This window comes from Cricetulus griseus, chromosome 5 (genome assembly GCF_003668045.3).
Source record: "Cricetulus griseus strain 17A/GY chromosome 5, alternate assembly CriGri-PICRH-1.0, whole genome shotgun sequence".
Lineage (NCBI taxonomy): Eukaryota > Metazoa > Chordata > Mammalia > Rodentia > Cricetidae > Cricetulus > Cricetulus griseus.
This window is the reverse complement of record NC_048598.1, coordinates 193,025,644-193,169,822: the sequence shown is the minus strand read 5'-3', so window position 1 is coordinate 193,169,822 and position 144,179 is coordinate 193,025,644. Positions and strand designations below refer to the sequence as shown.

Sequence of the window (144,179 nt, the reverse complement as noted above, 5' to 3'; positions counted from 1 at the left end):
CAGCGTGGGACAGTTATTTTCACAAATATTTCCCACTGTGTTTGTCAATAGAGGTGATAAAATGCCCTGATCAAACAACATTTAGTGACTACTGAATGACACAGAAAGCTGAACACATAGAATTATCCAGAACCCATTCCAGTCCTACCACTTGCAATCCTGAATCATCATTTAGGAATAAAATCCAGCTAAAGCCCAAGAAGTGTGATAGGGTTGTGCCATTTCTCTGTCAGCTTCCTCCTCTGCAACATGAAAGGAAAGAGCTAGATGATCTGTAAGTTTGAGAATAAAATTAGACTTGTCAGAGTAGAATCTTCTTTTCTTTCAGATGAATAAATCCATGGCAGAGTCTGGGTGAGGATTACAAAATGAATCCCAGTTTCCACAAGTAGGTAAACCATGACTGTAACACTGAAGCAGGCTCAAGGAACAGTGTGTGTGTGTGTGTGTGTGTGTGTGTGTGTGTGTGTGTGTTGTTATTGTTGTTAGCTGTACAGTTAGATCACCAAACTAAGAAGACACAGTGTTTTCTGTACTCTAAAACACTAATACAATAATGACTTGGTCTCCAACTCACGTCTTTCAAAATTTATCTTTAAATTCGATTTTTAAAAGTTTATGTACTAAAACAGCAGACTGAGATAAACAGAGAAGTATCTAAACTGTAGTAGGGGGAACTGATTGCCTAAGTCTTAGGAAATATAAAGTCATGGTTTACTATGGACTATTCTTAGTCTTTTTTATTTATGGTTATTTGACTCTAAGCTTACTATTCAGAGATTCTAAAACAATAAACTAATGTGACTTTTAGATGCATAGAATACATAGTCTAAAAGAAATTCAATGTTAAGCATAGCAAAAGAATAATGATTCTATCTCTGGGTTAAAGAAAGTTAAATTTGTAACCGTGAAGAAATCATGTAATGTACATCTCTAGTTCAAGCAATGTGTCTAAATCTAAATGGATCACTATCTTTTCATTCAACCCACTGTTGTATATGTACAGAAATTAGGTTAAAAAAACCTATGAAAGAAAACACTCAATTCTTAAAACTCAAAGAGAAATAAAACAAGACAATAAAATCCAAAGCATGTGCCCATTTGCAGAAGGATGATGGAGAAAGACCATGGATTTTTCACTGAACTTCCTTCTCCCACAACACACACAAGTGGTAGTAGAAGATAAAAGATTTTTCAGTCCTATCTGCATGTAAATTTGGCTTCAAAACTTGCCATTAATCTTAGGCCAAACTTTTATTCTTACTCCTAGTGAGTCACATAATATACAAAAGTTACTTTATCTATAATGGTGGAAACTACTTTTTGTTGCAGGATGGACTTGATGACCCTCATGTTTTTTTACAGCTTAGTTGGGGTAAATAGTGACTGACTTAGACAAAAAGTGGAGATAGCAAGTCTCATTAATTTTACTCCACATGAAAACAATGGAGGACCTGAAAATCCTGGCTCAAAGTGTATGTGTGTGTGTGTGTGTGTGTATGGTGGGGGGGAGGGGCAACAGGCTTCTCGTTAAGATGTCACTTTATGTTTTTTACCATCTGTGTATGTGTACTTCTTTGTGAGTGCACATGTATGGGGGGGTGTGCATGCATACTTGTCACAGCACACATGTGAGAGTCAGAAAATAGCTTGTTTGTAGGAGTCAGTTTTTTCCTACCATCATGTGGATTCTGGGTATTGAATTGAGGTCATTCAAGGGTTTTGTGGCAAGCATGTCACCTGCTGAGTCATGTCATCAGCCTGATCCTATTTTCCAAAGTAAATTTTCTCATATTTCTTCACACTTAAGAAATGCTTAAAATTGTTCCCATTATAATCCTTTGCACAAGATCAGTTGGACTAGAATTCAAAGAATCAAGATAAAGTAGCACTGAACATGAGCAAACAAAGTTATTTAGGGACATGGGGGAGAAAGAGAGCACAAAAGACACAAACTGCTAAAAGAAGGAGTAGAAAGAGAGGAAGAAAAGAAAACAAGAATTAAAAAAATCAGGGAAGGAAATTGAAGGCATAGTTAATAGTCTAAGAGATGAATATTGAAAAAGGAAGAGACTAAGACAGGAATAAAGCATGGGGAGGGTGGGAAAATATAAAGCAGAAACAGCAGAGCAGAATGGCAAGAAAGATGCTTGGGTTTAAGGGAAAGAAAGCACATAAAGGCTAGTGATCAGCAAATACTTCTCAAATAAAAACAGCAAGGGAACATATGCAAATAGGAGGATGGGCAGGGAAGAGTCACAGGAGCCCAGAACTGCTTGCTTTCTTTTGTGAGTGAAGTTTAGAAGATGGATGGGAAATGATTTACAGGCATCCAAAATCCTGCTGTGGTGTTGCTAAGGATCTGGTATTATGATGTCAGCCTCAGCTAAGGCTACCAGTTTCCTCTGCAGTAAACTACAGCAGCTGTATTTACATCCATCTGCAGTTTGCAAGCTGTTGTAATTCCCATAAGCTGAGCATAGATAGGCTAGGAAAATTCTGGACATCAAAGAAAAAGAACCTGTTTATAGTGTAAAAACTAAATCAATAAATAAAATCTTATACCTATTTACTGATAGTCTTGTTGCTTTAATTTATAAAGTTTGGTGGGGTGTTTTGTTTTTGTTGTTGTTTTCAGACTGTTTCCTTAACTTTAGTCAATCTCATGAAAATACACCAATTCCTTGAAGTATGGCAAATCAAGTTACAACTAAAAAGACCAAATGGTCAAACAAAACAAACATAAAGGGATTGTGTTTAAATATCATTTTAAGTTTTAAAGATTGCTTTTAGGGAGGGAGACAAAGTATGCTTGAAAGTGTTCCTAATAACAGGAGATACTGGCTGCTAAACAAGTCAAAGGAAAGCAAACAGCTTCATAGCTTGCAGCTAGAATTCGAAACCTAGATATATTTTCTGTTTTCTGATCTTTTCCTCCTTAAATAACCTTTGAGCAAACTACCTATCAATTAAAGTTCATGTCTTCAAGTTCAACTGCAGTTAGGCATTCATTTCTGCTTCTCCATGGAAACAAATGTATTGCCATGGAAACAGGATAGCACAGAATACGGATGTTACAGAGTCCCTATAGAAAGAATCAGGCTCCTTACAGGGTTAAATACATCATACAAGTACTAATGGGACTTTCTAATGATAACCATATTACAGCATCTCAAGGAGAATTATTTAAAGGAAGATATGCTGCGTCCTCATCCGAGAAAACATGAAAGTTTGCCTTTCATTAAAACACAATTACTAACTATAAGATTAGCTCTCATGATCATTTGCATTGACTAAAGAGATGTATTCAAGATATCATTTAGAGTATGGGTGTTCTTGCCCTGTTGTTGTATTTCACACCATAGTATGTGCTTTGTGATGTGTGTGGTCCCTTGGTGATGTGTGTGGTCCCTTGGTGATGAAGAGAACCAAGGGTCTGAAATTAGGTAAATCACCAGCGTTATAAAACACAGTATGGGAGGGTAGTGGAGCTGGGTTTCTGAGCCAGAAATAATTTTATGGGGGTATAATCTAGTGAAGAAGATGAAGCACTATAAATTCCAGGAAGTATTAGGTTTGGGATTCAAAAGAAAGAAATAAGACCTGTCATGCTGGAAGCACAATTCCAATCAATGTCTTAGAAACAGAATGTCAAGTTTAAATCCCAATACTAGTCAAGAATCAAGCCCCCTAATAAAGAAGTGAATATTTAGTCTAGGGACACTATTCGTAACACCAAAAAATAGAGGATGTCTGTAAAAATGGGCACCCAGCAGTGATTTTTAAGCCACAACAGCTTTGGGTGTGATAGAGACTGCAGCTTGCCAGGCACTCCACAGAAAATCTGGATACTGAGCATAAGAACGCATAGTTAGTTCCAAACTCCACTTAGTAACTTGATAGAGCTCTTAGCATTTGTCTGGCTGAATTAGAACTGGTTCAGAAGTTGTATGCAAGCAGACTGAAACATGGTTTTAGACATTTGCATGGTGCTGAGTACAAGCAGACCTAATTTACCCAACATCACCCCACAACAAGAATTCCATAGCTACCATTTAATGTTCAAATGCTTGTACAGAGGGAGAAACATTTGCAATTCACTGGCAATTGTTTCCACATATGCCCAAGAAGAGTTTTATGTTCTCAATAGCAATAGCATGTATGCTAGAAACTATAGCTTGATACTTTCAGTTAGAAAATTTTAAGTATGACACCAGGTTCTTTAATAAAAGCAATGGCATAAACTTCAGGAAAAGAGCTAATGGTAGGGCCGAGGAGATGTCTCAGGAGTTAAGAACACTTTCTGTTCTAGAGGACCAGAGCTCAATTCGTAGAGCATATGCTAGGTTGCACACAACTGCCTTCAACTCCATGGAAACCAAGACCCTTTTCTATCCTCTTTATAGCACCTGGACACATTCTCTCTCTCTCTCTCTCTCTCTCTCTCTCTCTCTCTCTCTCTCTCTCTCTCTCTCTCTCTCTCTCTCTCTCTCTCTCTCTCTCTCTCTCTCTCTCTCTCTCTCTCACACACACACACACACAAACTCTCACTCTCACACACACTTTCATACACACTCACACATACAAACACACACAAAGCTAACCATATTAAAGACGTGACTACATGTCACACTATTATCTTGTGTTTCTGGAAGCCTAGAAGCAGTTGTTTATCAGACTCTTAAGCTGGTAAACAATCTGAACAGAACTGGTTCATAAAGTCTGAAGTCAACAGTTTGGCAATGCCCCAGCTTTCAGAAATAATATGGCTTCAGAACCCATGTCTTTTGGGTGAGAGTTGATGGTGTAGGAGTCCCCCACTTGGAGGAGCATTTTCACCTCTGTTAGAAGTAAATAAAATCCAATGTGTTTTTGAGTTAAAATGTAGTCTTTCCTATAATTTCCATGTAAATTCCTGTGTTATAATTATAGACACGCTTTTTACTAATTTTAAATACAATATATAAAATTAATTGAATAGTGAAACAAGAGAGTTAAGTGGGGTAGAGGATAGGAGGACAGGATAGAGAGGGAAATATAAAGAGAAATAACTAACAATAAAGATATTTGAATCAGCCACATAGAAATTTGCTACTGTAGTGGCTTCCTAACACACACATACTTTTAATGGAGCTACCGTATAATGGCAGATAATGCCTCTCCGAAATACCATCAATAAAAAGTCAGTGCCAGGAACAGGAGACCTCAATTGGAGATGTTAATCATTGTTGTCTTTAGACTCCTTTTATCATTGCTCTTGGTTATCCTCTAGAATTTGATGGTGAGACCCTATTGTTGAAGACACCAAATAGTTGATTCATGGAAAATAGTTGAACATGGAAAAAATCAAGCTGGTAGGAATATGGAAGCTTTATTCCTACTGGCTAGCTTTCATAGTGCTGGAAGTTACTGACTATGTCACCATGAGAAAGTAATCAGTCTATCCAGATATGGATCCTGCAAACTATAGTAATGTCTAGCCTGGCAAAATATGGCCACTGTAACAATAGCAGCATTAAAGTTATGGGAGTAGCCAATCATTTCATGATTGCATTTAAGGCCCTGCTCCACAAAATCAATACCTGTTTGATATAATTAATGGAGCCAAGAACCTGAAGTCAGGCATGCTGTAAGCACCATGGGAGAACTTGCTATTATTACTCTGCTAATAGAGGTAGTATTAAACCGATTCCTAAGGAGTTACCATTATATCCATTGATTAGTGCCTCTCTCAGTCCTCTCCAGAAATGTTTCTTTTTTCAATCATTTTGATTAAGAAAGAGACCCATAACTTCGATATGCAGAAAATAAGAGGTTATAGAGTTCTTGACTAGCTCTAATTGGAACATCTATATTACAAATTTTCCTTCCAAAGTTCAAAGATCATAAAGGAAGGACAGGCAGAAAGATTGTGGATAACTACATGGAAGCTGTTTTCTGGATATAGCAGGGAATTTACAAATATAAACCCGCAGCAGTTGTGACTATATGCACAAGACCTGCATAAAGTAAAGCTAGACAAAATCCTAGCATCAAGGGCTAAGGTAGTCATGAAGTCCCATCACTAGATGAGGAGCTATACTATTGCAAACTCCTAGGAGTCCAAGAGTCAATTTTCTTCAGGAATGCAGCCCCTGGGAAGACATCGATGCCCCAGAAGATGGCTCTATGCCCATAGACATACTACCAGTACTCAATGGACTCTGTGAGTTTTAAAAAATACATGAAATTGGTGAAAAATAACAATTAAGAGGAGTATGGAAGGAATTTGGAGGGACAGAATAGAGGTAGACATGGTCAAAACACACTGTGTTGATGAAATTCTCAAACAAAAATTAATTGGCAATTATGTCTTTAATAGTAAGTAGAAACCTGAAAGTAGAAGGCATATGGTTTAATAGGAATGCTGAAATTAGCTATAGTTATTTCAAAGAAAAATACAGATCAGAAAGATAACTGCATAAAAGCTCCCAGGATTCGCCTACTCTTTACAGAGTCACAGCAAGAAAGCTTCCTATTGAGGTGAGTTACCACAGTAGAAGACTAGAAATCAAGAATAAAGAAATTTTCAGAGACCTGAGATAGCTGTATAGAGGCTAGACAAAACATTTAACCACCTACTGCCCCCACTCCACAGGCAAGAGAGAAGACCCACCCATCCAAAGGGGTAAGTATGAAAGAGACAACTTCATCAAACTCAGTCTAGATGTTGGAAATACTACAGGTTAGAAGTTTTGTGGCCTTCATGAGCCTGTATTCTAAATAGATAAGAGTCCTGATACCTACACAAAAGTCTGGCTTTGAGAAAGGAATTCATCACAACTCATGGTGTTTTCTGGGACCAGGGGCCATCTTTAAAAGGGTAGTTTTTATGAATTTAGACTGGTAGGATAATAAAAAACCCAGACACTCTCATCTCACATACCCCCAAAACTCTGCCACACTCAAGTTGTTACCTCAGGAGCCAAACATGGCCTAAAAGAGTGACTTTGGCACTACCTATTGAGAATGCTACACTACAAAGCATGGGCACTGCACTGAAGAAAGAAATAGCACCATTCTTTGACGGGGAATGTACTTCTGTGTATGTTCATCCTATTGATTGTTGAGTAAAGTACTGTTTGGCCAATGAGGCAGCAAGTTAGATGGGACTAGGAGTCAAGGAGGATTCTGGGAAATGTAGTAAAGAAGTGGTGATCCAGGCAGGAAGTGACATAGCAAGGAGACTCATATTTAAGCAAGGACAAGCAGGAAGTGGGCCCTTTTTCCCCTTCTCACTGCCTCCAAATTCGAGATGTGATCCTCCGGCAAGGGAGGATGCCAATGGAAGGCGTCTGATAATATAAGTCTTATAAAATATATAGATTTATGATAAATAAGACTGAGCTAACAGATGAGAATCCTAGTCATTGGCCAAGCAGCATTTGTACCTAATAGAAGTCTCTGTGTACTATTTGGGGACCTAACTCGGTGGGCAGAACTCAGGCAGCTGGCAGAGACCTGCCAACATAGTAGTAGGGCTCGGGCGGCTTTTGGCAGAAAAATTTGCCTTAACAATTCTTTTTTTTACGCTTTTTAAAATTAATTTAATTTTTACATTCCCAATCCAGTTACCCTTCCTCCTCTCCTGCTCCTCCTACTCCTCCACTCCTCCCATCTGCTCCACAGAGAGGGTAAGGCCTCCCCTAGGAAGTCTGAGTCTGTCCCATCATCTAGTTGAGGCAGGACCAAAGCATCTCTCCACCCTCACATCCCTGTGTCTAGGCTGGGCAAAGCACCTCTCCATATAGAATGGGCTCCACTAAGTCAGTTTGGGGAAATAGCACCATTCTTAAGAAATTGGGGGAAGGATGAGGAATCTGGTCTGTGAGAATAAGATTGTGTCTAGTCATATGTGGGTCCCTGCTGGTACCAGGACTGAAGTTGGTATTAGATGAGTATTTGTTGGAAAAACTAGATTATTCTTTTTCCTTCATTAACCCATAAGTGAAAAGAATGTTAGTCACTTCTAATATATACAGATCTACTAATATGTATACTAATATGGAGCATGAAACTGAGCACAGTGCAGTGAGTGAAAATGATGGTTGGTTGAGCAACTTGAATACAGAGACTTAGAAGCAGAAACATACTGCTGCCAGAGTTGAAGCTGCACAACAATGTGGCAAAGACAGATTTTAATGGGTAAAATTTTTCCAGACAATTTTTTTTTCTGTATCAGACCACAAATTCACTATTCTGCCTCAGTCTCCTACATGCTGGGCTGTAGGGAGCCGTCCCTGCATTCTCCATTACAAGATGGCGCCTGCATCCGGCAGGCACCGAATGTAAACAAGATTATTGCTCAGGCGCTGGGTAATTTTCCATTCCTTGATCTCTGCCTATTCCGTGGCGTCATATGGCCGGATGAGCTGCAGCCAATCATGGGGTGACACGTCCGAGGCGGCGGTTGCCAGCCTTTATTAGGGGACGGGATTCTTGGCTCAGGGTCTCCGCTCTGGTAAGCTTATGCTCTCCTCTCAAGACGCATTAAAGCTTTCCTGCAGAAGGATCCGAGTGTCCCGTGTATGATTTCTTGCTGGCGAGAAATACAGAGCGTGCGTGGGACACTGGGCCTACAGGCATGGATCACCATGCCCATTAGAGACACACTGGTATAATAGCGGAAGTTGCCATAACAAAAGAGAGTTCAGTGTAAACTGGCCTGGACTTGGGTTTTCTGCTAAATTACCTGGACATTTTACATAGAAATGAAGGTTCAGGAAGAAAGGGTGGAGATTTGGTCTAAATGCTGGCAAAGCTGATTACAGATTGGAAAACTTAAATGGAAGATTACTATAGAGCAAAGCTTAATGGTGATGCTTCAAACAGTTACATTCAGCAGGTTAATGCTGAAATGTAATACGTGTGTGTGTGTGTGTATGTGTGTGTGTGTGTGTGTGTGTGTGTGTGTGTGTGTACATATATATGCACATATAATGATGCAAAGAACAAGCAAGAAGTTGTGTTGTATTAGTGTTGACCACCAAAAACTCAGGATACTTATCTTTTTTATAAACATAATTATTTATTGATTTGGAGAATTTCACATCATGCATGCCAATCCCATGTCACACAGAATACCATTTTTTGTCCATTCAGCCCCACCCACAAGCCCTCTGGATTACCATCATCACTGGACCCTAACTGAAACTCCTCTTGGATATTCTATGTTATCTGGAGTCATGGAGATCCTGCAGTTATTGCCCTGTACTACCAGTCCCTTAACTCAATCCAGCAGGTCATAGGTGAGGTAGATGTTAGAGTGGGCCAACCCAAGACCCAGGATGAGCTGGTTGGTCTGGGCCACTGGACCACCTCAGGTGAGGGGCAGAACCAGCTCAGGATACCTATTTTTAAATATTCTATCCTTTCCCTCTTCTTTAGGAATGTAAAGGCTTTGTTTATTTGTATTTTAAAGTCACCAGTATATATTCATAGTTATGCTTAATAAGGACATTATATGCATAAAGACAGCTTATGCATGTACATCATCTAATTTTGCCATATTCACACCATTCTCCCTGTCCTGCTTCTACATCTCCATTCCTGCCAGTTCATTGCTTTCCCAAAAACTTCTGTTGCTTAACTGTATATTTCTTTTGCACTTAAATGAATTAGGCTTAAATAGACCCTTTTAACATGGCCACTTTCAAATAGTCCATAAATTCCCATAAAAGCAAACTAGAGAATTCATAATCGTAGCTCTTGGTCGCCACCTAAAGGTTTCTTCTTTTTTGTTTTTACTTCATATAAGACCTACTGTGCATTCATTGTAAAATAAAATTGTTGACGATGTCATCACAGGTTTCCATATAATGATGGGTTAAAGAGTTGTATTTAGTGCATTATTTGGCTTTATGAATTGAAGAACATAGGTAACTGGAGTTATTTTATTCATTACTAAATGAATAAAATACTATTCAATTTATTCATTATTAAAAATCCATTGAAACTAGACCTTGGTGTGGTTTGAGAATTTTCCAGTTATATCAAGTATCTCATAGACCTTCCTTGGAAAGAGAAAGCCATTTAAGTCATGGTTTCTAAAAGCAAGAAGTTTGCCTGAATAACCTATATAGAAACTAGCTTTTGTTCTTTCATACTCCATATTAAAATCACCATGAAATGAATACCACTGAATAAATCTTTAAAGAGCCTGAACAAAAAGAAAGATTTTTCATTTCCAATTTCCTAAGGTAAACTCTTATCATATTCACTGAATCCCGCCCATTTCATATAGTGTTAGTAACATATAATCTCTTAATTATGCTTGAGTATAAATGAAATATCAAAATATTGTCGCTTCCTCTTTATAATCTATTTTCATGACCTTTATTCAACTCCTAAAACATACTTGGTTTGACAAGTTAAGTATCTCCACCTTACTACTAACATTCTGAAAAAGGTTATGAATATTTGCATGCTAGAGTTAGAGGCAGCTAGCTGGGATACTATAATGAAAGTAAGATTGAAACTTTTCAAATTTTTTTATTTTAAAATCCAAATGGCTAGATCATCTATAAATCATTTAGTGTACATGTAGACATGTTCTGTTGGTAAGTAAACTTGCCATTATACATTCTACTAATTTAGCTCATTTTATTTCAAAAATATTATAAATAGGTACCTACCATCCACAACTGTCATCACTTAAAAAAGAAAATGAGTCTTTGTGTTCAGAGAGAGTTTGTGAAGGAGATAGTAAATAAATAAGCAAAACACATAATCATGTGGCTCAAAGGAGCTAATGTGTAATGTGCTAAAAAATATGTTTGAGAAAGACCTTTCTGAGAAGACAATATTTTCCCTGAGTCATGAAGACTAACAATAAGCTCTGCCAAGAATAGAAAGAAGCAGCGGGAGGTCACTCATGCAAAGTCCAAAGTGCTAAGAAAGGGCAGAGTGAGCAAAAAGGAGTGTAAGAGATGGAATTGGGGAAGTATGCAGAACTGAATCAGGCAGGCCCCGAAAGCCACAGTAAGGACTTGGGGTTTTATCTGAAAGATAATGGAAAGCCACTGTGGCCAGTTAAAGAAGAAGTAACTTGAACTTTGCAGAGAAGGGACTGGAGGCTACTAAGAGAATAGGGAGATGGAACACTGTCTTAGTCACTAGTCTACTGCTGTAAAGAGACACTATGGCAACTCTTATAAAGGAAACTATTTAATTGAGGACTTGCTTATAGTTTCAGGAGTTTAGTTCATTATCATCATGATGGGTAGTATGGTGCCATGCAGACAGACAGGGTGCTATAAGAAGTAGCTGAGGGTTCTACATACATAGTGACCAGCAGGCAGCAGAGGCAGAGGAGAGACAGGAGAGAGACAGAGAGACAGAGACAGAGAGACAGTGACAGAGAGACACACAGAGAGAGAAGGAAGAGAGAGTAACAGAGAGACAGAGAGAACTGGGCCTAACATGGGATCTGAAACCCAAAAGCCCACCTCCTCCAACAAGGCCACACCTTCTAAACCTTGTAATCCTTCCAAGTAGTGAAAGGATTACTGCTCCCTGGTGACTAAGCAATCAAACACATGAGTCTATGGAGCCACTCTTATTCAGACCACCGCAAACACAATTTGAGAAACAGGTGGGAGATCACTGATGATTGGGTGGTGACTGTGGTAAAGGTAGTTTTGGCCATGAGAAATGGACACATTTGATATGAGTTAAGGTGCTGGACTCAGAAGGACTTTGTGATAGATCACATGATCCTTTTGTTCATTCCCAGCTTGTTAACTTTGCTGACGTAACTTTAAAAGATTAATTGCCCACATCAGATTTAGATTCCATGTTATATTTACGTCACACCTAAGTTTGAATTTAAATCTTTCAGAGACAGTATCTTAATTGAATGACCAATTCATACAGCAAGAAACACTTATTAGCTAGTGTCTACTGCAAATGAGTCTATAAAGACAATTTCATAAACAGTGGAAGTTTATTAAATGCATCAAAGATTATCTTAACCATGATAAATATAAACATAAGCCATGATAAATATATTTAACTATGATAAATATATTTAAAATACATTAAACTTTTAACTAGCTCAGGTTTATCTATAACCTGGTAAGATATCAAAATGGTGACATACAAAACATTCTGTGAATAACTGAAGACAACTATGTTTTGAAATAATTAAATTCTCATTCTTTTGCCTTATCACTCTTTGTGTTTGGCAGCAGCCATCAGCCTCTGCCTGAATAATATGTGCTCCCTGACCTATAAGCTGGGACCCTGATACCCCATTTCTTTGTGCACATGAGTAATAAGAGGCTCCAAATAAAGGGTATGGGTTTGCTTTCTAGCTTGACTGTCCTGATGCTTTTATATTTCTTAATTATATTTCAAGTCTATGAAGTTCTATGAGCAGCAATATTCATTTCAGGAAAATGCCCCTGTATTTGCATTTTATTTCCCACATTCTTAATTCTCCCTAAAATGTAATTCACGTTACAATGCACATCATCATTTTAAGTTTCTACAAAGGCTCCTTCCTAAACAACTTGAAATACTTCATCATACTTGATGGTTTTTCAATGGATGCCTAAAGCATACTTTTCAAATGTGTAACACAAAAGAATGCAAAAATATACCATGAAAGTAGACTATAAAAATAATTCCAAATGTCTTGCTTGCCTCGTCCTGTAATGATATCTCTCTTTTTTTCTTTTTTCATTCTGGCAGTGCATGGAAACTCAAATAAATCAAATGTCCACAAAATCCCAATTGGCAAAACTACCTTCAAAGTGTCTTTTGACAAGTAACATGTGCTGATTTCAAACCCAAAAACAGATTTTTAAAGTGGCTCTTCAAAACAGCTGCATTCCTCAGAGCTGTCTCTGTGTCAATGCCTTGTTTCATAAAAGAAATGAGCAAGTGTGTAATGGAAATGTGTAACTGATGAAAGCATTGGTACAAACAGAGAACATTCTTGACAGCATAAAAAAGTCTTCTCGGGATTCTATTGAAACATCAGATTCCAGATGCTATGGCTGACCTGCCAACTGGAAATGTTTTAGAGAAAGGTCCAGAAATTAACATGTGATGTGCATATTCCCCAGATGATTGGCATGTCTCTCAGAAGACCCCTTAGTATTACTGTGGTAGACACAGCATAAGAAATCCTCTGGTTTTGTTTCTCAACTTGTGTGTATGTTTTATTTTCTAAAGGTGATTGTGCCAACATGTAATCTGTCATCCTATGTGTTCTCAAAAGTGGCATTGAATAGTGGAATTTATGTTCCTTCTGCCTAGATCTGAGCAGACTTCCGTGAATAGTATGTGACTCCTAAGACCAATTATTTAATTCTGTTTTCACTTGGTTCTCTCCTAATCCCTTGCCTTAGGAATGCATATTGTGAGAAAGTCACCATATTTTGAGAAAGCTAAGTAGCTCCATAGAAAAGCCATGTGTGGGCCTTTCTTACAAAACTCCCTTTTAATCCCCACAGCCAGCTCTTTAGCCACTAAGCATGTGAGTGTGATCGGTTTTGGATGACTCAGGATTCCAGCATTTGGTTACCCAAGTAGAATAGTGATGAATTACCTCACCTACCCTGGGCCAAATTTTAGGTTTATAAATAAAATCGTTAAACAAACTAATAAAAAATCTCCAAATACTTCTGCAACTTCTTTAGAGAACATGTAAACATGTATGGCCTGGCTAAATCTTCATGTGTTCCAGCTTGGATTAAGGAATTCATATTCTGTCTATTTCATCACAGACAAACTATATACGGTCCAGATCAACTTGACAATTACTGCTCTAGGCAATTATAAATGTCTACCATTCTTAACCAGGAGTGAGTTTTGCCCCCCAGAAAACATTTCCAGTGTCTGGGGACATTCAAGATTGGCATACCTGGCATTAAGGAGGTGGAAGCTAGGAATGCTGCTAAACCTTCTATAATTCCATAAAGAGTGCCAAAGTTGAGAAACTCTGATCTGGATTTGCCCCATGCCTCTAAGCTATTGAGTTCTTACCCAAGGTTTTCTGCACTATCAACTAAGTTCTCCACATAAGACCTAAAGAGATTGCTAATACTGGATATGGAGCAGGGGTTTAGAATCTCAGGCTTATCCATTTTTAATCCATTCAACACTATAGTATTGATGTTTATGTTCTCTAAAATGCATGTGTTGACATTTAATTCCAATGTGATTCTATTGAGGGGTGGGTCATTTGGGAGGTGATAGATTAAGTCCTAATCACTCCTATAAGTGGGGTCTGGTCTGTTTTAAAAAGAGCTGCCATTAAAAGAGGCGCCACATTAGGATGTTTCATTTCAGCAAGAAAGTGCTATCTTTGAGAAAGTGTTCCTCATCACACACAAATCTGCTGGTATATTAATCCAACACTTTTCAGGTTTCAGGACTATGAACAGTCCATTTCTGTTCTTTCTAAATTACTCAATCTGTCATCTTGCTATAGAAGAGGCATGCAAACATATGGTGCTCAACTGTGACCACAGGTTAGAAAACCTTTTTTCCAAATCTGAGCCATTAATCCCTCATTCTAGAGATTGATGTTTCAAAAAGACTACTAACACCTCTTACTCAGTTCTAATGGTAGCCAAACATTATTGAAAGGACAGGATTTTGACCTGGAAAATGACTCCTAACCTAGAGAAGAGCACTGAAGAAGTCTAGGTTAAGCTGAAGGATCCCAATGGATAATGTTGGCAATTTTTCTGTTCCCCCACTGAGCATCTTAGGCTTCTATGATGTGTACTTATCTTGTTCTATGCTGGCAAGAAGAAGACATGAAGAAAGCTCATTCTTTACTCCTCTGCATATATCTGGAAGGGAAACAAACAAGCTAGCTGATTTTTGTTAAACCAGGAGGCAGCACCATTCAGCAGATGCTGAACAACTGACTCCAGCATGTGTTCAGTGTGGTGTCTACCTCTCATCAATAAATACAGCCAGTTTTTCTTATTGCACTGCCAATTAATTACCTAGAAGTATATAAAAGCATCAGCCACTGTTGGAGAGTTTTGCATCTAGAGTGTCAAGCAAAATCAAATAATGATATACATAGTTCAATGATGACCAAACTAGCTGACAGAACGTTACTCTAAAGTTCAGTCCATCCTTTTGTTTACATAACATTCCTTGTCCCAGAGGCTAAGTAGATGAAAGTCTAAAAATTGATGGGTTGAACAATGGGAAAATGTGAAATAGCCTATGATTAGAATAATTACCTCAGCAAATTGTGTGATTTTGTCATGGCAATGAGCTTTTCTAAGCGTGTTATTATGTTATGCCTGTGATAAGAAGAAGAATCAAAATTGTTTTCTTTTTCAAATTGTATTCATCAAAGGAAAACATCAATTTAATCAATTGCTCAGTAATTATCAAATTGTATCTTTTCTGTTATTTTTTTTCCCATTAAAGCCAAAACCAGAAAGTCTTTAGCATGACATTTATGCTCACTACATGTCTATAGTAGATACTAGTAATAATTGCCAAGAGTCAATCATGATTAAGGGCATGGAATATTTAGTTTAATCAACTAAACTGAGCTTAACTCCACCATCCTCAGTAGTGGTTTTGGGCAGTTATCTCTTGTGACCTAGTTTCTTCTTCTGAAGAGATGACAGTAACAGGCATGAGAGCACAGTTGCCTCTATGGAATAACCACAGGATGAAAAGAACACAGTTTTGGTAGCCCCAGAACAGAAGACATACATGGTAAGTGAGTGTATTTTCACTCCAAAGTCTATAATGAAACTTTACATTTCTCTTTTAAGCTTCAGAGCTGCATTTCTAGCTGCCTTCTGGAGATTTTCACAAGAAATTGTACATTCGAAATGATCGTCCCATATCTTGAATACTCCACAACTAATAATCAATGTCACTTTACTAAGACTGAGAAAGGTGACCTTTCATCATTTTAAATATGGGTCATGCATCAATTATACTTTCAGTTACCATTGACCTTCCTTCTCTACAGACATCTTGTTTGATAGCAAAAAGTGTCTAATAGTATTTCAGTTGACTTCAAACCCTTACTAATTTTTAGCATTTTTAACTTCTAATATTTTCAGTGGCTTCCTGAAGGGACTTGACATAATTTGTTATGAACACTACATAAATATCAAAACCTGAGGTTGTCTATCTGTGAATACATCACCTTTTGAGCTCTCTCCTTGTGTCCATCACAGAAAAGCATAGTGTTATTTACTTGCAGGGTGTAAAGTCAATGGGCAAAGGATAGGACTTCAGGCCTAGTTTGATACATACTATGAGGGTCAATAATGAATATCAGGGATATTTTGCAAGCGAAACAAAAAGAAGGGGGAAAAACATGTCTGGCCGAGAATGAAGCTTACAAAAAGGCAAGTGAAAGTAGCAGCAGAAACCCAGGATCCTGTCTGTAAAGCGCTGGTCAGATGAAGTTGGAAAGGAGCAGGGGAATTTCATAGAAAAGGGCACTGGGAATATGATTTGGGGCCAGAATGCCCAAGGTTTCAAAGCTGATGCTGAATGTCCCTTTCACGGCCTGGGAGAGACGCAGGAATCTGTTGTGAAATTAATTGTAGAAGAGGAGAGGTCGTTCAGAAGAAAGACTTTTAAGCACTGTGGAGAAGAGATAGCTGAAGATTCCATAGAAGTCTGACAAACCCTTACCTAAAGAGACTTCCTGAGGACATGGTGCTAAACCATATAGCAAAACAGTGCACTTCTTTATGATTTACAGAAATGATGAATTAATAATATTTAGAGGCATCTAAAGGAATGACCAATCAAGAGAAATCAATGACGAAAACAAGGCGTACTTCTGATAGCCCGTGATGTTCCTTATGGAGTAGAATGAAATTCCAAGCAAGGCTTATTGTAAATACTCCAGCTGTGATCACCTTCTGAAGTCCAAGTGTGGGCCCTGAGAGACACAGATGGCTGGACAGACTCTAGGTACTACTGCTCTTTCTACTGAAGTCCATGGTGATGTCTTCAACTGGCACCAATCTCTGTCACTGCAAAGTGGGGCGTGGTAGGTCTATGAATAAGAGGTTGTTTTCACCAACTAACAACAGAGGAGAGGCTACCTTAGATGCCCTCCCCTGAAAATGAGATTGATGACTAACTTATATGCCATCATATAATATAGCCTTCATCCAGCAGTTGGTGGAAGTAGAAGCAGACACCCACAGCTAAACACTGAACTGAACTGGAATCCAGTTGCAGAGAAGGAGGAGTGATGAGCAAAGGGGTCCAGACCAGGCTGGTGAAACCCACAGAAACAGCTGACCTGAACAACAGGGAGCTCTTGGTCCCCAGACTGATAGCTGGGAAACCAGCATAGAACTGATCCAGACTCCATGAATGTGGGTGTCAGTGAGGAGACCTCGGAAATCTATGGGGCCTCTTGTAGTAGATCAGTACTTATCCCTAGCATAGGAATGGAATTTGGGAGCCCATTCCACATAGAGGGATACTCCCTGAGCCTAGACACACGAGTGTGGGCCTAGGCCCTATCACAAAGGACATGACAGACTCTGAAGACCCACTATGGAAGGCCTCACCCTCCCTGGGGAGCAGACAGGGTATGTGATAGGTAGTATTTTAGTTGGGGGGCAGGGGAGGATGAGAGAGAGAGGGAACTGGGATTGATATGTAAAACAATCTTGTTTCTAATTCAAATAAAAATTGGAAAAAAAAGGAGTGTGTTTTTAATGATTCCTGCCCCCATGGAACATCCTTAGGTTTTCCACCAAATGCCTAGATCACCTTGTATTAAAAAGGATTGTAAAAAGCAAACATCCTGCATTCCAATGTATGCTACATTCACAAAGTGGTTTTTCCCCAAAAGGAGACTGTTGGGGAATATTAGTTTAAGGTGCGTGACTTTTGTTCATGCTACATTTTTTTAATTGTGTGAAGCTGTGCTACTGTGCCTGTCCAAAACACCTAGTGGTCCTAATAAAGAACTGAATGGCCAATAGTGAAGCAGGAGCAAGGACAGGCAGGGCTGGTGGGCAGAATATAACTATAAGGAGAAATGAGGAAGAGAGGAGCATCAAGAGAACAAGGAGAGGAAGACATCAGGGGCCAGCCACCCAGCCAGCCACAGAGTAAGATGGAAAGTAAGATATAAAGAAGTAAGAAAGATAAAAGACCAGAAAGAAAAGTAGACAGAATAATTTATCAATAAGATAAGCTAGCCACAAACAAGCCAAGCTAAACTGGGCACTCATAACTAAGAATAAGCCTCTGTGTGTGACTTATTTGGGAGCTGGGTGGTGGGTCCCTCAAAAAAAAAAAAAAAGGCCAAAGAGCCAAAAGAGTAAAAACATTATACAACAGGAGACCAAACTTAAGATTTTTTTTCCAATGCTCAAGAATAAACTATTCACTGTTTATGAATCACTACATTCTACGCTATAGCTGTGCTGGATCTAGGGGGCTCAATAGTAGGTTAAACAAGCTTCCACTCTTCTGGCAACTCAGACATTTGGAAATCAGAAAATGCAGACTTAGCCGTGGAGAGGCAGTCATGGTACTTAAGAGTACTGACACTGGAGGTGATAAGAAGACATTTCTTCAGAAACCCATGAGTGAAAGCAGAGAAGCAGAAAGCTTGTAGTGAATTCAGGGAGTGCTAGACAGCACAGAATAAAAAGCAAGGGAGCAGTGGTATTTGGAAGGGCTTATCACCCAAATCCCAAGAAGTAGGCAGATGCATTTGACTGCAAAATTCCTATTGACTTTACTGCAGTTACTGGATTGCGATTTGACTATTCTAAGTAAAGGGAAAAGATGACTATGATTACATTTTTTTAAAAGGTCTTTTCTTAATAAACCAGTTGTTGGTGGCAGGAAGGTCTTCACTACAGGACTACAGCTGACAAAAGACTAAGGGATAGGGTTATCCAGTAGCCACCTATAAAAAGGAAAGACAAAACATAGATGTACCTGAAAACCTGTTCATTTCTTCTGCATCTTTAGCTTATATAGGGTTTTAGGAACCCCAAATATTGTTCCCTTCTTTTGATGTAATTGGGTGTCATTCTGAGACACATACATTTATACATAAATACCTTACATTTCTGAATCTTTAGAAGTTCCACTCCATATATGTGGGGTTAATGGTTCAAATATTTTGGAGATTTTATTAGATGTCACTGACTGAAAAGAGATATAATTCAAAATTCTTCCATAAATGAGGTGGTTTTTTTTTTTAATTTCCATCCTCTAAATTTTGAAGTCATTGGGTGTTTGTTGCATAAAAATGTCGTCTCACATTTTTTTTGTTGTTGCTTTTAAGACAGGGTTTCTCTGTGTAATCCTGGCTGTCCTGGAACTCACTCTGTAGATGAGGCTGGTCATGAACTCAAAGAAATCCACCTGTCTCTGTCATCTGAGTGCTGGGATTAAAGAAAGTCATACACCACCACTGTCCATTGTATTTTTATAATCAGTGATGCTGAACTAGTCCCATGTGACTTTAAGACTTTGTATTTCTTCATTTTTGCAAATTTATCTACTCTAGACTAAGTGTTTTATCATCTACTTATATACTCTATGGTTTGGAATTTTACCTTTTCCTGCAATATTTGTAAACATAAAAATTTAAAAACTCATTAAATCTGTAACTTGTTCTTATAATATTGACTAAATTATTTGTAGTAGTAACGTTAAATTATTATCAATGTCCCAAAGAAATGACATATACAACCTCAAGGTTTTACACTATAGCATTTAATCTAACACAAACATTTTGGTAAAAAACATCTACATTAAATATCTTTTCCAAATAGTTGACATTTATTGAATAATTTATCTTCTCAATTAGTTTGTAAGTTATGTTTTATGTTATATTAAATTGATTACTGATATTAGGATTGGTTTCTCATATTTCCTATTTACAAATTTACCAACTGAGTCATCTTTTTTCCCAAATCTGATTTAAATATATCTGAGAAGAAAGATTCACTTTCACTATTTGTATTCTCCATAGGGCCTATCACTTTACACATAGTAAATGTTCAATAAATAGTCATATGTTTACTAAATGGATGCTTAAATTGAATATCCTGTGCCTAATTCACAAAGAATTTCCTCAGTATGCTAAAAGGTCACATTCTTCAAGGTGAAACATGAAGTAATATTGAAATTAGAGAAGGGGACCGATGTTGGCAGAATGCCAAGTCTAAACATTCCATGTGAATTCAATTAGAATAATTTAAATTTTGTGATGACTTCTCTCTCCAGAGGCCATGTGATCATGAGAAAATGCTGAAAGAGAAACTTTTGGTCCTGGGCTCACTGACTTATTGGAGTTCAGAGAGGCCTGTAGCTGTGAGGTGATGTGTGACTCCATCCAGATACCACAGTGGCTCAACAAATGAACTATGTCAGTGTGAAATGTCTTTGTAATGTCTGCAGATACTTCTGTTGGGGAGACCCAGTCATGGGCTTTTAAAATTACTACACATTTGAAACAATAGCATGGAATACTTACAACATTCATTTAGTTTCCTAAGTGCATAAAAGTTTAAACATTTTAAATTAGAATTTAAAGATAATGTTATGAACACGTGTCCCTTCATGAACATATAAGTGAATCTGTCTGTCTTGTAGTTGTGTGTCATACTGGACAGGGACTGACTGAATATTTCAGAACAACTTCTTCTGACAAAGAAGGCATAAAACTAACTTGTCATTAAAGATGCTTGTGTTGCCAGTTTCTATATAAAGAAAAGCTCACTGCATCTGTTACTGTGAGTAAAGAAGCAAACGAATACCAGAAGGGAAAAGTTAAGCATTCAGCAAATCAATGACATTCATTGCTGTTTTTCCCACAAAATGCAAGTCTGGTGATAGTTTTTACATATTTATACATTATGAAATTTAAAAATTCTAATTACCAATTTTTAAAACCCTATGGGATTGATACATGATGAATTCTAGTGTGTTTTGTTTATGATCTGTCTTTTGATTTTAACAATTATCTTACTGGGTAGCTCCGTGTGTGGTATGTGTGTGAACACATGTGGGTGTGGATGCATTGTGTTTATGAACTATTTTTAAACAACAGCTTTAGGTTCACACCCCAGTTAAGAAGCACATACAAAGAGCATCCATATACCCCTGCTTTCACACGTATACAGTCTCCTCTACTACCAACCTAACACCAGTGATGTTTTTGATAGAGTGATACCACATGCCACCTGCAGCCCACAGTTTATATTGGGATTTACTCTTACTGGTCTACATCCTATGGGTTGCAACTCCTGGGGCATGGCATTTGTCCACTGTTGTACAGGTGACATACTTTCACAGCAATAAAAACCCTCTGCTCATGCGGTTCACCTTTATATCCCAAATGGCCTCTGCCAACCACTGATCTTCATACTGTCTCCATAGATTTTCCTTTTCCAGAATGCTATGTAGTTGGAGTCATATAGTACAGAGCTTTTGCAAATTGCCTTCTTTCATGTAGCAAGATGCACTTAAGTGTCTTCTTGTATTTTGTGGTTTAAAAATGTACTTCATTTTAGTGCTGATAAATATTCCATTGTCAGGATATATTATACTTTATTTATCTACTAAGTGATGAGAAGACAACTTTTTAAAACTTTATTGAATTTATTGTTTGACAATTCCACACATGTACAAAGAGCTGTTTGCTAACAACCATCTAATCTTGCATGTCCCTCCTGTCCTCTTCCCTACAAGTCATGTTTTGTTTATTCCCATCTATTTCATTTTCTTTTCTTGTTAGTCTTTTCTTTCCTTTGTTTGAGACACCCTTGATTTAACCAGGACCATCTGTGTGACCATTGGCTTGGAATTATCCACTGGTGTCCCCTAGGTTATTCAACATGTTCACAACTAAAGACAATGACTGCTTCCCAAGTATCCAGTAGTAGCCAATCATCCAGCAATGAGGGATAGTACCCATGAGTCCCTCTCCAATATATGATTGACTGTGGATATCTCAGGCTTGTCAAAGCTTATGGCATGAAGCCATACATGTTATGAGCTCATTACTACACTGGTTGTTTTATATCTAGAAGACAGCATTTCACAGCCCTTGAAGGACATACAGAATACTTGCAAGTTTGGGAAATTTTGTTTCAAGGAGATGTAAACACCCATGTGCTAGTTCTGTGTGGACAAAGCTTTAAACTTATTTGGATGAATAACAATGAGTATAATTACTGGTTCATTTCACTTATAAGAAATGCCAGACTGTCTTTAAGGAGTAGTCATGGAACTTTGGGTCCTCAACAGCAATGAACGGTAGGGGCTCCTGTTACTTCACATCCTCACCAGAATTTGGTGCTGTAAGTATTAGGGATTTTAGCCATCATAATAGAAATGTCATGATGTATCATTTTCATTTGCAATTCTGGTAGTTACTTTAATGTCATCATTGTGAAAATGAATAAACTGAGGCATAGGGAAAATAAATAACTTGCCCACGACTCAATGGCTACTAAGTAATAGGTTCAAATTAGAAGTTTTATAGCCAAAAATTCTTGTGATTCTTCCCCCGCCCCATGGCTGTTTTATAGATAGATAAGAATAAAATTCAAATTTTCATATTCAGGAAAACCAAAGGTTAGTCTCAAATAGATTCATCACTCATGTTATTTTAGTTCCTCCTTGAGACAAGGAAATACCAGAGAGCAGTGGAGAAATGAGGGAGACAACTACTGACATGCATGTCTCTATTTTCATGGGGAGTTTAGGGGAAATGTGCTGTGTTGTTTACTGATGTGATGTGTGTTCCTTCTACTGTTTCAGAATGGCTTGAGAGATCCTTCCTCCTGGTTCAGGAACAACAGGAAAGTTTTCAGAAACTTATATAGCAAATTGGCATTTTAGTGACTTCCACTATCTAATAATTGATCTTATTTTATTAACATTAACCTATACTACATAGAAAATTGTTTTTGAAAGCTATTCCAAAAATACTGCAGAACACAAGTTCTCAAATGATTCCATTCAAGGAACTGGGGTATTTATACTTCATTTCCCATCTGGTCAGCTGCAGTTAAGACAGTATCCATATACTGGCAATTTAAGCTATACAGTTAGCCAGAACATACAAGAGGCAACCTGCTATAGGTGTAAGCCCATAAAGAATTTTCCAAAATTTTGAGATGAATTCAAACATTTCACATTTCTATAATCCCCATAAAGATGAATTGGAGGCAAAGTAAGCATCAGTTTGCTGCATGCTAAAAATGGATAAGAGAAAGCTGGAATTAGACTGTGCAGAGATAAAATATTTCAAAACAACGTATTTTTCACAAAGGAAGCTAAAGGCAAGAACTCCCTTTTTTCTTCTCCACTCCCCATATTCCGGTGCAATGACATAAGACCGAAATTCTAAAAGATAGATATTTAGATCCTGAATCTTCAGCAAGTGTTTCACAGATAATAGTGTGATTCAAACTATTGAGAGTTACATACTGTTAAGTATTATGGTTTGAATGAAAATGGCCCTCATACTCTCATAGGGAGTGGCACTATTATGAGGTGTGACTTTGTTGAAAGAAGTATGTCACTGGGTGTAGGCTTTGAGGTTTCAGATGCACAAGCCAGGCACAGTGGCTCACCCTCTCTTCTCGCTGCCTTGAGATCAGATGTAGAACTCTCAGCTGTCTTTCTAGCACCATGTCTCCCTGCATGGCAATGGACTACACCTCTGAACCATAAGCCAGGCCCAACTGAATGTTTTCCTTTACCAGAGTTTCCATGGTCAAAGTGATTTCACAGCAATAGAAACTCTAAGACACTAGGCAAATGTCTCCTTTGTTTCATGGCCTTATTCAACCCTGTTCTCCCAGCCTGATACTAATTCTGTGAGCTCCCACTTTCCTCTGATTAAAATAATAACTTATAACATTCACAATATGAGTCTATTACTTGAAACCAAAAGTCTTCACTGATTTATGGTTGTCCAATAAAATTAGAGCTCTAATTCATGCATGTCTAAGAACTGTCTAAAAGAAATGAAGCTGTTCTCTTTGCCTGCTTAGGCCTCAGTTTCTACACATGTTTGTTACGGACATTTCTTTCCGTCAGCCTGGTTCCACATCCACGTCAGCCCCAAATGAACACACGGACACTCTATTACTTATAATCCTATTGGCAATTGACTAGGGCTTCTTATTTGCTAGCTCTGTCTTAATTATTAACCCCTAACTACTAATCTATGTATTTCCACATGGTCTTATCTTACTGGAAAACACCTCACTCAAGTCCTCTCTTCCTGAGATCACATAGCAACTGCTATTGCTTACACCTCCCAGAATTCTCCTCATCTCCTAGACCCGCCTGTCTTGCTGCCCTAATGGCTAACAGTGTTTTATTCATCAACCAATAATATAAACATATAGAGAAGAACATCACCATCATATGTACAAGGAGAAGTGAGCTTTGTGTATTGAATGATGGTCCCAGAATAAAGAGTTTTCAAAATTGAAAGTATGTTGGACTATTCAAGTTTCTAGGTATTTCTCTAGGAAGAGTTTAAATTCTAACTTAAAGTTTTCCAAGCTTTATCATAGAATCCTGGTTCAGAAAATATTAACATATCACAGCCTTAGCCAGCCACTATCTACCTTTGTAAGAGACACTAGTTCCACTCTACACATTCATTCATTTTTTAATTTCACCTTACAGACTTTGTTTCTAAGTATCGATGAAGACTTTGAGAACTCCCTATTTAGCCATTATCAAGAGGCTTCAATAGTCCTGAGCATATAAAAAACATTTTAAGAACTTACTTAGACAGTTGCTGGTCCATATACAGACCTACTAATTCAAAATCTCCTGGAACAGAGAAGGGATTGGAGTTTGTGACTACTCTGTGACAATTATGTGGTAGGTAGTCTGAAGTCTACGAAACAGTCTAGAGAGGAGTGCTTTTCAATGGTTTATGTGCTTCATTAGAAGAAGCAGCTATGCATTATCATCATAACATAGTCCAATTTTCAGATCACTTTTTATTTCTTATGAGCTGTAGATGAGAGTAGCTTAGAGATAACGCCTGGCTACACAATGAAAAGCTACCAAATAGTTCTAGACTCAACTTCAAAAGACATAATATTGAAGTGTCAATATGGCTGTAGATGAAAGTACAAAGTCAATTATTTAGGCAAAATCAGTTTCAAGTTTACACACTCAATAAAAGTCTCTCAGATGTGTCTGTCACTCCTACTACCCACATAGATTATTCATTATTGCCATAAACTGCATTGCCAAGAAACTAAGGTTAAAGGAGTAGAGAGGAATCTTAAGTCATCTAATTTTATGACTTATTAACTAATGATTCAAAGGTTGGAATGAATAGTTAGAATGTTATTTTAGACTATCTGTGAATTTCATTTGGTCTCATTACCACAAATGATGAAAAATTAGCTGCCAGAAATTTCAAAGCAAGACTGAGGAACATGATAGAAAACAGGAATTAGTCATCATTTTGAACATTTTTCTGTGTTAAAATTCTTCAGGTAACATAATGGAGATAATATTGTATTTCTTTATAGTATCACGTCCATTTTTTTAACAAGAGAAATTACATGTTGTGTGGCCAGTGACATTTATTGAATACAAATGAACTTTGCTCCTAAGTTACTTGGTAAATTTATTGTAAGTAAACCCAAGGATGAGCTGCAGAATTTCAGAAGTAGTTAATTATATCTTCAAAGCCAAAAATGTTCAGATAACTTCCTCACAAATAACCTGTAGACTCACAGTCTAATGTCTAGCATCTTATTTTATTTTGATAACCAGCTTTATAGCCTCCTCCCAGCTAGGATGTGGTGGCAAGGAATACTGTGCTTATTCAATAACTTTATAAAAATTGGCATTAGGGAATTTTGTGTGTGTGTATGGGTGGTGCCTGTGTAATGTATGTACTTGTGTGGGAGTTGTTAGTTTTGTCAACTTGACACAATCTGGAGTCACCTGAGAATGGGGAATTGTCTGTTTTGGGTATGCCAATGGCTGTGCCTATGAGGAATTTTCTTAATTGGATTCATTGATGTGGGAAGACTCACCCTGGATGTGGTGATAGTACATGATAGTACTATCATGGGCAGCACAATACCATGTACTATCCCTGGACTGAATGTAAAGAGGGTGCTCTGAGTACATAAGCCTGTTCTGGATGATTCATTGTTTCATTGTCTGCCACCTTGACTCCCCTTGAAATAAAGGACTGTTACCTGGAATTGAGAGCTTAACAAGCCCTTTCTTAAGTTGATTTGTGAGAATATTTATATCACAGCAACAGGAAACAGTTGAGATAACTTGTTAGTGTAGGTACATGTACTTTGGTGGCATATATATGCATATATGTGTGCAGGCCTGTGAACAGTGGATGGAGGTTGACACTGGGTGCTTTTCTCAATTTCTCACCATCTTTTATTTTTTTAAAACAAGGTTTCATGATTCAGCTAGAATGGCTGGTCAAGGTGCTTCAGGGATCTGTCTGGCCCCCTCCTCCCGAGACTGGAGGGAAGGGCTACCATCCAGGCTTCTTATGTGAGTTCTGGGGATCAAAATTCAGGACCTATCTTGTGTGACATGGACTTTACCAACTACCCAAACCCTGGCATTCATTTCCATGGATTTTATGGCCAAAAAAACCAGCTTTCTTTTAAATGACTTTCAAACTTTCCCCAAACAGATTTGTTTCCTTGTTTTCATCTTTCTATACAGTTGGTTTGAGTTCATATGTAAAGTATATCAACACCTAATAATATAAAGTTATATATCTCAGCATTCACAGTGTTAAGAGCTTCTGACTCATTTATGTTGTAACTGCCATTTATGATCCAGTATCACCAGTTAGATTTAAAAGTGTGTGACTGAAACATTAATCTATCAGTAGCACTACAATGCAGACTGGACACACACAATTGAGATTAATTCATTTTTCTTCGTTGAAATGATGCACTGTCTCAAGGGTTGCTGCAAGGCCTAGGTTTGTCACATAATCTCGAGAAAATAAACACACTTCCCAGATGAATAGTCTCTAACCATATCTTGACTATTCTGGCTTTGTGTTCTGCCCTATTTCAGCCACTTTACAGGCCCGTTCATGGAAGTTTCAACTATGAGGAAATTTGAAAAATCAGATGAAATGAGGCTGAGGTGTGTTTTATTTGCTAAGAGAACCGTGGCTTAGAGTCATGTTGACTGACGGCAGTCCTTAAGGTTTGGACTGCCCCTTTAGCTTCTCCAAGGTATCTCCTTAAGAGATCTAGGGCACTTAAGAGATCTATCTAGGTTCCTGGCTTTATTGCCCGCCCATCATGCAGTCCACACCTGAAGAAAGGGGAGTTTTCGATGCTGTGGTTTATTAACCAGGTACTTTCCATTCACTGTTAACAATTAGAAAACAGAAAGAAGAAATTTTTTAAGAAGGGGGAGCTTCCTACTTGTTTTCTTTACTCCAAATAAGAAGACGGAAACAATTAAATAAGGAGGGAAACTCCCCTACAGTTCACCTTTACCTGGCTGGACTGGTCTGATGCCTGTAAGAAGCAGTGTAAGCAGTGCTCTGTAAGCCAGTAAAAACATCAAACTTCAAGATGCTGAAATAACTTCTGCCCCAGGGGAAACTGAGAGCTATCATCACCCAGTATCATACTGGAAAAGGTGCTCTTTCCCAAACCCAGAGATCTGGGTTCCTTCCTTCTGGTTAAAGTGGCATCATTGCTGACAGCACCTTGGGAGGCAGCTCTGTTTTGTTGGCTGTGAAGCTTAGCAATGCTCTAGCCTCACACAAAAGTCTGAATAGCAAGCCTGAACAAAGGGCCTCCCATCCATCACTTCTCTTAGATTCTCACTCCATTGCTGCTATCTATAACTTCTTGATTCCCTTTACCGGGAAGGTGATGTTTAAGGTCAAAAATTCCACCGTAACCAAAAGGCCAAAGGGCCAAGGGACCCTGGGAAAAAAGCTAAGCTGTCCCTTTCAAGGCTGAGGGTCCACAAAAAGGAACAGTGAAACATCTCTGCCACTAGAATAGGTCTTGTCTAACTCCCCAAGGGCTGGGGAGACACCGGCCCCCGGACAGATCTGGTATCAGACACAAGGTGAGTTCTTAAGGCTTCAGGGAAAGTGGGCAGTGCACACACTCTCTCCCAGAGCAGCATATTGAGTGATGGGAGAGGGCCCTGAACTCCACTTTGTATGCAGCAGCTGCAGGCTCAACAAAGAAGCTACGCGAGGATGAAATGTTGGGGTTCACAGCTGCCACTCCGGCTAAGCAAAGACCACCACTGCACCGGTCATGAGAGCTTTGGGGTTCAGGATTCTGGGGGAATGAGGGAAAAGAGAACTCAAAGTGCTATTCCCCTTGCGCCGCTACGCACCAGGAATTCTTGAGAACGATGGGAATGGCAGTTATCAGATTCGAGGGGGAGAAAAAGAGCTGGAGTGAGCAAAACAAAGAGCGAGTGTGGGCCGCAGTGACTTCATGCCTCACCAATGTCCCGCCCACGCTCCTCGGAGCTGGAGCTGTTGCTGCTTCTGCGGCTGCTGCTGCTGCTGCCCCGGGCCGCTGCGCGCTTGCTGGCTACCAGAGCAAGGAGCAGTGTAGCGTGGGGCGGTTTCCTAGCAACTCTCTGCTCCGAGCATACCCAGCCACCCAAAGGCTGGGAGCCCCCCTCCGGGGGACCCACAGAACTAGAGCACCCCATCCCTGCCCATCGCCTGCCTCGCCTCTCTCTCATACTCCCCGGGTACAGCCCAGAGAGCATCAGCTGCCAGGGTTCTGGGTGGCCAGGCTCCTGAGCCGACTGAGTCGGAAAGGACAAGGGTACGCAACTCCCTGCAGGAAAGGCGAGTGGAACGGCGCTTCCCAGCCCGGTAGACAGCAGTGATGCCTTGCTTGGTGCCTGCGGGCGCAGACCGGGGCTTCTAAGGCGCCCGCTGAACCGTTCCCCCAGCTGCTGGCACCCGAGCCTTCTCTCCCGCCAATCGGGACGCTGACGCCCTTGGCTTGCTGAGACTAAGTGGAGCTGGCCTCCCTGCCCACCTGTGGAAGAAGCTCGCACGGACAGATGCGCTAGCGACTCCCCCCCACCCCCCACCCCCTTGGCCTTCTAGCCGTCCCCTCCCACTAATGCAGCATCACCCTGTGAATTACATTAGGGTGGTTTTCCCCCCAGCCTCGGGCTTTGTTTGGGTTTGATTGTGTTTGGCTCTTCGCTAAGCTGATTTATGCAGCAGAGCCCCATCCGCTGGAGAGAAACAAAAGCTCTTTTCTTTGTCCAGAGCGGACTGTGGAGCCCTTTCTGGCTTCGCCGCCGCGGGCCATCGGCTGTCTGAGGAGGTGCTTTTGCTTGAGACCGCAGGGCCGGCTGTGCGGAGCTGGGAGGGCCGCAGGGGCCCTGAGATGCAGAGAGCTGCTCAGGCCGGCGTACCTGTGTCGCCTACTCGGAGCCCCTGGGTGGGTCAGTCCGGCCTGTGGAAAAAGTCCTAGGGATTCTCGGCCCGCGGGCCCCAAGGTGCGCCCCCAAGTCGCGAGCGCACGTCAGGAAAGCCGCCAGGCAGCGGGCGCGGGGCGGGCTGCTTTGCATTATGTGCGGCTCGGCCCTGGCTTTTCTGACTGCTGCACTGCTCTGCCTGCACAACTGCCAGCGAGGTCCTGCCTTGGTTCTCCGGGCGGCCTGGCTGTTTTCTCTTGTTCTCGGACTGGGCCAAAGTGGTAAGTTATTTTGTTTTGTTTTCTTCCCTTCTCCCAAAGTCTTGGGCTGGCATTGAGAGCTTCTGGCCTGGGCACCCCTGACAGGTAAGTGGCAGATGTCAGTCCTGGTCAGTCCTGAGACTTCAGGAGGGTGGTTGTGTGGCAAAGTCCTCCATAGAGAAGCCAGGTGTCAAGCATTTCTGTCCTGGAGTGAAAGCAATAGTCCATGGTACTGGAAAAGTAGTTCTTGAGTTAAGTTTGGGAAAGAGACTGTTGTACTAACAGAAGCCAATTCGGGGGTTCCGGTATTTCCCGAGAATGTCACTGTATAAAATGTGTTCCCCATTTTTTCATGGGGGCTGGGGGCACCATTCACTGACAACATTTGGATTAAGACTGTGACTAAAACGATTAATAACAGGACAAAGTCTTCCATTTATTGGTTTATGGAAGAACAACAACATACAAGTTTCTTCCACAATAACATTCAGCCTGAATGAATTAAATGTCCTTGAGAAGTATCCATGCTTTAAGCCACTGGAGGGGGTGGAGGAGGGAGAAGGCTGTTGATAAACTTTTGTGGCTAACTGAACCCTCTCTAAGTTCTGTCTCTGATACTGAGAGGTCACCTCCCTATAAACTTTACTGTCCTCTTCTGTAAAATAGATAAAGATAACTGCCTTTCCTAAGCCACAAAGGATAGTTCTACATGAGAAGGAGTTCGGGACTTCAGCATGGTAGCATTGTATTCTTAGTGACCCATGAAACAAAATAAACAATAATAACAGTTACCAGATCAAATTTACCATAGAGGTAAAATATTTATTTTTGCAAATGGAGTCACCATTGCCATACTTATTTTTTTTTTTCCCACTCTTCTCTTCTGGTCACTAATCCTTTAAATTTTATTAGAGACTACTCTTGCCTCTCAACTTGAAAGGAGCTTTAATTAATAGCCACACCTGTTGTAAAACTAAATTTTACTCCTTCTCTTTGAATTGATGTGCCTGAAGTTAACTAAAGTTAAAGCTTGTACGTAAAAGTTTATGGTAGAAAAATCCAGATAACTTCTCTTAATCGTTGCATGTGTTTTTGAGTGAGATTTTCCTAGTTATCTGAAACAAGACAAATTAGAGTCAATTTTTATCTTGTGATTATTTTGAGACTTACTGATTTCAGAATAAGTGAAACTAATGTAAAGGAAAGAATCACATTCATTATCAAGTGTCTTTTGAATGGAACGTGTGTTTGCCACAACAGACTTTCCACTGAGCATAATTCCATCAAATGTCAGTAAGTAGTAAAGTGTTCTTAAATAGATTTAGTAAACATTCACATTAGTAAATGATCAAAACTTATGCCAACAGAATGTATTTTGTTCCAAAGAAAGTCTCACCTTTAACATTAGCTAATAATAGAGGTTTAAAAAAGTTGATTGTGCTTGTAAAGATAAGTCAGGTTCCTGTATAAGGGCAAGATATTTCCATCCAGTGACTATTATTGATTTGAAGCAAATATTATGAATGGGTTGTCTTGCACCTGCTGACCTAAAAAGTGAATACTTATCTGAAATTAAAACAAGGCATCGTTTTCAAAGTCTCTGTCAATATACAAAGGCTTCTGATGTATACTGACTTGCATAGTAGTTAAAAACATGAAAAAAATTTAAATTACAGCCAGTACCACTCAGCAAATTAGAGATCAGTATAAACAGCTGTACTTTGTGATACAGCTACAAGTCTTAAATTACAGGTCTCCACTGTGCAAATTGAATGCTTAAAGCAGGATAGAAATTTAGGTATCAGTTACAAAAGAAATCTTTTCCTCATGCCCAGTAGTTTACACCAACAAAATGGTGAGGGCAATAAAGCCATACTATGAAGACTTTAAGCTACACAAGAAACACATCATTTTGACTTCAAATTTTAAAGTACAATTTATACAAATGCATTAGACTGTTAGTAATGTGAACAGAAGGAGCTGAGGGTGGCTGAATACAGTAGGTGGAGCATGTTATGAATGAGATGCAAAGATTTCTTACATAGGAAACATTACTCCAGTTTCTTTAAACTTTCCCTCACAGAAACTAATGGGCATTGGAGACAAAACTCATCAACACCAATATTAAAAAACTGCTTACTAATGGCTTTCCATTAAGTATAAAAATTAGTTAATATTTGAATAATTATTATAGCAATACTTTACTTGCTAATTTTAAAAGATTAAAGATAATTTCTGTTACCCAATTACATAGCAATAGAAAAATGGCACATTTCAAAACTCAAAATTTCTTTAGCAAGTGGTAACTATTATTGCAATGAGATTTAATATATTTATTGAGCTATCAGGTGCATATTCTTTTCCATTACAATCAACCAACAGAAAGAGCATTACTTTGTGACAGCAGCAAGATAGATTCAATCATATCAAGTATTCTCTGAATACCCCCTCCCCCAGTATTTTTTGTATGTGTATGCACTCATATGCATAGATACACAGCCATGTTTTTGCATGTGTGGGGTTGCACATGTGTGTGGGTATGAAGGCATGTGGGTGCACAGGCATGTGGAAGCCAGATATTGATGTTGGAGCCATCCTAAATAGCTCCTTCACCTTATTCATTGAAGCAGAGTCTCTCAGTCAAACCAAAAATTCAATGATATTGCTAGTCTTGCTAGTCAGCTTGTTTCTGGGGATTCTGTCTCCATCTCTGAGACTGGAATTACAAGCAGGGAAACATACCAATTGGACATTTGTATGTGGACTTCTAAGGCTCTAAACACCTGCCATGCAACTATGTTAACCATTGAGTCATCTCTTTAGCTCCTAAAGTTCTTTAGCTAATTTGGAAGAAAAAAGCTCATTAAGTGAGCCAAGGCTTCATTTGGGAAAAGTCCAGTGTTCTATGTCACTTCCATAAAATGAGTCCATATTAAGTCTATCTTTAAGCAACAGAGACACTTTGGGGTCTATTTAAAAGTCATCTACGATTGCCTTTACATGGAAAACAAGTAGCTGATATGATTTCAAAAATGTTGAAGGAGTTGCCAAACTTGTTTTCTTCAATGTTTCATCTCAACATATTGAGCCCTTGTGGGAAGGCTTTATTCATTGTGGTGTGGTTCTGCTCAGCTAAGATGTCATAGCTGCTCAGTTGTCAAATCTGCTATCTAATCCTTGGTTATCACCCTGCCAGACCTATCATCAGCTAAGGAATTGATACTGTCCGTGCATAAGTTAGCTCCTTCGGCCTGTGATCGCCTGGGTTAATCTCTTTCTCAGTCTCTGATTGGATCCGTGTTCATTCTATAAACTTCAATAGTAGCAGTAGCTCCAAAATTCTGTCTTCATTTCTCTCATTAATACAGAAACCCCAAGTGAATTGATCCACCTTTGGGGTTTTATATTGTATTTCTATGATGGCACTACCCAGATGTCTATTTCCTATTTTGACTGCTTTTTGGATCTCCAGAGGAGAGGGCAAACTGCCTATTCAACATCCCTATTGTGTATTTAAAGACAAAATTGATCCCTATATCTTCAAAACCAAATGCCCAATTTTCTCTCCCAAACTTACCCTTTCATGTTGTGTCAATTCAGTCATGGGTGAGCCAGACTCTTGATAGTTCAGACTAACACCTTGTAGAACACTTGATCATCTATTTCTGTCACATTGATAGTACATTGTAAACTCTACTGCCATCTCTGCGAATCATACAATATTTTCTTGCCTCACATATTGGAAACCTGCCACATCTTTCCTTCTTCACAATGCATCACACATCTATTGTAAAGATGCATGCCAGTTCTTGTCACTCCTCCACTTGGAACTCTACATAGTTTTCATCTGACTTGAAATAAAGGCCAAGTTTTAGTTTTAGCATGGCCTTCAGGACTACAATAGCTGTAACACTGACCATCTGTCTGGTCTTCTCTGATTGGATTCTAGAAACACTTATCCTTGCTGTCTGTGGAGGAACAAGGCATGGGTGCTCTGTGCCCTGTCCCTGGAATGCTCCTGCTGAGCTGTATTATTGCTTTCTCACCCCCTTCTTCTCATGGTCAAGCAAACATCACCCTTTCAGAGAGTGTATCTCTGTGTTTCCTGTGTACCCTAACGCTGCATTCTGCATCTTTTATGTTCCTAGTCCTTAGAAACCTGTGTATTATTATACATCAATTTGTTTGTTGTCCTTCTCTCTTTCCAATCCCACAACCAGAATACTGCTCATGTTGGGAAACATTTTGTTCTTTTTCTGAAAAACACCACACACACACACACACACACACACACACACACACACACACACACACACGCACACACGTGCGCGTGTGCACACACACACTCAGAAGAGTCAAAGAAGTAAAGTAGAAATACGCTTCTTCTAGATTGAGTCTCCAATAAGTCTTGCTTATTTCAAGGCAGGATTGACTCACATTCTCTTCATGTAACAAAGAGATGTACTTCAAAGTCAAGTTCTAATATATTTAATAGAAAACAGGGATCATCCAGAGAAAAAGGTCTTTCAACATTTGTAAAAATGCGAAGAAAAGCTGTCCTAGGTTATACAGTTTCCTGACTGGGGGAGAGGCAAGCCAATTAAAAAAAAACTAAATCACTCCCATAGCCTGACTTTTTTGCACGGGGGGGGGGGGGGTGTGAGAATTATAAAATCCACAGGTTATGTTCAGTCAATACAGCCATGTGGAGAATCTTTAAAGTAAGGAAAACTGACTAGGGAGCAGAATTTCTTAGAATACATTTGCCAGCTGATCATTTTTAGATATGTCTAAATTTGAAAGATATGTTATTTACTTGTGAATAATTATGCCTGCCAAGCTATGTCTTCATTATAAACTGAAAAACAAATGGCCTCGAAATAAGCCAGGAACATCAACAGATACAATTCATGAAAGAAAGGGAAATTTTCAAATAAGATTAGGATAGGCAATCAAGATAAGTAAGATAGTTTCCACTCCAATTGGATATTTTATGAGTTAAGAAATATCATGATGTAAAACACTATATTGACTTCCCAATTTTTACATACTGCTATTTATGTAAATCTTTCTTGTAGAAAACACATCATGTGAGATAATCTTGTCTTTCTTCTTTACATTTTACAGACTTTTGGACTTCTACTGGTGGAATCTAGTATAGATAGGTATAAATAGTCTGGTGTTAAATTCCTCACTCTGCTCACAGACAGGCTCCTTTGGGTCCTTTTATGGACTACTGAAGTGGAAGGTTCTGTTTTGACCTAAGCTTTCTAAACTTTAACAAGTAAGTTCTACCCCTCTATAGACATCAGCCAGTTTCCTTGCAACTCAGTAAACTATTTACCTTTGGTGAGTCTCTGTCTGGGCTTTCTAAGAAGATAAACCCATGGTGCCCATTCTATAGCATCTGCAATCAAGGAAGAGCTTATTGTGTTCCTCTCCTGACAACTCCATAATAACTGATAAAAAAAAAAAAACTCCTATGATACACTTGACTATTACTTTGCCAAACTGGCATGAGGATATCATATTTTTTGCATCCATTAAATAACCAAACAAGTTCCCCTGCAATGTTCCTGTATTTGCTCAATCCTTCTTGATCTCAAACCACTAGCTTCTGTTGCTGTGCAAGTTAATGCCAGTCAAGTGTTGTCAGCAGACAACTATGAGGTCCAGTGAAGGTTCTCCAGTTTTATAATACATTATCAAAATTACATACTAGCTTTATCATAAAATAGACCATAGGAAAAAAACCAACATTTTTGTTTGCTTGCTTACTTTTCAAGACACAGAGTTTCTCTGTATAGCTTTGGAGCCTCTCCTGGAACTCACTGTGTAGACCAGGGTGGCCTGGAACTTACAGAGATCCCCCTGCCTCTTCCTCCCAACTTCTGGGACTGAAGGCATGTGCCACCACACTGCCCAGAAAACCAACATTTTATAATCATTTGACTGTATGAAGCTGAATATTAAGTATTGGACTTAAAGTCTACCCAATTAAAATCTTTAAAAATGGTATCTTAAAGATATGTTTGTCACAATTTCTTAAGGAAAATTCTGGATGTTATCCAACTATGTCTGTCACACGTGCCCCAACTGGTGAGTCCTTGGGCACCTCCATTGTGTGAGTAATATAGGACTCTGCTGCCTGTGCAGAGAAATCACAGTGAGAGGATTTTTAATTTAGACTTTCAAACCATGTATCCCAGAGAAGCTCCCAGTTATTCCAGGTCAACTCATGTACACCTCATCATGGAAATGTTTCTTGTTTATGCATGATGAAGAGAGAGAAGACAGGTAGCATAGTGGGGAACACCCTGTGGTAAAATCAGCTTCTTTGTGGTCCCTTGGCTTTCCAGTGTGTCACTAATATATGAGTTGCTACTGGGGGGAAGAAAGGCAAGAAGAAAAATAATTAGCATCTTGAATCAAACAAAAGTACTCCCAGGGACAAATCCATGACATGGTCAGACTACTGACCAACTCGAACCTGATCATGATTCTAACTGCTTATAGCCAGTGTTTTACAGTGTGGCTGAAGTTCTACATATTTCATATTCTCATATCACCTTTTTAACCTCATGCACAGTCAGTAACTTGGACATTTCATTGGCTGTTAATGATTTTCATCAATTCTTCATGTCTGGCAAGAGGAGTCACTTAGAGCCTGGCATTCCAGTATATGCCAGGTTCAAGGCACATTCTTTGCTGGTCTCTTCAGACAGGTTCAATGCTGAGAGAACCAGGCCTCTGTTTTAAGCACTGTGAACACAGAGAACAAAGGTCTGCTTCAGGAGGTTCCAATTGAGGAAGAAAAGCCCAAGTATGTATGTATGTGTATCAGAGAGAGAGAGAGAGAAAGAGAGAGAGAGAGAGAGAGAGAGAGAGAGAGAGAGAGGGGGGGGAGGGAAGGAGAGAGAGAGATTTATAAGGGGCTTTAAGAAATTCTTTTCAAGATTATGTAAGATTTGATAATTACTTAACAATCATTTTACATTTACTAACTGTAGAGGTCAGTGTTGTCAATTTGACAGAATCTAGAATCACCTGAGAAATGGGCATTTGAACATTCCTGTGAGTTATTATCTTGATTCTGTTAATGAGAAGACCCAAAAAATTTAAATGGTGCCATTCCCTGGCAGGGATCCTGAAATGTTTAAAATGGAGAAAGGAAGTTGAGTTTGCATCCATCCCTCTCTCATTTTCTGGTTGTGGATATGATTGATCAGCTGCTTTAGCCTCTGGATGTCTTTATTTCTTGGCCATAATGGTCTGTACCTGGAGCTGTGGGCTAAAATATACTCTTTCTTCTTAAGTTGCTTTTGTCAAAGTATTTTATCTCAGAGGCAGGAAAAGAAACTAAGATAACAAATGCTTTAGGTACGATTTATGGAACATAATCTGTGCCAGGTTAGACACCATATGTGTGACTAGTGATCCAAGTAAACAAATATCAAGTATAGTTAAGAGTATGCATGTGCATGAGAGAGAGAATTTCACATAGCACAGGGTAGCCTTGTAAGGTATCTGATACTCCTGAACTCCTTGACCCCCCAGACTATTCCTGACTCCAGAATGCTATGTTCCTCAGCTTTTATTTTCTTCCTCTTTCTCCTTCTCTGGTTCTTCCTGTACTTGTTTCTTAGTAGTGTGAAAATCTTGGGGTAGAGATATTAACATTAGAACAACATTTGAAGTTAGTTTTCGTTAGGGAATACTTTCTTAGACCTATCATGTTTGAAGCATAATCCATAGTTTGAGACATGAAAAAAAATCTATTTTTAAGGTATCAATTTGATAGAGAAGCTAAGATTGAATAAACTTGACTGTTTTCTTTCCCTCTGGACTTCTTAAATTCCATTTTCCTGTGTACTGGGAATGCAGCATAAACACAATTTACAAGCCTTACTTCCATCTCACCCCCATTTGTTTATTGATATCTTCTGTATTAATTAGGAGCAGGACACACTTTCAAATGGAAAGTTTCTAAAATCCTACACAAGTTTCCTCATTAACTATTACGGGAGTTCCATTAGCTCACTCCTTGACTTCAAGGGTCACTTGAACTACAACATTTAAGCTCTGTATAAATTCAGGAATCTATCAGTGAGTCCTGACTCAACAGAGCTAGCCCAAGTTTATGACATTAATAAAGGACTACAACATTCCAGTGTTTGAAGGAGTCTTAGAATGACTCCAACCATGAGTAAACAGTACTCAAGGAGAACTAAGTCTACCACTGAGTACTTCAAGCTAGAAAAGGCCTTGAAAGAAACCCGGTTAAGACTAGTTGTGAGGCTGTTACATTGACAAGGTTGCTTCTGTATTATTGAAACAATAAATGTTTCAATGACTGGAGATAGAAAAATCCAGGTATTAGATGAGATGACTGGGGGGCAGGAATCTTGGTGCACCAAAGATTTTTAGCAGAGTTCTATCTCCTGCAAACACACTAACACATAAATCTGTGAAGTATCAAGACACACACACACACACACACACACACACACACACACACAGAGAGAGAGAGAGAGAGAGAGAGAGAGAGAGAGAGAGAGAAACAGAGACAGAGACAGAGAGACAGAGACAGAGAGACAGAGATGCATAATCTTTTCTTTTCTGTAACATTAAGTTTCTTTGATTTTTTAAATATTCACTTAATACATTATGCAGTTTAGCTTCTGCTAAATGTGAAAGGGAGTATATGTTAGGATTTTCAAGTTGATAACTATAATAGAATTTTTTTCTTTTTGGAAAAAAAGAGAACATTTTGAATGAGTGAAAAGGCAACAAGGCAATAAATGAAAGATACCAGATAAGATCAAAACAAAATGAAGATTGATACTGAATAAAATGACTAAAGGACAATGGGGAATCTTAACATGTTTCTCAACATAGTTTTCATTCATAATGATCTCTCAAAAGTGTCTCTGCATTTCTCAGTTGGTAGAGAAAGCCTGGATGGGTCTTTACTACAAGAGCTCCTGAAGCAATGCCATTCTTTATGACCTCTGTATACATTTTCTACTCAGAATCTACCATGGATTTCCATTGCCTTCAGGCTCCTCAGCTGGGTGGCATACAGATCCCCTTTAGAAGAGTAAAGTCCAATGCCCTCTGCCTGGTTTATGTTCTACCTCCACCCTCATCCATAACCCCCTTGACAGGATACACTGTGCCTGCTGATGCTGTAACCAGAGCCTGGCATACAGTAGGTCCAATAAATCATTTGGAGTAAATCACATTGAATAATGTAGGCATTCTGAGCAGTTTTGAAATAAGGCAGCCAAACAACAGATCTCCATTCAATTCTGACCCTTACATGAACCTACAGAGTGAGAGCTCCTTCTTAAAGTTGGCTTGCTTGTTCTGCCTTCCCAGTCAACCCCAGAAAGCAGTCTCTGGGCCTTTGGGGAAGATCTTTGCCAACATCAAAAGCTAAGCCTCTGTATCCTTGAGTCTTAATTACTTAAGTTTGTTCTTCCTATTAAGCTTCTCTCACACTTTCTTTGCATTGTTGGTAAGATGAGTATGAAAAAGATGAGTGCAAAAAGTAATAAACGTACAAGATATTCTCATCCACTTGACCATCATGCAGGCTTTAATTAAGCCTTTACAGTCATGACAAGCACTGCACTGAGCTTTCGAGTTAAGCAAGGGTCAGAATAGTTAAGATTTGTGAAGGATTTCTTCAGGCTGGGAGGGCCTCTTATGCATGTGGTGTGAAACTTCACTATCTTCTTAATGTTACAGCTCTCTGAGTTGGTGGGAGTTACCCAATAACTTCTGAAAGTTCTCTTAGCTAATAAGTAATGGAAACAGAATTTGGAGCTGGTTTTGACTCAGCACTGTGAATCACCATCATAGACTGCCATCTACAGGGGAGTGAAGTTCCTCCTTCTGACCTTTTGAGATCTAGCCTCTTGTTATGCCTGAAGCAGGCATAAATAGTTCATGTGGGGTGTAGGGGTGGGTGTCCTTCTGTCTGTCAGTCACTTCTAGATTATTTTAAAATTCTTGCCTAGTAGCCACAAGCTGCTTTCCTAGTCTTCTTTATGCGGGTAACTGCTTCTGTGCCAAACTCAAGACAAACATAGCCAAATGTGGCTGATTCCAGGGGAAGAAGACAGAGCTTAGACACACAGGCTGCAGTTTCCATGCAGGTAAATGGCTGCCTCTCTGCATTACAGAACAATTCTAGGCCTGGGAGAGGAAAAGATGGATTGGAGGTTTAAGAACATCATACACACTGCCAAGTTCCCAACCAGAAGACAAAAGTCTCTGTTAACTTTGAATCACTTTGACAAAACACCTCGGAGAAATAAACTTCCAAGAGGAAAGATTCAATTTACCTGAAGGTTCCAGAGGTTTCAGTTGGGAGTTGGCTGTCTTCATTTCTTCAGACAGCTGAGGCAGGCTACCACAGCAGTGGAAATCTGCAGCAGGGGAGAGTGCTCACCTCATGGTAGCCATGATACAGGGTGAGAGGCGGGAAAGAGAAGAAGGCGTGGTCTTGAACAAGGGCAGGAACAAGATCTTCATTTCTTTAAGGACAAGTGACCTACTTCCTTCAAATAGGCTCTGCCTCCTAATGGTCCATTCAGATAGAAAGACTTCAATGGATTAGCCCATCGATAAAATTAGAACTCTCATGATCAAATCATTACTCAGACTGTCAACTCTGAACTGATGAATTAAGGACCAAACCTTTAGCATGTGAATCGTAAAGGGACATTTCACATCCAAGTCACAATGAACATCTTTGACTTAACTATTTCTTATTCTAGTTTGCAAGAATTAAATACTTGGCCTCGTTAAGACCATTGCAGTTTGTACTCTGGCCTTGGCCTTGAAAAGTTAGAGCAGACTTGGCTAATAGTTTAAATATTATCAGAGAGTAAGATAGACAAGAATAGTACCAAAGTAAAGTGCAGAAGGACTCCTTCGCATCAAAGGGCTTTTATATTTCCCTATTTTCAATAAACATTAAAATGTGAACTAAGTTATACGCTCTTACAAATAGTATGCCTGTGAGAGCACCATATATATTCTTAAATTAGTTTTACTTTACCTTTTATTTCCTGTTATTAATTTAAAACATCACCAGGAAGATCTTTTTACTCACATGATAAGCTAAATTATCCAGCTTCATATAATTTATATCCGTAAGAGAATGAATATGTAGTAAATGCCATACTACTTTCACTAAGTAAAGGAACTATTTATCACTTCAAAATCAGCATTGATGTCACCTTATTTCAGCATTAACAACTGGTATATCAGCAGAGTTTATAGCCAAACAAAATGGTAGTGAACATAAAAATGGCATCCAGTGAGATTTTATACATTAGTTAAAGTGATCCCGCCTTTCAACAAGAGCAAGAATCAGCTCTTGCTAGAAAACTATGATACTAAACAGACATATTCAAATTATCTCACTGAGTTATTTTTAAAGGGCCCCCAATTCACTTAGGAATTAAAATGAAAATCATTGGAAGAAAATTACAAAACAAATTAATAATGGTCTTATCATGTAGATTCTTCAATTTTATTAAATTTAAAGAGGTTTTGCACTTATTTATTGTGGGTATATATGTGTATGTGTGTGGTCACCTATGCCATGGTGTGAGTGTAGAAGTCTGAGGACCACTTGAGCAAGTCCATTCTCCCCTTCCACCATGTAGGTCCCAAGTATTGAATTCAGGTTGTCAGACTTTCCTGCCCCATGCATATATTCTCAAGATAACGTTAAATGTTTATTTTTTATTTTGAATGTATTTATGAAATATTTAAACTTCACATTTTAGAACATGACATAAGCTTTTAAGAAGTAGCCTTTCATTCTGACCTTAGCAATGACCACCTATCATTACTGTAAGTAGTTTAGAAATGTTACCTCTTTTTATAAAGTGTTTCATTATTGTTTTGTTTTTGCCTGAAAATATTATTGAATTTGTCAAAGAGTCTGTTGGCATTCTAAGTAAAGATTGGGGCAATGTGATTAGCCTAGGGTGTTGTCAAATACATCCCATGCCCAATAATGAAACACGGGGAAGGCTGGGTTAAGCCAAAGGCCCTGGATGGGTGTAAGCCCAGGAGTGTGGGGAGAAAGAACAATAATAAAGACAGAAGGATGGGACATTAGACACAGCCAAATGTGTCTTGCTAGGTATAGCAGATGGACACCTTGGATTTACACTGCTATTTCAAGATATGCTGATACAAAATGAAGCCTTCTGATCTGTGTTTATATACGTAGTTCCAAGGTCCTTGCCTTGGAATTGAATGACAGTGTCTTTCCAGGTAGGAGCCTTTTGTCTGATCTCAGAGAGGACTGTATATATTCAGTAACTCTGGCAAGTATGAGTACTGGGGCGAGGAACTTCCTGTGGAATGAGTAATTACCTCTATCCTACAAGGGGGCTTTTGAATATTTAGGGATTGAAAAAGGAAAGTAATTAAAATAAAAACTCTAGTTTCTTTAAAAGAAGGTTGACAGGATGTACTGTGTGGGGTGCCAAACTGGGGTTGCCTTTCCCAAGTGCTTGCTAGAGAGAAGGTAAGAAGCCAGGCTGGCTTTGCCTAGTCATGTAAGGTATTCATTGACTACTGGAGAACAAAGAATACAAGAAAGAAGTAGTATGGGCAGGAATTGCTGTAGAACTGGCTGTTCTAGTTAGAAACAAAGAAGTCGTTGTAGCAAACTTTATTGTTGGCAGAGAAAAGATGGAGCAAGTCTCTCTTAGAACAGATCATACATCCTGAGGTATTTCTCTGCTGTCTGCTTGTAAATTTGGTTTGAATTTTTGTAATGAATTTAGAACAAGAAGATTATAATTTGCAAAAGACAACCCTGTATAAATGATGAACACTCAAAGAAAACTTCATCTGGAAGGTTAACACTAAAAACAATGAAGCAGTCCAACACATATTTGAGATAGAAGCCAATTCCAGGAATCCTGGGTCTGGTTTTTAAATGTCACTTTACAGGTGTGTTAGTGGTGTGAGGAGGCAGAGGTGTGAGTAGCACTATAAATTCAAGGCAGTTAGGTCTTCATAGCAAGGCTACCCAGTGAGACACTGTCTCATAAAAGGCTAGAAAACTAAAACAAACAAACAAACAAAAAAACACAAAAGACCTCTTTCAATGAGCATTTCAATTCCAGCCAGCTCTAGTGACACTCCAGAGGAAAAGTCTAATATACATGGTCACAATACCCAGAGCTCTTAGTTGGTGATAAAAATATACGGATTAAATATTATTGCCATCATTAGTTCATGGGATGCTGCACAAATAATTCTCTTTAGTGTCATCTGCTGGGGACTGCAAGGGTGTGGGAGGAGAGGAAGGGGCTCCTGAGGGTTGCATATGCTTTGCTTAAGCCAGAGTATGGCATCTGGAGGATGAGTTCCAGCATTTCCTAGCTAAGTCCCCAACGTGGCAATATACAAGTCCAGGACTGATCTAGTCCTCTTGGCAGTCAGCACAACACCAATGCCAGAGTCTATTGCTGCCTGAGATTGAATTATCTGGTATAGACTTGGTGAGACAGAGGGTGATATATGAACATTATGAAAAAAGCAGACATCGGGGCTTTGGAAAGAAATTCTGCCTCCCAGAGATGAGTTTGGCTTTGAAGAATAAATAGACAAGTGCTGCTTCTGACTGGTCTCCTGAGCAGGGTGGATATGTCTGGTCAGAACTATCACTGCATTTTACATGCTCCCTCACAGATAGACATCTTAACTATTGTCTAGAGGCCACAAACTGTTTTCCTTCCACACTACAAAACTGTAATTATTTAGGCTTAACTTTTTTCAACACAGTTTCCATGTGTAGAACACAAGTGTCCTTGATCCTTTATGGTTACTAGGTATTTCTGTGTTATGTTAAGAAACATTTAGCAACAAATTATATCAGATTGTATAATGCTGTTGTAATTTCAGAGAGCCTATAAACCTTCAGTCTGTGTGAGAATATTTACTAAAGATATTTATTGACAAGCAGGGAACGAAATGTCCTGAAAAATCACAAGAAATACCAAAGTATTTCAAATTGTAGAGGCCTTCCTCACTTTTCTACATGGATGTCCTAGAAAGAGTCTGGGTCACAATCATTTCTCCTTCAATAGTGCATACTCACTTTTGCAGAGCTTTGATGATGCTGTGCATTAAGAGATACAGGATAGTGCAAATGAATTGCTCATAGAAATCCAGGTTCCTGGATACCACTGCCTCATGAACCCAGTGACTTTCACAGGTGATGGAGCAACAACACTGGAGACTGTCAGGAAATTCTAGAATCCAGGGGAATTTACCTATCACATGCAAACTCACGCTGTAAGAGGCCTTTATTCATTTCCTCTCTGAACTGTTTTCATACCAAAGTAAAATGTCATAAAATTCGGGATGCCTCTGTGTGAAAATACAGAATCCTACGAACTCCAAGTTTTCATTTTGTGTAATAAAGCTTGGAGCCTTTAGCAGAAGCATTAGGTTGGGACATTGAAAGAGGCCAATAGGTGTTCAAAAACAGAAAAGACCTGAGGTTTGAGAGGAAGCTGGATAGGAATGAGGGGACTTGGCAACCAGAGATTAAGTGTGAGGTTCTGGCTATGAGGGATCATTTCAGGTCTCTGAGCAGGCGGCCGTTATCAATCCTGGCACAGCCCTAGCAATAGGGTGTGATTTTTCACAGGCAGAATATAGTTGGGAACCAGACCTTATAGAGGTGCAATCATGCAATAAAAAAGGCCCAGGAACTTCCTCAAGGAAGTGTGCTTTGGCCCTCCTTGTCTCCATTTGAGGTGACAGGTTCCTGTTATCTGATGCCACTGCACCCTGTCTGGTTCTTTCTGTGGCAGGCTTGTGAATGTTCTGTTTCTTGTCAGGTTTGGCTGTGATGCTATAAACTTCACACACTCAGTACTGTAACCTTAAAATCCCTGCATGGTAGCAGGTATTACCAGAAAATTCATAGATGAAGAAATGTCATCAAAATCACTACTACTCTAAAAAGAAGTAGACTCTTCTCCCCAATAATATGAATATCCTTAACTGCTTCTTCATTCTAAGCAACCAGCTTTGACTAACACTAGCAGAGTTCTCACAAGGTGAAAAATAGTTAAACTGACTCCGAGTGCTACATGCAAAAGATGCCTTAATCAAATCCCATGGTCATTCATATCCTGTTCCCCTTTAAACTATTTAAGACGTATGTATGCGCTTCTCCCCTGTTGGAAATGGCCTTATTTAAACATTGTTTGTTAAGAGAAGAAAGCATTACAGTTATCATTTTATCAGATTCATGAAACTCACAGTTAGAGCTGAGTCATAAAACATCACTTACCCAGGGGGTGTATGGGAGCTTGGTCTGGCTGCTACAGACTTTGCCTGCAGACAGGGTAACTACTCCGGAGGATTTGAGTGAGCACTTAAGGCAGTGGGATGGAGCTGCAGAAGAGTCCCTTTGCTCTTGGTGCCTCACAGCTTTAGACAGGATACAGGGCAAATGTGTTCTGATGGAAGACAGAGCCTCGGTGTCTTTATAAATATTAAGGCTTAGTTTTAGTGTTTCTTCCCCTTAACTGAGTGTTGGAGTGTGCAGCCCTGGTTAATAGAAGATTTTGAGGATTTTCATTTCTCAATACACATGGCACAGTATATCCCCAGACTATCACAAAGTGAGTCATCAGAAAGCACCATCCATCCAGAGTGTGCATGCTGTACCCCAAGAGCATAGTCTGCTTGCACCGAGTTTAAACTGTGAAATATGTGTGTAAAATAGGAAAGCCTGAGAATTAACTAAGCAAGTGAGCAGACTTAGTATAACAAAGAGCCCAAATTCAGGGATGGCTCCTGAAGGGAAATATTAATATATATGTGCTAGGAAGTCATGCAGAACATAACAGATAAGCACAGTGTCCAGGTTAAGCTCCTCCAAGATGGGCATGTCAAGTTGCTGAGTGAATTGAGAAAAGGGGACACAGATGGGTAAAAGCTACATGAATGACACAGAAATAAACACAAGTCAGAAATGGGGGAAGGGTGAGAAAGAATACACACAGGGCATTTTGATCAATGAAGAGAAGATGCCCATTCATCCACTCACTCCACAAATATGTACTGTTTAGAGTGTGCCTCATGTTTCTCTAAACCCTGAGGAGAGGCAGAGAACGGAATGAAAAAAAATTATCTGTCCCTTTGGAGATTACATTCATATGGCAAGAGAACAATAGACAAAAGAAAGCAATGGAGGGATTGAGCATTGACACAGTGGATAAAGTGTTCCTGTGAAAGCATCAGGACTTGAATTCCATTCCCCAACACCACTATAAAAGCCAAGCATGGTGGCAGGCATCTGTAGCCCCAGTGGTGGAAGGACAATGACAGGCAGATCCTTGGGAAAGTCTTGTCAACCAGTTGCTGAAATAATGAGGTCTAGGTTGTGAAAGGCTATCTCAAAACCAAGGTGGGCAGTGACAGAGGAAGACACCTAGCATCAATCTTTTGCCTACACACATGCACACAGGAACACATGTATAGAAAAACACATACACAGCTCTCTCTCTCTCTCTCTCTCTCTCTCTCTCTCTCTCTCTCTCTCTCTCTCTCTCTCACACACACACACACACACACAGAAGTCATTTCCCTCATGAGTTTACAATTTTGGTAGCAGAAAATAGAAAAAACAATAAATAGCTGTGTTCTGCAAGGTTCTAGTGGTAAGAAAATGAAGGAAGAAAGGACAGGCATATAGACACAGAAAATCTGGGATCCAGTGAGCTGGTATATCTGGTGGAAAAGTCATCACAGTAGAAGCTCACATGCTACTTGTATACAGTTGAAGGGGAGGTGGGTTTATTGCATACAGCTGAACAAGAAGCAATGTTATTACATTTAGATAAAAAAAAAACGGTCAGGTTATTATACACAACTGAACAAGCAGACAGGCTTGGCTAATCTTGGTAGGTGAAATCTCTGTAGAGGAATAGACTTCAGGCTATAAACATTCAAGGGGGAAATGGTATGATGATTTTCTGTACATCCTGTCAACATTCATACTCAGACCAAAGGAAGGTTTTGCCATCCCTCTGAGCATCACCCAGTGAGTCTTTACCATGACCAAGGCAATGGTCCTTGATATGGCTGTGCCCATACCAATTGCATGCATTCACGCAGAACTTCACTTATTCTCTGTAATAATGTGTATAATTTTAAGTAATTATCTAGCATAAAAGATGGTATGGTTCTTACCACTAGAACCTTGCGGAACACAGCCATTTATTGTTTATTCTATGTTCTGCTACCAAAATTGTAAACTCATGAGGAAAATGACTTCTGTGTGTGTGTGTGCTAGAGAGAGAGAGACAGAGACAGAGAGAGAGAGAGAGACAGAGAGAGAGAGACAGAGAGAGAGAGAGAGAGAGACAGAGAGACAGAGAGCTGTGTATGTATTTTTCTATACATGTGCATGTGTGTGGGCAAAAGATTGATGCTAGGTGTCTTCCTCTGGGGACAGTAAATGGCACTAAATGCATGGCAACTTACTACTGAAAGACCTCTGGTTAGGAGAGTCAAAGCTGAGTGGGGCACATAGGGAGAACTCTGCAAATCACAATGGGAAAGGCATCCTGTCCATCTCCAGGTCCAGCCATGAGGTCCAGGGGTGGTTCAATTACCACCTCTCGTAAGTCAGTAGTGGAAGCACAGTCCTCATGGAAGCACTCTGTGGGGACTGGAAGAAGATGAAGGGATGAGACTGAGATACAACAATCCTTCTGTAGTATACCAAAGATTGAATGAAAGCTGTGATAGCTGGGAGGATGAAGCTTAAGGACAACAGATCCCACAAAGCCTTGGAGTGAGGATGGGTTCGGGAAAACATGGCAGTTGTGAGCATCTTATAGTAATTGGTTCAACCAAGGAAAAGTGAGATCAGCCCTGGGGAGCACAAGGTCAATCATCCTGTACTTGATTCTGTGGGTGCTGTGGTGAAAGGGGGCAGGGTTCAGGGCTTGCATTTGATTGTTGCAGAAGGAAAGGAAGAGGCCTGAGGAAGCCTGTTCTCACTCAGATATGAGAGGGTTACTCTACCTTCTCTCCTCCCTAGTGGCTACTGGGAATGGGGTTGATCACAAAGATTTAAACTGAAATAAATGGGAAAATAGGGTTATTAATAGAATCCATTTGGGTGAAGAAGAGGAACATTGTGGATTTGGGGGATGTGTCAGGGATCTAAACAGATGCCTAGCAGATTGTTGGAAACACAAAACAGAAACATGGGGAAGAAATTGGAAATTAAGGTAAAAAAAATGTGTTCTTGTTTGAGGAGGGGAATCTGAAAGTTTTATTAACTCGTGGAAGCTCAGGTGTGGAATCTACTGAAAGATATGAAAATAGGAGAAATTGTCAGAAGGGGAAGGGCGTAGAGTAACATCATTGTTAAAGGCACAGGACAGTCAACCATCACTGAATATTGGTTGCTAAATGTAATTAGGAAATAGCCATTTGCCTTTGAATGAGTCATTCACTGATCAGATAGAGGAGGTGACCATTTAGGGGGAAAACCTGTCCTACAGAAAGAGAATAAAGACAGGTGGGGGCAGAGCCACTCCCATGTCCCTGCCATATAAAGGTGAAGTTAGAAACATGTTTTAGTGGGAAGACTTAGAAAAAATGTGGGTTTAAGAAGAAAGAATCACAAATGGCAAGTGTTAAAATAAAAAAAGCTCTACTGGAAATTAACCAGTCATGAAGAAAATCCAGGTGTAGAGGTGAGGTTCAGGGGAAAGAATTGTGGAGGGGACTGTCTAACAGAATCATCACCATCACCATGAGACATAAAGCAGCTCCAGACACTAAGATCAAGCTGTTACTCAGGGTTCATCACATGCTGATGTTGGCCTGTTCTGTTCATTTTCAACTCCATGCGTTAGCATTCTTGGCTTAGTGGGCAGCCTTCTGTCCCATTTTCTGTCTTGTCTTGAATTTTCCCTATAATCCACTTCTCTTTGGTTGTTTTGAATCTAAGAACCATTGCATATTTACAGTGCGGTGCTTCTATAGCCTAAGAGGCTTACCACCCTATCACAGTCAGCATCTTCAGGGAGTCCTAATGGCTCTGTCCATGGTGGCAGAGTTGGGCATTGGTGTTCTTGAGCAAGGTGATGAACACACTTTCAAATTTAGAAGATGTTTCTGTAATGATGAAATGGGACCTAGAACAGTCTAATATGCGTGTGATGATGACAATGAGGCCTGCTTGGTGCAGTCCAGGGGGTGATGAAAATGGAGCCTGGTGCAGTCTAGTGTATCAGAACTGTTCGTTAAGAAGGACTGATGGGAATTGTTGGGAGGTGGGGTTGGAACACAATCCCACAAGAATACAGGGAGAGCAAGAAGAATATTAAAACCCTGCTGGGAAACCTTCCCAGGAAATGATGAACTCTGGGGAAGCTGAATTATGAGGAAGGAAAAGTAGCTTAATTATTTAGAGACATGTGAGGAATAAAGCAAAATTTCAAAGAATTTCAAAGCAAATAATTATAATAGCTCATAACAGCATTAATATTAACTTTTTCTGAATATACAAACTCCATTGGGATATTATGTATGTATGTATGTATGTATGTATGTATGTATGTATGTATATATATTTCAAATTGTGGCCAATAAAATTAGATGAATACTGACTTTAAAAGTTTAAGGCAACTGAGATATTACAGAAGAGTATACATTTACATATCCATTGTATAAAATAACCTTCAGTTACAATCATCTGACTATAACTCAAGATTTTCTTTTGTATGATCCTGTAAATAAAACAAACTTTAGAAAAGACACAAATATGTCTAGAACTATATTGGTGTTGAGAATAGAAGAGAATTTAATATGTAGAGTAGAATATAAAATACATTATTAACATGGAGTTCAGGCTGCATTAGTATACTGGGAGTAGTAACAGTATTAATTACTGAAGAAATCCTGGACTGATATCAATGTCCTGCCTATTTCTTTATAGCATAAGATATTGATAACAGTGATTTGATTGAGTTTGGTCCCTATAGGCTTGTATGTTTGAATCCTTGGTCCTAAGTTAGTGGAACTGTTTAGGAAGGATTAGGAAGCATGGCCTTGATGGAAACCTTAGGGTTTCTATTGCTGTTAATAAACACTATGACCATGGCAACTCTTATAAAGAAAAACATTTAACTGGGGCTGATGTACAGTTTCCGAGATTTAGTCCATTTTTACTTTCATGGTGGCATGCAGGCAGACATGGTGCTGGAGAAGAAGCTGAGAGTTCTACATCTTGATCCACAAGAAGCAGGAAATAAACTGTGTCACTGGGCATAGCTTGAGCATAGACAACCTCACAGCCCCTCTCTACAGCAACACAAGTACTCCAACAAGGCCATATCTCCAAATAGTGCCACTCACTATGGGCCAAGCATTCAAACATATGAGTCTATGGGAGTCATACCTATTCAAACAACCACAGAGTGGCTGTGGCCTTTTGGAGTAGGTGTGTCACTAAGGGTGAGCTTTGAGGTTTCAAAAGCTCACACCAGGCTGACCATAGCCTAACCCTCTAAAAGTGTAAGCAATATCCCAATTAAATGCTATAAAATTTATAAAATTTCTTAGTCACGGTGTTTCTTCACACCATTAAAACTGTAACTAAGAATATATATATTCACCAATTAGGTTCAACTGGTATGAATGGCATTAGAATAATTTACCACTTAATCTGAATTGAAGAAAGTATACAAATTAATCAAATATTATATAGGCTTTAAAATCTGAGTTGGGCTGGACGTTGGTGGTGCACGCCTTTAATCCCAGCACTCGGGAGGCATTGGCAGGCAGATCTCTGTGAGTTCGAGGCCAGCCTGGTCTCCAGATAGGCTTCAAAGCTACACAGAGAAACCCTGTCTCAAAAACAAAACAACAACAAAAAAAAAACCACAAAACAAACTTGAGTTGGTCACCAAGGGAGCTGAGGCCAAAAGATGTATTTTAAGTGTCCTTAGTTTACTTTTTAAAAGCCATATCTTGTAATTTCATGTTTTTCTATATGCTATCAGGAGAAAATTGCCTTCGCAAATAAAATTCTAATTTACAATGTCAATTGTAAATTTTACTAATAGAACATTCAGAGTGTGAGTGCACAGATTTTGACAGACCTGTGGAGGCAGAGCTGTCCCCGTATGCAGAGCCCTCCAGTATCTGCAAGGGCTGTTATGCTTCTCATTAATATTAAAACAGGAAACAGTGAATTCTCATTGAACAGTATGGCCAGGTATTGTAGCTAAAGCATGAGGATTTTGTTGGCCTTTGAAATAAATCTTGCCTGTTATAAACTGTGTCTTAAAACAGCCCCATATGCTAAGACAACTATATAGGCTAGATGCATGATCTTCACCACTCATGCCCTGTTAAATCATACTCTGCCTTTAAATGTTTTTACAACTTTTAAAGCCTGTGAATGTGGGAAGTAGTATCCCTCATCTGCCAGCAAGCAGAACTGCAGCAGAGTTCATTAACAGAGAGCTAAGGTCAAAGCAGTGGTGACAGAAGACCAACCAGATCCCTTTCCTGGTCCAGATTTGGCTGCCAGGGCATAACTGGAAGTTAGCAAGTGAAAGGCCGCTGTGAACAGCACTTTATGCTTCTGCCTAATTAGTAAGCAGTTCAGAGCATCTCCTGGCAAGAGGTTGGGAAAACAGTTGAAAAGAGGATCCTGCTTTCCCCTACCCTGAACGCGGGCCAGCAGACCTGATTCATGCCTCAGCAAGAGACTCAGCCCAGGACTTTCAAGCGACAAATCATAGTTACCTTGGGTATAGAAAGGAAATGAATCTTGCAAAGGGCTAAACCATTTAGGGTGTTCTTCAGCATTGAGAATACTAAATACCTGCTGTGGAATGTAACATCCTTATATTTAGAGTGGGATAATGAGCCATCTTTAGGGTGGGTGATAGGAAAAGTAATGACACAGTGCTTGTACTTAAGCCATGCTTTCGGGTACATGGGGTTACTGAGTCATTATAAAGTATTAATAACTTTAATACTCAGGAGATTTCCGAGCTACTTTGGATCAATTGTTGTTCTCAACTACATGTGCAACACACTTCACCTGGAAGTGCTCTGTAGTCACAATTCCCCACAATGCCTGTCCCTAGGCATTCAAGCTGTATGGCTTTGGGTTGAGACTTAGCTTCTTTAGGTTTTAGCTCACCATCCAAAACCCAGGGACAGTAGTGACACCCTCAAAGGATTTTTATACTATCAGTGAGACTCAGTATAGGGCCCAACATGGGGTAATTGCTGGATGAATCATTACTGTTTTAATTCCCCATAAGTGTGTAAGAAGGGGAGGCATGGACACAGAAGCATGAGGACCTGAATGCAGAATTCACAAAAAGCAATGTGTGGGAATGTGTGTCTGTGATCTCATGGCATTGGGAGGCAGAGACAGGAGAATGCCTAGAAGTTCACTGGCATTTGACTTGAGTGAGGTATTTTCTGTGGTGGACAAGAGACCTTTAAAAAAGCATGCAGGTTGGAGTTATCATAAACACAGACAGACAAACACACAAGGTTTGCAGAAAAGCAAACTGAATTCCTTACAATTCAGGTGTTGCCTTGTGGTTTTGGTCATGTACACACCTGCAGTGTGACTCCAGGTTTGGATGACTCGATGCAGACAAGGCATTCCTCTTACCAGAGGGTATTTTTCTTTTGCCTCTGTAACCAAGTCATTTTTCTGGCATGAAAAACAGTGTGTTTGGGGGGTTTTGGTTGTTGTTTATTTTATTTTATTTTTAAGTGGGAGAATGGAAATTCCTACCTACCAAGAGTTGGAAAGGAAAATAGGAAGAGCCCCTGGAACTCATTTGATCCAGTATGTTAAGTTCAAAACTCGTCGGGTGGAAAGCTGGTGAGTATTTGGCTTTTATAGAAAGGGAGTGTGCCTCATAAACAGGATAGTTGGAATGTATGGAAACACTCCAGTTCAAACAAGACACAAAGCACATGACTAATATTGCCTTTCCAAGTTAGACAAATGCAGCCCTGACTAGGATTTACCTCAGAGGGGCCTCTGGAGCCTTCCTTCAGTCCTGAGCTCTTAATGGTTTTTGAATTGCTGAGGCTTCAGTAGAAAGGCTGTACTGGGAGATGAGTGCTCTTGACCCCACTTTTTTCCTGAGTTTGTCTCAGTTTCCTACCAAGTGAGTGTCTGAAGACAAACTGACTTGTCAGATGAACAACTGAATCAGATCATTTTTGGAGGTACTCTTGTTGTTGAGTGACAACATGGCCCACTCAAGAAATTTCATGGCCTGGAGATAAACAGGAACAGCAATCATCAAGCAAGCAAATATTCATTTTGGGTGTTCATCTGCTTCACACATCAAACACATGGAATGTGAGCTAAACATAATCTACTTTTAATCTAATTTCTGCATTTAGCTGGCCTCCACGCCTTACTCCAGGCCAGCCTGTGAGGAGGGAGTCTTTTATCATTGACAGCTGGGGGAGTAGAGACTCACATATCTTCTGAATACTGTCTTCTGGCTTTGTTGTTGTTGCTTCTGATTGCTCATTAATGAAACAGCATTTAGGACCAGTTGTTCCCAATATTACTTATGTTACAACCTTTAATACAGTTCCTCATGTTGTAGTGAACCCTGGCCATAAAATTGTTTTTGTTGCTACTTCATAGTTATAATTTTGCTACTAAGTGGTATCTCAGTTACTAAGACCATCAGAAATAATTGTTTTCTGATGGTCACGACCCAAGGATTGAGAGCTGCTGATTAAGACTGATCTTGACCTTTGGCCTCCCTGGGGAATTCCAATTTATACCAATGACATAATTGTAACTGTAATTAATTATACCAGTGCCCCATTGGATGTAAAAAGTGACTGAAGATAAAGCATAAATTATAGTCACCCAATGGGTAAACAAATCAGAGCCTTTCAAACTGATTATTATGTATAAAAATAAATTATGATGAAAATTTCTGCTATGGTCCTTTCTGACCAGGCCTCTTGTGACCATCAGTTTCAACACAAATGGAGATTACTTGTAACTACTTACTGGCTCTTCTTGTAAACCGGAACTCAGACTTATGCCATCCTAGCCCAGTGTAACTGACTCAATTTGGACAGCACCAAAGAGGGCAAGACCAAAGACTAGGATGTGTGGTGTTACTCCAACATTCCTGAACCTGCCCAAAGTTAAAATGGCCTCTCCTTATTTTGATTTTCTAATACAATTGCATAATATGTTTCCTGAATAATGGGAAGATTGGGTCTTTTTTTGAAATGAAAGGTAAGGCACACTAAGGGTCCCCTCGCCCCCAAAGCCCCACCTGGCTTAAAGGAGCAAATACAGAGGTTCTGTCCTAACACCCAAAAAGAAGTTACACTGAGGAATTATTCCAATGTAGGAAAGGAACATTTTCTGAAAGGAGGCTTTCCTTTGATCTGAGCAATCAAAGAAAGCAAATGGATTTAATGGTTTTGCATCTGATGAGAATAAGATTAAAAAGTGCTATTTTAGGTGTATCATCATATAGTCAGAGTCCTTTTTAAACAAATTTAACTTTCAAAATAAATTATATTTTCAAATGACTTTCAAAATAAAAGCTGTGTTTTCAAAATAAATAATGCCACTAGGGTATGTTTGTTTTTATGAATTTGGAGAATCATATGCTGTATCCAGATGTGGATCTAGAAGCAAACATAGTTATGTTGCTTTTTAAAGTAAATACATTTGGGAAATGAAGGCTCTTTTAAAATGTAAACACCCAAGAGCTATTATAAACTCTAGGAATTAAATTTTCAAATTAAGTTTAACATGGAATTCTGTTTATTTATTATAACTTTACTGGGTGTGACCCCCAGGTACTGGACTCCTATATTAGGGATGTAAAGAAAAATACATAATAGGCATTTGAGAGATTTCAGAGGGTAAGGGCACTTGACACAACCTGAGTTGGATCACTGGAACCCATGTGCAGGAAGGAGAGAACCAACTCCACAGAGTTGTCCTCTTACCTCCATGGTCACCATGATATGCACAGGCACATTCTCTCTCTCTCTCTCTCTCTCTCTCTCTCTCTCTCTCTCTCTCTCTCTCTCTCTCTCTCCCTTTCCCTCCCTCCCTCCTTCCCTCCCTCTCTCTCACACAAATGCAAAATAATAATAATAAAATAAATTGATGAATTTAATCTTTAAAAAGAAACAAAAGAGTTTAAAGAGTTTAGTCATCTTCTCCAAGGGAAAGCAAACAAACGAAATGTGGGGGTATAAAAAATCTTTTTAATGTAGGGAGAAAAGGCTTCACAGTTCTTTTAAAACCATGTACTTGCATTTTTGACTCTCTCCTTTACTACTTTTTTAAAACTCTAAGATAAAAATTTGTTAGTTAATAGCTGTGCTAATATACTAGTGAGAGGGTTCCCAAAAGCAGTGGGTTAGTTAAGATCAGGGTGTATCTGTCCTCATCCTCAGAGGCAGCTTGAGTGTCACGGAGTGTCACATACAGACAGACTCAGATAGAACTGCATGGGCCCTTTCACTCTGAATCTTTAGCATTAATTTTTATGAGACAAGTTCCCTCTGGTCTGAAGATGGTTATGGACACTAGAGAGGTCATGTTGATGTGGCAGTAAGAAAGAATCAGGACAGGCAAAAGAGAAACTGGGCTTTTTTTGATAATCTTTCACAGAGGACCCATTAAGCAACTTTGGGATAACTGTCATCAGAACGATTCATTCAATAACCATCATTGCAAGAAAGGCTGGAAATTGTGACATTCCAGTTCCTATTAATGTTGCTTAAAAAATCCTGGGGATAAAAATTAAAAAGGAACAGGGAGGCCAGTAGCCACAGTATTCTAATGGTTTATCACTAACTGAGGTAGACCATTGCAGACGTTGGTGGCATTCCAGCTTGACTTCTTTCATCAGGCCATCAGCCCCCTTGCCTTCTGCTTTGAGTTCTGTTGTTTGAGGACCAATAGCAGCTCCCTGCTCAGAAGAACTGCTCTTCTTCCAAGGAGCCATGTTTCAATGTCAAGGTCAAGCCATTCTACCCTGCACTGGCCTGCCCACAACCTCTGCCTCTCTTATCCATCTGAGTTTAAAGTTAGGTATTGCCTCAAAGTGGGACAAGATTGTGATGCTATTTGTGCTCTAGGGTCTACTACTGTGCTCTCCACTGACCATCTTTCTCAATAAGCCTCTTGCTAGGAATCTCTATATTTCTTCTTGTAATGACCTCATTCCTTTAGTTTCTCTTCAACTAAGAATTAAACATTATCATACCATCTTCTCTTCTTTTAAAACCCCTTCAGAGTTCCTGACCTCAAAAAGCAAACCAAGAAGGCAAATATGAATGAAATTTGTACTCTCACTAAATACATGATAGTGTGTGATTTTACACACACACACACACACACACACACACACACACACACACACCAACAAAAGAAGCAGATGAACCCTTAAGACAAGATTTCTTTCCCCAAAGACACACTCACCTTCATTTCTTTGCATTAAATGCTTATTTACTACAAGTTTGAAACACATTAAACTATATGGTAGAGGATAAAAAGAGAAGTCTGCTAGCTGATACTGTTTACTATATATGTTAGAAACTAGTAGCTTCTGATTCCATAACTTATGAGTAAGATACATACGTAGAATAAATTTTTAACTATTTATAAATGATGAAACTGAGATATGTATTTGTTCCGTAAGTTATTTTAATAGCTAAAGTTGTGACATATATTGTAATTATTTTATCTGCTTCCTTGTCAGTTCCAAGAGTAGAATTATTTCCTATAGTCTAAGCACTAATAAAACAGTAAATGAAAAACACTATCTTACATCGTTTGAATGCTGTACATATGAAATCCAAGGGTAGATGTTTGGTCTCATCTTGTTTAGCCTTCAGAAATTCCCTTCTCAGATCCCCTTTCAGAGGCGCTCCTGCCTCCCTCTGATCCCTACTACTTGTTGACTTTTGTTTTTCACACCAAGTTTACAGAGAAGTAGTTCTATCCTTCTGGTTTATGGGGACCTTTAGGAAACTTCAGCTCAAACCTTGGAGTGACTTGATGATTCTAATGACTGAAGCCATCAGTGTTGTTCTTTGTTTCTGTTTGTACATCAAATAGCAGAATATATTAAATCTCTGTATTAAAAAAAGCTTCAGTAAACAGGTTCAGTATCGTGAGGGTAGCTGTAACAAAACATAGGATGAAATGAGTGTCAAGGAGACTCTGAAGTTACCCTCGAAAATTACATATACTCTGTGTGTCTGGCTTGACTGTTATCAAAAATACAGTGTTGACTTTACTTTTATTTAAGGAAGTAGCTTTATGCAATTACCCAAGCATAATTTGATTTGTATAGTAAATATAGAAGGAAAGTGATACTGCCTTGAAAAATGCACTTTCCTACAAATCTTTCTATCTAGGAGTAATAGAAGAATCTAGAATAAGGGTTTCTAATTATCAGAGTCTACAATTCCTGTCAATCCTATTTGTTTTATATGCCAGATAATAACAGTAGATATCATGTAAATCACATCAAAAAATTATGTACAGTCCTTACAGCAAGAAAAGAATACTGGAAATCTTGTTTCCAGACTTCAGTTAGGATTTTGGAAAGCTCTAAGCCTAAACACCAAAACATCTAGTGTATTTTGGTTGGAAGGGGTGTTGTGGTATGGTTGTTATTATTTGCTTGGGGTTATTGTCATCTGTTTGGGTTTCCTACCTTCTACTGACTAACTAGTCTCAAAATAATTAGTAACACCATGAATAAAATGATTGTGTTCTCAGAGAGCTTCTCTAATTTGGTCCCCAGTTGGGCCTGGCTTTTGCTCACAGGACTGAATTCGTACATGTTTCTTTAACTCTCTTCTTCTTAATAATCATTTCAAACAACTAATCTGAATACATTAATTTTTTATTTACTTATATTTCTAGGTTAGATACAGTTTAGATTTTTGTCTTATAACTCAAGAGACTTCCATATTAAGGATAGACAGCAAGGTACATTTACTACAAATTTAAACACACACCATTATCCTTTTTGGAATCCTAGAACTAAACACATAAACACACTGACATACAAAGGTGTATATGTACACATGTCAATATGAATTTCCCAATATCATTAGTAATACCAATTACTATAACATTATCCCAGATCCCCTACTGTGTGCTTATTATGTATGTATGCTTTACATTACAGCATCATTGTAGAAACAGTTGGCTATGGGTTAGATACTCATTAGAGGGAGGAAATGAAGTAATAGCAGTTTTAGGCACATATTAGTAAGTGAATGCTGCATGGAAGTCCAGTGTTTTCTCCCAGTTATTATTTAGCAATGTGGCCCCAACACATCTGCCCCATCCAGCCTCATAATGTAATATGAAAACTGTTGTGACTTCTCTCCTACTACACTTCCCAGAATCCTCCTTGTCCCCTAGTCCCGCCTATCTTGCTTCTCTATTGGCCAACAGTGTTTTATTCATCAACCAATAAGAGAAACATATGTACAGAAGACTTCCCCCATCAGAAAACTTGCCCATAGGTCAAGGAATAAAATTATTTAGAAAGACAATAAGTCATTAAACCTTTAACAATTTCTGTCACAGAAAAATGACACAGTTCAGGGGGACTAAAAAGGCACAAAAGGTGAATGTGGAATTGTGAGGTTTAAATCATCGTCACCGTGCTTCCTATGGCTTAAGAGTCATTACAATTAATGCAAAATTATCCTTCCTAAGAACGCAAGCCAAGAATATAAAGAATAGTGTGTGTAAGGAAACAGCATTGGACAAAAGACTGAGCAAGCAGACATTGCAATCATAGATGGCAGAAGAACGACTCAAGCCCACACTTTAATGAGGTGTTAGGGCAGGGCCCTGGGCTGCTAGGAAACCACCTCATTCTTGCATTAGAAATGAGAAAGCCAATGAGCCAAGCAGACCCAGAGGCTGATGACAAATGCCAGAGTCTGCAAACAACATTTGTGTGTTGATATGTGTGTTTTGTAAGGATTTCTCCTCTCACAGAAATGTGTATGTGTGTCTGAATGTGTGTGTACGGGAGAGAGAGAATTTGTATCACATTATATCACATGCTGACAAACAATTCTTACAATAATTTGACCACTCAGTGATAGGAAGTGCCATAACTAACATGCCATTTAAATGTTATGTATTTTTCTAACTTGCATATTTTTAAATTGAAGAGCAATCTTTTAAAATTCTGTCAGTGCATATCTGTGTAACCATGACACTGTCCAGAAATAACGTTTGACACTGTTCCCATTGAGTTCAATTCCCTGCCTTCTCCCAGGTCTGCAGAACCATCAGGCCTGTCTCCTTTAAATCCATTTCTGGGCTTTTTCACTATCTATAGTTATGTAGACTGTGAGCAATGTCAGCCCTAGAATCTTCTATGCATTGACAAGATCAAGGTTCCTATCAATCCTGACTATCATCTTTAGGTATCTGAATTTGGAGAATAGAGATCAGCCTTGGAATTTTTTTTTAAATAAGAGAATACTAATAAAACTTTTGCAGCTCTTCATGGCCACTCATTTGGATAGTCTAGCACATGGGCAGGAAGATGGCTGCTACTTGAAGGCCACCTTGGGCTATACAGAATTCAAGGCAAGATAAAATAAGCAAGCAAAAAAGAAAGAAAGAAAATAGATTAATAGATTTTTGCTTATAAATTTGCTGTGCTTCCTATATGCTGTGGAAGTAGAGCCTAACATAAGCTTTAACCTGGGTGAACTTAGGTGAGAACTGGACAAACATTAGTAATAAGGCTTAGAGCCCGAGGTTCTGCATCTATCTTTCCAGGATTCTGCAGTCTTGACTGCCAATGCAAAGTTCTTCCTGTTGAATCAGAGGCCCATTCAAGTCTACACTGAAATAGATATCACTCCATGTTCCAGTGAGGTCAAAGCCAGCACTAGTAAAGGTCAATCAGGTCTTTATCTTACTTATTTCTTGTTGATGTAACAGTATATCTGATATTAAGTAATTTATAAGAGGCTTGTTTCTCATAACTCTGGAGGCTGGGAAATCCACCATAAAGAAGCAGGCATTCTGTGCCTAGTAAGGGTCCTTTACCAAACCAAAAAGGTAAAAGGGGCAACCACAGAGAAGTCTCTTCTGTAAAGGCTATTGTCTTACTCACAGGGGAGGAACCTCAGACACAGTAATATCCTAAAGGCACCACCTCAAACATCGCATTGGAGATGAATACACCCAGACCGCAGGAGTTTGCCAGTGTGCCTGATTTCTAGACCCGTTTTGGTTTTCTTTCTGGAAATAAAACTGAAAAGGTCACTCCGTCTTCTGAATATTTTAAGAATAAGCAGTTTTTCACAATTTGCAGACTAAGCCAGATGGATGATTTGGAATAGGGAGTCTCCATATTTAGATGGCCAAGCTGGTAGTGAAGGGAGCCCAAAACATAAGTTATTTTTAGTTCTTGGAATTCTAGACTAGATCTGGGAAGATCAGAGAGGAATTCTTGGAACATATATATTGCTAATATATATGTATATTATATATATGCATATATATATATATATATATATTACACACAAATATATACACACACTAAATATTGCTCTAAAGCCAAAGTTGAAGGGTAGGAGGAACCACAGAGAGTAAATAATAGACCATGAGAGAGGGTGTTAGGGAAGAGTGTATGAAGCTTAATGCAAAGCACACCAGCCTGACACTCTGCTATAGTTAGTGCCTCTCTACTGTAGTCGCCACCCTCACTCTGCCCACTCCAACACCTGTGCTATGACACATCCAAGGCAGAAAACTGTTTTACCCTGGATTCCAGGACTGTTAGGAAAGTTGAAAGAGAGAAGAAAAACTGCAATGGGAATTTGATGGGCCATGTCCCTGTAAACTCTTCCGTTATGTGTGATTATGTCCATACCACACATATTTTAATGCTGAATGAACTTTTAAGCAGAGAAATGCAGATTAAAATATGTAAACAATGATAGCAAAGAGAGTACCAGAGGACATAATCTCTATGGAGCAATGATTAAAGAGCCCCACCCTTGTTCCTTTTCGTTGTTTTAAAGAGGAGAGAACTCCACCACATCGTAGCAATTTGGTGAAATCTCCTGTTTGTTTACACACTCTGCATGTCCTCTCCCACATTGAATGTAAGTGACTTTATCCCTGATGTCCACCCCATTCACTGTGTGTCTATTAGTAAGTGGGAAAATACATGATTCCCAATGCCTGTAGGCCATCTCAGGTTAAAGGATAATATATAGTAAGACTGACCCAATAAACACAAGAAAAAATGATATATTCTCATTCTGTATGAGAGTCTATGTGTCTATGTTTACAACAATGAACATTTCTCTCCTTTAGAACTGAGTACATAGAGGAATAAAGGCAATTTCCAGTTACAGCTATCTAGTCAGATATAGCCCAGCACAGGAATCAATGATCTTAATGTGATCCAGTCTGAAAAACCACATTGAATTAGCTAAAAGGGCTCACTCAACCACTCATGCCACAGTGTTGAGATCTGTATTACACAAAATAATCAATATTAACACAATCAGACCTTCCACTGGAACTATTTTAAATGCCCTTCGATATTACTTCTCAGAAATTTCCCTCACTGTGACTCAACATGGCTTCATATGTTGATATGCTAATTTTTACAGGAAAAACATCAGAAGGAAAAGCACCTGCTTAGTTCAGAGATTACAAACTATGACTTCAATGAACCTAAACTTTAAAGGATCCCCTTGCAGTGCAGCACAACCTACAATAAAGCTAAAGCCCCAGATATGCCCAAGGTCACAATTCTAACATCCTTTCTCCTGATCTTAGAAAATCCGATGCTAGCTATCCAAGTGCCTGTTGATGAGAATGAGCAGGTTAATGCTTCCTAAAGGAATTATACATTATTTCACTTTTCCAACTGAGTTTCTTTATGTGTACACTGTCCACCTTGAAAGAAAAGCCTAATGGTTCCTCTTAACTTGAATTTCAGAACACAATAGATGTGGCTCTTCAAATGCGGTCTCCTGTGCCAGGTGCCTCCAGCTGGGTCCAGAATGCGGATGGTGTGTTCAAGAGGTGTGCCTTTTTTCGTTGTTGTTTTTGTTTGTTGTTGCTCCTGCCTTTGAGTTTTTCTCATCCTTAACTATATCTAGCCTGACTTCATCCTGCCAACATTTTACACTTTAAAGATGCATCAGAAACAAGAAAGATAATCCTGAGCATCAGGAAATTTTTATTTGGTTTTCTGTGGAAAAGCAGATTATCTGGTTGAATATAAAATTAAGTGTAACATTTTTATTAGAAAAAGTGTGGTAATTTTGACATGACATCTGTTCTGTGGAAAAAGTTGGCAAATATAATTAATAAATTTTGATAGTTCAGTAGACTTTGATATAAGATTCTTGCTGCAACTTGCAGCACAAAGTTATACACCCAAGTTTTATTGCTTTCTTATCAAAGAAAAGCAGGGTGATTCATTGGTCTGTTTTACTTGTTTCTATATGAAAAACTAAGAGTTCAGTGATTTCTTAACATTGTATAGCAACTTTCACTTTCTTACGGAAAATGTGATGCCTTTATTTTTACTGTTACTGAAGTGCTGTGTGTATTTAAATCCTGTACAGTGGAGAATAATTCAATGTTATTGTTAAAAGTAATGTTTTTCATTCTGTGCAGAAAAACAAATTCCAACAAAATTCTTAGTAAAAAATTATAATGACTTCTTTTTGTGCTGCTCTAAAGTTGTTTTATGATGTTTTTAAAATCAATAATCTTAAATCAGAGTTACTTACACATAATTTTTTCCCTAAGGTGCCATCTGCTAAATTGGGATCTCTCTGTGAGAGTGCCTGGGTAACTTTGTAGTTACTTATGAAACTCCTGGGAATTGTAGCTAGCAGGCTTTCAGACTTCTGTCTGGCATGGACATGAATTTCTAGTTTTACTTCCTCTAATTTAGCTCAACAACTAAACTCCCATCATATTGTCACCTTCTCTTCATGCATGAAGCAGGAAAACAAAGACAGTTGAAAAGGAGCAGGGGGATGGGCACCACTCTCTTCTATGAATCAGGGCACAAGCACAGAAGGGTTTTAGATACAGGAGCCTTATCTGAAAGTTACCTCTTCTAACAGTCTCATGTTCTTTGTGCTCTGGGTTAACATCACAGGGGAAAAATCAGACGTCATTAATTAACAAGGAAGTACTTTGTCACAACCCGTCAAGTCAGACAATGTCACAAAAAGGAAGATTCCAGAGTTTCTTAGTCCAAGTTCTGTCGTCTAAAGACCAGACAGAATTCTTGCCATTCTCTGAACAACCCTTTTTCTCACTCATCTCTACAGCCTTGAGCTTGGAGTTGACTTGTAGGGTTCTCTGTCAGGGATGTTTTGTGGCCTGGTTTTCCTGACCCTAAGCCAGTAATCCACTCATCACTAGAGAAGACCCTTAGAGCCGTGCTCTTTGTGCCAGCCAACTTCAGCTGCTGAGTGCTTCAGTAGATGTTATGGGGAACTTTCTGAAATATGCTTCAAAGCCCAGTTGTCAGCCAAGTGTGAAATCAGGTCTCAGAGAGACCACTCCTCCTCAAAGCTGTGAATGGCACAAAAAGGAAGAAAAGTGGCAGCTCTGAAAATACCCATCTGTCTGGTCACAGAAGCAGGGACATAGGGGTGTGCCAAGGGATGGGAATTCAGAAGGAAGAAAGCCAATGCAGGGGGTGGGGGTGCTGAAGGGACAGAGGAATCCTGTGTCAACTATTGCACTTGCAAACAGAGATAGACCTTGAGGAAAATACTTAAAATTTGCAAGGTTATTTTTGTCTACATGCCACAGTGTAAGGTAGTATATATAGTTTAGGCAGATCAGGCTCTGAAGAGACACCAAGTTGAATTTAAACCCTAGTTCCAACAGTTTCTAACCATAAACTATGTAACCTATGAAAATTATGTAAATAACTATGTAAACTATGTTACTTTATCCCTTTAAATCACTTTCCCTAGCTCTAAAATGGAAATACTGTTTGTATCCACCCCACACTTTAACTAATATATATTATATATAGTATATATAATATAATTGAAGTAACATAGCATAGGGCATTGCTTGAGATATAGGAGTTGTGTCTATAGATACTTCACTTACTTTAAGCAGCTGGAGAGATGGCTCAATAGGGAAAGTGCTTGCTGTACAAGCACAAGGACCTCAGTGAGGACCCCTATTACCCATACCAAAGCCAGGTATAGTTACACACATATGTTGCCCCAATACTGGGAGATGAAGACAGACATATCCCTAGGGCTTGCTGGCAAGATAATCTCTGAGGGTACAATCTTTGCCAATTGTTCATTTTACTAAGAGAAGGAATGGTGCAATGCCTGTAGGCTGGCCCGATATCATCAAGAGGTAAGATCACCCATCATATAGACAGACACAGGTGGTGACCCTGGTTTCTCAACCAGAAAAGAGGGAGGACAAGAGAAGGGTGAGGGAGGTTTTTCCTGATCATGATGATAACAAAGAAAAAAAAAAGCTTAACAAACCTGGCTTGTATAATTTTCGAAGCTGTTCAAAATACCATCCCCTCCAAGGCTCAGGGAATACCCTAGAAGGGGTTGTGGAAAAGATGTAAGAGCTGGAAGGTAAGGCTGAGAAATGCTAGCTACTAGGAATGACGAATGACTTAGACTTACAGTAGCAGTGGTGACCTGCACTGGGCCTGCACAACACTGGTCTTGTCAACAATTGGTTATGGATGGGAGAGAGATTCAGAGAGCCCTTTGCTCCCTACCAAAATATTAGCAACTGAAAGATACTGGGAGAGGTGTCGTCATTGTCTTTAGTTATGAACTGAATGGTGAACCCACCAGACTTTAGTAGATAATTCCAAACTCATGAACACAAAGACAGCCCTGGGTAAACAGTAGGTCAAAAAAAAAACAAAGTAAAACAAATAGATTTGAATGTGGGAAAAAGCTCTGTATGGAGGAGGCATTACTGGTCCAGGGAGATAAAGGGGGAATAACAGTAATCAGAAAGTAGTATATGCATGTATGAAGTTGTCAAAACATTAGTAAAAATCCTATCTCAAAAATCACTGGGTGTAGACAGTATATACTCAATCTGATTGTATGCTTTTTTAAAAACTTTTTTAATATTTAATTTTTTTTTTTTTTTTTTTTTTTTTGGTTTTCGAGACAGGGTTTCTCTGTGGCTTTGGAGGCCTCGAAATCCCAGTGCCCAGTTCCCTCTCCCTCCCAACCTCTCACTCCCCTGCCACCTCCCATCCACTCCTCAGAGAGGGTGAGGCCTCCCATGGAGAATCATCAAAATCTGTCACATCGTTTGGGGCAATACCCAGGCCCTCCCCCATGTATCTAGACTAGATCTCCTGCTTGTATTCTTAAATGGCATTTTAATCTGTCATTCCATAATCTGTTTTCCCTCAATAAAACTATTAGAAAAGCAATTGAGAGAGAAAGGACTTTATTAATATCATCAGCTAATACTCATGTTTCTAGTTAACATTGTTAAGAGCCACACTGTTTCAAGCAACTCTCTTCTGTCTTGGCTGACACAGCCATCACAGTGTCATGGTGTGGGCCTGACTTGAAACCACTGTTTCAAGAATAGGATGTGAAGGGCATTTGCTGTTCAAAAGGAGATGATAAGACCCTTCCATTTCCAAGCAGATTGCTTGGTTTTGGAAGCCAAAAGACTCAGACATTAGTAGGAGGAAAATTCATTTTGCTTTTATACCCAGAGTATTATGCTAATACATAGAAGAGGCAACTGGTGAAAAGCCAGTGACTTCAGCCTGGGCCTCTCATTCTCAACTGATTTTAGCTACAGAAAGGTGGAGTCTGATTTCCCAGTATTTTTCTTTAAGAAAAAATAAAACATAAGGGTTAGAAGAAATTAAAATGACAAAACCTGCCAAGAAATTAAAAGGGTGTGGTTTCAAATTGCTTTTCTTTCAAATGGAAAGTAAGCCACAATGGGCAAGAACCTTTTCTTTCCTTTTCAAACCTAATTGGCCAATTGGCAATGCTTTTCTGACTTAGTGCTTACAGTGGGCTAAAACAGCCATTCTGATTCAGACATTGCAAAATAATTGAGAAGATTTTGCTACTTTAGCAAAACTATTTGACATTTAAAGGTCACATGGCATATAGCTTGATGTATAGTTACAGGAAAGTAGCTGCCCTTTCTTTCTCCATTCTGTACACACAGTTCAGGAACTCTAGTAAGCTGAAAAGGAAGATTAGAGCTGTTTATATTTTATTTTCATTGCATGATCTGAAATCTTGGGAACTTTCTATCTGGAAAATGCATGTGGCCCTCCACATGACACTCGAGTTGGGAATGCAACAAGTACCATGTCTTGTGCACTCTGTGTCCCCACAATGGGAGAAACAGAGTGCTATACCTAACGTGAAAAGTTCCCTTTCTCTGAGGAACTCCAAGCAATTTATAAACTACATCTAGCTGATAGTTGCAGGTGTTTTAAACTGAGTTTTAAACTTCTGTTTAAAATATAGGTGAAGGCTATTAAGTGCAAGGCAAATTTAAATGTCTACAATACCACTTAGCAAACATCTAGAAAGTTCAATTACAAAGAAAGGTCCCTTTTCATTGTGTTAGGATCACCAGCAACCGCCATACACTAATTAGGGATAAACACTGTGAAGATCAGACAGTAAACCAATAGCATTTACAGCCAAACACAGACTCTACAGCATATTCTTCTTGCCTTGTTCTATTACCATCTTCTAAAATTGGGGCATTCTGAAATACAAACCATGTAAAAACAGACAAAAGGTCACATTTGTCCTACTGACTTTAATTTTCCAAGCCATGATCTAAATTGAGAAAGAACAAATTTTTAAAGATATTTTATATTGCCCACTATGATTCTACCTAATCATTCTCTGATGCTGAGGATATCATTTTTCATTAATTAATGGCCTCACCTTCAGCCTGGCATTTAAACTTTACAATTCCCTTTCTCCATAACCTATAACATTCTCTTGTTCCTAAAGCTTTACTCCCATAATAATTATATTTCCCTGCTTAGTGACAGAATTCACCCATGACCTGCTGATTTCAGTAGAGAAGACTCTAGCTGCTTTGATCTGTATTCTTACCCTTTGAAAACTATTGTCCTGTAGTAAGTATCTGCTCAACAGACTTTCACTAAATGATTAATTATGTAGAGATAAGATTTTCTGAATCATTAAAGATAAAATGATCAAATGCTGAACCAAAATAGCCCTTCCAAGAAGATTGCTGAGCAAATATTCAGCTCACATGTAACTATCTTAAATACTTTATACCAATATTATCCATAGTAAAATATTCCCATATTTTTCAAAACAATGCCTGAATGGTCATGTGAAAAATAGAAGTATCATTTTTTCAAGTCTCAGCCAGAACAAATTAACTTTTAATCATATTCTATTAAGAGGTATAACTCTTAAACAACTAGCTACTGTTTTATGCTGAACCATTGTTAAAGGTTAGCTTAGATGCAAAATCTGGAGAGTCTGAATTAGAATCTTCTACCACTGTGTCATCACAAGCATCTTCCTAGGTTTACCCAATTATTCAGAGGCTGATTTGTTCATAAGAAGATCCAGAGATTAATGGTCTGAGAAGCTAGAATTCCAATTCCTTCTGTATGAGCTGTCAGCACATTTAGGCATGTAATTTTGAAGGAGTTGTTCTCATCTCCTGAACACAACAGCACACAGTAGACTTGCCAGCTGTGTTCCTTGAAATAAGAGGCATACATGTGGAAACAATAAATCCTCTACTTTGACTAATTCTTTTTTAGATCTGAATTGCCAAAGTCAGATGTTTAGAAAGAATGAAGCTAGTGTAATTTTACAGTGCTCAGTCAACAACAATTAAAGTGCTTGATTAAACTTCCCCTCCTTATTAACTTGTTGTCTTATTTTTAAATGAAATGTAGAAGTAAAACATTTATTCCTGAGAAATTTGCCATACTTTTATTAAAAGCATGCAGCTCATTTATGCAATAACCTAATTTGTTCTACACCGGAAATGTCTCCTTTGTAATATTTGTACTGTATGGGTTTCTTAAGTTGTCACTGAGATGATTTGCTAAAATAGTCAGTGATTTTCCTTTTTTTAAACAGGATTTTGTTTCAGGTGGATCAAGAAGTGAACGTTGTGATACCATTTCCAATCTGATAAGCAAAGGCTGTCCAGTTGACTCAGTAGAACACCTGTCAGTGCACATAATGACATCAAATGAGAATGAAATCAATACCCAAGTGACACCAGGAGAAGTCTCAATCCAACTGAATCCAGGTTTGGTGATTTTCAAAGAAATCTGTGATGCCCATTAATTTTCGATGACAGCTCATAGTGACTTGCTCACAGTAAATATGATGCAGCAGGCAGTACTATGATTGAAATCTTACTGTGCTCAGATCAAGGAATCAAATTTAGTCTCTATCATGTCTGTAGCTAAGCTGGGTGACCTAGACCACACTATAAACCTCACTACAACCTATTATAACTCTGTCACACTCTGATGTAGTAATTGTGCTCTGGATCCAGCAAAGCTCTTGGGGAAGAGAACTTTTTCTTACATTTAGTTATTGAGTTGGTAGAGGGTGAGGAGGCACACACATGCCACAGTGTACATAGAGGTCAGAGAACAACTTGCAGGAATCAAGTCTCTCAGTCATGTCTGTTCCGATGATTGCATGATTGCTGTCAAGCCTGATAGCAAGTGCTCATACCTGCTAAGCCCAGAAAGGGAACATACTTTTTTGTTTTCTTTCTCCATTTCTCAGAGTGCTAGAATAGAGTAAATAATCCATAAGTACTTATAGGATGCATTTATTCACTAGTTAGTGGGAAATACAAATTACTTAAGTACTTAGAGTCTTTGCTATGAACTTTTAAACACAAAACTATCATTCATTATCACCATAATTAGCTTAAATAGCTTTGTGATGGCATTTGAGATTAGGGTGTTGCTTTTCCTCATGCATTTCTCTGGTAGCTCCCCTTCTAGAGCAATGTGCCCCACAGTCTGACATGTGTTGTAGGTCTGGAAAATGTCCATTCCCTCAGGGACATAGAATTCCAATATATGAACAATATACAAGATGTCAAGGTATGCAGATATGTGCCACAGATCGAGAAGACTGGTTTAAAATAGTATTAATTTGTTTTCTACTCTTCATTAGTTCACTGTGGGTAGTCATGTCTTGTCATTAGTTTTTAAAATAATAATAATTGTTATAATAAAAATAGTAATAATAATAAAATTCTTGCCACATTTCTCATCCCACTCTAAATGATGAACTATTTTTTTTCCAGACTAATTAGTTACCAGCAAAACAAAGTCTGTTTTTTTTTTACCTGGACATGTTCCTAGCTTCCAGTTACAATTGGGTTCTTCACCATATAAAATAATGATACAGCTTGATGTGGCAGTATATGAGGGCCAGCAGGAAAGGGATGCATAGCCAGTACAGGACTCCTAATTCAGTTGGTAAAGATTATGGTCTTACCATCTACTATTGAAAAAAAAAAAGGCAATGTTTACCCATTCCAGTGTCTTCACTAAAATCTGCCCTTAACATTCCAATAATTACACATCTTGCCTCCACACAGTCTTCTAAAGTTATAATTATCCCACTACCTTTAATGACTTTTTGAATCTACCTAGTTTTACAGTAGGTTCATGATCTAAGGTTTTCTAGTCTCTCCTAAAATATTTCTAAAAGTCCCAGTCTCCATATCTTGACAGCATTCTCATCTACCTTCTCCACCTTTGCCTCTAGAGTCTTTATGGAGTGGGTTTGTTTGTTTTCTGTGTTTGTTTGTTATCTGTGCTAACATTAAATGGTAACACACATGACACTCCATTACATCTTGGATTTCTGACTCCTGTGTCTGAGTTAATTCCCAGGGCACACCTAAATTTGAAGGCACTTTGTTACCATGGTCTTTACCCCAAGCCTCTCTTCAAATCGCACAGATTCCTGCATCACCACTCTGCACTTAACTTCAACAAGTTCTTTGTGATAGGAGAGCTTTAAAATATCCCTTTCAAATATCTTTAGATTATAAAGCACAACAGCTGACTTAATTAGTAAAGCTGATGCTTTAGTCTGTTTAGCTGCCATCACACAATGCCTTACATTTGGTGACACAAATAATAGAATTGCCTTTTCTCGAAGTTACAGAGAGGCTAAAATCTCAAGGGTCAGGGAAGTTCACGAATGAGGTATAGGCAGATTTGGTTTCTAGTGAGGGTTCTACAGGCTTACAGGTGTCCACTTCCTGATGAGTCCTCCCATGGCAGAGTTGAGGGGGAAAGGAATGGGGCTTGTGTGAAGTGAAACTCTCCAGTGTCTCAGAGGACCATTTATCCTATTAGGAAGCGTCACCCCCCATGATCTCATCTAACTCTAACTATACCCCAAGGCCCCCTCTCTAAATACTATTTAGCTTATAATACTTGATAAGTAAATTGTTATTTTTAAAGTCCATAAACTATATTAAGAACCCAACCACAGATAGCCCAGTTACAAAAAGTAAAATGTTTTTCATGACCCATTATTTTTAAGCACAGTGCCATAAAATTTTAAATTAAGTCAAAAGATATAATCAAAATTCTAGTCATAAACTAATAGTAACAAAATACATTCAAATAGATAGGCTATAACTTGAATTGTTCTAAAAAATTGAAAGATTTGCTTTTATTTTGAAAAAAAGAGAGAATAAAAATGGACTGAGCATCTAAACAAAAGAATAGAAAAACAAGCAATCATAAAATAAAAAGAAGGAAATAATAAATTTAAAATACTAAGATTAATGAAATAGCATTAAACAAAATGTAAATAGATATATGAGTTTGTTCTCTGTTCTCAGTAAGAATAATAAAGTGTTAGTAAATCTAATTAAGAAATGAAGACAAAAAATAGGCTAGATGAATAATAAATATTCGCTAAGTATTTAGGTCTCAATACTTACATGGTAAGAAGTGCTTTGTATCATTCAGACTTTCAAGGAACACATTATACCTGTGTCATATAAACTCTTAGAAAGATTTACAACAAGCCTACAAGCTACTTAGTTGTTGTGAGTCAGTATAACCTCACTGTCAAAGCCTTAATAAAAACTGTAGCAAATCAAATCATGTGCTAAGAACCACTGTGTCCACATAAACAAAAGAATATGATGTTCCCAAACAAGAAGATGTTATTGTGACAATTACAAGTCTCCGTAAACACTGTTAAAGATATTCAGCAAAGGTGAGATAACCCCAATTAAGTTCAAATATAGTTTCTTTAAACAAAGCAGCACATTTCTTTAGAATGTGCTGCTAAAAGCGCATTTGCTAGGTGAATTAGTTTTCTGTTGCTGAGACAAAATATCTCAGAAAATTGAGGATTTGTTTTGGTTTATGGTATCAGAGCTTCCACCATGGTCACTTGGCCCCATTGTTTTAGGGCCTGTGAGACACTTCTTCATGGGAAGAAGATGAGTCCTGTTTATCTCAGGGGCAAAGAGAAAGAGACAGGGGTCCCAATATGCATCCAAAGGCACACTTCCAATGACTAACTTCATCCAACCAGGCTCCAATAACTCTGGAGGCTGGATCAGACATTTAACATATGGGGCCCTTGCAATCATTCAAGTTTCAGATTGTAACACTGTGTTAAGGTAAGAAATTTTGTCTAGATTTTTAATGTGTATTCATTCCCATATACTTTCTAAGAACTGAGGTTCATTTAGATTTACATGAGTCAAGGTTCCTGTTTTATTCATGTTAATGTCTTTGGGTTTTTTATTAAAAATTTTATTTCATTTAGTGTGTGTGTGTGTGTGTGTGTGTGTGTGTGTGTGTGTGTGTGTGTGTGTATGTGTGTGCAGGCATGCATGCTACAGCTCATGAGGGGAGGTCAAGGGACAACTGGTGGGAGTCAGTTCTTTCTTTCCATTATGTGAGTCCCAGGGATAGAGCTTGGGTCATCAGTAGGAGTCACCTTAACAGGTTGCGCCATCTCACTGGCCCAGTCTTTAGTGTTTTTCAGTTTAACTAGTCTATGAGCTATCTGCCCTTGCCTTTCACCCAATCAACATTAGGATGCTTGAACATCTTTTGTAGCTTACTGTTACTAACCATCTTTATCTCTAGGTTTTAGGTGTGATTTACTTTTCCATACTAATAAGCCAATGACCCTATTTTTATAATTAAATACTAATTTCCAGCAGGTTATCCTATTTTATATATTATTTATTGCTAATAAATGCAACTATATCCTTCAAATGCCCCACTTTTTAGGAAATATTTGCAATGAAAGGACCTATAAATTGCAACTTTCTGCTTCTGTGTTCAATTCATATACGTCAATAGCTACACTTTTCCCATTTTGTAGCTATATTAATGGTTTAGGTCTTCAGGGTTTCAGAGAAGAAAAGCAGTCCTTATTCTAAGGTTATTTAGAAACCAGTAGAAATAATGGCAATAGCTACTAACATATATGTATTTACTGTGTGCCAAATATGGAACTAAGTATTCTTTGTAAAGCTATCTCACAGTAGCTTTTAGAAATTGAAAGAAGATAAAGATACCATGTCTGGTACCTCATAATTATATGGTAAACATTACAATGATGGTATGATCCAGTTGCTAGGGAAACAAGGCAGGGAGGCTCAGCCTGGTCCAAGGAGGAGTAGCTTACGGAAGAGTGTCCTTAAGCAGTAATTACATGAAGAAAGGGAGGTTAGCTTACCACAGGCAAAAGGAACATAAACAGAGCATGGAAGTGTGTGTTTTCAGAGTACCTCTCGGGACTTACAAGCAGTACTGTCTTGTTAGACTTAAGATGAAGATGGAGTTAAGACGATGAGGTGCTTCAATCACAATGATTAGCTACTTGAGCACCTTACGCAGGCAGTGATATATACAACTTTGAATTTTAAGAAGAAAGACTTCATGGTATTGTGACTATAGTAAAGCAGCACAGCAAAGGACAGCGAAGAGAGAAGGCGAAATGCTGCAAAAGCTAAGAAAGGGAGGGGGCAGTCAGAAAGAGTTGAGTTTGAGGCCAACCTGAGCTACATAGTGAGATCCTGTCTGAAACAACAATAAAAGGAAAAGCTGGTAGAAGAGGAGATAAACAAGAGCTGAGGGGAGAGATTCATGAAGAAAAAAAAAATATCAAGAAGGAAATGTTATGGTCAGCTCAGATTTTAGTCAATTGTAACCATTTTCCACATAGTTGGCTTTGACTATCAACTATGTTTAGAGGTTTGACTGTTTAATGTGGGGGGTGGGATCTAAAATTAGTTAGAAAATGTGATTTAAATAATACACAGGAAAAGGGGATCTTCATCAAGGAGAATCTGACAATATTTTAAGGATACTCATATAAACACACACCCCAGTATACTCTTCACACACTCCTGCACTCCGCAAATAGAAACTGATAAAGACAAGAAAGAGTATTGCCACAGCAGCAAGGACTTGAAGGAAACTGAGTTAAGCCAGAAACTCACTTCTGATTGTCTTAAGATTTCCTCTTTGTGAGATTGGTAAAGAAAGATGCCAGCAACATAATTAATCATTGCCCTTTTCCTCAACACTCAAAGCAAAGTGACATGAGTGACTATGGTCAACTACAGAGCCCACCCCCAGTGACATATGTCCTCCAGCAAGGCCACAACATTTTATCCTTCCCAAACAGTTCCACTGACTAGGCATCAAGTATTCAAACATATGAGCCCATGGGGGCCATTCTAGTCCAAACCACCCTAACCCTGAAAAGGTAATATTATTTAGATAAAATTACCTTGAAAATTGTATTTTACCATTAATTAGAAATGCATGAGGTTATCTTTTTAATTTAATTATTTTTTCATTGTTATTTTATTTAAATTAGAAACAAGTTTGCTTCACATGTCAATCCCAGCTCCCTCTCCCTCCCCTCCTCCCCCACCACCAATAATTTAATTATTTTTATGTTTATGGTTATTTTGCCTGCATATATGTTTGTGTACCACTTGTACACTGTACCCTCAGAGACCAGAAGAGGGCTTTGGATACCCTGAGACTAGAATTGCAGATGGTTGTATCATGTAGGTTCTGGAAATCAAATCTGAGTCCTCTAGAAAAGTAGCTAATGCTCTTAACCACTGAGCCCAAGAGGCTATTCTTGTAAGAGGAAAGGTCAACAGTGATGCGCTCTCACTTCCCTTCCTTACCCATTACTGTCCATCTTTTAGTTTTAAACCACGGTATAGAACCAACAAATTCTTTATGAGCCTGGTGTTGCCACTTCATTCCCGAGTTCAATGGTCCACTAGCACAGTTCTGCTGTTATTTTCATAGTTCCTTTGGTAACAACACTGGGAAGCAAGACAAGCCTGAGTACACAAAGTTAGGCTATGGCCCCTCTTTAATTAAATAGGACATTTTAGAATTTTATTATTTGCATATCCTAAACTTCCCATGTAATCTCATTATAGAATCACTTATAATTGCACAAAGGACATAGTCTGGGCTGAGTGTAATTAATGGACTTAAGAGTGAGTTCAGCAACATATAATTAAAGAATGGTTTGATCAGCTAATGTATACCAGTTGTATAGATTATATGAATGTAGTACATCTATTTCAGCATAGCCCATCTCACATAGTTCCTCTAACATCAAGACATTGATGCTTGTGTTAACAACCAGGTCTTAAGCCATGTATCTGTACACATTTCTCTCTGAGCCAGCTTAAACAAACCCTTTTTAGTGTCCTCTGGTTATTGGCCTGTGTTGACTATACTCTGAAACAAATGAAATAGAGGTTATACAGGGGGCACAGTGTTTACATAGCCATGAGACAATATCTCTATTGCCTTTACCTATGGAATATCACAAAACACATATCTAATTCTTTTCCCTACATATTTAATTGCCTGATCCAAAGGCAGCTTGAGAGCACATTAAGGATAATGTCTCAAGCTCACAGGCAAGCAAGGTATGGTAATGAAATTTGATCCCACCTTAACAAGTAAAGTCCGATTTGGGGTCCGCCTGCCTAGGGCTATCTACCCTTAATTGGCAAAACCTCACTGGATCCTGATATGTAAAAGTAGCAATTACTGTTCTCTTGTGCAATGACTAAAAGGCCCAAGTATGGAAATATTTATTTTTAAATGACAACATGTCCAGTTGATATCTTAACCCATGTAGAGGACTGACCCAGGTACCTGTGCTCAGGCCAGCATCTAGGTAACCCAGGATCCTCAAGGGCTTTCCTATCACCTTTCCTTTGCTGAGCCAGTGAAAGGAGATTTTGCTGGCTAGGCTGTGAACAACTGTTAGCACAGATCCCCTGTGTGGCTGACATTTGTCTGGAGTGCCTTCAGTAGCTTAAGCTCCGAAGGATGCTTTTGCAGATGCTGCACAAACTGCCTTTCACTGAGGTCAGCATCCTGCACCTTTGCTGAGTTCTATGCTGAATAACTGCTACATCTAGCACCATCTGTAAAAACACAGAGAGTCATTCAATGTCAGGCAGAGTCACCATAAGCTGCAATGATTCACCAAGATAAAAATACCACATGGCTAATGCCTAAGGCCTTTAGCAATATGCCCAAGTCAACAGTCAAAAAAAAAAAAATCAGCTACACAATTTATATATTCCTTAAATTCTGACCCCTTCTACATGATCTATGCTCTTTTTCTTGCTTTTTTTCCTTGCCCTGTGTACTATTTTCTGATATTCTCCTACATTTAATTCTCCATTTTACTTACAGAATGCTTCTGTACTGGTACTTTTCAGTACAGAGCCAAAAGGTGAACAGAGTAAATGCTCTCTGGAAGCAGCCCATTTCCTAAAGAGGGGAGAGAATGGGTGAGGATGTGTTATGCTTACCCCACTTTTCATTCCAAACTTCTGGGATGCAGAACTCAGAGCATTACATCCACAGGGCTTCCTACTCTGTCAGGAAATTGGAAATGAATGAACAAATACCCTTCCTTTTCTGTATTTGTGCTTATCTGCCAGTAAAGCATTGCTATTTTGATAGGTTATATAGTTCAGATTGAATAACATTTGAATTATAAAAGAATTTAAAGGAAAATACAGGAATAATTCTTTGATTAGGTAAATCTTTTAATAAGTATATCAATCTACTGATTATGTGGATATACAAATTGTATTTTCCTGTTATAAAATATTTCCCATTTGAAATGTTCCCCATGGGTAAACACTTAATGATCTGAAACCATTTGATTTATTATTTTAAAAGAAAAAAATCACAAATTTTAAGTGGGTGACTTTTCTCAATATTTCTTATGCAGACTTAGAATCTGGAGGATCTAGATGAATAATCCAGATCCTATGTCAAATCATAATGTGGTCAAAAACTAAATAATCTTAACTGCAGGCAGGTGCCCTTGAGAAACTCTTTACCTGTTGTGGAAGTGACTGTCTCTTCCAATCCAATTACTTTGCTCAAGGCCAATACGTGGCCTCTGCGATCCTCATACATTTGCTGAGCCCCCTCCATGTGTTGAACTAATAATTTGCACACCTTCAACACTGCATGTCTGGTCGTCTGCTGTGACCCACTGTCTCACCCACTAACCAACAGGAAGAAGCTCCTCAGATGATTCATAATGTGCGTTCATTATTTCAAAGAGTTTCATATACTGTCAAGGACCAAAGGGTTCACATGACATTGATAAAGGCACCTTACCTCAGAAGGATGATTTAACACCTACATTTACTGAAAGGTCATTTTTTTAAAAAAGACCTTTTCTGATTTGCCTCAGAAGATTCCCTGAGCCCAGCCACCTGAACCTTTTTCAGACAGAATGCTGCTTTTTGTTCTGCTTTGTGCTTTCCTAGCTCTGAGGGTGATGGCCAATCCATGTTATGTAAATGATTTCTCCTGCATTTGTATTGAGCTGGTCTATTTTTTATCATCTCTAGAATTATCAGAAATGCATTGATGTAACTTAGATCTGAAATGTCCCTCAAGGCTCTTGTGTTTGAACGCTTGGTCCCCAGCTTCTGACACTGGTTGGGACAGATATGGCTGGGAGAGTGGGTCACAGTGATAGGCTTTTGTGAGCTGGGCACAGCCCTGTTTCCTTCTGAGGTCTTCTGCTTCTTGATCTACAAAGATGAGAAAAAGTGAGTCATCAAGTTACTGCAGCCCCAACTACCATGCTGTCCCTATCATGATAATGGGCTATGTCCTCTGATCTGTGAGCCCAAACAATCCTTTTCTGCTTAAGTTGCCTCTAACCACTACTGGATCTTAGTGATAAGAAAAGTCAGATGGCTCATGGGCTACAGGGGTTTGCAACACCTGACCATCCCCAGTTCAGTCTTAGAGATCAAACGGCAAGAGGCTCAGTACTGTTACTGATTCCTATAAGTTGTTATATAACCTCAACACATATGTTGTGACAAGTGTGCTTACACACATATATGCACATGCCAAATGCAATTGAAAAATGTCACTTACTTAATGACCTCTAAGATGTGTAAATGAAGACTATGATATTTTTCTTTCTTTGAATTAGGAGCTGAAGCTAATTTTATGTTAAAAATCCGTCCTCTGAAGAAATATCCTGTGGATCTTTATTATCTGGTTGATGTGTCCGCATCAATGCACAATAATATAGAGAAATTGAATTCCGTTGGAAATGACTTAGCTAGAAAAATGGCATTTTTCTCCCGTGACTTCCGTCTTGGTTTTGGCTCGTATGTGGATAAAACTGTCTCACCTTACATTAGCATCCACCCAGAAAGGATCCACAATCAATGCAGGTAGCTAATGTTTCGTGTGGATAGTACTAAAACAATGTTTCTTACAAAAATCTCATGTTGTTTGTTCTTATAGACTTACCATGTATCAAAATATTGTCTTATTAAATAAAAGTTAAAAATATTTGAGGAGGATCATTCTTCCTCTATGGAAATATTTACATGTAGCTTGGAATTTAAGTTATATTCCTTCAACTATTGTTTATTCACTTTTGTCAATACAAAAACTTCTTACCTATTATTAGTAACCCTGCATGAATTTCCAACAATGGGGCTGCCATGAATATAAATACCTCTGGAAATTCTATGAGCCCCCTTTGTGCTCGCTCCAAATTTGTTGAATTTAGGTTTGCCACATTTTAGAGTATTTATCACCTCATTGTGACACCGATACCTTACTGTAATGTGAAGTATATATTTATGTTATTAACGATGTAGCCAACTGCCTCAAAGACCGAGAATCAAAAAATAAGAATTTGATTCTAATTAGCATTTGCCTTCAAGCATGCAAGTTTTCATATAGTGTCACCTGTTGAATTTTCAGAGAAATGTCTTTATAAATCCCTTGTTCTATAAATCATTTTCTTAACAGATATTTTCCACTTCTATAAACTCCTCAAATCATTTCACTCTACACATTCCAACTTGCAGAAATACTATTAAGTGTACAAAGTGGGACTTGCTTATCTTTTACAAGACTTTGTGAAGTCTTCTCTTAATTGCTATTTATCATTCCCTGTGTTTTTCTGAGGTTAGGGGTAACTTTGCTGCTCAGACTGATCCTGAACTCATGAATCTTCCTGCCTCTGCTTTCTGAGTGCTTGGGTCACATTATGTCCAGCTTGAACAATCTCATTGAAGGAGAGCCCACCTGAGGAATGACTCTCTTTCTGAGATACAAGAATGCAATTGAAAGTTATTCTCATACATGTTACTGCTCACTAATAATTCCACAGCAAGCATCATTTTCAAAATTAGTGTTATATCTTTTTAGAAAAAGAAAGTAATATGCTATTTGGGCTGAATTCACAAACTCTCTGGATGTGTTCCAGGACCAACTGTGGTAGGAAATTGCTACAAATTTTTATGTCCCTCTTTAAAATTCAGTGTTCATTAGCATACCAAAGTGTTTCATTCTCCTGTATTCATGAAACACATGGATCTTCTTCATTTTTGAGCATCAGCCTTACAGTTCTATTTTCTCCTCACAGACAAACTTCACCAACCTTAAACTCTCTAATTTTATAGATTTTATGTTGTAAATAATTCCCTACCAATCAAAAAAACTCTTCTTTATTATAGCAACTACATAATTTGACTGTTAATGGCACTTTGAAAAATTTAAGGAAGCATAGAAAACTAGATTTTGCACTTCTTTCTCCCACACAGTGACTACAATTTAGACTGTATGCCTCCACACGGATACATCCATGTTCTGTCTCTGACAGAAAACATCACTGAGTTTGAAAAGGCAGTCCACAGACAAAAGATCTCTGGAAACATAGATACTCCTGAAGGAGGTTTCGATGCCATGCTTCAGGCTGCTGTCTGTGAGGTAAGAAGTTTTGCATGCTGGGTGTTTGGGTTCTCAGACATAGCAGAGGGTGTAAGAGTTTTGTTCTGGTTGGTTCATAGAAAGAGCATAGAATTCACTTTTTAAAAAAAATCTCATTTCTCGTCACTATCAGGACTCATTTTAGTATATCCTGGGATAGGGGGCCAAGCTAGGAAAGGGTTATAGAAAGAAGGTAAGATTTAACAAAGGGGATGCTCTTTGCTTGTACACACCCCAAGAAAAAGTCAAAAAGAGTATGTTGTCCGATTCCCATCATGTTATCTGCCTTTTCTTCCTCCAGTGAAGGAATAAGGGTAAACAAATACATGGGGATGCTATTTTAGAGACAGCACATCATTCAAGCCTGATTTAATGTTTGTCAACTGGAAAATATCGTTTACTGGAGGCTAAGACCACAATGAGATCCATGTCATTGTACAAGGTCTAATTACATGTTTATTTTAAGAGTCATATTGGATGGCGAAAAGAAGCTAAAAGATTGCTGCTGGTGATGACAGACCAGACATCACATCTTGCTCTTGATAGCAAACTGGCAGGCATAGTGGTGCCAAATGACGGAAGCTGCCATCTGAAAAACAATGTCTACGTCAAATCTACAACCATGGTAATGTAGCAACAGCTCCTTCCTAGCTGTGATGACTCCTTGGGCTAAAACGAAAGTTTAAATTGTCCATTCAGCCATTCTTGTCCCAGGAAATTATCAAAAAAGCAAGATGCAGAACCAAGATGGACCAGGAATCAACACCTATGGAGTCGTACAGTATAGTTGCCACTCAAGAAAGTTGATGGCTGAAACATTGACCATGTCTAGTAGCTGACTCTTTGACAAGCTACTATGAATGGTAGAATTTTTTGAAATAAAATGATACAAGATCATATTTTCATGTGATTCGGACCTTGAAAAGAAAGAAAAACGTGGCTTTGTTTTCATAGAAATACGCTAGTTCTATGAGGTTAAAATCTATAAATAGAATAAGAATTGATAAGAAAAAAATGGAATGGGTCTAAGGAATCTTCGGAATACTAAATAAGCTAAATAAAGGTCATGTGGGAAGCATAAAACAAGGCAGGCTTTGTGTATCCGGATCATTCATCCTCCCTCTGCAACTCATCTTTGTTGCTTGTTAGACGAAGCCTGCCTGAATTGCTCCCTGGAGGTTAACATAAGATTTGGATCATGTATTTAAACACAACCTTTTATCACCACATCTACCCCAGCATTAGCTAATTGCAGATATTTCTTTTTTAAAAAATGAACAACAAAGTATCATTTGTGTCTGATGTTGACAGCCATTTACTTGTAAAATGTTTTGAACAAAGCTGGCAAATGTCTCAGTTCACAAGCCCCATTGCCTAGTACCACATAAACTAGGCCTGGTGGTACCCTCCTTGAAATTCCAGCATTCAGGAGGTGGGGACTGGATCAGAAATTCAGTATCATCCTCAGCTATATAGCAAGTTGAAGACCAACCTGGGCACATTAGACTGTTTCAAATAATATAATAAAATGAAATAATAAACTATAATAAATAAATTCAATCCTTAGCATATTTAAAATTCAGGCTTTGGAGTAACTCCATGGGCATATTTCTCTTTGCTAATTCTCTCCTACGCAGCTACATTTCACTTCTAGTTACTCATTTCGTATCTGGCCTTCTTTCTACTTGGCCTCATTTAATCTGGGGTAGAGGGGTAATGTGTTCCTTGGCAATGAAAGAGGAGACAGGAGAAGCTACTCTATTTTGAGACAGAGGGAAGCTTTTTAAAGGAGAAATGGCAATGGTATGATTCCCAAGTCCTGTTATTTTTTGAAGTCTTGCCAAGTTACTGAAATCATCTCTTCATCAGTATACTTGAAAGGATGTTGTGGCATCTTTGGGCAAAAATAAAATGTCTTCATGATATTAGACCTAGGTTATATTTTTAAAAAATCTTGTAGGGATAAGTTATAATTTTTGTAGAATTTTAAACCCCAATTGAATTATTGTGATATGAGGAAAACAAGCAATGCATCATGTACTTCTTTTGTGTTCCTGGTCATTATTCCATCTATTTAGAGGAATGACTTTTGCACATGTCATTCCTGTGATTTATTGGATAAATCAAAGAGAAGTTCACTTTGATAATAACTTAAAGAACACCTTTATTCCTGTTACACCAGATCTGTATTTTAAAGGATCCTCCTGCTGAGAATTCTTGTTGCTAGCAACATTGGCTAAAAACATTAGCTAGTACACTGTAGTAACTCTTTGGCTATATGGCCATAAATAAAATATGCAATGAATGACTCTGAAGCCTGGTGTGTCTCAAGCTACCTTGACCTCATCTCTAGGCATATATCTACCTGCTTTTTAAACATCACCCCATTCTTTCCATGAGTACCATGATGGAATACTAAATTTGTTTTGGTTAAGCAAGAAATCAAACACTCTGCTTCCTAGCCTCATCTCCAGAAATCAATACCAGTAATAATAGAAGACTTCTTTGCCCAAGACTTTGGTCTTTGTATTTATAAAGGGAGATGAATGATTAAATGTCTCTTGTGTGTCTAAATCACAGGGATCAGAGTTACATTTTTGAGTTACAATTTCAGGAAAATAGGTGTAATCCCATTCTAATCACAATGAGAATCTGTTGGCTGAAAGTATCTTTGCAAACATACACCATGGAATTTGTCATTACAACTCTATACAGTAGTTACTATTATCATCCTTTTACTATCAAAAATACTAAAGCTTAGAAAAGCTAAGTTAAATATGTATAAAGACTGTAAGCTACTAAACTAATGAACTGTAGATCTGGGACCCACTGCATTTCAATCTGTATTCCTAACCACCTTGTCAAAGTGACTCAACCAAAAAGTAAAGAAATGGGGAAATATTTTTCCTGGTGTGTTTTCAGGTCTAAAATTTTATACTGTAGCCTTTACCTACAGAAGAATAAAACAAGAGACCTTGATTTAAACTGAATTATAAAAGATTAAGATAACTTCTCTCTAGGCTGTTGGCATTGATGGTACACTATTAAATAAATCTATTTTCTAGTGTTCTTTCCATTACACTAAATGCCGTAATAAAATATGAGTAGCCACCTAGTACTTAAGTCTGCCAAGCAATAATGTCTACTTAAAGCATGGCATTCTATCCAAAAAGACAGAGGTTCATATAAAATTGTTGGTAATGGAAAAGATATGATACTTAAGACCTAGAAGTCCATTCTGTTTCCCCATCCAGCTTTGCCAAATTAGTCAACCTCATTCAGAGCCCTCCCATTTATCCCACCCTTAGCAAAGACCAAGAACTATACAAAGATCTTCAACCACAATGACAGGAGACAAAGGAGACACGTGTGTGGAGGCATTGAGTGAACCTTGCCAATGGGCAGCTCAGACTCTCAGTCCTTAATACACAAATGCAAATAGACTTGCTAGTGTCTCCTGTTCAGACTTGGTGTTCCATGCTCTTCACGGCTTTCATGTGCCCCATCATTAGTCAGTGATTCTTCACTTTTCTTTCACATGCCTCTGCAGAACTTCTTACCACTGGTTCCATCTGTCATTCCTTTCTCTGAACCCCCAGTGAGATAAAGCAGCTGCTGACTGAGCCAGAATCTTAGATGACTGATGTACAATTGCTAAAGGTGATTCACTATTACTGCAGACTTATGCTTCCTTTCATGGAAAGATATTCAACACTCTTGTTTTTCCTCTCACAAAGTTTTGCTTAATATGTACTTCACTTCTAATATGCTATCTGTGAAGCAAAGACTTGTAATATTTTAGTAAAGATTTGTTAATTATTTTTGCAGCTCTTGATTAAGAAATGGGCTCTTCAATGTTAGAAAGTGCTAAGTATCTTTTCACTTTTCATTGTGTGTCCTGGATGCGTTAATAAAAATACTTATGCTTTAGCACTCTTAAATACTTCTAGAATGTTGGAAGCCTGTAAGCAGTTTTAACAAATATGGTTGCATCTTGTGAGTTTTTTTTTTAACTAACAAAGCACTTGATAGCAGCTGACTGTACTATTTGCTTTAAATTGCAAATATGCTGAGAATATTTTTAAGTTATTTTATGAAACCCAATTTGAATTCTCTATGTGTTCTCAGAAAAGTAGCCAGGAAATGATCTCTACAAGCAATACCTAACTGAAATTACTCATAATTGAAGGCAAATGCTACATGCAGAAATCACCTACTCCAGGATCACAGGAGTCTGGCTCTGATTCTGTAGAACCTCTAAAAAGGAATTCAACTAATGTCTAAAAACTAAGCTCATGAATATTTAAATTCCATTTACAAGATGGGACAAACTATCTTGTAAATTAAACGTTAAATTAAACGTTTGTGTTAAAAACATTTAAGCAGAAAACATCCATTCTCATTCTTTTTGAAAAGCTTCCAAAGACAGTTAGTCCTTGCCCTTCTTCACCAAGTAGAGTTTCATGATTACAGGTGACAACATTTGGGTCAGAGGAGACAAACTCAAACACCCCAGGAGCAAGGGGAACAGGGTTAATGAGTGGAGGAGATCCACCAAAGCACATGTGAGACCATGCCTACAGTGTTTATGTGCAGCAGTCTTTTATTTAAAATGGCCTTTTACTAAGTAGTCCTTTTGTGCATGGCCTTTTACCCTAGCACAACCTCATATTCCACAAGTAGGCATGATGCTTTCTTCTCTTGGGTAAATAAGGTAATAATCAGTAGCTGAACATAATCTCACTCTACTCCATGGCAGACTCTGTGGTTGGTGTCAGTTAGTGGGACACCAAGACCTGGACCACTTCTCATCATTGGTATGAGTTTAGTAATTACAGAATCCTGGAGCAAAGACTTTTTATTCAGTAGTTCATTTATGTGAGAGTGTACCACTCCAATTCTCAGAAATATAAACTAGTATTTCTATATGACTTAATCATTTGGAAACAGGACCCCAGATAGCTTAAAACTGCGTCCTGGACACATAGTGTGCTGATCAATATCCCCTCTCTATGACACCTACCTAAGATGATCAGCTTGTAAAGATGTAAGGTTTATTTTGAGTTAAAGTTAGGGAGGTTGTGATCCATGAACTTTTGTTCCCATCACATTGGGACTGTGGTGGCAAAACTGCTTAACTTGTGCCCAGGAAGCAAAAGAAGGTAAGAGGCCAGGGGCCCAGAGTCTCCTCCTAGGGCATTCCCCAGTGGCCTGAATACTTCTTCTAATAAACCTCATCAGTCAAAGGTTCCACTGTCACCCCCTATATTCACAGTGTGTGGACCAGGCTTCCACCCTGTGGGCTATTGAGAGACATTTAAGATTCAAACTAAGGGCAAAGTTTGAAGTTGCAGAGCTGGGAGATGTAGCTCCAGCACCATTGCTCTGTCCAGAGCACCTGTTCTTGATTCTCTATGGGATATTTCACTTTTAAGAGGACATTTCCATGCCAAAGACATTTTAGTGATCATGGCCAGGGAAAGGGGTGTTACCATTTAGTGGGTGGTGAACTACTATGTTTCACATCCTATATTGCATAGGACACGCTATATTGCATAGGTTACCTGTACAGACACTCTCGAAACAATCTGAAGTTCAGCCCAAATGTTGGCAGCCCCACTGCTGTCCAACCTGCCCTATGTCATTATTAGGATCTACCATGTTCTTAAAAGCCAGGTTGTTGAGACAGAAGTAGACAGACAATGTGTCTTTCAAATTTTGATCTCCAAATAAATTTTCACTATCACACTGTTCCCACTTTGTCCGTTTCATCCCTTGAAAACATAAACTCACTGAAAACTCAAGTTTTCAATATCTTGTCACAGCTCTCAGTCCTACAAACTCTAACTTACCATAACCTCTTCAATTAGTTTCACTTAAAATAAGAGACTCTTTAGCACTTTCTTTGTCACCCTGGCCATGAATATTATTATAATTCAACTGTGCTTCCCAAACAGTAATCCCTTTGACTGAAAGTGTTCTTCCCTCCTCACATTTATAAGTCACTCCCCACAAGCTTAATCACTTAGCAGTGCTCCTGGCATGTCCCTCCCCTTCTCCCTTTTGCCTCTGAAATGTACCTTATCTCCATTAATTATTTTCAGAGTTTAGAGAAGCAATATAATGGGTTAGGTGGAGGGAGGAAGGCATATGTGAAAGATTTGAGGAGCCATGACATCACCAGGACAGGGCAGCTGGCTGGGAGGGAGTGCATTCTCCTGCTAGCAGAAAAAAGGACATATAAGATAAAATGCTTAAGAGATAATGTGCTTCATGGAGGAGAGGTGAGGAGGCTTCAGGAATGGCCATTAATCCATAGCCACTTGTCAACAGTGGTTTATTTAAACATGTGTTAGACATTTATAATCTAAAAAAATCTGCCTTGAGGTGCTTGGGATTTTTCTTTTAAAACAGATTTCTCTCTAGAGGCAAAAAAAATGTTCTTTTAAACTCAGGAGTCTGATGAACCTTTTCCATGCACTTCTGACAAGCTAGAATGAACGTTCTAGACTTGAATTTTGTCTAACATGACTTCCTGTTTGTGGACAAGGAATTTAAAAGACTCCTAAAGCTGCTCATTGTCAACTGTTCTTTAAATATTGACTTTGTTTGGATTAAGTATAAACTGGTTAAAAACATATGGGATATTTTCTTCTTATTTTAAAGGAAATGTTTTTGAAAGTAAGAAGAGTGAGTGCTTCTTGGCAAGCTGTTACTAATTTTTGTCAAAAAAATATTTTAAAAGTAACTGTTGCTATTAAAATAATATCCCCAATGTATCTAGATTTGCCTTACTTTTTTCTTACTCCTTGTAGCTTAACTGGTATTACGCAAACTGCCACAAATCTATTTTAAGGTCATGTACTTTATTAGGAACAGGAATAGAAATTTAACTGGAAGAATTTATACTTAGGGAAGATTTTTTTCTATTACTTTAAAATTACATTCCTAAGAATTTCTCTGGGCAGAATTCTTCCTATGCAAACCCATGTGTTAACACTTTTCAGGCCTTTTCATGAATTGCTTTCATATCACATCTAAATGCAACTAATAAAAACAAATACAGGCAGACTTTTGCTATGAATCCTCCTGCAGGTTGAGCCCAGGGCCTCATGTATGCTAAGCATATGTTTTAACAGCTGCCCTAGTAGAATTTTAACAAGCAAGGCTGTATCTGTCCATATGTATAAATTTAAAGTGCAGGCCACAGAACATTGTCTATAAGTAAGACTAGTTAATATAGATTTATTACTAAATTCATATAGCTTTCATACTACAGATATGTTAACTAAGTTAGATTAGCATTAGTGGCTTTAACCTCATGTAACCTGGTATGGTGGTTTGAAGAAAATGGCCCACAAAAGGAATGGCACTATTAGGAGGTGTGGCCTTGTTGGAGTAGGTATGGTCTTGTTGGAAGAAGTAGGTCACTGTGGAGGTGTGCTTTGAGGTCTCATATATGCAGAAGCTATAACCAATAAGACGGTCCATTTCCTGTTGCCTACAAGTCAAGATGTAGGACACTCAGTTCTCCAGCACCATGTCTGCCTGCATGCCATCCTGTCATACCATGGTAACAGACTAAACCTCTGAAAATGTAAGCCACCCCAAATGAATGGTTGTCCTTTATAAGAGTTGCTGTGGTCATGGTGTCTTTTCACAGGAATAGAAACCCTAACTAAGACACCTGGTAAACTGCAGAACAACTTGATCTTGACCTCCATGAAGCTAGATAGGCTCATTCATATCACCCCTTTGCTCCTAAACTTAGGTACCAATGAATAGCCAGAGGCCACAGCAAGTGGAATCTGACATCATCCCTCTGGGGATGTGTAAGTATGAACCTGTTGTTGAGACAATCGATTAATTCCTAGATGAGCCTTTATGGAAAGAAATAGTACTAGGGCTGCACCTTACTACATAACAGTAAATAGCAACTTCTGCAGTTATCAATCAGGAGGTGGAAGGACTTGCTGAGAATTGAAGCCAAGATCTTTTGTGCTCTAGGCAAGAATCCTAGCACTGAGCTGCATTCTTGTCTTGAACTAAACTATATTTCCTTTCCTAACTCATACCTGGCTTTCTAATAACTACCACACACAAAAAAGCTACATTTACCCCAAGGAAAAAACACTCACAGTATATACTACAACCAAAAAAAGTGTAATAATAAGTTAAGAGGTCATTAATCTTCACTCTGCATAAGAAGTTCAAATAGAAATCCTGGAGTCCTATTAGTTTTGAATACCTACGGAATATATCTTTCTAATTTAATGCACTGTTGTCATCTTTCTAATTAACCAGGGATTGAAGAAGGTGGCTGTCACGCACATGTTAGAGGATAGAGCTGAGAGCTTCTGTTATCCAAGTGAAAGCCACAGGGGCTTCTACAGCTAAAGAGTTTAAATATGCTACGTCACAAGTCAAATCAAATGTTTACATGCACATATACATAGACATACAAATGTGTGCATAGACGTATATGCGTACACACAATTGATATATATTGTTTCACACTTCAACATCTGCTGAGTTTCACCTCAGAATGCACTGTCACTGGCATGTCTCTGCTTCTGAGTATTATGCTATCTTTCAGGTATGTCTTTTTCAGTCCAACATTAACCTAACAAGGTTCTGATCCTCACTTTATTTGTGAATTTGACCCTCTTTTCTAAGTTGTAGACTTTGATGGAGCTCGGCTTGCAAGACATCCTGACTTCATTGATATTGGTGTGGCATTTTCAAAGAGTTTAAATGCTCCTTGACTGTCATAAACAAGTTTCTTCATACTACAAGTCTGGCGACCTGTGAGGCTGAGCTGCTGAACTTCACTTTCTTCTTTGTTTCATTGTCCATTGCAGGAACATCCATCACTAGGCCAACTTTCTGAAAAGTTAATAGACAACAACATAAATGTCATTTTTGCAGTTCAAGGAAAGCAGTTTCATTGGTACAAGGTAGGTTCATGCCTACATCAATATTAAAATGCTTGGATTGGTGGTTAAAGTGAGGCACTTTCCTGAAGCAGGGATGGACTTTCTGGAATTCTGATAGACTATGTCAATTTAAAAGTGCCTCAAGGTGAACTTTATAGTATCTTATGTTAGCATTTAGGTGCAAATTTTGTCTAAGTCTGTGGCATTCTAGGACCATGACATGTGGGCATTGAAAGCTGTATGAAAACCATACTCGATATACAAGGACACAGCCTGATGACTAAGCTGGTACTGAATGTAACAATAATGGGAAATTTCCATCACATGAGAAGTACTTCATACTCCAGCTCTGTCCCTTTCATGTCTGAAGTCCTGTTTGTACCATGGTTCATGACCATGTCCTTAAAATAGGCTAAAACTGGAAAACAGCAGCTGTCTGCTTTTTATTAATTTTTTGGAGGACTTCATGCATAATCACTGTATTTGTAAAATTTCTACCCCTCCCTTTCTTTCTCTCTTCAACTCCTCACACACTCCCAAGTCCTCCTCAAATTCATAACATCTTATTATTGCTAAATATATATATGTATATATACGTATATATACAGAATATATGCATATATGCATAAATACAGAATATATACCCTGATGTTTTAGTGTTGCTTTTACATACATGTGTTCAGGTCTGACTTGGGATTAGATAATTTACTAAGACCTGTCAGGCATTAGAGAAAAGTGATACTCCCTCTTTCTGTAGCCTTTGATTGTCTGTAGTTTTTCATCTAAGGGTGGGGCCTTGTGAAAATGATTTCATCTGTGTTGGTATGCTGACTGGTATCATCATTATGCAGGTCTTGTTGAGGCAGCCATATTGTTGAGATTTCATAGATGAAGCTTCACAGTCCTAACTAGAAGACATCTGAAGAAGGCATCCTTACAATCTTTCTGCCCCTTCTTCAAGATTTCCCAGGAGCCCTGGGTGTAGGAATCATATTGTAGATGCATTGATTGTTTAGCAGCACCAGCACACCTAGCCTTGGTCTAGATTATGAAGCAAAGGACCAACAGAAGTCATCGACGTAGCTAAGCCAGACAATACCTTGTGTATTAAAAAAAAAAAAAAATCTCTGTGATTCCCAGAACCATTTGGTATATGTGAGACTCACAAGCAAAGAAAACATTATGCAGCGATACCAATCTGGAGGTGCCATGTAGCTCACAACAGAGAAGTGTGCTGTGCCTTTAGCACTGCTTTCTTTCACAGTCTTCTCGGTGTCTGTTCCAAGATGCTCTGTTACTTGTTTCTATGAGACCATGATACTGCAATGTGCTCTCTTCACTCAGCCTTCATCTCCTTTACGATTTTTGCGACTTCCTTCTACTCTATTCTAAACTTCTTGCAGTGGCCCATCGGCTTTGCCTTTGTTTGTTTGTTTGTTTGTTTGTTTATATTTGCTTAAACCCTTTGAGCAGCTACATTTTTCTGATTTCAAAAAAATGCTGAAACTCATTTTCATCTCTCACAAAGCTAGTATTTACCTCATACCCGATGATAGTGTTACCGTCTGAAAATGCAACTTCTGTTTGAAATTTATGATGAAACTTTAATTCTTTGATTCCTCAAATGTATATATACAGACCATGGAATCATTGTTAAACATAAGCAAATTGACATTCACTTGAGTTAGTTCTGGCCCAAACTGAATGGTGCAAACTGCTGGGATAATGGCACAAACAGCTTCTGTTTACTGAAATTTGTACCTACCAAATTTCAGACGCTGAGCGTAGAAACAGTGATTCTGCCAGTCCTCTTAGCAATATGAAACAAGTGCAGTATTGTGAACATGCTCATTTTAAGATGAGCAAACATTTAGAGAGGTTAAAAGTTTGCCTGGTTTTCTAATGACTCAAATCCTGAGTTCTAAACCTTTAAGGTTAATGGCTGACCTTTAAATTCTATAACCTTTCATCTGGCTCAGCATGTCCCAAACTATCATTCCACAGAATAGTATTTATATTAAACATCTATCTATGTCACATGGGAACACAGTTTAGTAATTAAAGGAGAATTGGAAATGCCAATTATAAATATTAAAGTATTTGCAAAGTGCAGGCCCATTCTGAATGATTTGTAAGTATGCATTTTGAATCTCTAAGTGGAGAAAATAACCATAGAACTTTATCAACTTATTAGCCCCCATAACTCTTTTCATATTGAAAATAGTTTAGAAAACGCTGAGCTAACTTTAATTAGATTTGAGGTCATGTAATTCAGGATATACGTACATACTCATTTACACACAAGACCACATACACCGATGCTTCTAGGTTCTCTTGATTGGCAACTCTCTTAGCTTGCTTGTGGTTTTTGTCACTTTTTTTCATTCATATAATGGCTTGCCTTCCAGATAGCTACACAATGTTTAATGTTTTGATTAGTCACTGTTTCCAAGCTACTGTCATATCATGTACCTGCAACTCACATGTCTTTACAGGACCTTCTACCCCTATTGCCTGGTGCCATTGCTGGCGAGATAGAATCCAAAGCTGCAAATCTCAACAATTTAGTAGTAGAAGCCTACAAGGTATGTATACAGTTTTCTCCAAGTCAACTTTTACTACCAAAGCAATACTGCTGCATCTTGCAGGGAGTGACAGAAAACTTGTAAGACTGGGAATTTAGAGCTGGGGTTATTCCTGGATGGACCACAATCCAGCAATAATGTTTGATGCTTGGAAGTCAATTCTGTTCTCTGTGCCTCACTTGACTCATGGACGAGTGAACCAAGATTGGGTCAGCCATCTAAGTTTTCTTCCAAATTGAAAATTCCGTGAGTCACCAGCTTGTCACAAAAATTTAGATAGTTTCCTACATCATAAATCTAACAAGAAAACCACCATGTTGTTATTTAAAGAACATTCTACAATGGTAAATGGTCTCTCTAGGATATAGAGATTACTAAGAGGGCTTTATAAGGATCTCCATGATCAGTCATTGTAATGTTCAGTCAAATATCATTTTTATCAAAACTGGCCAAAGTTTTCCTATCCCAGTTGTCCTCTTGGATCACTGGTTGTATGTTGTCATCAGTCCATTAAAGAATAGATGCATGAAGTTTTAAAGGAACACCTTATCTCTCAAACTAGATCATTCCTGCATTAAAAATCTCTATTAAAATGTGCAAATAGTGACTTTTCTTTTCATATCTGTCACTTTCTATATATATAACTTTACTTAATCCCCACAACTGACCTATCAGGCAGCAATTAGTAGTCCCATTTGTATATTCGTAGGAACAAAGAAGTAAGCAAAGTAACCATAACTCACACAGCCAATCAGCAGAGGCACCACGATGAAATTCCAGGTGGTAAGCTATGACTCAGCTGTTTCCAGCTGTGTGATATGGCCTGTTTATCTTTCTTTCTTTGATTTTTTTTAACAGGGTGTCAAAAACTATGCTTTATTCTTCCATGGATTTATGGGCCAGTTATAAAGTCTCACTTCTCCAGATTTTCTGGCTGTCTGCTTGCCTGACGCATAGAATTAGAGTGTGTAGAGAGCAGCAGAGCCGTGAAAAACCTCAGGCTGCTTTGTTAATTGTCTTCAGGCAGCACCTGCTTGCAACTTGGGTTCAAAGCAGGGAGGCAGGGAGCAGACACAGGGCAGAAAAACGAAGAAACTGTGTAAGCATATTCTTCTTTAAAGAAAATAAATGTTGCTAGGGGTTTTTTTGTTTTGTTTTGTTTTGTTTGTTTTTTGTTTTTTGTTTTTGTTTTTTTTTTTTTGCAGAGGATATTTTCAATGTCTTAAAACCACACAGAATGAAATGAACATGGATTCCTTGAAATACATTTCTCACTATCATTTAAAAATGATAGATTCTAAAGCTGAAGAGATGGCTTAGTGGTTAAGAACACTTGCTGTTTTCTGAAGGATGGAGGTTCAGTTCCCAGCACCTACGTGGTGGCTCACAACAATTTCTAACTACATTCCAGGAGATCCATCATTGCCCCTTTCTGACCTCTATCAGCACTGCACACACATACATACATGCAGGCAAAACATTTATACACATTTTTAAAACAGTGTTGTATCAAGAAAAAGCAAAGCAAAACATATCCATACTTCATTCCTATCAGTAGTTTTTGTTCTTAAGAGTCATCCAAATGAAAGGGGAGTTTATGCAATTAGTCCTTTCAATTACTATAGTTTTACCTCCATTATTTTATCCCAAAATATATAAATTGGTTTCTTTTCTGTTTCTTTGTTGGGTAAGCCCAGTTCTGCCTTGGACTCCTGATCCTACTGCATTAGCCTCCTCCTGAGTCCCAAGATTATAAGCACATACCATCACATCTAGCTTTTTTAAGCCTTTGTGTCAGACTTAGGAAATGAGACAGGAAACCAGGAGTGAGACATTGTCTCAAATAGTAAACTCAGTCAACACTGTTTGACCTTACATTCTTTGTCTTGTACAGATGTGTGATTACCTTAGCCCACTGTGGTTCTGTATAAACTTGCAGTGGGAGAATATCAGTGAACTCAATGAAAATTTTGACTAAGCTAATCTCCTTAAGATTCTATTTTTTATATATGTATGTTTTCAAAGTTCTTTTAGAATTTTGTTTTCAGCACCCAACAGAAACAATTCACAATTCATTGAAATATACATCAGGAAAAAATAGAATTTCTCCAAGCATCTGTCCTAATACCTTTTAGACAGGAATGATTTAACATTTAACACTTGGTCAGAACCTTGATTTCCAAAGTACAAGAATGGAAAATATTGCAGAATTTTGTCTTCACCCAATACTTTAAAGACATTGGCCCAAGGGGTTTGAGATATTAGAGGAACAGCAAGCATGGTAGGCTGAACATGCTACTATGGGAGGCATGTCCTGACCTGGCAATCAATATGATATTTTACACTATTGAAAGTTTTTCCTAGTTTTCCAGAATTATTGGGATTACAGTATATGAGTTCTTAGTCAGAGAAAATTGTGTATGTGTGTGTCTAAAATAGTCTTGTCTACACAAATAATGTTCATGAACTTGATTTTAAGCATCATCTTTAGAGGACATGTTATCAAAATTCCATGATCAATTTCTCATAAACGAGTATCTATCTCCTTATCAAGATACTGTTGAAGAAGTAAAATTACTTAACTAAAGAATTAGAAGCCACTGGAAGTTTTTTCATCTACATGCTGCTACAACCCATTCTACTTGCACAGTGGCATGCTTCACATTTCTGTTATTTTTGTTTATAAATAAAAATTCAGGATTGTTGCATGTGCCAGGCTCAGATTTATGTAACCAAATACAAGTATATTTAAAGGATATATTTAAAGTAGCTGTATCCTTTGGAATTGAAAGATTGTGACAGAAGAAGGTAGTGTGTGCCCAATACATGACATCATGTAGTAGATGTTTACTGAATTAGCCTATGAATGGCAGTGTAAATACATGCATGGTTTTGTACCCCATAAGAAGTCCTGCTTTAGAATTAAGGCTTAGAAAAACATTATGGATGCAGGCAAGCATGGAAACTTGATAAAACACTAAGCCCTTCTTAAAGAACTTTGTATGACAGTGTTTGCCTAGGAATTCCTGTACATAGCCACAGTTTAGAAATGCCACCTCCATAAAACTATGTTTCAAGTTTATATTTATAAACACCAGCCTTTCATGATAGTCAAAAGCATCTGAAATTCATGTTTCTATTTTGTCAAAACCATGTTCCCTGGTGTAAATTGTCAAAATTCACTTGTTATGAGGACTTTCTTTAAATTTCATCATTAAATATCAGCAGTATGATTTTTAAAAATTATCATTTCAACACTGGATAAGAGATATTTCTGTAAGTGATTAAAATGTGTAATTGTAGATGTGTGTAAAATCAAGCCATTTAAACACAGCTGATCATTCAGTACTTCTTACATGTTTTAAATATAATTGGGTTGTCACAAGGATGCATCATTTATTCATTTTTTCAGATATATGTTTTGATTAAGTTCAATCCAAAATGACATAATGTGCATGAGTCTGCTTTGTTGATTATACTAGAAACTACGGCACTATGTAATTACAAACCAATGTTTCTGCAGAAACTCGTTTCAGAAGTAAAAGTGCAGGTGGAAAACCAGGTACATGGTGTCAATTTTAACATCACTGCAATCTGTCCAGATGGTGCCAGAAAGCCAGGTGCAATTGGATGTGGAAACGTGACAAGCAATGACGAAGTAGGTGGCTGTGTGTTCTTTATTGCTGAAGATAAATTGTTTGGTGTGCCTTCTCATGAAAACTCTCACACCGCTACAAACATCATTTACTACTAACTACAAGACTCTTGTTTCAACTTTAAAGTAGCCTTGTTGTCTCTTTTCAAAGTTTCTTCTTAACTTAATTGACTATTGTCTCAAATTTTCAAATTAACATAAATATGTATTTTGTTAAGTACTTATTAAAAATTAGTAGTAATACATTTTGTGTAACAATTGGTCTAATGAGGAAATCACATCCTTTAGAGCAGTATCTATAGTTATACTTGTGACAAAGTGATTTTAATTTCAAATCTTCCCATTTTCAGAGTATGAAATAGAATGTAGCCATAGGAAGAATGGGACAGTTGATGAAAGCTAAGAATTCTAAAATCTTTCACTTTGTGATGACTTCAAGAAGGAGATAAAGAAATGTGTTAAAAGCAGTCAAATCAAAGGGATGGCACCATTTATATAATAACTAGAAAGGGTTGGGATGCCAAGAGGAGAACTCCAGGTTTCAGCATTATCAGAAGACAGGAACAGATGAGAAAGTGATTCTCCAAGAACTGCCACACTTCGGTGAAGAGTGCTCTCAGCAGGGTCCTGGGTCAGGGGAGGTGAGGGTCACCTCCCAAATATCACTTACCCCAATTGTACCTGAATGACCTGGGTGAGAAATTTTCAAATCTTTCTTTCTTCTTGCTCTAAGGTTCTGTAATTTTATTTTTTAATTCCATCCTGTGTTGGCAAGGGGGAGTTTTCAAAGTCAAAGAGAACACTTTTCCCTCTTTGGTTAGAATAAATTTTTCCTCTTGGGAACATTAAGCTGTGGGTGGTATGATTGTGCCCACAAGCCATGTATCTTTAATTAATTATTACAAGCTTCTAATTCTGTAGTTTCCTCTATAATTATTCCTTGGATATTGTTAAAAAGACATCATATACTAGTTTATATAATACATACTTGATTTCTGTTAGAGAAAAGTTTGTAGCAATTTAATACAAAGCTAACTGCTGAAAAACAAAGTCTTTCAAGACTCAACTTTATAACAATGATTTACCTTCCTTCTTACATGTTTTTTCTTTTTTGACTATATCCCCTTCAACTAAGTAATATAAACAATTTTACTCCTGGGAGCAGTTTTCTTTTACTAATCATAATACCAGTGACTACATCATTCTACATATCTGTGAATCCTTAACATTCTTAGAGGTAGAAACAATTTGTGGAAAAGCAACATCAACTGCACTGATTTTGATGTGAAAAATCCAACTCAAATGCTTTGCACATTGAAAAGCCAAAGATACATTATTTTCAATGTTGGAATTTAATTATTGTAATGATCTGTTTGTGTGTATGAACTTTCTGATTTGCCAAAGCACCTGAAGATGGAGTTAGAAAATATAGATATTAAATCAATCATGTTATGGAAAAACAGGGAATTAGAGAACAAGGAAAAAACTGTCAGGAAAATGAACTGTAGTTCTTGGAGGATAAAAAAGAACTAATTATTAATTTCTTGTCTATACATTGTTTAGGTCTGGAATGACTTCTCCAGAAGTCTAAGGGGGCACAAACACTTGAGGACAAATGGACACATGGTGATTTACAGGCCATTAGCAAATGTTGCTTCCTTTAATTCTAATTAATTAGTTAGGTAAAAATGGAATTAAAAGGGGCTCTGCACCTACATGTAAAAGAGATTCATGTGTTATTTGTAAATATCGTGTCTCTAAGATGTTCATTGTTGATTTAAATATTATTAGCAAATATAGAATTATCAGTATCAAAGGATGTAAATATAGTTCCCTTTTCCATTGAAATTTAGGTTCTTTTCAACGTAACAGTTGTGATGAAAACATGTGATGTCACAGGAGGAAAAAACTATGCAATAATCAAACCCATTGGTTTCAATGAAACCACCAAAGTCCACATACACAGAAGCTGCAACTGCCAGTGTGAGGATCGCAGAGGGCGCAAAGGACAGTGTCCCGAAGCAGCTCTGGATCCCAAGTGTCCCCAGTGTGATGACAGCAAATGTCATTTTGATGAAGACCAGTTTCCTTCTGAAACTTGCAAGTTGCAGGAGGATCAACCTGTCTGTAGTGGCCGAGGAGTGTGTATCTGTGGGAAATGTTTATGTCACAAAACCAAGCTTGGAAGAGTGTACGGCAGATACTGTGAAAAGGATGACTTTTCTTGTCCTTATCACCATGGAAATGTTTGCGCTGGTGAGTTGATACACACAGGTAGTTTGAATTAAGCTCAACTATATTGGCACATACATTGTATATTTTTAAATATGATGTGATGAAATGCTGCCACTCAAGTAAAATCAAAGTTCAAAGCTTCGTAGTCATTGGAATTAGGTCATGGCAAGATCTAGAGTACAGCAACTATATTTTAAAATCAAAACTTAAAATTAAATACGAATCTCATATATCCCTTGATCTTGGAAAGATTTACACCAGAAAAGAATTTACTGGTGATGGCTGACACGTTTTCTAGAAGAATGGGGGTATTCTTCTATAAGGGTCTGACTCATTCTAACAAGTGGTCCCCCTCCTGCTTGCTCAGAGGATTTATTTCTGTCAGGATGAGGGGAAGTGAGCTATAAAAATATAATTCCACTCACTGCAAAATTCTTAAAGCATCATTGTATATGGTATTGTAAGTTTGCAGTCATTCAAACCCGCCAGCTTATTTTTGGAAAACCATCAGCAACAGAATGAACAAAAGACAGCATTCTTCAGAAAGTACAGGATTGCTAAGTAATCCAGCCGATTCCCTCTGGCCACACACAGACCAGATTTTGCAATGAAATAGGATAAGATAAAAATATCAAGATTACTTTTTGGCTAATTCTATTCACTGCCACCTACTGGTTAAAGTTCAGAAAAAAAACTATGCAGCATTTGAAAATTAAAACATTATTTTAAAATAAACTGTTATTTGAATTTCTTGGTTGTTTCTCTGTGAAAAAGTAAGTTTGCTTATCATAAACATCCTTTTTTGTATGTGCATGATAATAAGGAAATATGTATTAAATTACTGGAAAATGAAAATCAGAACCTATAAAATTTAACTCTCTATTCTTATATAGGCAGAAATATTGTTGTAAGTTACAGAAAAACACTATTATACTGCGTCGTCTTTTTATTCTATTATTATACACAGAATGCTCTGTACTCTATACATTTATTCAGCTGTAGCTAGAATAGTGGTAGGAAGGAAGATTATTTCAGAATAAACTAGCATTTGTCTATTGTATTTTATAGGGAAAAGAAATAATTTATAGGGAAAAAGAGAATGAAGTTTCCAGCATCAGTCAATAGAACTGTCTATCAAAGTGGTTTCGTATACACTGGGAATCTGAAGTTCTGCAATGTATTGACCCTGTCGATATTGTGACCACATACCTCACACACACAGCAGCAACTGAGAATCTGCTTTGAATTGCTTGTGTGAGTGCAAGCTACAAAGCTGACATGCATTTTCCCTACCACTTTCCCTTGGGAATGAACACTCATGTTCACAGATCATACAATTCAGCATTCTAGCTACAACAGGGAATGGGATAGAGCAGACATTTGTTTGCCTGGACCTCGTTTTTTTTTTTGTTTTGTTTTTTTTTTTTTTACACTTTAGCAAATTGAACTGATCCAGCAGGCTCTACGGAACAATTTACCTGTGAGGTGTCCGGCAATAAGAGAAGGGAAAGAGAGAGACCAGAAAAGAAGGGAGGAGGGAAGAAAAAGAGAGGGAGTACAAGGAGGTAAAGAAGGTGAAAGGGGGGAAGGAAAAGGTGTTTGATTACAGTCAAATAAGCTTGAGAAATACTATATAAAACATAAAATGTACCTCTCCTTTTGAGACTTCTATTGCACATTGGCATATTAAATTTTGGACACTTTCTATAGTCTAAATTCCATTTAATAATGTGTAGTCAAGATTTTCTCAAGTTAGTTGTCTGCATAAACGCCCCCCCCACACACACACACATTTCAGCTTCTCAAAAGACCCACCTTTAAGCATGCCTGAATACACAGAAGCACTAGCATGCTTGCCCTGTCATCCTGCAAAGCTTTCCTGGGAGCCTAGCAACAGTGACAAGGGTAGACTGTGAAATCCATTGACCAAATACTGACTTGATGATTTCAAGTCAGTGTTTATGGCTTCATTATATTTATGTGCTTTTAATTAAAAACTTGAAAGCATAATGCATTCAAGAAGTTGGGCAGCCACTAAAGTAGGGGCTTTCTTCACACATGTTAGCATAATATATTGTTACGGGGAAATTATCTACAATAGAACAGCTTTCAAAACAGATACTCCAAAATCTTGGCACTGCTTTGTCAAAACAAGTAGAAAACTGATGCTGTTTTCATTCATCAGACTGTTACATGTTTCCATGAAAAAAAAAATGGAAGAGACCTTATAAAGTTAGTGGGCCTGGTGCCCCCTGATTCTGGTGTGTCTTTGTTGCAGGCCATGGGGAGTGTGACGGTGGCAGATGTCAGTGCTTTAATGGCTGGGAAGGAGATCGGTGCCAGTGTTCATCAGCCTTAGCACAGCACTGTGTCAATTCCAAGGGCCAAGTTTGCAGCGGAAGGGGAACCTGTGTGTGTGGCCGGTGTGAATGCACTGATCCCAGGAGCATTGGCCGTCTCTGTGAGCACTGCCCAGCCTGCCATCTATCCTGCAATGAAAACTGGTATGATTCTGTCTACAACATGAACAAAGCAATCTTTGCTGAAATGTGGTTTTGTTCTTTATTCTACCTTCTTTAATCTCAGTTTCTGGATCCTTAGTTACGATTATACAAAAACAATGATAATGATACTTTAAAAAAAAAAAAAGCTAAGTGGGAAATTTTAAGAATTGGGATACTGAAATTCCCATTTTTAGCTAGTAAGTTGCTTTGGGAAAAACAGAACAAATCTACAAAAAGTCACTACTTTGCTTGTTTATTCAAAAATAATTTTCTGAAAATAATGCTGCCAGCTAACCTACTGATTGCTATTTGTTGTTAAAACTCTCTGTGCCTCTGGTTAAAAATAAGACTAATAACAATACCTTTATGAAAGAATTAAAGTTGCTAGGAAGCACTTGGGATGCATAAATGGAAAGCCCTGTGTTATATGACAGTGGCATTATTATTTTGTGCTAAAAATATTTTCCAATAGCAATCTGAGACCTGCTCAAGGAAAACCTGTGTAAATGTCACTGTGCCTCCAGTTTGCTTGTTCGAGTTTTTAAAACATGTACTTTCTCAGATCAGTAATGCAAATAAGAATTTTAGAAATTATATAGTATTTTATTTAAATCATTTAGAAATACAACATTTTAATTTTTCTTTGCTACTGGGGATTGAATCCAGGCCTCACACATGTTGGGCCAGAACTCTTACCAAGTAACATATCTTGCCTTTTATTTTTTTTTTAACTTTTGAGACAGTGTTCACCCTGGCTGGCCTTGAATTTATATAGCAGTTCAGGCATCCCTAGAATATATAATCTTCCTGCTTCAGCCTTACATGTAGCTGGGATTACTGGCTTGGGCCACCAGGCCTTGCTAATGAGACTGGTTCCTATGGACCTAATCAAAATTTGTTCATAAGTTCCTGTTTTGTTATTTTATTTTTCACAGGAACTGTATGCAGTGCCTTCACTCTCACAATCTGTCTCAGGCTGTACTCCATCAGTGTAAAACCTCCTGTGCTATCATGGAGCAGCATCATGTGGATCAAGCATCAGGTAAGTGTGTGCAGGCTCCCAGGACTGAAGGGTCTACCAAGTACCACTTACTTCCTGAAGGAAGGAGCAGTGGCTTCATATTGATTCCATTATAAACATTTTCAAAATGACTTTTATCACTATGTCACAAATATAAAAAATATGTACTTATTTGTATATACAATATTGAATTGAGTTGGTGATCCATTTTTTAATCTCTCAAAGATGGAATACCTAAAGTGATCAGAATTCCCTTCTTATCCTCATAGCTCTATTTCTGTGCTGCCTACCTCCACTAAGGAGCATGCAAATTAGTTATCTAGACAGACTTCCATGAGCCAAAATATAGGTTCCCCAGGTAGAATAATTTTTCTAAGGGGTCAGGAACCATGGTTTTTCTTCATAACCTAAATTTGCTGCTGACCCTCTTCATATCTATCAAAACTTTATTTTCCTGTTTCAATTGAAACCCTAAGATTTTAAGTGATCATCTGCTGTTGTATTATACCTAACTTCCAAAGGTTACGAGGCTGGGCCTGTAGCTCTGTGGGTAGAGCACTTGCATGGCATGGGTAAAGTCCTGTGTTCAACCCAGTACCACATATAACTAGGCATCCTAGTACATAATAGAACTGGGAAGGTGGTGCCCAGAGGATCATAAGTTGTTTTTTTTAAGGTCAGCCTCAGACACATAGGGGATTCAAGGCCAGCCTGAGCCATGAGAGACCCTGCCTATTAAATTAACAAACACAAAAACAAAAACAAACAAAAAAAAAAAACAGAAAGAAAAAGAAAAAGATATAACTTCCAAGTGAATGATTCTAAATTTGACAAAATGGAAAGAATGTGTTAGTTTTAGGCTTAAGACCTTGGCCTAAAGCTTCATATGTTAAGAAACATCAGTCCATCTCTGAAACTTCCCTGAGACAATACCTTAACTATAAAATAGAGGATAAGAACTATATTGAAAGGTTATATGACAGCAAATGAGACAATGAGCGTAAAAGCAGTACCTCAAGTCAAAGGTAGTGTATAAATGGAAAAGATGTGAGGGCTTCATTCAAAAACTACTTTTAAACAAGTTTATCGGGGTACCCCCCACCAAGAAAACCCAAACTTTGCACCCACTGGTCTAAGGTGTAGAACCACCCATAAAATAGAAGCTATCTTGCAGTCAGATCTTTAGAAACATACCTATTGCTTCTACTATTTCAAGAAATAGAAAAATCAGCCTTCAGAGTAGAAATGTCCTGCACATCCTAGTTTCCCATATTTCATTCCTGTCCATGCTGATCTTAGCCCACAGTGAATTTGGCTCAGAAAAGAGTCCTGTGTGCTGCCAGCTGAGGCTGCAGCAATCTCTGCAGAAAGCCAAGTGCCTTCTAATAAAGAAGGGACCTACATGTCATTAATTATGTTAAGTAAACACTACTCTGACTTAAGTGTTGTTGCAAATAGTATTCCCTTAAAGCTCCTTAGAAAAAGGCCCTGCCTGACCTCAGCTAAGAAAAGCATGACCAGTGGCAAATGTTGAACCATCCATAACAATGTGGAGAAAATGCATGCACATTTGAACCCTCAAAGGGTCCTCTGGCTAACACATTAGTATTATTTCTGAAATGTATCAGTAGCTACAGGGCTTCCCCTCCCCTTGACAACTATTGTGCAAGGAGAGGAAAGGGGCATTTGTTTTACACCTCAATTATCTGTCCACTCAATCACACTTACAGGGTCTTCTTTCAGTCTCTCTGGCTAAGCTCCACCAGGCAAAAATCCAGGAGTGGGATCAAGCCACTTGCCCCTCTAAGGATCAGTTTAGCAGACAGAGTAGACTAGGTCAGCCAAGGGATATTAGTCTGTCAGTACATAAACCATGAAGGTCATTAACCTGAAGGGAGCTGTAGAAGATCAAATAGCACCACCTTTGCACACACATTTTGTATTATGTCCCCATGAAATCTTTAATAAGGAAGAATTGCACTGTACTGGCATCTGTTGTTTCCATTCCAGTAAGTAGGAATGGGTGTGCCTTTGACCTCCTCAAGGTCTTTTTACACTAATCACAAGGAATGGTCTCTATTAAGTCAACCTAGTTGGAAAAGACTTCTTGTCTCTATTACTGAAACCTTGCTTTGTTCAAGAGGCATACTGGGTTATCATTGGACTTGCAGGCTAGACGTGGCCATACCTGAATGCTACTCTGCTCACTTCCTTGGCAATCCTCTCCCTAGAGACTTTTTCAGAGTCAACTGCTTCATTCAGACAAGGTCCCTGAAGCCTGCTGAATGAGGTGGGGAAAAACATGTGTCAGTCCAGGAAGTGATTTTATGAATCTAGGGCAGCTTGCGAGCTCTGTGGAATACCCACTATTGTGCAACCATGTTCCTCAGAGATTAAAGTGGACTTTGGGCAAGCATAGAGCCTGCAAATTTTCCAGTGAAACTTTGCCAGAGATCTAATGCTAAAACAAAGTTCTAGCATGCTTGCTCTCTTAACACGGCTTTTCTTTCTTCAGCTAGTGATTATTTGTTCTTGGAGGAACACATAATGAATCTGCGCAGGCAAACAAACTAGATTAGTAAAATTAAGTAGTAAAAAGTGAGACAAGATATTTGGGCATTGTCCAAGATCCAACACTCCTACTTCTCAGAGTCATGATGTGTAATAATAATGAAATCTTAAACCAGAGTTTAGAGGAAATATTTATTTTCCTATTAGAGTGCTATTGAGTTTAGCTTCTGCAGATGTTTACTTTATTTTCCATTACTGCTGAACAACAAAGTAGGAGAAAGCATAAAAAGAGAAACACATGCTAAATGCTTGGGGCTACTCAATATTTTTTTAATCATGTTTTCCACATAGTGCTGAACATTACACACCACTACAGCTGTTACGGTTGTAAACAAACTTAAATGCAGGTAAGAGATTTGGACATAGCAAGCTAAAAATATTGTGTGTGTGTGTCTGTGTGTGTGTGTGTGTGTGTGTGTGTGTGTGTGTGTCCTTAATTGTGGAACTCTCCAAAGATGAGTTTACTGCTTTGAGTAAGCAGTAATGTCAGCCTCCTGTTTTGAAAATATAGATTTGTAAATAATTCTGTTTCTGTTATAGGAATGTAAACATCATTTATTTGACAGGAAACTTTGATTTACTTTTCTAAACTCTTTTAACCCATAAACTTGTTTTCTTTCTTGCAGAATGTTTATCTGGCCCAAGCTATCTGCGAATATTTTTCATCATATTCATAGTCACATTCTTGATTGGGTTGCTTAAAGTCCTTATCATTAGACAGGTGATACTACAATGGAATAGTAATAAGATAAAATCTTCATCAGATTACAGAATGTCTGCTTCCAAAAAGGTTGGTGAATTCAGAGGATAGTTGTCAGTATGTTACTGTTCTGGTCCCATACTCAGCTTCTTCACTAATGCTAATATTTCTTCTCCTCCAAGGATAAACTGATTCTGCAAAGCGTTTGCACAAGAGCTGTGACCTACCGACGGGAAAAGCCCGAGGAAATAAAAATGGATATCAGCAAACTAAATGCTCACGAAGCATTCAGGTGCAACTTCTAAAGAAAGATTAAAAATAACAATAACAATAACAAAACAACACCGTTGGAAACTGGATTTTTTTTTACACAATTGCTCCAAAAACAAGTATAATATGAAAGGTCACAGGAGGAGACAAGTTATTTAAGATTGTGCCATGAAGACTGGCCAGTGTCTTCACAACCGTGTGACTCACCCAGCTGCTGAACTTTTCAGAGAACTATGTGTCTTACTACTGTTGGATACTAGTGTCATAGCACTTTACTGTAATATATAACTTATTTAGATCAGCGTAGAATGTAGATCATCTGGAAAGCACTGATTACACTTTACAGGTACCTGTCATCCTGCACTTCCCACAGTTCTGTGAAACAGGTTGGCACGGTGTTGCTATCACAGTGCAGTTCATTCTTGCCCACAACCTGCTGACGGAGAACATCCAGAAGTCACTGAAAGCAGTCAACCACATCAATTGGCATTGTCTAGATGTGCACAGCCAGCTGAATAATGGTTAGTATTTCACTTCATTTTGAGGTGAATAGGTAAAACCTTAACTCTAAGACGTGTTGCTTTTGAAACTGTGTGGTTTGGTGCATGTGTTTTTCTGTTTTCTTCTCTGCAAAATGGATATTGACTCCAACATCTTCTCTTTTTTTGCATTTATATTCTGTTTTTTTCTTCCTTCTGGAATAAGTTAATAATGTCATAGATGACTGGATTAAATAAGTGCTAAGTTACTACTGCCGTAGAAATCTATATGACAATGTCACTTTATTAGAATACTGGTTTTTAAAGCTGAATGTTAATAGGGTCACTGTAAAGTGTCATCTAAGTCCATAGCTTCTCTGTTGGAAGATAGAGAATTTTGTATTTTCTTACCTGTCAAACTGGATGTATTGTTTTGCTCTCTCATTGATCTGACCTGTAGCCTAAAATCTACAAGGTGTCTACAAAACTGCTTCAGGTGGAGTGGTGGCCCTCTTTTCTGAGTATGCTCTCTTGATTTTTACTCCAAGTTAATGTCGACATTTTCCAAATGGAAAGCCATACTATATTTGTCCTTTTGTGCCATCTAAGGGCATTCTTTGACTCATCCCAACCCTACTCATGAGAATTCACAAAGGCACAAAGTTGAAGAAGAGTGAATAATACCTTGGAAATGAGCTAACACCTCCTTTTTGCTAGCCAGGGAACTGAGGCTCAGAAATTCAAATGATTTCACAAAAACACAAAAGCAATGAATTGTCAGTATTAGAGAAGGTCTGCCTTGTAATTACAGGCCAGCATTGCACAATAGCACACTACCTCTTGAATCTGCAAAATGTCCATGGCAAAACTTAAAATAGGATTTTTGACGTCCTGAGTATATTTTCATGAGAATACTTCAAAGCAAAGTAGAAAAGGGTACTCTAAACGAATTTGTGTAAAAGCAACTTGTTTTTCTCATTAGCCACCTTCTGATAAGGCTTTGGTGTAACCCTTCCTTCCACACAGTGGCCTACAAAAACAAGTCTCCTGGAACTGTGCATGGCTCAGCTTAAAGCCTTGATGCAGAGGCTTGGTACTTGAATTCTAACCTTTTTTTGTTTTTTTTTTTTTTAACCTGTGACAACAGAGGAATCTAAAGAAGTAACTCTCCCAGGGTTGCTGCTTCCCAGCACTTGAAAGTTCTAGATATTTGCATTCTGATGAAGAGTAACTTCCATTAGATATTGCACCCTTATAGCCTGGAAAGCCTATGTGTTATTCTCTAGCCAGTGAGCACAACAAGTGATGCTGCTGACTTGAACTATTTCTTCTTCAATTGGGGATGGGCATTGCCAAAATACTGCATACTGTGACTGTGTGTCAGAAATTATAGTCACTAAAGCTGGTGTGAAAATCATATTTTGCTGCTCATAATATACAATTTCCTTTTATAAACATATTAATTGATTTATGCTTGGCAGTCGCCCCCCCCCCCCCCGACACACACACACACAAACAAACACAAAAGATGGAAGATATCCACTAATTAAATGTTGACAACTTCAAAGTGAGCAGTGTTTATGAGCAACAGATTATTTCCAGATGGAATGAGCGAAATAGCATACATAAAGGGAATCCTTGAAAAGCAAGGATTTGTACCTTTTTAGGACCTCACTAGTTTGCACTAATTTTAAGGTGAAACAAGGTTGTTGCCACAGGGAAGACAACTTCCTTGCAAGGAATTCAGTGCCAGGTGATAATCCCTATTTAACACATGGAATGTCTGGTGGTTTCTTTTTCTCTCTCTCTCTCTCTCTCTCTTTTGTTAACTTAAAGAGCTAATTCTTAAAGATTGTAGGGCTCATATCTTACTTGAATAATTGATGTTCTTCTGTTTAATAGTTTGTGAGAAGAGAATTAATATTTGACTAGATAGAGTTAATTAACAGGTAAGGGGAAACAGGGTATTCTTAGATTACATAATTTATGTATTTAGAGACTATTTTCAAATGCTATGACCACAAGAGTCTTTTGAGAGTTGTTGATAGTAAATGCAATTAATTGAATTTTAAACTGTTAGCAAAATTAATAACTTGAATGATATTTTTTGGCATGGCAGCATTTTGTGCTCTGGTGTGTAATTATTCAGAAATGTTCCATATATCCACGACATATGCAAGATGTTTCTTCTAAGACATTTTACACTGCAGTATACTTGTATTTATAGACATTTGATACCATTTTAGATATTTTCTACTATTTATTAAGCTATAGAATTCTCTAAAAGACTTCAAAAATTCACTAAAAATCTAATTATGTCCCAAATGTTCAATTTAACTTAGTTTATAAAAATAACAAAATATATATCTCTAGAGGCAAAATTTTCAAAACTCAAAAAATTAAAATTGTGTATACATCAGATGCAAAACTTCACCAAAGAATAAATTTCAAGTATCTTAATATTTACTTAATATCTTAATATTAATCTCCATTGAATATATTATTGTATATATCAACAGATATCCATGAGACACTGAAATCATTTATTATTGCTAGATTATGAATATCTTTCTCCATAGAATTCTATTTCTTCTGGTACTTGGTAGAATAGATTGTACTCAATGGCTTTTCCTTTTTTTCCTGGTTCCTGTTTGTGTTATTCACACGTCTCTAGAAATTGGCATGAGCTTCAAGCCAATAAACCTAATTGTGAAAAATAACAGTTTAATAATATAATTAAGTTCTTCATTTTCAAAGACCTATTAATTTTAACATTCATTTGGACAAAGACAGACCATTAAACACAAAAGAATTTTAAATTTTCACAACTAGTGGTTTATGTTTTTTTAAAGGTAGCAACTCACTAGGAAGTTTAACCGTATGAATATTGTATTCTCTTTGTTTACTCTTGATACTTAGTTTACAGCTATCCTTGTCCTTACAGCCTTTAAAACATTTCATTTCATGTGATGCAAACATCTTCAAAGAAATATAGACCTAATGTTCCTTCAAATCTTTTCATGTTCCAAAATCCCTGCAAGGCAAATTAGTTATGATAACTGATTAAACATACCTACTGTGTGTCTTGCTGATTCTAGGACACACACTTTTTTAATTTAGCATCTCCAAAATTGTGATGTCTCTTGAAACTGTCATCTGCAATGCAGTGTTAGAATAAACACTACACTACTTCAACTTAATTAAATATTCAGGGGTATAAACAGGGGTATTCCTTTCATTGTATGTGTTTATGAATTCATTTATGATAACATGTAAAGCCAGTTTACAATACAACTGAACCACCTACCACTCAACGCAGACCTAACTGGCTGTCGGCTTGGATCCTTGCATCTTCAAGTTACAAAAGCTCTCATTTATGCATTATCATAACAGCAGTGATTTGGGCAAACCTAAGTTAACTAATGAAATATAGAGGTTTCTCAAGCTTTCATTTAAGGATCTTTAGACTTTCCATTCCTTTGAAGGGATTGTTTGAAATGATCATTTCACTTTTAAATAAATTAACTGGAAAAAGATTACAGGAAAACATCATAGTTAGTTTTCACAGCAATTTGTATACTTGATGTCAGCTGCAAGAGAATAAATGATGCAACCAATTGGTCTTATGGAAAATATTGCCTCTCAGGTCCCCCAACTTTCTTATTTTTCTTTATTCTTTCTGTTCTTTTGATGTTTTCTTTGGCTTTAGTAACTTTCCTCTCCAACCCATGTGATGACTGTTATAAAACTGCATAGCTAAAATATAGTACTCATGTGAAATGACTGTCAACTTTCTGGGCAGCTTTTGATCAAATATGTTCTCACATATTTGATATATGTGAGAATAATAACACTATTCTGTGTCTACCTGAAGTACATTCCTGCATAAAATGTATCCTTGCAAGCTAACTCTTTCAACCAGGTGTCTATTCTTGACAACCAATTTCAGTACAATTGTCTTAACACATCAGCATAAAAGAAAAAAACACTGCAATCATCAAGGATGGAAATCATATGATTTGTGTAAAGAACTTTTACTGACTTTACACAGACAAATGTGATTTTGATAGCAAGTCTGAACAATGACAGTTATGGTACATAGATTTTTATTGAAATATTGAGTAAGATTATTTTCATTCTAAAATTATAAGAAAGTATAAATTTGCACAAATTAATATAGAAATTCATTTTGTGTATATTTAACATATCTTTAAAGCTATTTTACATGTGCTAGCTACTTTATTAAGGTTTGTAAATCTCTGCAAAAATGTTTAGACATGTTTTTAAATTATCAATAACATAATCTCAGTTTGTTTCACTTAACAAATACTGCCTTTGTAAAAAAATTTAATATAGAATGTATTTTTAAATCAAAATATTTGAATATAAAATAGGTCAAAGGAAAACATATTCTTCATGAACACGTTTTGTGCTGTTTCTGGCTTTGAATTATATGAAAGGTGAAATTGCCTTAAATGATACAAAAGATTGATAAATATGACAATTTCACGTACTATACTATGAATTTCTCCACATAACTGGTTGACTACTAACTTCTCTTTTATGTATTTATTAAAAGCTACACTGTAGATTGTTGTGAGATGTTTATTTTTCTAACAGAGCTTATAACAGTTGTGAAGAGGCATTTAATTGATAAGCCAGTCTGTTTAAATGTAGGTGTTAATCAATATAAAATTTTATGTTTTAAAACAAAACTTTAAAGCTCTAATAAAAACAGAAAGAATATCTAAAATTGTGCTTCATTTTCCATGTGCTTCAAAACCCTCTAAGCCTCGGGAAACAACACTGACACAGGAGAAATTGTGGCAATAGTCACACGCTGTCACTGACAGAGGACACTGAATAAGTTTTAAAAGCTACTATTTTAGGCTATGAGGACCACTGAGGAAAAACTGTGACATCCTAAACCACCTTGCTCCTTTTGGTGGTGCCTAAAGATGGAAAGAGAAAGAATATCCTAATGACAGGGTATTAAACAGAAAGATGGAGAATGTTTTGAACACTAAAGACAGACTTTATCTTTAAGGAACTCTTCATAATTTGAAGAGGTTATATAATGCAGCATTAGATAGGAGAGAAGTTGGAAGGGTCAGAGAGAAGCTACAAGAAAGTCGATCTCACAGGCCTTCATTTTGAGAACTCATCCCACTTGTGTTTGAACTACACCCAGTCATTGAGGGTCAGAGCTCTTCCCACCCTGTTATAGTCACAGAATCTTCCTCCTGGTGTTCAATAGAAAATGCTGCAATTTCCAGACTCCTTTGTAGCCAAAAGTAGATACAGTGAAAGGAAAAAGGAAGTGATGTGTTCAAATCTGGTTTCACTTTCTCTTTCCCCTTTTCATTGTCTAGGACAACTAGAGAAATTTCGTTGGCCTAGGAACAGCTCCCCTGACACTGATGGATAGCTTCCTCTTTACCTGATTGCACTCACCTCAAAACTGATCCCCAGCAAGTCAACAGTGTAATTATAACCATTTGACATATAACTGACTTATTATATAACTGTCTCAATGAATACCTTTTCCCCTGATTGTTCAAAGAAGAGAAACAAGTTACAGAGTGGTTCAGGAACTTACAAAAATGCATCAAGCCAACAAATGGGCAGGCTAGTGTCCACCATACTCAGGTCTACTTTCCTTTTCAGAAGTGACCAACCACATGTATTTTGAGGACGATTAAACCAGTTCAGCTATCAGAGGTTATTTTGTTCCTGCACCCCAGAAGACATGTGCAATGAATAAAATAGAGGAGCTGACAGGTGTGCACAAATGCTACCTGGAAATAAATGGAAATTGAAATGTTAAGTATACTAAGATGCCACAAGTAAGGAGAACAGAAGATCCACAGAAAATAGCATTGGCCTCACAGGGAATGTGTGTGGACATGAAGAAAGGGAGCATCAAGGGAGACCTAGGAAATGGTAATGTAGGGGAAGCTGTAGCCACGCCTTCTTAGGGGCTGGCTACAAGAGTACCTGAGGGCTTGTGAGGGCGTGGTCAGTTGGTGCCTTACGCACAGCGGACCCAGGCACTCTATCCCACTTCTGACACCAGATATAGTAAGAAATTACCAGTACAGAGTCAGGTAGAAATATAAGGGTATTTAATAGGGAAAAGCCTTATTTACAGAGCGAACCAGCCAGCCGGTGGTAGTCTGTACAGCAAGAAGCAAAGAGAAACCGAAACCGAAAAAACGCAGTCCCCCTACTCACTCTAACCACGCCCTCACAAGCCCTCAGGTACTCTTGTAGCCAGCCCCTAAGAAGGCGTGGCTACAGCTTCCCCTACAATACCCAGGCACTCTTGTAGCCAGCCCCTAAGAAGGCGTGGCTACAGCTTCCCCTACATGGTAAGGCATGACCACAAGGCACAGTGATAATTGCATTCAGAGCCCATGTAGGATAACGAGAGGCAGTGACCTACCAGCCCCAGGCTATGAAGAACCTGGAGTCAAGGATAGGCATGCTACATTTTGAAAGTGAAATTATTGGAAAAATCATGGTTGGAATATAATTGCATAAACTATAATTCTACACATTAGCTTTATACTCTCAAATACTAAATGTAAATACTTATTATTTAGTATTATCAAGTATTTAATACTAATGAATTCCCTTTGCTATTAAATTCAAATACCATTTAATACTAATGTTTAAAAAACACAAAATCAAAAAAGAATTCAAATTCTAACCCCTGAGTGGCAATCGCTTTCACTTGTAAACATATTTATATTTTCATTTTGTTTTCTATGTGATTTTTAACTATTGTTATGCAAGTAGTACATATATATTACAGAAGCTCAAAACTCCCTAGACATGGAAATAAATTCTCCAAAACCACCATCAGTTGACTCTTGGCCTTTTTCAGAAAAATACATATCTGCAGCTAAGAAACACATGATAAATACTAGGTACTTGCTATTCCTCCTTTTATTAAGAAGCACCTTTTTTTTCAGAAATATAGCAAATATTTTACCTTTAAAGATTTAAAACTAAACTTGGGGTAGATTTTGCTGGTGTGTGTGTGTCTGTCTGTCTGTCTGTCTCAGGTGTCGTTCCTCTGGTGCCATCTATCTTACTTTTCAGTCAGGTTTTCCACTGACCTGGAACTCACGAAATAAGCTAGATAGGCAAGCTTCCAGGGTCTGCCTATCTCCACCTCCCTAAGCCTGGAATAACAGAGTGTATGCAGCCACACCAGCTTTTCCTTAAATTGCTTACTGGTAGTTGAACTCATGTTTCCAGGACAAGCACTTTACTGACTGAACTAGCTGTATTGCCCCCAGCCTAAAACTCTGCTTCTGAGATAAACAGTGTTCTACCCATAAGTTTTGCCACAATCATGTTAATCAAGGAAAAATAAACAGGATAAGATATCAAATATCAAGCATTGTTAGCCTCAGTATTCAGAAAACAAAACATATGTTTTTAATAGGAAAGACTTGTCCATTTTTAACAAAATTGAAAGGAAGCCAGAATGGAGAAAAACATTCATATTGGGAAGGTTTCCGTGAATTGAAGGTACGATATAAGGATGGTCATTTCAAACTGGGACAAAGTACAGTCCATAAAAAAGAGCACAGGGTTTTTCCATGAGAAAGTAAAGATCCAAATATAAGTATCGAGAGGGACGATTGGCTGCTGCCTAAGGAGAATTTCAAGGGAGCTTGGGAACTGAGTTGATCTAGGCAATAAAGAAGTTGCTTCAAGAGAATTCTAATGCCTGGTCCAATAGCTACTCCTGGCATCTGTCCAGACTGGATCAAACTCCCAGACTGGTCTCACAAACCACATTATTCTTGCCAATCCTTGACTTGTAGACTAAATTCTCACATTATCAAAATATTTGGCCAGACCAAACTAAAGCAGGGAATTTTTATACCATGTCAATGATCATACTTTCAATGATTTGCAAAATAAATCTAATTGAAAAGAGCAAGGATATGTGCTTAGTGTGGATATATTAGTCACATTTATAGGCCATTGTGCACTGCATGAGAAAAGCAGATGTCACCTGTGCCCTGCTCTGTATTCCCCACAGCACACTGAAGTTGCTGCACTGGAGGCCAATGACATTCAGACTTCTGTCCTTAACCAGACAAGCTCTCAGACCAGACTAGGAAGAGAGAAACTCTTTCTTTACTAGGTTTTTTTTTTTCATATTATGTGCTATATTGTTGTTATGATTATAAAACTCACTGTGATCACCACTAAAATAACAAGAATAACCCCTTTAAGAAAAATTATTAAGTTGCCAATATTTTTTCCATATTAAGTGCATTGTAATCTATGAGCCCTGGCTTTCACAGAGAAGCACCTGAGCCAGTGGTAGCAGCATCTTCAGGAAACCCAGTCGATAAGGTAAATTTTTGGTATCTAGATGTTTCAGTCAGTGTTCTATTACTGTGACGAGACACCATGGCCATGGCTACTCTTATAAAGGAAAACACTTCATTGGGGATGGCTTATAGTTCAGAGATTTAGCCCATTGTCATCATGCCATGAAGCATGGTGGCATGCAGGCAGACTTGGTGCTGGAGAAGAAGCTACATCTGGATCAACAGGCAGTAGGAAGAGAGACAAGGGTTGAAACCTCAAAGCCCACCCCAAGTGACATACTTCCTCCAATAAGGTCACACCTACTCCAACAAGGCCACATGTCCTAATCCTTTCAGATAATGCCACTCCTTATGAGCTTATGGGGGCCATTTCTTATTCAAACCACCACATTCAACTCCCCAGCCCCCACAGGCTTGCAGCTATATTATAATGCAAAAATGCATTCAGTCCAACTTCAAAAGTCCACATAGTCTATCACAGTCTCAGCACTATTTAAAAGTTCAAAGTATCTTCTTAGAGTCAATCAATATTGAAAAACAGATCACATACTTCTAATATATAAAGGCACAAACTATACATTTCCTTTCCAAAGGGGAGGAAAGGGAGCATAGTGGAAAAAAATACTGGACCAAAGCAAGATCAAAAACCAGCTAAACTCTAAACTCAGTATGTCCATGTCTGATGTCAAAGTGCTCTTCAGATCTCCAACTCCTTTCAGCTTTGTTGACTGCAACATACATCTTTCCAAAGGGTAGGTTCCACTCACTGTTAGCAGATTTCCTTGGCAGGTATCTCACTACTCTGGCATCTCCAACATTTTGGGATTTCCAAAGTAATCCAGGCTTCAACGTCACAGCTTCCAGCAATGGCCTCTCCAGCCTTCCATTCAGGGACATCTCTGACACACTCCTGGCTTCATGGGCTTTCTTTAGTCATACAGGGAGATTCCATAGCCCTTTTCTTCTATCCTTGATTTTAAAATCAGAGCCACATGGCCAAAGCTGCCAAGTTTTTCAATTTGCAGAGCTGCAACTTGGCCCCTTCTTTCAATTACATCTTCATTAGCTTTCCAATTTCCATGGTTTCCTTCACTGCCTAAATTTGGCTCTCCAGGAACTTGCTCTGTAAACCAGGCTGACCTTGAACTCGGAGATCTGCTTGCCTCTGTCTCCTGGGATTAAAAACATGCACCACCACACCCAGGCCTAAGTTTTTCTTTAATTCCTTTTTACAAATTGGAAGTTTAGCTGGGTGGGGGGGGTCTTGCTCTGAAATCACCACTCCCTTTATTTTACTTTATTCCATTTAGGCTTAGGCTTTTCTTTCAATTTTTTATCTTCTTGAGCACTGGACTTAGCTCCATTATACTTCCTGGTATTCCTTTTCTTCTCAAACTGTACATTTTGTATTTTTCCTTTCTCAGCTTGTTCCTTTTCATTAGAGATCTACATACATCCCAAAGTCTACATTCTTCCAAAACAAAACAAAACAAAAAAAGCAAGTGCAGGCCTATCACAGCAATACTCTAGTTCCTGGTAGAGTCTCAGTTTCTGTAGAGAGACATGATTGATGAACAGGGAAACTCTTATAAAGGAGAACATTTCATTGGGGATCGCCTTTAGGTTCAGAGGTTTAGCACATTGTCATCATGGTATGAAGAATGGAGGCATATGGGCAGATATGGTTCTGGAGAAGGAGCTGAGAGTTCAGGAAGCAGGAGGAGAGAGAGTTACTGGGCCTGGCTTTAGCTTCTGAAACTTCAAAGCCTACCCCCAGTGACACACTTCCTCCAATAAAGCCATAACTACTCCAACAAGATCACAAGTCCTAATCCTTTCAAATAATGCCACTCCCTATGAGCCCATAGGGGCTATTTTTATTCAAACTACCAGAGATGCTATCTACCATTTTTAATGATTGTTGAGTTCAACCAAGTATAATGGATTAACATTTCTCCCTTACTCTTTCAATAATACATTATTCATTTATTTGTTTTGTTTAAACTATGAGTTTCTAAGGAACAAGCATTTACCTAAGTTTCTCACAAAGGTCTTTTTTGAGAAAATATACCTCGGTTATTCTTGATACATATTGGTATTTAATGCCTCAGGAAAACTTTGGAACAAAGAAAGTTGTCATAAAAGTTCACTCCACATATCTTAATGAATCAGGAGTCAGACAGATAAATGAAGACACAAGTCATTGGCATCCATATGTCAGTGTGACCTGGAGCATTGCTCATAGTTATCAGGGTGCCAGACTGGGAAGAACCCCAACTGTCATACACAGATTTTCAGAATAGAGGGTACTGAAATCCTAGCTACCTCCCTTGGGACCTAAAGAGGGAGGGAAGGGGAGAGAGGGAAGGGGAGAAGGGAGGGGAGAAGAGAGAAACAAAAGAAAAAAGAAGACAAATTTATTCATCCATTTATTTATTTTAGAAATTCACCTCTACTGTTCTCTATGTATAAAATAGAACACATCACTACCAACATCAAGCTCCAAATGGATCATCAATGATTCCTGACACTTAGGAGACAGAGAAATCCTATGCCTGATTCATGCCAGAAGTCTTGGCCATAGATAAGTTCTAATAACACACAAAGCTATTATAGCCTAAATCCTGTCTCCTCCCATGAAAACAAAAGGGGACAAAGTTGAGCATGTTCTTTCTAACTCTGATTAAATATCTATGCTCACTCTATAGCTTGCTATATAATTGGAAATAATGATCAGAATCTTCTCGGTAATAATTTGGACATGACTCACATTCCTCTATTACCTGACTAAAAATATTTTTAAAAATTGAAAAAAATTAATACAATTATCCTTTCTACTTTATTAGAATTTATATTTTTGCAAATTTCAATTTATTTTACTTTGCATATAAAATATTTGCCTTGATATACAAATTGATTCTTTAAACAACAGTTGCCTCTCACTTGATATTTCCTACATTCTGTTCCTTAGACTAAGCATTGCAGTATTTTAAGACAAATTCTATGCTTTCAATTTTTAAAATAAGTCCCATGCTATGCATTTGTCTTTGGGTCAATTGTGAAAAGATCAGTTAGCAAGCTTAAAGATGCTATTGCTTTGTCCTCTAGTGACATGAATTTTATCTAGAAAAATTATGTAGAACTCCGAGTAAAATTAGGTGACTAGAATAATAACTGTATTGCCTTCCTTTCTATTTCCTCCATTAACAAAAGATAAAGATGGCATTAAAATTTCTTCCTATCTCCTTAGTCATTTAGTAAGACAGATCATACGTTTCTGTCTATTTTGGTAAAGGGAGCAATGATGGTCTAATTAGTAACTTGAAAAGGAGATCAGAATAGAAGAAACCCACATACTTCCAAAGAACTGCAGGAAATAAAATGGGTTCTTAAAAGTGGTGGTGACTAAAGGTGACTTCAAGTGTTTGATATTGGTGTGGGTGGCTCAAGAACAGGGAAGAAACAAGTGGAGAAAAATGATTCCAGTGAAACCATCATTGCCTATTACCAATCCTACCACCGCAAAGACACATGCATATGTACACACAGACTAACACATATGCATGCAAATATATGCACACACATGTACGCATGCATGTGCAGACACAGGCCAATGCACACATACACACTCTGTATGACAGGTAGGCTATCACATCTGTCTTATGACAGCTTCCCAGAGCATCTCCTGGATTTAAAAAAAGTATATATCACTAATTTACCACAGAGTGCAGAAATGAAGTTTACCACTGAACGAGTTTTGAGAAATGTTTGCACCCAGGACAGCACCATCCCAACTCAGAACATTTCTGATACTTTACAAGATTTGTTGGTCCCAGCTATGGAAAACCCATGTCTTTCTATTTAATCAAGCATCTGGATACATTTTTCAATAGTGTCCTTTTTTTGCCAAATTAAAATACTTTTCAAAAGTAAAAAAAGATTTTTAGCCCCTCCCCCTGTCAATCAGTGCCCTCCGGTGGTGATTAATCATATGACAACCTGTTAGGGCCACAACACCCACATCTCTGGCCAAAGATTATTATGGATACCTCTGTGAGGGTGCTTTTAGGTGAGAATTTTGCTTCCATCTGAGGATTTTCAGTGAAGCAGATTGCTCTCCTTAATGTGAACTGAAGGACAGACCAGATCAAAAGTGTGACTTCACAAAGACACAAATATTCTTAATATACTACCTTCTGCAAGGCTTGTCCTGTTTCTGCCAACAACTGCCATTGGTATTTGGCTATATCTTTCTTCCCATAAAATTTTTTACTTGCCAGACCTCCATATTAGCTGCATTTTAAGCAACTGGCTTAAGAAAAGCACATGCCATGGGTTCTGTTTCTCCTGCTATCCCTCCCATTCTACAACCTCTGGTTCATCTAACACACCACTGCCAAATAGCTTTCATATTATAATTTCCCTTAAAATAGTATCATCTCACCTAACATTAAAATGTGTCAAAAAAGAAAAACACTGAAATACTGACTCTGTTGTGATGTTTAAATTATAATTGCTTTCTTTAAACTTGGGGTTTATAAGAGTACTTACAGGAAACATCACGAACTTTGGGGGTATGGTTGGATAGATCTTATGTAAAACACACATATGATAGTAAACTCCTTAATAGCAATACAAAAGGTATTTCCAACAGCTCCAAGAGTTTCTGAAAGCCTTTGTGCCAATCCTCTGTCCCTACTCGTTCTCAGTCCCTGACAACAACCAATGATCCTATAGCCTCTTTTCCACAATGTAGTAAGTATGGAATTGTGCCCTGTATAGCCCTTTACATTGTCTTTTTTCTTTTACTTAGCATAATGATTTTTAAATTTAACTGTGATCACAGATATACACAGCTCCTTTCTATATATGAGCTGCTAAAACTCCACCTTGCAGATAACACGTTTGATTTTTCCACTTGTGCCTAATATCTTGCTTTGTATTGTTTCATTTTATTTTAATGTTTTACTTAGTGCAGGGGGAAGTTGCCAGGTTGTATGCATGGAAGAGAAAGAACAAATTGGAAAGGCTGGTTCTCCCCTTCCAGCATGTAGTTTCTTGGATATTAAACTCAAGTCATCAGGCTTACCGGCCCAGTTATTTCACTGGTTCTGCCTAATAAGTTTAAAGAGTCTCTGTCTGGGATAATTATGAGTGAAATTTCCATCCTCATTTATATAAAGCTCTTTTTTTCCAGAGCTGGATTTCTTGTTTAAATGCCTAGGAGTAGAGTAATAGCACAAACAGTAAGCATAAACATCACTATGTAAGACATGATCAAACTGCACTGCAAATGGCTGTGCCATTTTCCATTTTCAGCAGCAAAATATGAGTGTCCTGGGTGCTTGGCATCCTTAGTAGAGCCAAGTAGTGTCACAGTTATAAGAGTCGTCCTACAGCTTCAGGGTGGCGTTCAGTCAGTAAAGTGTCAGGCAAAAAAAAAAAAAAAAAAAAAGACTATTTGAGTTATTTAGGCTCCCAGCACCCTTTTAAAATGTCAGGCATGCTACATCTGTAATCCCAATTGTATAGAGGCAGGAACAGGAGGATCCCTGGGGCTTTCTGGCCAGCAGTCTATCCAGATCAGTAAATTCCAGGGTCAGTGGAAGACCCTGCCTCAAAACATAAGGTGTATAGCAACTGAGGAAAATACCTGACATCAACCACTGACTTCTGTGTGCACAGACAGTTGCACACACACAGACACATAGACACACACACACACACACACACACACACACACACACACACACACACACACCTTAATGGTATATTCAGCTAAGACATTGAGGTCTTTTTTGTGTATTTTCTGATACCAGTGTGGCTAGCCTCCAAGATAAACCCCAAGTGATCCCAAGATATTGATGTTCATACCCCTATGTGGTTCCCTCCTAAATTGTAACTATTAGGACATCATAGAAAGTTTCTGAGATTAAGTCATAAAAGAATTACTGATGTCTCCCTAATCTCTCTTGGCTTGCTCATTTTGATTGAAACCAGCTGCCATGTTATGAAGACATTCCCAAAATCCCATAGGGAGAGCTGAAGAATGCTGGCCTCCTGACATTAACCAGTACTGGCTTGTGCAGGCATATGAGTGAACAGTTAGGAAGTCAAATTTTCAGTCAAACTACCAGTTCAGAGTCTTCAGCCTTGGTCACCTTCTTGACTACATCTTCAATGGAAACCAGGATCACTCAACTAAGCTGCTCTTGAATCCTGAGCTATGAATAATATGAGATAATAAGTGTTTGTAGCTATAATTATTCTGTGCAAGTTTTATGGTTAGATTGCTATGTAATAATAGACAACACAAAATTCATGTATTCTCTTCTGGAAATTGTTCAAATAAATCTTGTCAAAAGGACTTGTTTTAGAATCACTATGGAAATAAACTTCTGAGTGTGTCTATGAAGGTGTTTCTAGGAAGATTTAACTGAGAAGGAAAGACCCTCCTTGAGCATGTGCAGCACTATCCCATGGGGTAGGTGGAGCCCTAAACTAAATGAAGAGAGGGCAAGCTCCTGATCCTGGACAATGGGACCAGCTGCCTATGCTCCTCCCACCAGTGCTGTCTCCATCACAATAGACTTTACTCTGGAATCATCAGATGAAATAAATTTTTCATTCCTTAAGTTGTTTTTGTCAAGTATTTTTGTTAGTTAGCAAGACCTACTAGCAGCTTTAGAGGTCACAGCGTGAACCCCTTCCTCTTATTTGGCTTTAAAGCTCACCTTATTTCCCTTTGAAAGGGAAGCTTCATAATTCACCCACCTTAGGATTTAAAATATTGTATAAAAAAGTGAAGGTACTGGAGCTTTGCGGAGACCCATTAAGGGCAAGGCACTTCCTGATGGAATCTGAGCTTTACCTCTGGCCCTAGACAGAGACAAGACATTCTGATCTGCTCTGTCTTCATTGGGAATTTTATTGCTGTGAAGAGACACCATGACCACAGTAACTCTTAGAAAGGAAAATGTTTAGTTGGAGCAGGCTTACAGTTCAGCGGTTTAGTCAGTTATCATCATGGCAAGAGGCATGGTGGCATGCAGGCAGGCATGGTGCTGGAGAGGGAGCTGGGAGTCCTACATCTGGATCAACAGGCAACAGGAAGAGGGAGGGAACTGGGCCTGGCTTGGGTTTCTGAAATCCTAAAGCCTACCCTCAGAGACACGCTCCAATAAACAAGGCCACACCTACTCCAACAAGGCCACACTTCCCAATAGTGCCAGTCTCTGTGAGCCTATGGGGGCCATTTTCATTCAAAATACTACATGCTCCAAAACTTAGAATGTTACATACTATTACATACTGTTTATACAATCTCCTCACTTAAGAGATAATGCAACTGAGCCTGTCAATCTCCCTTCTAGGAGACCATCTCACAGGAACCATGGTTCACCTGAAAACAGGCTAATGAGATAGGATAAGTAATTATCTCCTTAAAGAGACAATGTGCTTACATCTCCAAGGAGTTCCTCCCCGTGCAATTACTTGTGAATCTTCGCTGATAAGCATGACTATTTTTCTGAGTTCCAACTCAAAAGTGTAACTTCAAATTTCTTTCTGTGCTCTTGATTTACTCCCATTTATTTATTTTTTGTTGTTGTTTTGTTTTGTTTTTGTCATGTAAAGAAGCATCATCTGTGGCCATGGCAACCAGGACAGTGTTAAAGTAAACATGACAAGCAAACATCTGCTCATTGTCTTTATCTTCAGATGCAGACAACAGACTTTGACCATTAAGTTATTAGCTGTAGGCTCTCCACACATTTCCTATGGTGAGTTGAGGAAAATCCCTCCTGTTCCTAATGTACTGAGAACTCTTTCAGGACAAATACTCAATTTTGTTTAATTCCTTTACTGAATGTAATTATTGGATAGCATCCTGATTGTGTTTGGTGCTTTTTATTTGAATTGCATTGATTTTTTTGTTTTTCTGTTTGTTTTGGACTCTATAGCTACCCACCTGTCTTGAAACTCCTTCACAGCAGAACTTCACTTTCCATTTCCAGTCACATTTGGAAAGCAGTGCAATAAACATAAACCAGGTTCTACACTCTTCCTCAGACTGATGCTTGTCCTCTGACATGCAAGGCTCTTTTCCACTCATTTCAGGGAGTCTCTCTCCTCTTTGAGGTCCAGTTTTACTTCCATCTCCTCTATGGAGCTTCTTCTCTTATCTCCATAGGCCAATATTTTGGACATATATGGTCTTCTAACCCACTTTATAATTGCAAGAGTCATACCATGAGGGCAGAAATGGATAGTGGATGGATAAAACAAACAAACAAACAAACAAACAAACAAACAAACAAACAAAGCATCCCCAAAGGAGAGGACAACAGAGTCAGGGGAGAATATTTGGGTGCCACAGTGGACATTTTCTCCCAGCACAGTATAGGGGACAGCCTTCTACAGTTGTAAGGAGATTACAGTTGCATTATTTATAATCACAGAAGAGCCTCCTCCCACTCTTCCTGTCCAAGGGACAATTCTGGAACACTGTAATTGTTATTTTTTTCTTTCTGTGGAACTGCAAAGATAAAAAGAATCTCGTGTTCCTTCCAAAATCCTTTATAAAAATGTGTATTTGAAAATAAGTTAAAATGCTACAATTATTTATTTAAAATACTCTGAAGCATCTTGCATGACTCTTTGCTAAGCATAAGCAAGATGTAAAATAAAATCTATTTGTTGTCCCTGAATTTCAGTTATTTACAGGGTTCCAAATACTTTTATACTTGTGTAGAATCCACTCCTTTGTAGCTAGCCTTCTACTCCAAAGCCACACTCACTCTATCTATGGAAACATGATATTCAGTTACATACTAAAATGTTTGGTACATAAATACATGTATATTAATTTAGCACTGTTTCATACAACCAATTTATTTTTTAATCATGAAATATAACCCACGATTTGTTAAAAATCATTTTGCACATTTTCTCTTCATGCTTGTAGAGAAGATCCCCTAAAACATAACAAACTGGTTTTCATTAAAACTTAAAATTAAAAGGCACCTTGGTCAAGCAAACTCTGAGGATTAAAACAATGTGCAAGCCTGATAGGGATAGCTTTGGCACTGTGGGGTTCCCTGTGGTGAAGCTGGCAGTGCTCAGGAGGTGTCCTGCCACCTATGCTTTTGGGCTTTTGCCTTAATAACAGCCTCCTGGATATAAAACTTCAAATATCTAAGTAGCTCCTTTCAAAATATGTTTGTTGTAGTGTGTAGACATACTAGAGTGACTGCCTGGGAGAGCAGAACTTGCCCAGTTGGATCAGAACTATTTCAATCCTCCAATCAGCATCTTAAGTCACAGCAGTAAAACTTTGGTGATTTCCAGGATCCAAGATGAAAAACAAAGAATAAAGTTGTATACTGTAAGTAAGAGTGGGGATTTTTCTCTCTTGTTATAGAACTCAGCAAATTCAAGTTCAGCTGGAATTTAACAACACTGAACACCCAGAATCAAGTGTATAGCTTGGACAGAAAATGTGGGTTAGTTGCAACAGGGGGGTGTAGGATAGGATACATTATGAATCCCAATTTTATACTACTTGCAATCAAAATTTTTGTGAGGCTTAATTCTACCTTGAGAGATCCTGGAGCCATCTGCCTGAAGAAAAACAAACCTGTGTAGTCCCTTTTCCTCAGTCTTCTGAGTTTTTGGCATATATTCCTAGTTTAGACTTGTCAACATTAAGTAAATAATTTATCAGTCCTGGGGAAGATTTGGTAGTAGAAGAATAAACACCATAATACAGTTTACAATAAGGATGCTTTTAAAGCATACAGCTGTGTGTAGGGCTTCCTTCGGTGACCACTTATAAATCATCCCTAAAAACCAGTAAGGACAATCCATAGCATTGGAACCAATAGGATATGTGGGAAAAACCCTACAGAAGAGGATAGCCTTGTCACCTCTGGTTAGTCCCCTTTGTTTAGTTCACTCTAAAATTACTCTCCACCAGATACAGAAGGCTAGCCTCAGCATGGTCTCTGTCTATATCCTCCTCTTTCTGAGGTGTGTTTGTTATATTATCTGAGAGGAGTCAGTCATCATCATAAAAACAGGGAGAACAAATAGACTTGAGAAACATTAAGTATATATAGTAAGCATGAAAGTGACTTCTGAGACACAGGAGGAAGCAGTGTTAAACACAGATGCAAGGTAGTGGTCTGTGAGATATGTCAGACTTAAGTTTTAAACAAAGATAGGGATGGACAGTGCAAAAGACATAAACATCCTACTAAATGTTAAGGAGACACGAGATCCAAAGAAAATATCTCTGAGAAACTGAGTATTTGTGAGATGTTAGATTGTTTCCACCTATGCGTTACATCCATAGAATCCACAGCTTCCCAGTAAGCTAACAGGGAGATTGCAGTATGATTCTGTGTTTCCTCTAAACTCCCAAATTCTAGTGGTTCTGGTCCCTCCTATGTTTTTGAGTTCCTTGGTAAGCCCCAGTGCTGCCATCATAATCATAAAGAAATTGGGAAGAGGTAAAATTTAGAGAAAAATTAAGACATAGAAACATTTTGTGAGAGGATTCTTTTAGTGTGGGCCTTCTAACCCTACATTCTGTATTCATCTTGATCTCACTGTTTTACACTGGCTCGGTGTACTTCAAAAATTTTAGTTTACTCTCTGCATTGTTCTGCTCTGTGGCTTCAGGGATAATTCACCTGGCTGTATAGTTGGAGGCTACCTTTGCATCAAGGTCATTTCCCCATGTTGCCCCTAGGCATCTCAAGTGTCATCTCTGCCTTGCTGCCTTTGAGGAGGCAGAAAAATGACTGGTGTATGGGAATTCCTGTAATCCTCAGATGCTGCTACTGAATGTCACACTGTCATAGTTGCTGTGAAGAGACACCATGACCATGGCAACTCTTGTAAACATTTAATTGTGGTAGCTTGATTATAGTTCAGAGGTTTAATCCATTGTTGTCAGGGCACAAGGCAGGAAGCAAGGCAGCATACAGGCAGACATGTGCTACAGAAGGAACTAAGAGTTCTTACATCTTGATTTACAGGCAACAGGAAGCTGTCAGGACACTGAGAGAAGCTTGAGCAAAGGAGACCTCCAAGCCCACCCCCAAGTGACACACTTCCTCCAACACACTTGGGACTTCTCACTCACTCAAGACCTAAGCCACAAAGTACCTCCCCACATATGAGTATAGGTGGAATTTTTGTCCTGGCTGCCTGCTCCCAAATAACCAGCAGCCACTTCCCAAATTACCACACAGAGACTGAATATTAATTACAAATGCTCAGCCGATAGCTCAGACTTATTGCTAACTAGCTCTTAAACTTAAATTAACCCATGTCTATTAGTATACATTCTGCCCCATGTGGCTCATAGCTTTACCTGTCCTGCATAGAGCCAACAGTTCTCCACCTGTGGGTTGCAATTCCTGTGGGTCGAATGACTCTTTCACAGGGGTCACATATCAGATATCCTGTATATCAGATAATTACATTACTATTCATAACAGAAGCAAAATCACAGTTATGAAGTAGCAAGGAAAAAAATATGGCTGGGAGTCACCACAACAAGAGGAACTTTATTAAAGGGTTGCAGCATTAGGAAAGTTGAAAACCATTGGCTTAGAGGAAATATAAACATTCTGCTGTTCTGAACAATAAATGTTGAAGGCGAGGTATTAATGAGTTCTCTAGACCCCAGATAAATGATAAATGGGTGTTTTATTGGGGAACAACTTACACAGATAATAGTAAAGACCCACCGTGGCGTTCCTGCTCCAGAAGACGTAGTCTCTGCCCTTCTAAGGCTCTCCAAGACTCAAGAGAGAGAGTCTCTACCTCCCACTTCTCTACCTTGCAGTCACCTGAAGTCACACCCACAGGGCTGTGGCCACTAACCGAAATCACTGGCAAAGGTGAGATGCTACTACAAAATGCAATTGCACAGAGTCCTTCCTGTGTACACAAATTAAAAAGTTGATTCTAATATGAAATAAACTCAAGAGTGGATCCAAAAAGCTTCCTCTTTACTGACAACTTACTACTTTTATCATTAATAATTTGTCTCTGTTAATCCATGCACCTGTCACTCAGATGCCTTCTCAATAAACATCATTTAGTTATAGTTTCTTGATAGCACAGAAATTAGGTAAAACAGAATGACTCAATTCAACAACCAAAGTTAATTTGTACAATATTACTAAGTCTAGTAAGCATAAGAAGTCATCACTTTATACCAAAACCTTTTAATATTTTATTATTAATACAAAGTGATCCTAAGAGTTGAAATGATACTTAATCAAATGCAAAGTAATTTTCAAAATACATTTCTGGTGCTCACTGGAACTCCTTGAGAAATAAATATTACAACACTAGTTGTGTGATTATAAAATCCCTTAGTCTCTCAATGCATTTGCTTCCTCTTCACATAAAAATTAAAAGAAGATATATATTTTATAGTGATTGAAATGTCAAACATTTCAGTTGTGTATGAGATACCTAGAATAAATGCCTGGCACTTAATCATTTGCCTCTCTTCACTTGTACCTTATTCAATATTTCTTTAATATATTTCTATGATGTGTTCAACCTTTAGAAAGTAATGATGCTGGGAGTAAAGAGATGGTTATTGACTAAATTATTACTTGAATTAACATTACCTTAAATTAGATGTTATGAAATCCTTCTGCATTTCAGGAATTCTGTACTTATCTATACAATCTCATTTAATACTTCAAACAACCTCACAAATAAATATCATATAGCAGATAAGGAAAGAAGACTCACCATGAATAATGGATTTTCCCTAAGAAAATCTAGAGAATAAAGTCAGATCATAATTCAATGAGCTCATCAAATCTGTCTAAACCCAAATTTTAACTTTGTTTTGTGCCCTTTTGTCAAAACTTCTGAAAACATGTCTCCTTCCTATAATTAACTTTTGGTTTTCTTACATTAGCAACAACACTAAGTTTTTATAGTGAGGAGGGATAACCGGGAATCCTGCCTGCTGGGAGTTCTGGCATCAGTATGGACCTGACTCTCCACAGCTATTCACCAAAGAGGGGAGGGAGCAAATTCCATTAGAAAGAAACAAGATAGGAGGTTCTTGATGTGACAGTGGGCCTCATAGGGATGTGGAAATTGACAGTTTCTACTCCAGCTGGTAGAAGGAGCATAAGTGGATTACTGGGTTATGGGAAATCTTTGGAATGAGTCAAATTGCTATGTGTGAAATGTCAACACTTACTGGGGTGATCTCTCTGTCTTCCCTCAACATGTCCCTCTGTCAATCTACTCTGACACAACTGTGGCATTTCAATCATAGTAGTTAAGCATTTGAAGACAAATCTCTCTTCATTTTTCTTCAAAATGTGTTTAATTGTCTTCATTCTTCAAGGTGGAGTTCAGAGTTGTGCAACAAGGCTAAAGTCCCATTGCAGGGCTGGGAAGGTGTCTCAGTGGCAAAAGTGCTTGCTGTGCAAGTATAGGGTCCTGAATTCAGATCCCCAACACCTAGGTAATAAATATCCTGTTATACAATCAATGTCTGTAATCCCAGGGCTGGGAAGGCAAAGACAAGCAGATTCTGGAGGCTCACTGGGCTACCATCATGGTGAGCTCCAGGGTCAGTGAGAGACCCTAGCTCAAAACAAAAACAAACAGAACAATAAAGAAAGATGCTTGCCCTCCACATATGCATGAACAGATGAATTTATCTGGGATTACAGTCATTTATTGTATAACAGGTGGGTGCACTTGAGCGCAGTCCAACTGGCAATATATCATGATTTAAAAAAATAATTTAGCAACAACTGATCTATGAAAACGTGAAAGTGTTTCTTGCATGAGTAATGTTCTTTACCTAGTCAATGTTTCCTTTGTCCACAGTGCTGAAACATGATCCACAGAGTGTCCTAAGGATCACTCTTTAGGCAGAAAATGAAAATTCATAAACTATAGAACTGAAGTACACAGTCTTTACCTGAAACCAAGTGAACATCATGTCTCTCCCCCTCCCCCTTTCTTTTTTCCCCTTCCTCTCTTCTCTCTGTAAAAGGAGTCTCACTGTATAGTTCAGGCTACACTGTAAGCTTTCCTTTTAGTTTTGAAACCAAAACTATGTATACTCGATGACAAGACAGAATTGAATAAGGCATTCCTTGACCAGGAGCTTGACCCAAAACTCTTATCACCCTATCTAGCTATAATATGGATTTTAGAAAGCAATTTATTTTTATGATTTCTTATTACAACCAATTTATAATTTTAGAAGTCTAACCATGTTCCTCTTTTCTTGTGCTGACTATATTATAATTGAATCATCTTCAAAAATGATGCTTATCCCTTTAGCTTCCATCCTATCACTAAGCATTTATTTGTAGGAACCAAACTATCTCTTCAATATCCTTTGTGGGGAGGGGCGGACATAAGTGCATACTTGGTTCTCCTGGTCATTCTTAGCTTATCACTGCAATTTCACTTATCAGATCTTTTTAGAAAGATACTCTGTTCAAATAATGATACAGCAGGAAAGGAAAAGCAAGACTCTAAGAAAGAAAAGGCTCAGGCTTCTCCCTGGGCTCTGAAGGTAGGACAGAAACAAAACTTCTAAGCTTGCTAGGGCACTGCCAAAAGGAAGTGTCTTCTATGGGTAGTGGGGATAAGGCAAGGCCCTGATCTTGTGATCTTTCCATTTATCTAGCTGGCCCTTTCCCAGGTTTTAATCTGGCTACTGCTCACACTGCACTTGATGACAAGACAGAACAGAGTAAGACATACTTGGACCAAGAGCTTGGCTCAATACTCATTTTTCCTGAATTATCCAGAGCTTCGTACATGGGATATGAATAGAAAAAGATTCTCGACTTGATTATTGCACAAATGGATTATGAAGCACTTCCAAGCTTCTAGAACTTAGCATTCAACTCATGCACATACGGATATCTTCAGTAGTCTCTGACCTATTAGAATCATGTATTAAATGATTTTTCAAAACATGCTGGGACTCAGCAGAACAAAATAACTCTGGGTAAGAGGCCAATAGCTTTTTAAGTAAGTATAAATGTCAATCAGGAAGAAAATCTGTCTGCAGACATAAAATTTTATCTCTTACAAAGCATGGAGTTGAAATAAAGTAAAGGAAAGGGGTGGGGGAGAGAAAAAAGAAAGAAAGGGAAAATGGAAAGGACTCTTGTACAGATTTGTCTTCAGCTGGGATTGTCTTTTGTTTTCTTTTTTCAAAATTACAACTAAAATACGAACTCCATGAATATATATCACTGTCTCAATAATAGCTTTAAAATACTATCTTTAATGTCTTTCAATGGAACATAGATCTTCAGAAAGATATTAATGTAAAATAAGCCAGAACTTGAAACTCGATAAACTATCACAATTTGTGATATTATTGTAATTTATTTGGGGGGGGTTCAAATCAGGGTTTCTCTGTGTAGCTTTGGAGCCTATCCTGGCACTCACTCTGGAAACCAGGCTGGCCTCGAACAATTTGTATTAATTTACACAGTGATGCATATTCTGAATTTAAATGGAAGCTTTCTGTATTTTCTTTAAAAGAAAGTCTCTTTCTATCACATAAAACTATACCAGTACCTCTCATATCTAATACTAACCTGTTAATTCAAGCAATGCTTTATAATGAAAGTTGATATTGGATACTTGAAACTAAAAAGCATAAAGTTCTCCAACGTGCACTTTCATTACAAGTGAAATAAAAACTTAATAGTTCTTTGCCTCAAAGTCTCATTATATACAAAGAGCATTGTGTACCAAAATAATTTATGTAACTATTAATATATAATTTATATATAATTATTTCATTTACATAATTATTAAAATAACCTAAATTTAAAATGTATCGGACCTCTACATTCTTTTATTTACCTGTATATTATGGTGCCCTTTTATGTAAAAGAGACTGTTATGGCTCCCTTTTATATATAAAAGAATTTGGCTGGCCTTAGTCCCAGATTACTGGGGTGACTTTCTGAAATTTCCAGAATGATCAGATAGAGTGAATCCTGGTCTTAGCCCTGACTTTATGCCTATGGGGTGACTCAGGGGAAGTTCTTTGATAGCTTATGCTAAGGGGATGGTTAAGTGATTAAGTCTGGTGGTTTGGGATGGGAGTGGGGAATCTTGTTACTCAAACGGAAAGACCAGCCATGTGATTAGAGAGTCGTAGCTTTGAGCTTGGAGACAGCACAGTTTTCTAGGGAAGAGGAACTAAACTTTGAGCTCAATTAATGAAGCCTATGTGATGGGAGTCTACTCTCCATGTCTGCACAATAGAGCTTTAACTTACTCCTCTGGTTAGCAATAACCCATGCCACACACTGCTGTGCTGTAAGGGTATGCCCTGTTCCCCCTAACCAACCCTGCCCTATGTGCCTTTCCCTTTGGACATTAATGTATGTCTTGTTACTATAAAACCGCAATCATAAATATAGTGCCCTCATGAGTCATTCAAACACCCCTGAATTTACAACCAGTTGGTCAGAAATTGGGGTGCCTGGGTTCTCATGAACTGTATCTCATGTTTGAAATGAGAATGGTGCACATAGAGAGTTGCATCATTAGTTGATGGAGTTCAACCTAATTATACCAGAATCTAATGTATTCCCTTCACCCCTTCCCCAGCCATGGAAATACTGACAAAAGAAACAGCTTTCACCTCAAAGGCATAAAAGAGAAGGTTTGTTCTAGAGCCAGATATGAGTGCCTGTGGCTTGGGAACACAGACCCAGGTTTCCCTAAACACCATGTTCCAGTGGGGTAGTAATTTCATTAACATTTTATAATAACCAAACAGAAAAGGTCGTAAGATCATACATTTCAAGCACATGAGTGGTTATACCGGGCAAACAGGTTACAGCAAAACAGAATCAGTTACAGGCCTTACAGGCATCTGACAGTATTCCTAGGGCTTTGGTTGGTAGAAACTAGGGGTCTGTTCATACATTGCAAAGGATTTCTCTAATTGAGGACAAAAACTGTTAGGTTATGTATGGAGGAGGACAATAAATGCTTTGAATGGGGCTAAAGATGACCAAGATAATTGGCTATGGACTGGCAACATTCAAAATTCTCCCTACCATTGGGAATCTTCTAGTCAGTCACCAGCCTTTTTAGACACGGCCTCTTTCCAAGAACTCTTATTCACAGAAATCACATACCTTTTGATGACATTCTTCTAACATTTTCTAAGCTTTTTTCCCATTCCGGCCTCTACTACTGAGACTATTAATGATTTTACTGCCATGTTAAGAACACAAAATAGTACTTTAAGAAAGTAAATAAAGGCCAGTGCTTTTCTAGCATTGTGCTTCCTGTCATCTCCCCAGGACACTATCTGGTGCTGTGATGAGGATTTGTGTCTGCTGCCTGCCTGTGTTCTAAGTACCACCCTAACTCTACTAATCATCTCCTTTAATCTCCTAGACTTCTGGGGGAAGTTACCATCCTCAAAGTGACTACTAGGATAAACTGATTTAAAGCAATTATTAGCACAGCTTAGCTCTCTTTTACTGTATTTGCTCTGTGTTGAGGATAATTTTGAAAATATAAGTTGCTGACTGATAAAAAATAATTTTTCTTATATTTTCTATTTGTAGTAGTTTGAATGAGAATGTACCCATAGGCTGATATTTGAATAAGTGATCTCCAGTAGGTAGTGCTGTTTGGTGAGGTTTGAGGCTCTGAGTGGTTAGTTATCACCTCACCCAACTTATAGTTGCTTATAGTTGAGGGTGTGAGCTCTCAGCTTTCTACTCCTGCAGTCATAACCCCAACCCTACCTACCTTGATGGACTCTTATTTTACCTGAATCAGAAGCCCAAATAAACATTTATAAACTTCCTTTCTCTCTTTTTTAAATTAATTTATTTTTTTACATTCCAATCCCAGTTCCCCCTCCCTACTTCCTTCCCACTCCCTCTACCCCCCCCCATCTACTCCATGGAGAGGGTAAGGCCTCCCATAGGAAGTCTATTGAGTCTGTCCCATCATCTTAAACTTCCTTTTCTAAGTTGTGTTGGTCATGGTGTTTTATCACAGCAACAGAAAAATAGCAGTTTTTAAGAGACTGCCTTTGTATTCATAATACAGACTAACAAACAAGTTAGTAAGCTGTCTACTGACGCTCTAGCTTCATTCCATCTCTTTCTTCTCTGTGCTAGAATGTTCAAACACTGCTCAGGTAAATGTACTTGTTATAATAGTCTCTGAAACTCACATTATATCATGTGTGGATCTTCAGTGTGAGAAGTTGTTTTGCATTAATTGAAAAGGCACTAGATTACATTTGCCTCTAGCTATGCAAGCATATTCTTTTCAAGGGATTTGGTGTTCTCTAAAAAAGACTTTAACTTCAGGAAAAGAGATAACAAGGCATTATCAAGGAAGCTTATGCTTCTGATTTTATTTTTTGAAATGAAATTTCAAATGAGGCAGTAAGTTCAGACATTGCAAGAGCCTTTGATATGGGATCAAGGAACCATTCATCATAAATGTTAGCACAAACGTAATTCCCTAAGCTCCTTGCCAAAAATGATAACCTATCAGATTCACGTAAATGAACTGAAATGTTCTCTTGCCCAATTCTGATGCTACTTTCCTGCCTGGTAACGTTGGTTACAAGAGGTTAAAAAATAAGGAACTGAAAAAAAGAGTCATGGCCACTTCACAGGAGCAACTTACCACTGCACGAATCGTTTCTTAGGAGACAACTGTTGTGTAGTGCTGAGAAGCAAACCATCATCAAGGTAATTTACAGACCACTGTCTCAGAGAGGGACAATGTGGAAGACTGACTAATGTGCGGACCATCTTCCTCCTGAATTTCCCATTACCCAGCTAGCTTTGCTATTCTCCCTGCTTGTTCTTAGTCAGGGAGTGAATTCAAAGGAAAACGCAAGTGCTCTTGTAACTTTTTGTGGGTCTGGATTTCTCTGTAAGCAGCAGGAACTGTACACACACACACACACACACACACACACACACACACACACACACACACACACACCAGAACTCTGAAAAGGGATGATTGAAATACTCAATACTCAATATTGGGGCACATTTATCTCCTACTACTACAAGGAATTTCAGCTTGCCCTAAGTAAACTTGTCTGTGTTTACTGGTGTATCCAAGACTATATTCTTAAATATTTGTTCTGTTTCCTCACTGAAATCCTTCCTTCTTCTGCAAAGAGGTTGAGGCACATTAAAGTAAAATATGTCAATAAGATAATATTACAATGTAAAAAAGGCACCCAGACAGATAAATATACAAATGGGAAATGCATACCAAATCTACGGATAAGTACATCATAGAATTTATTCCATGGGCTTCTTAGCTTCAGGTAGAGTAAAGTGGGATATGATCACTCAGTTTTTGTTGTTGTAGAAGTATGTCATAATCACATGCTCTATAAAATAAATGCACAGGCAGAGATCATGTTGGGGGGTTTCCTGCCAAGGTTTCTTGGTCTTAGCACCTATGGTGGCGTGGACAGCCAGATGGGCAAAGAGAGGAGTGAGGCAATGAGAACAGGAAACAAAGGTTTCTCTATGAGGGGAGCTGAAGTTGAAAGTGGCTCTGCCAAGTTTCTTTAGTTGGATAACACAACCTTTATTCCATCACCCTAGACTCAGGTTGGTCATCATGAGATGCAAGCTGTTCTAGAATTGAGATTGTGTTGGGTCACGTTAGTTTCTATAGAAGATGAGGAAGAGTGGGTGGAAGGGAGCCTTAGTTCCAAGTGGTAAGAAGGCAGTGTGTGTGACTGGTCCTGATGACTGTGATAGACTCAGGCAGATCCCCCAGTGTTCACTACAAAACAGAAACTAAGACACTCTCTGAAAGCAATGTTATCCCAAAACAATTATTTTTCATTATTTGGTATTTAAAAAAACCTGAATAATAGAATGAAAAAATGTGATAGATTATTATTTTAAGGTGTGTGATTTTTGTTTGTGCTACAGTTGTTTAACTCTGTAAAGCTGTCATTCTTTGCCTATCTGAAACACCTGATGGTCTAATAAAGAGCTGAACAGCCAATAGTGAGGCAGGAGCAAGGATAGATGGGGCTGGCAGGCAGAGAGTATAAATACAAGGAGAGGAGGACATCAGGGGCCAACCACCCAGCTACACAGCAATCCATGGAGTAAGAGTAAGATTTACAGAAGAGAAGAGGCAAATGGTAGATGGGATAATTTAAGAAAAGCTGGCTAGAAACAAACCAAGCTAAGGCCTAACATTCATAACTAAGAATAAGCCTCCATATGTGATTCATTTTGGATTTGGGTGGCAGCCCCCTGAAAAAAATCTTACTACAAACAAATTATCACCAAAGCCTTCAGGAAATACAGTTAATGTATTCCATGGAGCTGTGTTCTACAGTACCTTTGATTAGGACACAAAAGTAGAGCATCTGTGCAGGAGAGCAACTCTGTGAGAAGGTAGTCAAATAAGAATGTACCTGGGATCCAGGATACTGGACATCCAGGTACCATTAGTCAGTTATTTGTTTCTTAATTTAAAACAATGGGTGTCTGCTTTGTACAAGGCATCATGCTTCATATGGGAACTATGACATCAAATGAGAGAGGATGCCACAGAGATCGCGTGTTTTCTCAGAATCTCCTGAATACAGGTGAAATAACAATTTAGATCATGAGTACCAGAGATTCACCTATCAAATTCCATCACAGATTCTAAACGCGAGCTGACAGGGGGCTATGGAGGTGAGAGGCAACTCCTTGAGAAAGGTTAAAAGAAATCATAAGTCCTTCTTGATGTCTGGTGGTCCCTTGAAGAGAGGCAGCAGATCCTACACTTGAAGAAAACAACAGATATCAAGAAGACTACTGTGCACTAATGCTCACCACTATAGCACCAACATTGTACTTGAATGTAAGACCCGACTGCTGAAGACACCAGACACTTTGAACAGAGAGCCTGAGGAACTGGTATGGAACTAAACTCTGTAAGGACGAGCTCTAATAATATTGGATGCTATCTAAGCTCCAAGGGGAAAAATAAATCAACAGTCCTACCAATTATGCCAATAGAATAATTTTATGATTGGACTTGGAGCCCACTAGATAGGTGGGAATCCATGACTGGCTGTAAACGAATTCATCTACTCATAGCTAAAGAGGAAGCACTAGAGAAGAAGCTATTACTGCCATTTTCCCAAATTGCTGGTTTCTAACTGTCTTATAAGTACTTGTCCTTATATCCACAGATAAATATAGCTCTCATACCTCACCAAAGGAATGCCTTTTTTCAGCAACTGGGGCTACTACAGGGATCCACAATACTCAAAATGCAAAGACTAATCTCAATGAGCCCAACTGACAACTGGTGCAAATACAATACAACCCCCATACCTAAGTCTCAGGAAACACCATAGAAGAGGAGGCAGAAAGATTGTACGAGCCAGAGAACAAAGACAACAGCCAGACTAGACAAGGGTCTGGCTCATGAAATCTTAACAAGATGGTTGTCTAAATAAGACCTGCAGAATGATAGCAGTTGACAAGTCAATGTGAATGGGAGGCATTTCACAAGGCCTTACCCCTAGGTGAAGAGTTCCAGACAATCAATGGCTTCTGGTGGATTGAGATAACACTTTTTTTTCTGGGAATGAGCCCCCAATAGTTTATCTAATCCCTATTGGCCAGATGTACATACACATAGTTAGCACTAAATGGAGTCAGTAGATTGTATGTGTAAAAATAAGAATTAAAAAAAAAGAGGTCTTAAATTTGAGAGGAAGTAGGAAGAGGAGCATAGGAGTTGGAATTTGGAGAGGGACAAGTAGAAATGATATAAATACAGTATCATGTAAGAAATTCTCAAAACATGAAATATTTAATTAAATTAAGAATGCTGCTATGCCAAACATTTAAGGGTACTTGGAAAGCTAGAGAGCTGGGGATGGGCAGACTGAAAAAAAGCTTATTAAGAATATGGTCTTTGTCTTAAAAGTATTAGTAAAAGCTTTCAAATATATTATAAAGAAGATGTCTCTAGGGAGCTATTGATGGTAAGATCCATTTAGAGGCTATGTTAGTATTCTATGGCTACTGTTAAAAAAATATCACACATGAATTGACCACTGAAAATTGAGGAGGGCTAAGGAAAGTGAGATGGCTAAAGAATGAAGTCTATATGAGCAAATGATGGCAGGGAAGGGGGTGATGACTAACAAAGAATCAGTGCATCTTTATGAAGTAAGATCCAAGGACTAGTTCTCCAAATCTGGTAGCACAGATGGGTTTAGAAATCACTGATAAAGACCCCTAAAGTCTAGACTTCCTACAAATTTAAATGTTTCCAGTTTTATAGTAAATTGAAATTATCATAAACAGTAATTTATAAACAAAAGGCACAGATTCCAAGACATGTACTGGCTTCTGTTGCAATAGAAAGGGAGAACCACTCACCATGCAGTTACAGAAAGGTCTTTAGCCTTGATAGGTAAGAGCTCATGGCTAGGGTTAGGGTTAGGGTTCTGAGAAGGAACTAACTAGCTTTTTCCAAACAGTGTTTTCATAATTAGCCAGGAATAAACAGGATCTTGCCAGTACTTGGCTTTGTTTTTATGTCTGATTTTAATTTTGTTGGCATATACAATCATTCGTTTCTATGATTATATATTTCATCAAGGTCATATAGAAATTAAGAAAGAAGCAAAACAGAATATGACTGAGTATGTGCCAGGTGCTATATAAAAGGCATCTCACTTGATTTTCATAACAAATGAGAAAAGTTGAGTAACGTACCCCTTGCCTGAGATGGTCAAAATTATCCTAAAATGATTTCAATTCACAACTCATCTTCTGACCACTACACCTTTACCAGTTCCTTCTTTGAAGGGTTAACTCTTCAGCTGGTGGAAACATAAGCCATAGCCTGTTTTGCTTTGCTTTTTAAATAGTCTATAAAAGTATCTTGGATATTCAATAATATTAGGAAGTACTTGAAAGGAAGTAAGAAAGGGCCTAACACACTGCAAAACTTTCTTGATGTTCTAAATATTTCCATAATACTGGGGATTCCACAACTAGTCATCAGTATCCAGATACCAAAGAATTTATTGTATATATGACAGAGGATTCCCCAGCCACCAGCTTTATTTCCCACAGTTCAGCATCAGCAAACACTATGCCAGAGAGGAAGCACAGCCATTGCACACTTCCCAAACAGAGTCTCTAAAGGGTGTGTGTCTGTGTATCTGTTTGTGTGCATGCATGCACATGCACACACGTACTCACTGTCATAGTTAGCTTTAGCTGTCAACTTGACACAAATCTAAAGTCACCTAGGAAAGAAAACCCCAACTGAAAAATTGCCCAGAGCAGACTAGCCTGTGGCCATGCTTGTGAGGCATTTTCTGAATTTCTAGTTGGTGTAAAATGGCCAAGACCACTGTGAGCAAGTTTAAAATAACTAGCTGAGCAAGCCAGTGGGAGCAAGCCAGTAAATGGTGTTTCTTCTTGAATTCTGCTCCAAGCTCTTGGCTTGAGTTCCTGCTTTGGAATCCCTCAATGATGAACTATAAGCTATAACACAAAAAGGGCTTATTTGCCTTATATCTCTAAATTGCCTTTGGTTGTGGTGTTATCACAGCAACAGAGATGTAAACTATGGAACTCGCCATGAAGAATGAAGATATTTCACCTACTCTTGGGGTAAATTTAGTGGTATCTATCAGTTACCCCCAAAATTGCCTAGCTTTAATTCAAAGATATTTTTAAAGACTTGCTTTAAGAAATAGTCAGGAGGGAGGTAGGAGAAAGAGGAGAGGAGAACATGAGGGATCAGGAAGATTGAGTCAGGGGATGAATAGAGGACGGTAAGAAAAGAGATACCTTAATAGAGGGAGCCATTATAGGTTTAAAGAGAAATCTGGCATTAGGGAAATGTCTAGAAACCCACAAGGATGACCCCAACTAAGAATATAAGCAATAGTAGAGATGCTACCTTAAATGTTCTTCTCCTATAATGAGACTGATGACTACCTTAAATGCCATCATAGAGCCTTTACCCGGTAGCCAATGGAAGCAGAAGCAGAGAACCACAGCTAAGCACTAAGCCAAACTCCTAGAATCCAGTTGTAGAGAGGGAGGAGTGATGAACAAAGGAGTCAAGACCATGCTGGGGAAACCCACAGAAACAGCTGACCTGAGAAAGTGGAAGCTCATGGACCCCAGACAGACAGCAAGGGAAACAACATAGGATCAAACTAGGCCCCCTGAACGTGGGTGACAGTTAGGAGGCCTGTTAAGTCTATGGGGCCTCTTGAGATGGAACATTATTTATCCCTAGTGTAAGATTGGACATTGGGAGCCTGTTCCCCCATAGAGGGATACTCTCTCAGCCTAGATATAAGGGGGAGGGCCTAGGCCCTGCCCCAAATGATGTGACCATGATTCCCCCATGGAAGGCCTCACTCTCACTTCGGAGTGAACGGGGGAATGGGTGGGGGAGGGGTGCTGAGGGACAGGGGAGGACGGGAGGGAGAAGAAACTAGGATTGATATGTGAAATAAGATTGTTTCTAATTCAATAGAAAATAAAAAATATGAAAAAAAAGAAATAGGGGGGATTGGAGTAAAGTACCACTCAGCTATTAAAAGTACTTTCAGAGGGCCTGGGTTTAATCCTCAGTATCCACATGGCATGTGAGTGGTGCACAGATACACATGCAGACAAAATACCCATACACGTAAAATAAAATAAAGACCTTTTTAAAAAAAGAAATACTCAGAGATATAGAAGATATTTATAAATTGAGATATTTGATAGCGTTGGTGCTAAGTATACTGTCCATTTCAATATTATTGGTACAAATAGACAAAAATATCCATGAAGGTGAGATAATTCAATAAATGGTTGCATATTTATAAAACTGAACACTAAGCAGAAGCTAAAATGAGTGAGAAGGATAAACACAAGTGATATTATTGCTTTAGATGTTGACTGCCATATAAATAACAGGGCACCTCAGTTTAAGGCCATTCTTTATCATGTCTCCAGACTCTAGACTGACACTCCTTGGGGTGTTGGTTGAGTGGTTAAGTCAACTGGCAGCTGGCCTGGAACAGGAACACTCAAGATCTGACTCAATTTATCAGGTGACTGTGATGTAGAGCGACTTCAGTTCTCTTCCATGCAGATTCTCCTCACCTAGAAGTCTAGACCAGCTTAACTTACGTCATGGTTGTACATTCATATCAAACCTATGATTCTCACAAGCTAGCTGGTACCCACTGGACAACATAAGATGCTTGGTCATGCCCAGACAACATGGAAAATGACTTCAATGCCAGTTCTGGTAGGAATGATTCATTGGAAGACATTGATACAACTACCTGCCATAACTATTAAGTAAGCTAATGTAGAAGTTGAGACACATAACAGGATACCCTTTGCTTTCAAAAGCTCATACAGAAAGTATCTGAAGAATACATTACATGCATTGTTGAAACAATGAAAATAAATCTGTGTGGCAAGTAGAGCCAAGAATAGAAGACAAATTGAAGGGATGGTGCTGGAGCATGAACCCTCACATATGCTAGGTAATTTCCCTAACACCAGGGTACCCCCAAAATGAGACTTTTTATGTGCATATAAATCTGCTGCCTAATTTTTATAACAATGATGTCTTTTATAACAAAATATGAGATAAAATGAGGTTATAAATGAACTATGCAAGAGAATGTCCTCAACATATCAACTGAAAAAAATTGTTAATAGCTGTAATGAGCAGTTTTCCTCTACATGGTTTTCTCTGCCTTACTTATTTTATATAAGAAATGCATACACTTTGAAATCAGAAAAAATAACAATAAGGCAGCAGAATAAACTCAAACCAATGGTTTCGTCTTTCTTCCCCACACAGATACTTTCTTCTTCCTCACACAGATACTTCCATTGTAGCATAATTTCATCTGCATTTTACATTATCAAAATGATCATATGTTTGAAGTACGGAAATGCCCCTAGTAGAAAAGTAAGTACTTTTGTTCTAACAACCTACCCAGATCAGGAAGCAACTCAAAACTGCTACATGATGATGGGCATTCTAAATGCGGCCTTTGGACTTCCCAAACCCAAACCCATGTTTGCTAATTTAGGAAACTTCTTCCACGACACAGCTGTCATCATGTTTTAACCACTGGCTTTCACAGCAAGGAAAAACTGCATTTCATTTTTATACTATTTCTTGGTGTTTATTTATTTGTACTATTTTTAATAATGTGGACATGGGACAGGAGAACGTTCATGTGAGTGCTGGTACCTGCAGAGGTCAGAGACACCAGATACCCCTGGAGCTGGAGTTACAAGCAGTTGTGATCAGCTAGATAAGCGTGCTAAGAACCAAACCTCAGTCTTCTGCAAGAGCAGTCTGCACACTTGAGCACTGAGCCATCTCGCCAACCATCTTGGTGTTTCTTGAAGATATATTTGCTTTCACTTCACATTCAAGTTTTCAAAATTTGCAAATGTACTCTCATGCCTGTTTTCATTTATTTTCAAAAACAGACAGTATCAACATGGTCTGGTTTCATTTAACTGGATATACCGTTTGCTGGGTAACGGTAAAAATAAGATTGATTTCTCCCTACTTATTTCAATTAAGATTTTCAGTTTTAATTGAATATTACAGTTATAAATATCCATCACAGTTCATGGAGAGATAATTTAATTTAATATTTACTCATTGTTTATATAAACGTTAAGAAAAATCCTGGGTACTTATGGACACAAAGTACATGTAGTAACGGTAATAAACTGTGTACACTCAACATAATTGGGATAGTGGTCATTGCTGGCCCTAAGGCAGACCAAAGATTAAGAATAGAGGTTTCTTTAGCCCTGTCTATAACTTTTCAGTTAAAAGGGGCAAACTGAAAGAACTGCTAGATCAGGATGGAGGTTTCTTTAGCCCTGTCTATAACTTTTCAGTTAAAAAGTGCAAACTGAAAGAACTGCTAGATGAGGAAGGTGAAGAAACAACCATCTGTTATAGTTCATCTTCTGTTCTGTGATACTTGTAATTAAAGCATGTTAATTAAAAATATAAAAGTAACTTAGGTGCAGCTGGTACCATCACTGGGATGGCTGAGATAGAGCTGAGCAAGGATACTTAGGTGACTTCTGAAATAAGCCAGGCCCAGAAAGGAATCAGATGCTCCACTGCCAAATTCTGCCAGAGTTATTTTTAGGCCAGGAACTCTATCCAAAGCATGTATACAAGAGGACTGCACTTTCTTAATATGCTGTCTCTAGGGAAAAGCAAAAGGCCCCAGTTTTAGCAATGAACATTTGTCTTTTAAGCTCTTGTTGGGGATTCAGCAGGAGGCTAAATTCAATTATTTCTCTGCTTTGCGGACTGGAGGCATGGCAAAGGCAAGTCTAATTAGAATACATACAAATCAGAAGCTCCAGGAATTTTCTTGACAAACAGACAATATCCAGGGACAGAAATTTTTCTTTGATTGGCCAGAGTTTACCTTTCCCAAAGATGGTGGAAAAATACCAGCTGGGGACTAGAAGAAGGGCTCCACAGGATACCACCATTCGGTAGGTTCGTGTGGAAACGGGCTTCTGGAAAGCACTCCCAGAGCTGTATTCAAGAACTCTAACTCTATCTGAGTCTTTGCTGTGGGGTCTGGAGAAGGTAATCAAGCATAGTAATTATGTCTGATCATCGATAGGCTGGGACACAAGTGCAACTATGGCAAGACAAGCCCCCAGGGAGCCATTAGCTCCCTGAGGACTGTAGGCTCTTGTTAAGAGACTGGCCACCAGTTCTATACACAGGGTCTCCAGATTTTCAATCACCTGATCTTTCCATTGGATTAATCCAACTCAGACAAATAATCATAATTTCTTGTCACATTTTGCAAATGGAAAATTCTTTGCTCCATTTACCTATCCCTAACATTACCTCTGGATCTTTGGCTATACTCTCTCTCTCTCTCTCTCTCTCTCTCTCTCTCTCTCTCTCTCTCTCTCTCTCTCTCTCTCTCTGTGTGTGTGTGTGTGTGTGTGTGTTTGTGCATTTGAAGTTGCATAATATTGTGTATGTATGATGCCGAGTGTGTGTCTATTTAAGCATGATATTATGTGCACTTAAGTTTCTAGGCATTTCCTATATGTTCTGTTCCTTCCACTGGAAAATTCATTCAATGAGACCTACTTTTTTGTTAATCAAACAGAAATTAATCCCAAAAGCAGTCTTCACTAACATAACAAGCAAGTACTTTCTGTCATCAGAGATTAGAATTTTTGATCTCTAGAGCAGAGCTGAGAAATTGCTGTTGGGGGGGCACCTTCATTACAAGATATAGAGAAATCACACTATAACTAAGTTTGAAGCTCCCTCTCCTCTGGCTTTCATAATGCTGGGCTGTGTTATACATGAGACTTGGGAGAGAAAAAGCATCAGTGCCTTACCAAGCTGTGAAACCTATAAACTCCGATATTAACTTGGAAGGCAGGATGTGTTCACTGCTGCAGTAGTGGCACAACTATGGTGGAGGTAACCAAGTACTCTATGATTGGATTTGAGACCCACCCCACAAGAGGGAATTTATACCTGGCACTGTAAATCTAGTCAAAGCCCATGGCTGATAAGCTCTTAGGTCTTAAAGGAGAACTTACTACCATTGTTGTAACTAAACTGGCATTTGTATACATAGACAAATGCTACCCTTAATCTTTATCACGGGAAGTTTCCCTTTGCAATGAATGGTTGTTAATGAAAGGAATCATGGCTGGCCAAGGTGCTAAGAATAAGAGACAGATGAGTTTCAGCTCTAAGCAGGACATTAGTGCCATTTCTCCCGTTATGGCTCATAGAACACAGATAGAGAATGTAAGAGGTAAAAGACAGGGAAAAGAGATGCCAAATGCAGTCTTTTAGGAATGATACAGTCATTGCAACCATGATCGAACAGCAACTGCCTGCACTAGGCCTACACCTCAAAATTAGGTCTGTCAACAGTTAATTATGAATCATGGAGGCACAGTGCCCCACCCCTCCCTGCTGAACTGTTGGTAACTAATGAATTCCAGGGTAGAGGCAGTCATTTTCTTCAGTCGAATACCCACTGATGAACCTACAATGGGCCCATGGATTGTTCCAAACCCATGATCACCCAGACAGCCCTTGTTGAACTCAATGAGTCACAAAATAATAGGAAAAGGCATGACTGTGGGAAATGGATCTTTTATAAAAGGGGAGGGATTGGTAATGGTGACAAGAGAAAGTCAACTCATGACAGTAATCAGAATGCATTATATACATGAAAGAAATTGTCAATGACAAATTTAATATATTTTTTTGTTTAAAGTCTTCATTTGAGGCCTAAATGAAGTTGACTTGGTTGGGTTAGATTGGATTGGTTGTTTGGTTGGTTGGTTGGTTTGACTACTAAAGTTGTTATTTACTTCTTTTAATTAGGCAGAGGGAAGAAAAATTTGGAGTCCTGTGAAGCAAGCAGAAAGGAAAACAAAAGGCTATCTGAGGCATCCCTGTGGCAATGGTTAGGACCAAAAGTCATGGACAATAGAGAACATTCTCTGAAGAAGCCTAACCCAGAGCAGTGATCTACTAAGAGAGAGTTTGTAAGTTCTAGTCTGCAGCAGAATTTCTGAATGTCCTGTGCCTCAAGAAAGCTATGTTGAAACCACAACCAGTGTCAGTTTGTTGTTGAAATTAAGGTCTGGACACAGGAAAGGGCAGCAGGATGTGGAGAGCCAAAGGGACAGGAGCTGTCACTGGAAATTGCCCCTGGCACGCACAAGTCTCCACGGATTGTGAAACAAGCAAAAACTTCCTGCAGTGCTCAGTAAATGCTGATAGGGAGAATGTTAACAAAGGGGACCTGGGAAGAAAATCAGGAAGGAGAATTGTCATAGATTTGGGATGTTAGAGAGAAGGGTATCTTTTGCTGTCTTTATATTAAAATTAGGTAGTCTAGATATCATTAAGAGAAATAAAATTATAAACATGTACTACCCAAGTCCACTAATCTTATTCAAATACGTAGAAAGGTCATATATGATGGCCTTGTATGCAAACATCTATATACCATTTTTCTTTCCTAAAGCATTTTTAATTATTTTTCCTTTTTAAATTAAATTAGAAACACTCTTATTTTATGTATCAATCCCAGTTCCCTCACCCTCCCATTCTCTCATGCCCCCCACCTACCTCCTCTCACATCCCCTTTCTGCTCCCCAAGGAGGGTGAGTCCTTCCATGGGGATCTTCACAGTCTGTCACATCATTTTGGGGGAGGGCCTAGATCCTCCCCTGTGTATCTAGGCTGAGAGAGTAACCCTCTATGGTGAATGGGCTCCCAATGTCCATTCGTACACTAGGTATAAATTCTGTTCCATTACCAGGGTCTCCACAGACTGCCCAGGCCTCCTAACTGACACCCACATGCAGAGAGCCTGGTTCCATCCTATGCTGATTTACAAGCTGTCAGTCTGGCCTAAAGCTTTTTTTTTTGAAGTCCTAAAAATAATGTATTATTGTGGGAAATTACCAATACGGAGTCAGGTAGAAATATAAGGGTATTTAATAGGGAAAAGCCTTACTTACAGAGCAACCTAGCCAGCTGGCGTGGTAGAGCAAGGAGCAAAGAGAAACCGAAACCGAAAACACAGTCCCACTACCTCACTCTGACCACACCCTCACAAGCCCGGTCAGGCACACCTGTAGCCAGCCCCTAAGAAGGTGTGGCTACAGCTTTCCCTACAATGTATATTCATTTTTAAAACTCAAACAAAAAACATTAGTAAGAAAATATGAAAAATAATATAACTCAGGTATTATAAGTTTCATTTTGTAAACCACCCTTAGACATTTTAAATACATGTGCAATATTTTAGAGATCCTGAATGTATAAACATACACAACTCATTAAAACATACACAAATACATACATTAGATCATGCTAAACACATATAGCTCCAATACACCATTAGTAACAGCTGTATATGATTTCATATTCTGCCATGTCACTGTCTTGATGTAGACATGTAGTGAGTTGTGTCCCCCTTTCAATTTGAGTATAAGAGTGGTCCAGCTTATTTCCCATAGGTGTTATAGTTTCCAACATCTAATGGACCCAAAGACAGCTCTATCCCCAGATAACTATTGTTAGGTCCCAGGCCCACTTGACTTCACAGTTCTGCAGCTTTTTGTTATCTAGTTGGGATGTGTGCTCTATATGTATGCCTGTGAAGGACAGGATCAATACAGACAACATTGCATCTACAGCAAAGTGCCAGACTGTGGCACAGTTCCCACTGTGGTGATGGAAGCTGGCAACTAGTCCTTCCTCCCTCTTGCCAAGTTTGGTGAGGATGATGGAGCTGCTGGCATTGGTTCAGTGGCTACACTTCAGGACCAATATTTCTACTATTTTCTTGGCCTTTCTCCCATTATCATTCCCTTCAGTATCAAGATGTCTGCTATTTGCTATCTTGATTTGCCACTTTTTGAAGTTAAATACACAATGTGTGACCCTTACATTGTACTCTCGTTACTGGTTCTGTGAAGGTCAAAGATGAGCCTGCTTGACTCTACCCTCCTCTGAAACAACTTGTCAGACCACCTATGG

At 38.4% G+C, this 144,179-nt stretch overlaps 1 protein-coding gene across 1 annotated transcript; it reads left to right on the top strand.

The window, feature by feature from the left end:
• The first annotated feature begins 29,608 nt into the window (after positions 1–29,608).
• Positions 29,609–103,707, top strand: Itgb8 (integrin subunit beta 8). The gene is made up of 14 exons (XM_027416417.2): positions 29,609–29,735; positions 61,805–61,890; positions 67,974–68,148; positions 77,397–77,643; positions 79,030–79,195; positions 79,662–79,820; positions 88,057–88,152; positions 90,627–90,716; positions 94,240–94,374; positions 96,225–96,627; positions 98,885–99,110; positions 100,046–100,152; positions 103,329–103,492; positions 103,585–103,707. Exons 1-14 carry the CDS (start codon positions 29,609–29,611, stop codon positions 103,705–103,707), a joined length of 2,304 nt encoding a protein of 767 aa, XP_027272218.1.
• Positions 103,708–144,179: the final 40,472 nt, after the last annotated feature.

What these genes read in the sequence shown, in the direction of transcription:
- Itgb8 (XM_027416417.2), top strand. Translation starts at nt 29,609, where the DNA reads ATGTGCGGCTCGGCCCTGGCTTTTCTGACTGCTGCACTGCTCTGCCTG. An exon ending in AGCAGTTTCATTGGTACAAG is followed by an intron (nt 88,153 to 90,626) that starts GTAGGTTCATGC and finishes ATGTCTTTACAG; the next exon opens with GACCTTCTACCCCTATTGCC. An exon ending in ACGTGACAAGCAATGACGAA is followed by an intron (nt 94,375 to 96,224) that starts GTAGGTGGCTGT and finishes ATTGAAATTTAG; the next exon opens with GTTCTTTTCAACGTAACAGT.